Raw genomic sequence first — 122,159 nt, 5'->3', positions numbered from 1 at the left:
TGGGCACAGTATAGTGCAAGGGGTTAAATTTGCCTACACACGTGTAGAGCTGCTAAACATCGGGCTTGCAAGTCAATCCAGGATTGCCAACGATTATCAGCAGTCCCACAACATACCTAATTGCATAGTGAGGCTTCCAGGATCTCCATGGATTGTCATCTGGTCAGGGAGGTGCCGACAAAGCAAAAAATGAAAGGAGCGGAAACAACAGCACAGCTGCAGAAAACAGCCCCACAGACTAGCACTGCCAACTCTTTTCTTGAGCAATGCTAGATCCCTCATCCATAAAATTGATGAATTAGAGCTGCAGATGGCAGCAAGCAAGCTTTTTGGAAAAGCTGTGTGATGATTGTCACGGAGACCTGGTTACACCCAGCTGTACCTGATGCAGCAGTGGAGTTGACAAGCCGAGTCATTTATCACTCTGATAGAAATGGCGATTCTGGTAAGAGAGGAGGACTCTGTATTTACATACACAGTGATTGGTGTGTTAACAACAGAGCAGCCCATACGTATTGTTCCCCAGATGTGGAACTAATGACTGTCACACGTAGGCCATACTATCTGCCTAGAGAAATCACTGTGATAATTATTATAGCTGTGTATATTCCACCTGATGCCAATGTTAGCATGGCACTTTCTAAGCTATATGATGTCATCTCCAGGCAGCAGCAAACTCACCCAGAGGGTTTTCTTGTCGTGGCTGGAGACCTCAATCAAGCTTGTCTAAAGACAGTTCTCCCTAAGTTTGTGCAGCATGTGCAATTTTCTACCAGAAGGAAGAACACTTTAGACCGTGTGTACTCTAATCTGAAACAGGCATACAGAGCAATCCCCCTCCCCCACCTGCATACATCTGACCATCTGGTCCACTAATTTTATCACCTGATTAAAGAATGCAATAAGATTTATCTGGCATGATCTGTTTTTGACAAACCCATGGTGGCTTTGTTCACTGATTTGTTGCTTGATTATCTTTTCCAAGATGTTCCCAGGTATTGAGGTCAGGCTGATAGGTCTGTAGTTTCCTGGATCCATTTCCCCCCCCCCTTTTTAAAAGGTAGGTACTACATCAGCTCTTTTCCAGTCCTCTGGTAGTTCCCCAGTAATACAGGATCTTTGAAAGATATAGTTCAGTGGTTCTTAGATTACGTCTGCCAGTTCCTTCAGAACCTTGGGGTGTAGTCCATCTGGTCCTGGTGATTTGAATTTTTCTAGGGTGGACAGATTAATTGTCTTCACTGTTAGTAAGTTTCTCCATAATTCCAGGTTGCTTCTCTCTTTGGTTGGTTTCCAACCATTGTTTTTTTGTCTTGCCCTCTGGTGCTTTGGAGAATAGTTTGACATCCTCTTCTTTTTGGCAGCCCTTCAAATACTGGAATACTGCTATCATGTCACCCCTGTTTCTTCTTTTCTCTAGACTAGCCAAACCCAAGTCCTGTAGCCATTCTTCATATGTTTTAGTCTCCAAGCCTTTGATCATTTTAGTTGCTCTTCTCTGAATTTTTTCCAAGGTCTCAACATCTTTTTTGTAGTATGGTGACCAAATTTGGTTGCAGTATTCCAGTTGTGGTCTTACAAGGGTTTTATAAAGCTGTACTAATACAACCCATTTGAAAGTCCATCATCAGAATACTATCATGAAAAAAAAACCTCACTCAACTTCCCCTGCAAGCAAGAGAACGTCTTCATGAGGGCAACACATTGTTTGAGAACTGTCTTCTGCAACAAAAGCAAACAAATGCCATGATCATAATAATTTGGGGCTGTTGCAATAAACCCTGCAGCAAATCTTATTGATCAATCAAACCATAAAATTATAGGTAGAGAGTTATAGATGGTTAGTAATATATATGTAGAAATTATAATACCACCTGAGCTGCTTAACTCATGATCACATCTAAAAATGATCCATGCATTTTAGCAACCCCAGTTGGCCAATTGTGAATCATCATTAAACCCAATAGAGATCACGTGGCTTGAGTGGCACCTAGTAATACCGTGTTTTCCCCAAAATAAGACCCAACCAGTAAATAAGCCCAGCATGATTTTTCAGGATGCTCATAATATAAGCCCTACTGCAATGGGGGGTAGGGCCTAGGCTGGCTTGATCTTGCTTGTTTTGAGGGCACCTGTAGGGCCAAGGTGGGGCTGGGGGGGATCCAGGAGTCTCCAGCGAAGAGGGGCATGACCAGGATGGGTGGCAGGGCCTCATCCACTGGAGGAGCCTCCCCGACCCTCTCAGGTTGCATGGGGTAGCTCTGGGGCTGGGCTCAGGTGGAGCAGAGTGAGTCCTGGCTGCCTCTTGGGAACAGGGGCTCCCCGCCCTTCCCATTCGCTGGGGCCATCGTGGGTGGGATGGCAGGTAGTAGGATGAGGTTAGATGGTGGGGGCTGAGCATGCAGGGGCCACAGCACTACTTCCTCCCTGCCACCTGCCTCATCTCACCTGTTCAGGAGTGGCTTCTCCCACTTTCTCCTTCTTCCTCCTGCTTTGAACAGCCCTTCGCTCCCGTTGCTGCTTTTTCAGTCCAAGTCTTTGAAAACAAAGCCCCGCAGTGACCAGATGGGGTAGGAACCATTCCCTTCACTTTTGGACCTTCTCCAAAAATGAGCTAGAAGCAATGGCCTGAGGGCTCTAATCTGGCTTTGCAGCAAGCAAGGGGATTGATGGCTAGTTTGTTGGGTGAATTTTAACCAGGGTGATCAATTTAGTGAAGTGAGGTTTAGAAGGCTGATCATACAGGGGCTGTGATGTCACTTCCAACATGAGTCGGTGAGGCATGTGAATGCATGCTAGTCTGCCATCTCAAAGAAAAGGGGTGTGAAAGAGTGCTTTTTTTGAGGGAGGCTGCTAGAAAAGGTTCCAGATTAATCCAATCAGCTCTATTGTGGTTTGTCAGAGAGCAGGCCTGCAAGGTCGTTCGAGCACTTCGAATCCCATGTATGCTTAAGGCAAGATTGGAGATATGGATCCGCACTCAGCCTTCCTGGCCCATGCACTGTACCTATTCACTTTCCCCCAGTCCAGAATCAATCTTGACCCCAATGGGAAGGATCCGCATTCTGCATCAAGTAAAATTTTAAGAAAATTATACAGTATGGCAGTGAAAATCCAGCAGCAGGGGAAAAAAAAAACATTCTCACATATGGGGAATCTGCACTGCCCACCTCCCCCCCATGTTTCTGCCTCTGCCTGCTGCCAGTGCCACCACTGTGGGATGAGGTGAGATAGATGGTGGGGTGCAGGTGATGCCAAACAACAGCCCCTGCACACTCAGCCTGCTAAACCTCAATTCACTAAATTGATCATCCCATGGGTGCTGGCAGCAGCAGGAGGTGGAAGCACTGGGTGATCTCCTGAGGAAGTTCTCCTACATTCAGAATGATTGAATTCAACTGATGTGTGCCTCGTTGTAGGTTTATTTACTGTATAAATAATTCTTGCCAAATTCCAGTGGTTTGCAAGCTCTCAACATTTGCAAAAAGAGTGATACATGTGATTTTTCAAATTATAGACCAATTAGTCTCATTGGCATAACTGCTAAATTGTATGCCAAATAACTTTAAAACAAGATTGAGGATTGAGTAATTGAAAACAGAAAACTGATTTTAGGTCTGGTCACCCCACCATTGATAACTGCTTCATTTTATGTCATCTGATAGAAAAATATACAGTTAAAAGGAGGCAGATGTTTACAACTTTTATGGACCTCAGTGCAGCATTTGAGTCAATAAGCAGAAACCCTCTTTGAAAGAAACATATGGATCTGAGCATGCACTCCTGATCCCCCTCTTCAATCAAGGCATTACACTGCAAATTCATGCCTAATGGTATGGCCAGGAACACATTGTTCCTTAACAGGGAAAATTAATACTGATAAAAGGAGTCAGGAAAGGATATATACTGGCTTCCATTTTGTCTAATCTGTATATTAATGATTTTCCTTCATTCAATCAATATGAATATCGTAAAGTTTTATTTTATGAAGATGACATAACATTAATGTTATTTATCCAGATAGGGTTGAGAAGATTGGTGCACAGATTTAGTTCATATTATTCACTCAACTACCTGAATATCAATAAATACAAAAACAATTGCTTTTAGAAAGTGGTGGATTAGGTATACCTGGAGCTAGGAACACATAGATCAAGTTAAATGCTACCTATACTTAGGTCTTGTTTTCACAGAAATGAAAGTTGGACCTTAAGAAAGCAAGAAAGGAAGACATCGACTTGTTTGAGTTGTGGTGCTGGAGAAGGCTCCTGCAGTGTTTCTTGGACAGCAAAAAGTGACTAGCAAGCAAATATCGGACTACATGACACCAGACATGTCACTGGAAGGTAAAATCACAATACTGCATGTTCTGGACCGTATAGCTCTATGTAACCTTGTATAGCTCTATGTAACCCTAACTAGAGAGCATGTATCAGTATGTCAGTGGGAGGAGTTTCTAAAAGGCATTGGGAGACTTCCTGGACACAAGCCAGATTGGAATGTCTTTATCTGAAAGAAGCATGGACCATCAGATGTCACCCGATGAGCCTGCGCCGTTATAAAGATGGTATGGAAGAGAGCATCATCCTTTTACCTATAGGAATGGACAAAAGATGTATTTCCCAGAAATAACAGCCACATGAATGCAAGTAATCTTTCTGATTGAAATATATTCTTTGTTATGAAACCATTTCTATTGAGTTATCTATCTGACTTGATTTAAAAGAAGGCATTTTTAACTCAGAGTCAGAATACTGCATCTCACTTATTCTGGCCACATCATGTGGGGGAATTCACTAGAGAAAGCAATTATGTTTGGAAGAGTTAGTAGTAAAAAGAAACCAGGCCACCAAAGAACATGGTGACTGGACACCATCAAAGCTGACACGACTGAATGGATAACATCATCATCATTCACAGAAACAGGTTCCCCACTGCCACATTTTAAGAGAAGGGCTACAGCCTGTCCCAACAGCATAAGACAGCTCATCAGCCCTAGTTACATTTCAAAAATAGAAAAATAATCCCAACTATCATATTTGGAGTAGAATTGCGGGGATATATAAATACACATTTACTGGAAATGATGCAGTCCACTTCTCTGAAATGTATCATGGGCAGCAAAAGTCTACACTAACTCCAGCAATAAGGGCTGAGTTATATATATTCCCTGCATGAAACCATTAGTAACTACTAAAGTGTTCAACTACTGCCTGAAAATCCTATTGATGGACCCAGATAGATTATCTCAGCATGCTGCCCTGTGATTTGGCTGCCCAATCTTCAAATGTCGTCTCACAGTGCAGATTGTCCATCTGATCCCAGAGCAATCAGATCAAAAGGCCAAGAAAACTTTCTAACAAAGTGTCCTTGATGTGGCTGCCCAAAATGATGTTGTAGCACTTAAATATGCTAAGTCATTCAAATAACAGGTTCAACACAAATCAACCTCAACATGTATATGCCTCCAAAGCTCAAAAAAGTTTTTTTATAGCTCATTTAGAACCCTAACCCTCGTGGTAAGATATGGGAGTTTTCATGGAGTACCATTTGAAGAAAGACTGTGTATTTATGGAGCACCAGTAAAGTGGGAAGCTGGAAAAATACTGATTGTCCGACAGAGATTGTGGGTGAAAGGGGAGGTTTTCCTGCTTACTAGACAACCCTTAAAATTAGAATGGCCAGACATCCTGTTCTCAGCTCTGCACATGATATATTGCAAACTGTTTATCACATGGTGTATTGAAAACTGCTTAACACTTGAAATATTGCTAACTGCTAAAAGCATTCCTATGTTAAAAGAGGAACTATAGATTATAACCATGTCTAGTAACTTTCCTATGTTAGAATAAGGAACTATAGAATGTAACCATGTATGGAATATGTCTTACTCAGGAAATAACCACGTATTAAGGCTTATAAAAATGATCATCTACGCCTAGTCTGGTGTTCAGACTTTTTTAGCTGTGTACAGCTCTCTGAACCTGCGCAAATAAACTTCCCTTTCCACAAAAGAGCTGACTCAAGTCTCTCACTTCTACAACATTTTCTAGTGCATTGGCCGGGAAGATTGAGTGAGGCGATGTTTCGCTGAGGACGGCTTGACCCTTCGGACCTGCTGGAAAGCCATCTCTGAACTATTCTCCAGGCACTGTGGGGGTGTGTTTCCTCCAGGAGACAGATGTGACTTCTCAGCAGAGCTGACAGAGCTGAGAGCCAGTCCAAGAACCCTTTGGGAAAGGAAAGGAGGTCTGAACCAGCTCCTGGCCAGGACGAGTGTAACAACAAGGCAGGTGAGTATGTGTTTAAAGTAATTGTACCTATCTCACTTGAAGATAGAGGAGGGGACCTGATCAATCCCCTGGACTTGGGACGGCGATCCTAAAGAAGTCCGTGTTAGGCTGTGTGGGTGGTTAAGCCAGTGCATTCCCTACTAGTGACCGTTGGAACTTCCGGCACTGTAGGTCATTGACAGTGTGTTAGGATGGGGGGGAGCGTAGTAGTGTTCCCAGCACACTGCTGGAATGCATGTTAAAAGAATTTGATAAGTATTTTAATCGTACCCAGTATAGGGTCCCCTACCCTAAGGTAACTAGGGATAGGCTGCAGTATTTATGTGAGCATCAATGGCCCTACATGGATGTGGGGTGGCCCCCAGAGGGAACTTTTAAGCTCCAAATCATTGATGATCTCACCTCTCTGATAGCAGCCAATGAAGAAAACTATCCTAACCAATTTCAGTATATCGATCAGTGGGGGGATGCAGTTGCAGGGCAGGCAGAAGATTTATTGGAATGTCAGGCTGAGATGGTTCATTTGTGTGTGGCTAGACCTAAAGGGAAAAAGCTTCAAGTACAGACTAAAAGAGTGAAGGATGTGAAGATTTCAGAGACCAAGGTGTCAGATGCTAAGAAAGAGATAAGAATGGAAGTAGAGGAATTGATTCTCAGACCTCCTCCCTACGTTCCGCACCTCTCCCCCTCACCCCCAGTGCCGGCTGCAGTAGCGGCTGTGCCTGGGGAGGGGTTGCTTGCTCCTGCTGTGTCCGAAGACAGGCAGCCAGTTGTGAGACAAAAACAGAAAGGAAAGCTGTCGGCCCCAAAGGAGGAAAGGGAGCTGAGGGAGACAGATCTCCCTTTGGAAGTTAGGGAGGAACTGAGTGAGGAGGACGAGATAGAGAACAATGCTGGAATAGTTGCGGCTTTTGGAGTAGTGACAAGATTGGCTGCTGCGAAGGCTAAGACTGCAAGACCAGAATTGATAGCCCCCCTGAGACAGGTTGATCAGGCAGTGCCAGACCAGCAGGGAGCCATACAGATCAAGTCCATGTTTCAGTATGTTCCTTTTACCACAACGGATTTATTGAACTGGAAGGAACATTATGGGCCGTTGTCTTCTAAGCCGGCTGAAATGGCAAGCTTGTTTCAGACCAGTATGCGGACCCATAATCCAACATGGCAGGATGTGCAGCAGTTGTTAGACACATTGTTGACTCCTGAGGAAAAGGAGAAATGGAGGACTGCTGTTCGGCAGTGCTTGAAAGATAGGTTGCCAGCTGTGCGGGATATACAACCAGAGTTGGAAGCCAGGGCACCAGAAAAGGACCCCGAATGGAATGCACAAAATCCAGTGAATATGACATTGCTGAAGGAATATCAGAATTTAGTAGTAGAGGCTCTTCGCAAGGCTGGAAAGCCTCCTGTGAATACGTCAAAGCCTTCTTTAGTGTTGCAGGAAGCAGATGAGAGCCCAGAAAGCTTCCTGCAGAGATTGATTGAGGCTTATGAGCTTTATATACAGGTTGATCCAAGGAGTGCAGATAATGTGAGAATGTTGAATGAGAGGTTCATAGCACAGAGCTATGAGGATATAAGGAAGAAGTTGCAGAGGTTGGAAGGAGCACTAGGAAAGAACACTATAGAGTTGTTGGAAGTGGCAAGGAAAGTGTTTGTTAATAAGGATAAGGTGGAAAAGAAAGAGAGAGATGCGAGAACGCATAAGAAGACTGAGTTGTTGGCTGTGGCATTGCAAGGAGGGATCGTGCTGGGACCTAACCAGTGTGCTAATTGTAAGGAGGAAGGTCATTGGCAAAGAGAATGTCCTAGAAGGCAGATGAGAGGAAGAGGTTGGAGAGGAAGAGAAGGCAGAGGCCGTGGAGGTGTTGGCAGTGGACCCCCTATGCACTCTCCCTTTAGGGGAAGAGGGCAGAGAGGGGCTTGAGGGAATGTAAGAGACTGGAGTAGAGACAGGGAAATTGAAGGAATTGGATTGGCAGGGACTAGCTGGTCAGATTGACAGGGACCTGGCTTAGAGGAGGCCCCCCCCCTGAGCCATTGGTTACTTTAAACATAGGGGGCAAACAGACAATGTTTTTGGTGGATACTGGAGCAGGGAGATCAGTTGTGAATAATCAAGTTGCTAAAATAGGACCCCATAAAATACAAGTTCAAGGAGTGTCAGGCCAGATTTTAGGGCGACCAGTTCTACAGCCTGTCGCTTGTGTGTTTGAAGGCTCAAAGATTCAACATGAATTCTTATATGTCCCTGAATGTCCGGTGCCTCTGCTAGGTAGGGACCTACTTAGCAAGCTAGGGGCCACTATTTCCTTTGATGATGGACAACAGACGCTTCAGATAAAACATCAACCTGAGGCTATGTGGAGACTGATGATTAATAGGACTGTGGAAGAGGAAGTTGTGGATGAGAGATGGAGGGAGTTTGGAGCCGGGGCTTTGGGCTGAGGATAACCCCCCTGGTTTCGCAGCCCACCCACCCCCCGGTGATTGTGGAAATGAAACCTTTAGCAACGCCTGTACGTATTAGGCAGAGATCTTGCTCCAAGGAGGCTATTACTGCTATATATGAGAGCATCCAAAAATATTTAAAAGCAGGCATTTTGGTGCCTATTCAGTCACCTTGGAACACACCTATTTTACCTATAAAGAAGCCCGATGGTTCCTTTAGGCCAGCACAAGATCTCAGGGTCATAAATTCCATAACTGTCACGATCCAGCCTGTTGTGCCCAACCTCTATACATTGTTGAGCTTGATTCCTCCAACTGCGAAGTGGTTTTCAGTTGTAGATTTGAAAGATGCTTTTTTCACAATTTCCATTCATAAAGTTAGCCAGCCGTTGTTTGCTTTTGAATGGGAAAATCCTAACACAGGGCAAAAAGCACAATATACCTGGACCAGACTGTCACAGGGTTTTAAAAATTCACCTACCCTGTTTGGAACTGCCCTAGCAGAAGATTTACAGCATTTTGTGCCCCGACAGAGGGGTGACATGATTCTGCAATATGTGGACGATGTGCTAGTGACAGGCAGGACAGAGGAGACATGCTGGGAGAACACAGAATCCCTTTTACATTTGTTGCTGAAGTGCGGCTATAGGGCTTCCAAAAAGAAGGCACAATTGGTCAGGCAGAGGGTGAAGTATTTAGGGTGTGACATTGAGGAGGGGCACAGAGCTTTAGGCTGGGAAAGGAAACAAGCAGTGCTAGCTATTGCTGAATAGGTGAATAGGTGACAGCTAAGGGGCTTTCTAGGTTTGGCAGGATTTTGCCGGATATTGATACCAAATTATGCTCTATTAGCAGCACCTCTTTATTCAGCTACAAAAGGAGGTGATAGAGAGCCTTTTGAATGGGAGGGAGAACAAAGGAAAGCCTTTGAGGAAGTGAAACAAGCCCTCACATCAGCGCCAGCCTTAGCTTTGCCTAACTTGGAAAAGCCTTTCAATTTGTATGTTGATACCAGGAAGAATGTTGCCTTGGGAGTGTTGACACAACAATTGGGGCAGTGGCAACGCCCGGTGGCTTACTTATCTAAGCAATTGGATGGGGTTGCCCAGGGTTGGCCACATTGCTTGAAGGTTCTTGCTGCTATAGCAGTCCTTTTACAGGACTGTAATAAATTGACCTTCTCATGTCCCATATGTGTCCACACCCCTCATGCAGTCCATTCTATCTTGGATAATAAAGGGCATTTGTGGACAGCAGTCAAAGGCTTTTTAAGTATCAGGCAATGATGATTGAAAACCCTCAAGTGAAATTAGTGGTGTTCAACCGACTCAACCCTGCCACCCTATTGCCCACAGAAGTGGATTCAGAACATGACTGCTTACAAGTTTTAGAGACTGTGTACTCAAGCCGTCCAGATCTATCTGATATCCTTCTTAAGGATGCTGCCCTGAATTGGTATACAGACGGCTCGAGTTACATGCATGAGGGCAAAAGGGTTTCTGGATATGCTATTGTAAATAATGAGGGGGTGGTGGAAAGTAGTCCGCTTGGAGCAGGCTGTAGTGCTCAAGTAGCAGAATTATGGGCATTAATCAGGGCATTGGAAAGGGCTGAAGGGGAAACTTTAAATGTTTGGACAGATAGTAAATATGCTTTTCTAACTTTACATGCTCATGGTGCTGTGTACACTTCATCAAGTGCCTTCTTGATGCTGTACAGAAACCAGCAAAAGTTTCTGTTATGCATTGCAAAGGGCATCAGCAAGGGGTGGATAGGGTGGCTCAGGGAAATCGGAGGGCTGATTTGGAAGCTAAGAAGGTGGCAATGAAAACAGGGCCCATTCCTGATTTATCAATATGTGTTGCAATGGATTTAGAGGTCTTGCCTCCTGTCATTAAGCCAACATATTCACAGCAAGAGTGTGTGAAAGCAGTGAATGATCTCAAAGCTACTATTAAAGACGGGTGGTATCTGTTGCCTGATGGACGTATTTTTGTCCCACAATCTTCAGCATGGGCTTTACTTCAAGCATCACATGAAACAACACACATGGGGAAAACAGGGTTGGAAGCTGCCATTGGAAGGGATTACTACGTACATGGGTTGGCTGGGATAGCTGCTCGAGTGGTTTCAAAATGTGGCATTTGTGCTAAGGTCAATCCTAGACAAGGGCCCCTTCTACCACCTGGGACCATACCTGTCTCATACTTTCCTATGGACTCTGTCATGGTTGACTTTACAGATATGCCCAGATGTGGACTATACAAAGCTCTATTGGTATTTGTGGATAAATACACTGGCTGGCCAGAAGCTTACCCTACAAAGACTAAACAAGCCAGGGAAGTGGCAAGACTATTGTTAAAGGAGCTAATATCTCGTTTTGGTTGCCCTTCTTTTATCTCCTCTGATAATGGTCCTGAATTTGTTCATCAAGTTAATCAAGCAGTGGCTACTGCTGTTGGATCTAAATAGCGGTTCCATTGTGCTTTTCATCCTCAGTTTGGTTCGAATTCTGAAAGAATGAACCGCACTTTGAAAGAGAAAATGACTAAAATCTGTGCTGAGAGTCACCTGAAATGGCCTGATGCCTTGCCCTTAGCTCTGTACACTGTGAGATGTGCTCCTCGTAGACAGTACAAACTGTCCCCATATGAGCTGATGTTTGGGCGTCCTCCTACGCTGCTCAGAAGAAGTTTGGCTGGACGGCCTGATTTGGGCCATCAGGGGAGAGTGTGGACTCTGAAAATGGTGCAGGAACTAAATAAGCAGGTGGAAAAACTTAGGAACTATGTTATTGAACAAACACCACCTAGACTAATAACAAGATGTCATCCCTTTAAACCTGGGGATAAGGTGTGGGTGAAACATTGGAAACACGAACAACTGGAAGGGAGGTGGAAAGGGCCATATGAGGTAATAATTGCCTCTCCTTTAGCTATAAAGATTGCAGAATCTAAGTCCTGGATCCACTGGACCAGAGTCAAGGCAGCCGCAGAACCCCTGTGGACAGTGACCAGGGATTTAAAGGTTTCTACCAAGCTCACTCTTAAATGTGTTTAGTGTGTTTAATGAATATTTTATTGTTTGTATAACAGATATTATAGTAGCACAAGTGTATCCTGCACATATATCTACGGCTGTTCGGCTGGAATTCAACCCCTTGCTAAGCCACCCCGGAAGCTGGCTTTCTACACATGGGAGAAGAAAGGGTGAAAGGATTATTTCTGCCTTTATATAGTAGTATTGTTGCATGTAATAATGTTTGTCTTTTTAATTTAGGCCAATGGAGCAAGCCAGAAGAAGCTCCCCGTATTGTTCAATCTTATGCTATAGGCACTGGCACTTGTGATGGCCACCCCCCTATTGGGTTTTCACCAGAATGCTGGAATGGTATCTTGCCTCATCCTTGTCAATTTCCACAAGCATTTGACAGAATAGTTAAAGAAACTTGCATGACAAGAAAACCTGTCAACCCCGAAGCCTGTCAATATGCTGGATATATTCTTAGAAAAGGCATATGTGTTAGGGCTCCTTATAAGAAGCCTCCTCCTCCTGTCACATTGGAATGTGGGCCTCCTCTATTCTGGGGTTGGGAGTGGGTCACCCTAGTCTCGCAGTTAAAGATGGGATGGAAGGGGACTTGCATTGTACGTGTAATCCCAGTGGAGTTTGGAGTTACTATCCAAAAACCCCAGAGGAAACGCCCAGAGAGAAAATGAAGTAAAAGGTCCAACCAGAATAAGGATGTGCCCCATCCATTGGAGTCAAGGATGCAATATAATTTGTGGGTCCAGTTGGCTAAAATAGCCAATACAACAGATTTTTGCCTTTCTGAAGCATATGACATGGAGAATCTGCTGTCCGCATGTTTAATACCAGTATGTGTTCCAGTCACAGTGGCCAAGGAGTTCGGTCACCATGTGTTTAAAGAACATATAGGCTATGAAACAATGTACAGCTGGGGTCACATTTCCAAGTTTCTACCAACCGAAGCTCTAGCTTTACATACTCCTAACGTAGCCATTCCAGAAGACTTACAATGTGCACATATTACAGGATGTGAGCAAGGTACGCCTCTACCTCGTTGCCTGAAGGTGAGCCAAGAAAAGCTGAATTGCACATCTTTCCAAACAGTGTCCTTTGGTTATGCAAACATATGGTTACCTAGAGGGTGGTTCTTCACTTGTGGAAAAGACACCTTTAATTACATTCCTGCCAATCTAAGCACAACATATTGCTGTCTAAGTAGACTGACTACCTTCCTACCAGATAGATCACTTTTCACCTCCCCTAACACCACACGTTACAAGAGGGCAGAAGTTTTGAATGAGGATTGTGATTCCTCCCGTACTCTTCTGAACGCTGCTGAATACAATGCTTTGGCTGTCTTGTTGGTGGGAGTTCCTGCATTTGCTCTAAGGGCTCATGTCAATATAAATTCTGTGGCCTGCAACTTGGCTAAAACTATAAATGCCACTTCAATAGCCTTGTCTGCTATCAATCAGGAAATGATAGAATTACGTAAGGCAGTTTTGCAAAGTAGGGCAGCCATAGACTATCTTCTACTCCGCCAACACATGGGATGTGAGGCCTTTGAGGGGATGTGCTGTTTTAACCTTTCAGATCAATCCCCAGTTATAAATAAGCAAATTAAAGTACTCCATAAAATGGCATCAGAGCTGCAAATAGATTCCCTGGGAAATTGGTGGAGTAACTTATGATCTTGGCTCCCAATGGGTCTTATTGGAAACATTATAAGAGCAGTAGTCATCTTTATTGCTATTCTGATTAGTAGTTGTTGTCTTCTGCAATGTACCTTTTCAATGATGCATAACATAACACTGCCTAAACGAGTGTCCCTGCTTGCAGAGAGAAAAGCTACGGCTCAAGTTATGGCTATGTGGGAATTCCAGAAACAAGAATATAACAACATACATACATCAGACCCAAGTGTTACAGAATGAAACTTATCTGCAAAGTTGAGATAAGTCTCATCAGGGGGGGGAATAAAGTGGGAAGCTGGAAAAATACTGATTGTCCGACAGAGATTGTGGGTGAAAGGGGAGGTTTTCCTGCTTACTAGACAACCCTTAAAATCAGAATGGCCAGACATCCTGTTCTCAGCTCTGCACATGATATATTGCAAACTTTTTATCACATGGTGTATTGAAAACTGCTTAACACTTGAAATATTGCTAACTGCTAAAAGCATTCCTATGTTAAAAGAGGAACTATAGATTATAACCATGTCTAGTAACTTTCCTATGTTAGAATAAGGAACTATAGAATGTAACCATGTATGGAATATGTCTTACTCAGGAAATAACCACGTATTAAGGGTTATAAAAATGATCATCTACGCCTAGTCTGGTGTTCAGACTTCTTTAGCTGTGTACAGCTTTCTGAACCTGCGCAAATAAACTTCCCTTTCCACAAAAGAGCTAACTCAAGTCTCTCACTTCTACAACACCAACCATTGAAGAAATTCGATATAACCTTTTTGGCTGCAAACTGAACTCTGCAGAAAGAGATGGTTATTTAGATTCTTATTCAAAAACTAAAAAATAATGGAAAAGCTAGGAGAAACTGTATATCAATGCTGTGACAATGGATGTTGGCACTCTGACAACTGAGAATCAGCAGCCATTTTAATTCTGCTTTTAATGTGCCTTTTCTATGAGGCTACCAAGTGGCTGCCCATGCTGCTTTGGATCTCGCGGGGCTCTTTGCCCTCCTGGCTGTGCTGCTCTGGGCTGCCTGCTGGGCAGCTCCTGCCTGGTGTGGGGCAAGCCCACACCTTTGCCTTTGGACTGCTGAATGCCAGCCTGCATGCCTACTCGGTGTAGAAAGTGTGATTGAACTTTTTTTCTCTCCCACAAACACGCAGAGAAGGCAGAGAAGTGAATGGAGAAGCGAGTACAGCTCGCTTGGGGGAGGTGAGGGAATTTGGACAGGGATCATGGCATGTATCTGGCAGGCAGAGGGAAGCAATTTCCCCCTGCCACCTGCCTCACCTCCTCATCTCACGGTGGTGGTGGCAGCAGCTGGCCAGGCAGAAGGTGATCCGGTGGGAGCAGTCAGTAGAGGCAAAAACTGCCTAGCTAGCATGAGAGATGTAGTGCCCACCAGGGCCTGAAGAGTGCCAGTTTCAGCCTTTAGCTCGGCGCCTGCAGCACCAAGTAGGCATGCAGGCTGGCATTCAGCAGCCCAAAGGCAGAAGTGGGGACTTGTCCCATGCCAGGTAGGAGCAGCCCAGCAGGGCAGCCCAGAGCAGCACAGCCAGGAGGTCAAAGAGCGGCAACATGGCACCCAAAGTGGCTAAGAAGTGTCCCAGTAGCAGTAGGGCGAGCAGGCAGGGTGGGCGGAGGCCAGAGCTCACTGAGGGTTTGGTTCAATGTGGCCACAGGCAAGCAGATGGTGGGACAGAGAGGGCGGGGCCGGTGGTAGCTGGTTCCACTGGCAGCCGCAGGCGAAGGGACCTGGCAGGCTGGCGGAGGGGCTGCTCCAGTGGTTGCACAGAAGATCTGGGCCAACTCGCCCCGTACCACAATAGGGTTTACTTTCTGGGTAGGGCTTATATTAGGCCCACCCCCCAAAATTCAGCTGGTGGTTATTTTTGGAGTAGGGTTTACTTTTGGGAAAACACAGTATGAGCATGTCCTCTTGTTGTCTTTGACTCAACTTGTATGTTTCTATTAGTTTTATATTTTGATATGATTAAATGATTAAATCAGTAAAGTTTTTGTTCTAGTCTTTTTCTAGTAAAATATTCTTGCATAATGAGGAATACACAATTTTGAGAGCATAGGCAACAATCATAGAATAGAACAGAACAGAACTGGAAGGGACCTTGGAGGTCTTCTAGTCCAACCCCATGCTCAAGCAGGAGAACCTATACTGTCTCAGACAGGTGAATGTCTAGACTCATCTTAAAAATCTCCAGTGATGGAGCACCCACAATTTCTGGGGGTAAGCTATTCCACTGGTTGATTGTCCTGATTGTTCTGGAGTCTGGCTACTCCTGTCAGTTTGGTGTCATCTGCAAATTTGATGAGTTCCCTTTGAATTCCCTCATCTAAGTCATTTATAAAGATATTGAAGAGTACTGGGTCTAAGACAGAATCTTGTGGTACCCCACTGTTTACTTCTCTCCATGATGTAATGTCATTGAAGTAAAATGAGGAACCAGTAAATGGACTGGCTTTTCAGAATTCCTCTATCAGCAAAGAGAGGGCTCAAGATTGCCCACACACATTCCAAACAGAAGGTTCTCATGAAGACACTGTAAGAATATGGTATCAGACAATTTGGAACTCTGAGAGCCAAAGGATCACCATATTTCTCCAAACCATAATCAGCACCTTCAAAAGGATAATATTAAGTTTGCATACTTCCTTTCTTAATCATTTCTGGAATTTGCTTGTTAATGGGCTATCATGTCCTATAGATGAAGCTGTTTAAAAGAACTTCAAGGAAAAACTTTCTTTCTTAGAGAACATTTTATTTAGGAAACAAAATATCGCACATACATAGGTGAACCCAAGACTAAAAATCCCCTCCCCCTGGTTACAAGGTTACAACTGAAATTCCCACCACAATTTGCTGTCATAAATCACATTCACCCATTGTTACAAAACACGGACTCTCTGGTCTCGGGTTTTAAGATTAATGTAAATAAGACCAAAATTTTACCTAAAAATATGTCTAGTCAGGAGAAGCAGATTTTGACTAACCTGACGGGTTTTGAGATTGTTAATAAGGTAAAATATTTGGGGGTGATGTTGTCTGTTTCTAATGTAAAATTATTTAAAAATAATTATGAAAGGTTGTGGGTCAGGGTACAGAAGGACTTGAAGAACTGGGAAAAGTTGCAATTATCCCTCATGGGAAGAATTGCAGTGATAAAAATGAATATTTTACCCAAGTTTCTTTTTCTGTTTCAAATGTTACCAATTTTGAAAAATGAGATTAATTTAAATGAGTGGCAGAAGGGTCTTAATAAATTTATCTGGGCAGGGAAAAAGCCAAGGGTTAAGTTTAAAATTATGCAAGACTTCCGTGAGAGGGGTGGACTTAAGGTACCAAATTTGAAATTATATTATGATGCGGTGGTTTTAACACTAATCAGTGATTGGGTAAATTTGACAAATTCTGAGATACTTTATCTAGAGGGATGGGATTTACTTTATGGGTGGCATGCCTATTTAATATTCAATAAAAAAATGGATTGGGCTTTTAAATCTCATATCTTAAGAATTTCTTTACTTAGGATTTGGAGAAAATATTATAAAAGTGATTTCAAAGTACCATTATGGGCTATACCTTGGCATGCGATAGAAGCAATAAAAAGAGGGGTTAAAATGGATATGGTGTCTTACAGACAGTTACTTAAATGGGATGGACAAAACTGGCAATTAAAATCACGGGAAGAGTTAGCGCAAGAAAACTTTATTTATTCTTGGTTCCAATATAGGCAATTATTAGACAGATGGAAGATGGATTGTAAGGTGGGTTTTCTTAGAGAAGATGAAAATCTTATCAAGCAAGTGAAGGATTCAAGACAAACCCACATTAAGAGAATTTATGCGGTTTTAGTTGAATTGGATTCAGAAACGGAACTAATTAAAGATTGTATGATAAGATGGGCGCAGAATTTTGGTGAGCCAGTCTCATTGGACACCTGGGAAAATATTTGGGTGAGAAATGTCAAATTTACACAAGCACAGAACTTAAGGGAGAATTTTTATAAAATGTTTTATAGATGGCACCTTGATCCACAAAAAATGTCTTATATGTACCCTGACGTGCAACCCAAATGTTGGAGATGTGGTTATAAGGAGGCTTCCTATTATCATATTTGGTGGTCATGCAGAGAGATAAAAGCATTTTGGATCAAATATGGTGGAATATCCAGAGAATTTTTAGAAGGAGGGTAAAATTTACTCCGCAATTATTTTTGTTAGGTATTGTTACAGATTGTGATACAAAGGAGGTTGTTTTGATGTTAAATTTGATTACAGCCGCTAGGCTGTTAGTAGGACAATATTGGAAGAAGGAATCTTTGCCTACATTGCAGGAATGGTTTCTTAAAGTAGCTTATCTGGCGGAAATGGCAAAGATTTCGGCTTTCTTAAAGCAACAAACGCAAGAGAAGTTTCTTGCTGTTTGGGATAAATGGATAAAATTTATACAATTTAGATTGGGTATACAAAAATATTATATAGTTTTTTCATAAGTTTTATTTTCATATATATTATAGATAATCTTTTTATATATATAAATATAAAGTTCTTAATTTAATTTTTATTTTTACTTCTTAAGCCTATATTCTGCTCTGGGAAGCTCAGGGGGGGGGAAGGGAGGGGGGGGTTTTTTTGGGAGGGGTGGGGGGTTTTTTTTTATATATATGTATTGTTTAGTTTTATTTTTTTGTATATGTTGTCTCTTGTTTTGTATTCTTTTTTCTTTTTTGTAAAATTTATAAAACTTTTAATAAAAAAAAAAAAAAAAACACGGACTCTCCTCCCAGGTCTCTAGCCCACCTAAATGTTATCAGCACTGACCTTGATTCTCACACATATGAATTGTTTTGGCTAATTGAGAAACTACACATTCCCCCACCCCTCTTCCTTCATCTAATATCTCTAAACTAAATGTGGCAATGAAGACAATATGAAAATGGCTTCAGTTCGGTTTGGCACAGCGTTGACATTTGGTTCCCCTTGAAGGAAAGGAGAAATCCTGCAAATCAAACAAGAACAAAAGTTAAGAATCCCCCCTCAGTTTGCCGGATGTTTATCATAAAATTTACGTATAGGTCTGTCAGCTTTCTCATCAGTACACTTCACCCAGGTGGCTTCTGATAATCAATATCCCTTCCACTGCACTAAATATTGCAATTTCCCTTTACACAGTCTTGCATCAAGAATACACTTTGCTTTGTAATGAGTTTCTCCAGCTACCACAAGTGGCCCAGTTGCTTTCTTGGGAGAAGGTCTCAAAATTGAATCTCTAAAAGGCTTCAATAAACTGCAGAGAAATACTGGGTGGATTTTTCCTAGAAGATGAGGGAGTTTTAGTTCCATAGTAACTGGGTTTAAGATCTGCATTATAGGAAAAGGTCCCAGGTATTTTGGTCCCAGTTTTTTGCTAGGAAATTTAAGAAAGATAAACCTCTTCCCCCCACACAAAATGATTTTTGAGGTGCTCTTTTTTATCAGCTTGTTTTTTTTATAAGTTTCCAAGGCTTTTTTCAAAGCTTTCTTTGCATTGTCCCAAACATCTTTCCAAGCAGACACCTATTGAACTAAAGTCTGAGGGGCAGAGGGTTCCTGGGGATATTCAGGAATCAGAATAAAATCCCTCCCTGTGGCTATCTTGAATGGCATAAAACCGGTACTGCTGTGTACAGTGTTGTTATAAGCCACTTCAGCGAAAGGGAGGAGATCAGTCCAATTTGTTTGTTGGTAATCAACACAGCATCTAAGATATTGTTCCATCATTGCATTCACTTTTTCAGATGCCCCATTCATAGATGGATGAAAAGCTGATGACAGTCCTTGCATAGAATCAATTAATCTGAGAAAATCCCTCCAGAACCCCCCTATTGGAAATTATCTGCTTTGGCATTCCGTGTAATCTGTAAATATGTTTGAGGAACAACTTAGCCAGTATTTGGCAGATGGGAGGCCTGAGCATGCAATAAAGTGTGCTTGCTTTGAAAAAAGATCAACCACAGTCCGTATGACTGTATTTCCTCTACTGTCAGGTAATTAGACAATAAAATCCATAGTGATTTTTTCCCATGGTTGGGAAGGATCTGCAACAGGCTGTAATAGTCCAGGAGGTTTTCCTGGGATCCTTTTCATGGTAGCACAGACTGCACAGCTTTTTACATAGTTCTCTACATCTTTCTTTAAGCCTGGCCACCAAAATTGCCACTGAATTAGGAGTAGTGTTTTTAAGTAACCAAAATGCCCAGCTTGTTTAACATCATGGTTGTGTTGAAGTGCTTGGAGTCTGAGTGATTCAGGCAAATATAATTTTCCCCCTTTCCAAGCCAGACTATCCCTATGGGTAAGGATGATTTGATTGCCGTTGAACCATTGGTCATTCATTAATTCTCATTTTAACTTCTCTGTCAAAGGACCATTTGGCTTAGGAGGTTTCGTGTATTGCTGTTTCTGAAGGGTTATTTGAGAGATAACTTGAGGTGGTGGCATGATAGAATCTATGACCTGTTCGTGTTGGTTTTTGTATTGGGGTAATCTAGAGAGGCCATCAGCTATTTTCCCCCCTCCTGGTACGTATTTTAAGGCAAAGTTAAAACGGTTAAAATATTGTGCCCAGTGTACTTGTTTGGGAGAGTTTCCAATGCTTCTAAGTTTTTGTGATCAATCCATATTTCAAAAGGTACCTCTAAGAAATGATGCCATGTCAGCAAAGTCCACCTAATGGTAAAGGTTTCCTTCTCCCAAACAGCCCATCTAAGCTCTGTGTCAGTGAATTTTTTTGAAGTGTAAGCACAGGACTGTAACCTTCCTTCATGATTTTTCTATAACAGTACTGCCTCCACAGCTACATCACTGGCATCGGCTTAAATAACAAATTTCTCCTCAGGATGAGGGTGTTTCAGAATTGGTTCAGCAGCAAATAGTCCTTTTAAATTTTCAAAAGCAGTTTGGCATTTTAATGACCAGCATAGAGGCTGACCTGGTCGTGGTTTGCCTCCATCTTTTCCAGTTTTTAATAGGTCAGTAAGGGGTAATGCAATCTCGGCAAATGAAGGAATGAACTGGCGGTAGAAATTAGCAAATCCCAAAAAACTTTGGAGTTGTTTTCAAGTCTGTGGAGGCTGCCATTCTATAATGGCTTTCACCTTAGCTGGATCCATCTCAATGGCTTTGTTGGAAATTCAATAGCCCAAATAATCCAAACGCGTCTGATGGAATTCACATTTTGAAAATTTGGCATAGAGGTTAGCATTTAGGAGTTTTTTCAGTACCTCTCACACTTATATGTTCTGCCATAGTCTCTATATAGATTAAGATGTCATCAGGATACACCAAAAATCCCTTATACAAATGATCATGCAGCACCTGGTTGATTAGCTTCATGAAAATGGCTGGAGCTCCTTGTAATCCAAAAGGCATGACTTTGAACTGATAGCTACCCAGAGGGCTGTTGAAAGCAGCTTTCCATTCATCGCCCTCTTTTATTCTCATGCAGTAATATGCCTCTCTTAGGTCTAATTTGATAAAAATTTGCCCCTTCACCAGATGGGCTAACAAGTCCTTCATTAAAGGGAGAGGGTACATATTCTCCATGCTTATTGCGTTCAGACCTTTAAAATCAATGCAGAGCCTAAGTGACTCATCTTTTTTCTCTTTAAAAAGCATTGGAGCAGCAAATTTGGACTTGGCAGGTTCAATGAAATCCTTCGCCAATTTTTTTTCAATGTCCTACCTCAATTCCTCTACCTCGAGGGGGGTCATAGCATACATCCTTGGCTTTAGCAACTTAGCAATTGGCAGAATCTCAATGGCACAGTCATTGGATCTGTGGGGTAGCAGGAGGTCACACTCCGTCTCACTAAACACTTCCGCCAAGTCTCGGTATTCACTGGGAATAAAAGATACTCCTGGCAGGGGTTTTTTTTTTTTTGCCAATTTCAGCATCTTGGATGGTGGCCCAGCTGTCCCACTGGTGTCATGGGAGGAGTTGGGAGTGACAGCTCTATGGATAATTTCAGGGTTCTCATTCCTTTCTCCCACCATATTAGAGGTCTCACTTGTCCAACCAAGCTAATCCTAAAATCACCGCTTCAGTCATTTTGGGGGCTACTACAAATCTGATAAATTCCCAGTGCTCCCCCACCTCTAACCCCATTGGCTCCATTAGGTGGGTTATTAAAGTTCAGCCCATTAAAGATCCATCTGCCTGTTCAAATTTCATGGGAGTGGAGAGTTGCCTTGCCCTGATGCCTAACTTGAGGACAGTTGGGAGGTTAATTAGGCATCATGAACACCCAGAGACTACTAACACCCACAGGTCCATTGAGCTCCTGCCTTAGGGACTATGGGTTTGGCAGAGAGGGAAAAAGGTGGAACAGGTTGACTCACCATTGGGTCATTCTCTCCCTCATCATCACTGTCATAAGGGGAAGGTGCAATGGCAGCTTTGGCTGGGGTCTCAATCCTCTCTTAAGTAGGTGAGGTGACTTGAGTAACTTGTTCCTGAGTAATCCAGTTTGTTTTCTCTCTGGTGGGTGGCTGGCTTCCCTTTTTCCTTTCTGGTGGAAAGGAAGCACTTTTTGCTGAGGGAAAGGAACTGGACAAACTGCCGCCCAGTGGCCTGGCTGGCCACATCTGAAACACTTGATTGGCAGTCCCGGAGGTGCTTTTGAAGGTTCAGCCATCCCTGTCAGTGTGATTAATCGGGCAGGTATACATCTTGTCGGGTCTGGTCTAGGCCCAGGTCCAGAAGTTGAAGGTTTTTTTGTAATGGGTTAGCTCAATGTCTAAATGCACGGCCAAGCAATACCACTCCTGGAGCTGATCAGAGATCTCCCAGTAGACACAAGCCTGGAATAGACCTGGGTCTAGGCTATTCTTTTTTTTAATACAAGTTTTATTAAATTTTTCAATTTTTACAACACAGTGCTTAGGAAACAGCGTGGTGATGGGGTAGTCAATTATCCAAAAACCAACACATTTATATATAATTCAAATTTAACTCATTAAAAATTCCCTCTCTGATTCCCACCAATCATGTAACCTATTCAGATTAATACATGTCTAGTACAAATCCATCAATCAATAAAGTTTATGAAAAGCCATCAATTGTGGCAATGATGACAATATGAAAATGGCTTCAGTTTAGTTTGTCACAGCGTTGATACTGGCTTTTTAAAATGTTAATATCCTTCAGAAGGCCAAGTTTGATTATACTACATACGTTTCCTTTAATACGTGGCTAATGAAGATTTATGAAAGTATTAAATCTTTAAAAGTTCTTAGGTTGGAATAAACAGCACAGGAGTGATTAGAACCTTCATTTTGGAAAGTGATAAACAAAGGGACCAGACAGACTTGAATTTTTTAAAAAATATATGAAGATTTTGAAATTAATTATAAGAAATCTTTCCATAAAAAGGCAGTTGATTAGGAGCAACATGATAAAGTGAGACTTCAAAGATTGGATACTAATGGGAACCAGAAAGAACTAAATACCTTGGTACTCAACTGCTTGGAAACTCATCAAATTTGGTACTCAATGCATTTTGATGCAATAATTTTGTCCTGGTAGTCATTGTTTGTTTGGTACTCAATGCAGAAGCTAGAACTTGTTGGTGTCCACTGCCTTGTGACTCACTACATTATTCCTTATGGGAAAAATTTCATTGGTATTCATCAATTTTGGTACTGATTGCACCTCCTAGAACAGTGATTCTCAACCTTTCTAATGCCGTGACCCCATAATACAGTTCCCCATGTTATGGTGACCCCCAAGTGGGTGTGGCCACCAATAAGAGGGAGTAGGACAGCTAGGGAAAAGGGAAAAAAATGGTGGACAGCATGGTTTGGCGACCCCCGTGAAATGGTCATTTGACCCCAAATGGGGTCCCGACCCACAGGTTGAGAACCACTGTCCTAGAACTAATTAACAACGAGTACTGAGGTACCACTGTATTATAATTAAAGGAGAAGAAACTCACTAATAGAGAATGGAGCAAAGTAAAGTAATTTTGGAGTGAAACCTGCTGTTAGAAAATCTGTTTTATTATACAGAAATGATAGCAGAGGATGGTGATATGCTTAACGGGTTCAACTGTCACAGGAAACATTCCTCAGAACAAACAGAAGCAGATATTCGATTTAGTCCAAGTTCAGCCCTAAGAATGGGATGAAAAATGTTCTGCACTGGGATCTAGATGTGTAGCACGCCCTTTTTCTTATTCTGTTAATTCTGTCAGCAAATTTTTATACCTTCAAGCATGGTATTATTTGGGGACATCTATGAAGTTTGCTCTGGCTGGAGAACATGAAGTCCACAGAGGAATTTATTAAAAATGAAAAAGGATACTAAGACTTAATGGGAAGTATTATGTTGTATTGGCACCCAAAGGAAAAAGAAAAGAAAAAACTTAACAAGCACACAGCACATTTTTTATTCACAATCTCCTGGTCTCTGGTTGACGAGGTTAGCTATGATGTGTGAATCCAGCCATATATTGAACACGTTTTAGTGTTGAGTCAATAGAAGCAAAACACAATATTAAGTGAATACATATATAAGAAACAATTATCATATTGAATAATATTCTATAGTTACTTTAATGCTTTTTATATTGCTTATGTTTAAGCCTTTGTGGGAATAGCACACAGTTTGTAAGGATGTGGATGCAATGTCACTTTTACAATAGGGGCTTCATTGAGTTCTTTCACTCCTTCAGGCAACCGGAAGCTGAAGGCCCTCAACAGGCTGGTCAGAAAGATGAAGATCTCAATTCTTGCCAGCTGCTGTCCCACACATGCACGCACACCTGTAGATGAAACAAAGCATGCATGAAGAGGGTCATAATCTGTTCTCCAGTTTATAAGCAGATCATCAAGGAAATCTGAAAAGATTTGTAACATCCCAAGAAGATTTCTATATTGATGTAGTATGTCTGAGCATAACTTTAACTCATAGCATAACTTTAACTCAGGTTGTGGTAGATGGTATACTATTTCAAAGGCAAAGCAATACACCCCTTGAAATATCTTGCAAGTATTTCCAGAGATGGGCCTACAAAAGGGAAGTCACTTTCTCCTCTTTCTGTCTACAAACTTATTCTGTGGTGCATCAGACTACTGGAAGTGAAATGGACATAATCTGTAGGAATTCCCTTTCAGTGACCAAACATTTATTCTTGTTGTTCTTTGCTTACTACATCTGGCTTCCTATGCAGTTTCACCATATCTCGTAAGTCCTTTTTACTAGCAGAGCTTAATCATTGCTTGATTTATCATTACACGTCAAAGTCATCTTCAAGTTACATTCTCAAGTACTACAAGTATTGAGACATCAATGGTCTGACAGCTGCAAATCCATTTGAGTGAAACTGGCCATTTTAATATGGAATTTATCCATCTATGCTACTGAATCTGTTTTGGCTGTCTCAGCAAATAAATTATGCCAGAAACCAGTTCAGTTCATTGACCAAGTATTCTTCTGTGCTTCCTTTGGACTTTAGCTATGGGGACACAGTGGTTCCAGTCCTTCATGTTGGACAAGGAGCAATGGATGGAAACTCATCAAGGACACAACCAATCTGGAACAAAAGGGAAATTTCCAGACAGTGCAATAACTTTCCTCCAGAAATTGTGGGTGCTCCAACGCTGGAAGTTTTAAAGAAGAGATTGGACAACCATTTGTCTGAAATGTTATAGGTTTTTTTGCCTGAGCAGAGGGGGCCTCCAACTCTGTTCTTCTGTTATTCTATACCCAGAAGGTGATTTTGAGGTATTCCTATATAATTTGGTTGCTGATGCTGAATGAACAGAGCATGGGAGCAGAGTAACATCAGTAGGTCATGACTTTCATGTTTAATGCTCCCTACCACCCAACTTGAAAAAGATAATCAGTTTCCTTAAATGTTTCTTCAGTTTGATAAACGGTTGGCTGAAGAAAATACTCATGTGTGTTTGTTATTTGTCGACTTCAGTTCGGCATTTAACACAATCATTCCCAGCATCTTGTAGACAAACTGGGCCTTTTAGGCTTAAACACCCCTTTGTTCAACTGGATTCTTGATTTTCTTACCAATAGGCCCCAATATGTGCAAGTTGGAACAAATACCTATAATATCATTTTCTTGAGCACAGGTTCTCCTCAGGGCTGTGTCCTAAGTTCGCTGCTGTTCACCCTGTTGACCCATGACTATTGTGTTAGGTTTGCCACTAACCATATTGTGAAGTTTGCAGATGATACAACAGTAGTGGGCCTTATTCATGATGACAATGTGGAAGCTTTCCGCAAGGATGTTGAGGGGTTGGTGAACTGGTGTAAGGAAAACAGCCTAGTTTTAAATACTGAAAAAACCAAAGAGATCATTGTCGATTTCAGAAAAGGCAGACACAGCCACACTTCTCTGTGCATTAATGGTTCACCTGTGGAGATGGCTACCAGCATCAAATTCTTGGGTGTGCAGCTAACGAGTAGGCTGGCTTGGTCGCTCAACAGCAGACACAGCAGCGCTTGCATTTTCTGTGTCGCATGAGAAAAGCACATTTTCCTTCTCCTATCTTACCACTTTCTACAGGGGGACGATCGAGAGCATCCTGTCATACAGCATCACAGTCTGGTTTGGAAGCATCACTGCTTCAGACTGGAAGGCGGTGCAGAGAGTGGTGAGGATGGCTGAAAAGATCATTGGCAGTTCCTTCCCTCCCATCCGGGATATAGCACAGAAGCGCTGCTTGAGCAGGGTCTGTAAGATTATCTGGGACAGTACACATCCTCTTCACGACCTATTTTCCTTGTTATCTTCTGGGAAGAGGGGGCTTCATGGTATCCGCAGCAGAACATCCAGATTCAGCCGTAGTTTCATTCCAAACAGCATTAACTTGTGAACTCTCAAGCTTCCTCCTTCCATTATATATTCAAGATGGACAGTATTTAATATTTATTTGTTATGTATATGTAGGGGTGTGGGTTTATACATATGTTATATATAGTATGTTTAGGTGTTTGTCATGTATGTGTTTCACTTTGAGAGCAGGCAACTAAATTTCATTTTTGATGTGTGCCGTTGTGCCCACAGTAAAAAAAAATGACAATAAAGATTATCTTATCTATAAATTATAAATTGCTTTGGGATCATGGATGTACCTATTCCAAATGGCAGAAACTCTTCTCGTTCCATGAACTTCCCATCCTTATCTAAAAAGTGATTTGGGTTGAATTCTTCAGGTGTTTCCCATTGTTCAGGGTCAAGAAGAACAGAGCGCAGGTCTGGGATAATAACGGTCCTCTGTAAAAAAAAAAAAAGATAGGATTAAGTAGAACAGTTTCATAAAGAAATGGGCAAAACAGTTCAAACAATATTGATGAAACATTAGTTTTTAGCTTGCCTTTATGGACCCCTATTTGTTCATTTCCAAAGCAGATTCTGAGAGCAGTGTCTGCTCAGCAGCTTAGCTTCCTTTCTCCCCTCCCTTCCATTAAAACAGAGAGCTTCTGCCCAAATCCATATTCTGCTTTTACTTCCATAATGGATTACGGGAATGCAGCCTGACCATGTTTCTCACCTTAGGAATGTGGTAACCCCTCATCTTCACATCCTTTATGCTTTGTCTGGGAACCCCAAAAAGCAAGACATATTTTACACGCTGCATTTCATGAATCACAGCATTGGTGTAAGGCAGCTTCTTTCGATCCTGATAGGAAATTGACCCTGAGAAGCCAAACACATCTTCAATCTCCTTCTGGACTTTTTCTAGAAAAAAAAATGATGGAAATAGAAACTTCATTTTCAGTATTGTGTTTCCTTTATTTGTTTCCAAATTTTAATCCTCAATAGAACTTTAGTACCTAGAACAGGGGTCTCTAAACTTGACCCTTTTATAACTTGTGGACTTCAACTCTCAGAAATCCTCAGCCAGCATGCCTGGCTGGGAAATTCTGGGAATTGAAGTCCACAAGTTCATAAAAAGGCCAGGTTTGAAGACCTCTGACCTAGAATAACATTTAGGTAATTAATTGTAATCATTTAATAGAATCATATGTCTGGGAGGGACTTTGGAACTTTTCTAGCCCAACTCCTCCTAAAGGCATGGACCTTGTATAATCCCATTCAAAACCTTCAGTGATGGAACATCCAAAACTTCCAGAGGTAAGACATTCCACTGATTAATTGTTCTCCCTGACAGGAAATTTCTCCTTACTTCGAGGTTGGATCTCTCTTAGCTAAGCTTCTACATTTATTTATTTATTTATGAGACTTATATACCGCTTTAAGTGCAAGCACTCTCTAAGCGGTGTACACCAGTAAGCAATGTATATATATATATATATATATATATATATATATATATATATATATATTTACATTGCCCCCAACAATCTGGGTCCTCATTTTACCTACCACGGAAGGATGGAAGGCTGAGTCAACCTTGAGCTGGTGAGATCTGAACCGCTGACCTGCTGAACACAGTCAGCTAAAGTGGCCTGCAGTGCTGCACTCTAACTGCTGCGCCACCTCGGCTCTACATTGTCAAGATTGAATCACTATAATGCCTGCTAGTCCCATTGCTAATCAACTTGCCAAAGAAAAGGGGGGATGGGTAAAGCAAAGAGAGGAAACGGGATACCAAGAAGCCATTCACGAATAGTGAGAGCCTGCAAGCCGCCAAAGTTATTATTGCAGGTGCTTGATGGAGAAATGGACTGCTTCCATAACAAAAAGAAGTTGTACTATTGGACAATGTGAACACCCAAGAGGTGGGGGCAATGGAATCTATTGTTTAACTAAACAAGCTTTCGCACAGGAAAAATCAGAACTGGTTTTGCTTCTTCAGTTCCAAGATGGTGTATCCAATAAACTTCTACCTTTTGGGACTAAATTGCCTAGAGGAATTCTTTTGTTGGGTTTGCTTATCGGACCATTGACACCCAGGCCCAGCCAACACCTAAATTGGTCACTAGAATGCCAAGCAGCATTTGAAAAACTCAAACGTCTTTTCACCACCAAACCAGTCTTAAAACACCCTGACCCAGATGAGCCCTTTGTAATACAAACAGACACCAGTGATGTGGAGTTTCTTTTGCTGACTAGCATATTGGGATGGTTGACTCTTTCATATATTGGACGAGAGTTATCATGTCCCCTCAATACATCCCTTCAGTAGGCTAAGCATACCCAGCTCCCTCAACCATTTCTCATACAATTTAGCCTCCAGACTCTTTATCATTGTTGTTGCTCTTCTCTGCTCATTTTCCAGGACCGCAACATCTTTTTTGTATCATGGTAACTAGAACTGGATGCAGTATTCTAAGTATGGTCTCACCACCATAATATCTCGTTGAGATGCTGCCTCAAGGTCACCCGACTAGGAAAAGAAGGCAGATGCATACCAACCTATGCTTGAACTAACCACTCTGGAAATATCTTGCATTAGGCTCTAGGACTGCTTGATTGCTTTATGAGCTGCAGCACACTGCTGCCTCATACTTAAGTAGTGGTGCACTAGGACACCTAGATCCTCTCACAGTTACTCCCACATCACCTGGGTCACAAAGGAAGGAGATGTAAAGTTAAATATCATGGGGAAGTGGATGATACTTCATTCCATGGTGTTGGATGATCTCACCCAGAGGTTTCGTGAAGAGGTTAAAAAAGAGTGGAGAGTATGGAGCCCTGCAACACACCAAAAAGGAGTGGCTGTGGGCTGGACCTCTTGCCCTCTATCACCACCAATTAGAATTGGCCTTGAAGAAAAGAGCTGAACCAGCACAACACTGAGCCTCCCAGCTCCAATTCTTGCAGCAGGCCCTAAGAAAACCATGGTTGATGGTATCAAAAACCACCGAGAGTCAAGAGGCACAAGGATGGATGCACCAACCCCATCCTGCTCCCCACAGAGCTCATTTACAAGTACAACTAATGTTATTTCTGTCCCATAACCAGACCTGAAGACTGACTGAAAGGGGTCCAGATAATCTGTTTCATCTGGAGCTGCAGTACAACCACTTTTTCACCCACAATGCTCCCATCTCTTCTGTTCATGCAGGGAGCTTCACTTTGTACATCACCTCATGCCCATCCTCTTAATTTTTTTTCTGTATTCATTATCCTACTATAATTTGGTCTTCTATATGCAAATTAGGATGAACTTTGGTAAATTTCTGCATTTAAAGTGTGTTAAATGTTTCAGATTTGTACTGATTTCTAGTTTTTAATTTCCTCTCTCTATTTTATTGAGGATTCAAAGAATAATCTCTGTGTTCTTGGCTTTCCTTTAAACCTGCTAACTTCATGCATCTGCTTATAGGGTCGAGAATCTTTCTAGAAAAAATATTATGAAACATAGATTCAGTTCAATCATTCAGTATTTCAAATAATGTGTTTTAAAACCTGAGAGTAATCCTTAGTCCCACCTTGGATGTCGGGATGATTGGCCAAGAGAAGCAATGCCCACTTCAAAGTAGCAAAGGTTGTGTCTGTTCCAGCACCGAAAAAATCACAAATACATACAGCCAGGTTGTCTTTATTATAGGTAGAGTTGGGGTCATTCTTGCTCTGATGTTTAAAATGGAAAATGAAAATTGCAATGGATTCTATGCAACTTTTGTGTGGTTATTTATGCCTCCATGTTGCAACTCATGAGAATAAATATTTTCCAGGTGGTTCTATCAATGCATGGGAATAATAACAAAATAATACATTCACACTGAGATTGAAGAGAGTTTTAGCTTTGGAAGAACTTGAATGTGTTTCTTTTTATTTTATGATTGGTTGCTTTGGTAAATATTCAGTATAGTGACTCGTGTGTACCTACTAGAGTGAATCACAAAACTTAACAAGCAAGATTACCTGCATGCATTCTAATTTAAAGTTATGCCAAAAAGTGATGTCTTTAACTACAAACTTTTGTGGCTGCTGTGCCACGCTATGACAATTTATGGAATACATGGAATACTAGATTCTTCTGAGACATTATAACCTTTTACTGAACTAGTGCAACTTCATGAAGAATTGGAGCACAATACTGTGGGCACAACGGCACACATTGAAAAATGAAATTTATTTGCCTGCTCTCAATGTGAAACACATACACGACACACACCTAAACATACTATATACGACATATGTATAGACCCACACCCCTACATATATGTAAGAAATAAATTTCTTTAGAAAAAAGGGGGAATGGTATGATGCTGAAGAGGTACGATATAGCTCTGACTTAGAAGCATCCAGAATTTAGGTTGGGCTAAATTCAGAATGGGAGCTGAATGAAAAAAAAAATACCTCCAAGGAAAACAAAACTAGTAGCTCCTCTTGTTTATTTATAGTGAGGAATGTAATAATTCCTTGCCCATTTATTGAAGCACAATAAATCCATACCTTCTCCATCTGAAGAAGATAGTAATCAATGAAATCCTGTGGCTCATGCAGAGCATGAAATTCCTTGTGTTTCTCTATTTCCTGCTTTGCAAAGGAGACAATCAAATCCACGGAAGCCAGGGCCTTCTTGTGAGGGCCTGGGAGGTAGCCCATTAATCGTGGGAACACATTATACATCTAATAAAAAAGAAGAGGAAAGGTTATTTATTTATTTATTTATTTATTTAACCACAGTTAAAAAATACTCTCAGCAGCTCATCATAATAGATAGCACTTAACAACAACAACAACAAAAAAAAAAAACACGACAAACACACATTGTGACAGACCTCAAAAGTCCTCCAGAAAAGCTGTTTCCAAATTCTTATCCAGGTGGAAACAATGGGTTTAAGTTACAATGATGCAGATGTTGGTTAGGTATCACAAAAGATTGGTAAGACCTGTTCAGTGATGGACTCACCCAGGAAGTGCTAGAGCTGTTTAAACCTGGGATGGACAGCCATCTGCTGGTGGTAGTGAAATGATGGATTCCTGCATAGGCAGGAACCACTTTAGTGTTGTTGTTAATGCACCAGCCTAGAAACTGATAGACTCTGAATTCTAGTCCCAACACAAGCACTAAGTCAACTGGGTGACCCTGGACCAATCCTTCTCTCTCAACCGTAGGAAGTGGTCAGTGGCAAACCACTTCCAAAATCTTGACAAGGAAACTGCAAAGACTTGTTGAGGCTCTCACCTGGAGTCAAGACTGACCCAAGGTCATGCACACCTACCAGGGGAGAATAGTACAATAGATAGTTTCCAAGGCTTTCTCCATGGATTCCAATCATGATTACATGAAATTATGTATGGAAATATAGCTGGTTTGGGAAACTTTGTCTCTTTAATAGAAAACATGACTTACCAAGTAGAAAAAGTTACCAGTCAATTTCACAATACTTTCAAGGGCTTGAATTAAGTTCTGGAAGTTTTCATCTTCAGGAGCAAACTGATGTCCAAAACTTAAAGCACATATGACATTACAAACTGCATTTATTACTGAAATTGAAGGGTCAAAAGGCTGTCCTGCAAATGAAGATGTTTTATAATGAATTTTTAAAGAGCAGAACTACTAAGGAGATGAAGAGAAGTGAGAACTGCCAATTGTTTCAATTTTTTTTAAAAAAATAAAATACATCTGTTTTTATTTGAAATACTCCAGAATGAAAAAGATTTCTTCAGACTCAAAGGGTTTAAGCCATTGTCATTACCCTAAATTAAATACCTTTTGTTTGTCTAAAGGCCTCTATCAGTGTCTGAGCTGCGTCTTCTATTTGATGCTCAACGCTTTTCTTCCCCAGGCCCAGCTTCCGCAGAGAAGTGATGGCGATGTATCGCTGCTGTTTCCAGGTGTGGCCATTGGAAAGAATAATTCCTGTGGGCATCAGCAGACAGTGATAAATGATTCCTGATAACATTTAATGCTAAAAAAAAACAGGTCTAGCTGTTGACAAATATCTCTCTGGATTTGAGGTGAGAATACCAAATAAATGAACAAAACGTTATAAGAAAAGTATGTACTATAAAAACAACAACCATTTTTTTATTTTTTTAAAAAAACTTCAAACTAAGGAACTGGAGAATGATATATTTCAAAGATAAGTGCAAGGTCCAAGGGTACAAAATAACTGAGCAAACAAAGTAATAGTTTTAGTATGTATAAACAAATTAAGGAAATGTCTAAAGAAGTGTATGAAATTGTTGATAGTCCTTATGAAATTGACAAATGTCTAGCATCCTTGTATTTAAAAAAGACTCAAAACAATCTTCTGGACATTAGACGGTGTATGGCTGATCTTCAGGATGAAATATTTGAATGCAGGGTGTCAGAGAAAACACTGCAAAAGCTTAGATTGTTAGCTTCATTGCCACATGGCAAGTTGATTGTTTCCTGGACTTAATTAATATCACAAGGAAATCATCCAAAAGGTAGAAAAACTCAGGTTATATTAAATTTATTGATGCCCACTTGAGGGAAAATATTCTAATAATCATAACCGTAACCGTAATCATAATAAAGTTGGAAGGGACCTTGGAGGTCATCTAGTCCAACCCCCTGCTCAGGCAGGAAATCCTATGCCATTTCAGACAAATGGTTGTCCAGTCTCTTCTTAAAAACCTCCAGTGTTGGAGCATTCACCGCTTCTGGAGGCAGGTTGCTCCACTGGTTAATTGTTCTAACTGTCAGGAAATTTCTCCTTAGTTTTAGTTTTTTAATTTGATGTAAAGTAGAGTAAGCAATATTTTTCTTGCCTATAAATCATTTTGTTTACTATGCCTTCCCCCAAGCTATGAATAATATTACCACAAATTATAACAGTGTGATGCTTTTTTATCTACAATTTCTCACTACTTGCACTTACCCCTCTCTTTCCCTAAAGCAGTCATTAAAGGATTGTCTAGTCGGTCAGAGAATTCTTCTGGGAAGCTGGTCATTCCTTCTTTCACAGTTTTGAATCCAGACAGCACTATGAAAAGTTGAGGTCCAGCCCAAATGGTCAATATATTTCCATATTGCTTTACATGCTGCCAAGTGAATCAATGTTGAGCAACGTTATAATCAAATGAAGTAAATTATTCACAATTCATATGCCACCTACAGTTTTCACAGGGCTTTTTTTCTCATAGAATGCCCAGAACGGAGTTCCGGCACCTCTTTTGGATGGAACCTTGTAAGATAGGCAAGGCAAGTTATATGACGTGTGCAAGTTCCAGCACTTTTTTTTTTTTTTTTTTAGAAAAAAAGCACTGGTCTTTCCTAAATTCTTAATTCTGGAAGTTGAGTCTTGGCAAACGGACTTCTTCTCTTGTTGGTTCAAAACATTTGACTGCTTATCCAAGAAGCTTATTCTGTCTGAGCAAGTTAGTTAAGGGGACCCCATATATGTCCTCCAAAGAAGTTTCATTTCTCACCTTGAGGGGGAAGGGTGACCAATTTTTAGAATGTCTAGAACACAAAACCATCATAAATCCCAAGAAAACAAATCAAACAATGAGGTAGGGAGTGATGACAAAAAAGAAAAACTCCAGTGACAATCAGGAGATGCAGGAAACACACCATCAGACAGGCAAAAAGGTCTTAAATGCTTATATACAAATGCTCAAAGCTTGGAGAATAAACAGGCTGAACTAGAAGCAATAGTGCATGAGGGCAGATATCACATAATTGGCATTACAGAAACCTGGTGGGATGAAACCCATGGACTGGAATGGACTGATGGATGGGTACAAATTGTTCAAAAGAAATATATCTACAGTAAGAGGAGGAGGAGTTGGACTATGTGTAAGAGAACACTACATATCTGCAGAAATGCACGTGATCAAAGATAAAATCCCTCCAGAATGTATATGGGTCAATATAAAAGGGAAAAAAAGTGACATCGCCATCAGTATATATTACAAGCCACCCAATCAATCAGAAGAAATAAATTACTGCCACAGTAGTAATGGGAGACTTCAACTATCCAGATATCAACTGGGAGACAAACTCTGCAGTGAGTGGGAGATCAAACAGATTCTTAACTAACCTAGCCGACAACGTTGTCATCCAAAAAGTAGAGGAGGGAACTAGAGGAAAAGTTATATTGGACCTAATCCTTACTAATAGAAAAGAAGTGATAGAGCAGTGGTTCTCAACCTTTTTAATGCTGCAACCCCCAACCGGTCGTAAGTTGAGGACTACCCAACCGGTCGTAAGTCGAGGACTACCCAATCAGTCCTAAGTCAAAGACTACCCAACCGATTGTAAGTTGAGGACTTTCCCTGCCTGGGAGCGCCACGCAGCAGTTGCTGACGAAAGCTAGGCGTTTTATTGGTTTTATTGTAATTTTATTGACATTTTACTAAATTTTATTAAATTTTTTAGCACTTCCTGGTGCTCACATTTATTTGTTTGGTTTTAAATATGGATATACCCAGGGATCACATTTTTAGTGTAATTGTTAACATGTATGTATGTATGTATGTATGTATGTATGTAAGTCTTTGGTTGTTCGGGTTTTCTCCCGCGTAAAATTGGAAGTGTCTTGGCGACGTTTCGACGAAGTCAAGTCATTCGTCATCTTCAGGCTGGTGTTTTCAGCTTCGTGCTTCGAGCAGCCTGAAGATGACGAATGGGACTTCGTCGAAACGTCGCCAAGACACTTCCAATTTTACGCGGGAGAAAACCCGAACAACCAAAGACCTACATACAAACACCCGCAAAAACCTCAGAAAACATATATATGTATATATATACTTTTTTATTATGATTGATTACCCTTTCACCACAGTGTTTTCCTGAGCACTTTGATGCTAAAATTAAAAAAAAAACAATAAAATGTATATTAAAAAAAACCCAGAGGGATAGAATCAAGATCACGTGAAGTGTTAATACCACTTTACAATGCCTTGGTAAGGCCACACTTGGAATACTGTATCCAGTTTTGGTCACCACAATGTAAAAAAGATGCTGAGACTCTAGAAAGAGAACAGAGAAGAGCAACGAAGATGATTAGGGGACTGGAGGCTAAAACATATAAGGAACAGCTGCTGGAATTGGGTATGTCTAGTTTAATGAAGTGAAGGATGAGGAGTGACATGATAACAGTCTTCCAATATCTCGCCACAAAGAAGAGGGAGTCAAGCTATTCTCCAAAGCACCTGGAGGAAAGCACCTGTCAGGAAAAGAAGCAAAGGATGGAAACTAACCAAAGAGAGAAGCAACCTAGAACTAAGGAGAAATTTCCTGACAGTCAGAACAATTAATCAGTGGAACAACCTGCCTCCAGAAGTTGTGAACGCTCCAGCACTGGAAGTTTTCAAAAAGACACTGGACAGCCATTTGTCCGAAATGGTATAGGGTTTCCTGCCTGAGCAGGCAGTTGGACTAGATGATCTCCAAGGTCCCTTCCAACTTTATTATTGTTGTTGTTGTTGTTGTTAGCCACTGGAACAGCTGGCCTTCAGAAATTGTGGGTGCTCCATCACTGAAGATTTTTAAGAAGAGATTAGACAGTCACTTGTCTGAAATGGTACAGGGTCTCTTGCTTAAGCAGGGAGGGAGCTGGACTAGAAGACCCCCAAGGTCCCTTCCAGCTCTATTCTATTCTACCTAGTCTGAACAGGTTCATTAGGCTAATTCAGTCATTGGGATACAACTCTTAAATCTTTTACTCCAGATGGATCCTTAAGTGTGATTTCCCTGGTGAGCCTGCAAATGATCTGAATCTTCCTGGGACTGATGAAAGAACAGCCATGCTGAAATATTGTTCTTCATCTGATGCACTCCAACCTGAATTAAGATTGGCCACAAGAGCAATTCAATCTCCATAAAAACCTTTGGGTAAGTTGATAAAAAAAAACAACTGATCAATATCCTTGAGATAGGTGATTCATGCAGATACTATAGTATCCCCAAATAGAAAGAGTCTGGCAACATCCATTCAGACTACAGGGTGTCTTACAACATTGCTGCTTTTCAGATAACTAATATAGTAATGTGTTCCCTGGCTTCTCTCAGACAAAGAAGACAAAGGGAATGAGCTTTTTCTCTCTCTACCTGAAACTTGTCTCTGAGAATGCACTTGTGTCACTTAGAAAACAGTCATCAACGATATTCCCAGCTCATGAACTGTTTTCCCCCTATTTTTGTTCTCCTCTCTTGTTACTGTTGCTTGGAGATACCATTGATTTAAGTAAAAGCCTTTTGTTATTTCCCTCCAAGGATAGGATCTTGATGTTTCTGTATTATTTTAGCATTACCAAATAATTCTACAGGATTCAGCCACTTAAAAAGAATCTGCTACTACTTCTTGAAAGTTATGGTTCTTTAACCTCCATCTTGAGTTGGATGATTCTTTTACTTCTGATTTTTTTAAATAAAATAGTGGAACACAGAAGAAGAATATAGAAATTATTATTGAGAAAGTGTTGTTTCAACTTGATTTAGTAATTATGATGGTGTTTATTGGAGGAATATTACTACAGTATGATAATTCCACCAACAGTAGTTCCTTCAAAGGAACTTCTAAACACTAAATTTTAAAGTATCTTCCATTGCTAAAACCTTTGGTGCAGGATAACATGCCAGAAGGGGAGAGAGAGCTCAATGAAACTTTATAAGCACCAATATCTAGGTCTTACTATACTGTGTGCATATCACATTTGTGCACATAAAGTGACTGCACAAAAATCTGTTGCTTCATTCACCAACTACCTACATATAAATCATTATCTAAAACAGATGCTACTATTCAAAATTCAGATCCAGAAACCTTTTTAAATCATTGTAGAACTGCAGAATTAGAAGGGGGCATTTAGGCTATCAAATTCCACCCATTATCCACTGCAGGAATATAAAATGAAGCATCTTCAACAGAGGAATGTGGAATCTCATCTGAGCAGAGTGAAGGGGAAACCGCCCTCACTTTGCAGAATTTATTCCAATTATTAAAGGTTTCTTGGTAAGTTTGAACTAGAATTTGCCTTCTAAAAATTCAACCCCATTATTTCACATCCTGCCCTGTGAAATTTTATTGAGGAGGTCATGGCTTGAATATTTTGGCATGATGTGGAAAATAACTCCTCAAGTGTCATCACTATCATTTGATTAATTAAATTTCTCATCATGCAAGAATATTTTACTAGGCTAATATATTTTTCTACAATAATGGTACAAAGAAAACCATCGAGAATTATTTTGCATAATACTGCTTATTTAGAATGAAATACCTTAGAGATATAATCTTCCTGAAATGAAATCCCATAAGCCCCCAAAGTCCCAATGAGAGGTAGAGCCAAAGGACCGGGAGGCAAATGTCTTCGGGACCAGAGTTGTCTCAGGAAGAGGAGAATCAGCAGAGCAAGCAGCAAAACAAACAAAAATGTCGTCATCGCTATCATCGTCCTGCTGGTTCTTTTTCTTTGATGTTCTCTAGTTGATCCGTAGTTGACTGTTTCCTTTTATCTGAAGTTTTGTGCTTTTCTTCCTTCCTCCATTGATGGAAAAAGAATAGCAATATGTCTTTTAATGCTGTGTATGATTAGTGTTTGTACTTTGTCAACAAGATATTATCACAATAATTGACATTAATTAGGTCACCTCTGACCACCATTTAATTAACAGAGAAAGAATTTTTTTTTAATCAAAGACTGTGTAACCCAATCTGTCCCTAGCATGATATTATGCCATAATTTATTTGAAAATCATGACATACCACGTGTCCATGAAATCTATCTTTTTAAAAAGGAGAATCTTGTGGGTCACAGAGGGGTTATTTACTCCACCACTATGTCTCTGAATACATTTGAAAGTCCATCATCAGAACACTATCATGAAAAAAAAAAAACCTTACTCAACTTCCCCTGCAAATAAGAGAACATCTTCATGAGGCCAGCACATGTTTGAGAACCGTCTCTGGATCTGTGCAGTTGATCAGTCTTCTGCAACTAAAACCAACGAATGCCATGATCATAATAATTTGGGGCTGTTGTAATAAACCCTGCAGCAACTCCAGCTAGACAACTTTGAAGCATCATTAAATCCCATAGAGGTCAGGTGCCTCGAGTAGCAACTAATCATACTTTAAGATATTGTGTTTTGGGTTAAGGCCCAATATTTTATTATCCTTTTTATTCCTTACCACCATATTATTGATTACCTTCATGGGTTTCATTCTGGGCACATACTGAAAGTGAAATCTGTTTCAAAAAGTGTTTGATCATTGATCATTGAGATAGAAAAAAGAGCGAGGTGGGCGGAATCGAAGCTCTGCTTCCCACACCCGGTTTCAGCCTGCTGTGGGTCCAAAAAGACCCAAAGTCACCCCGTAGAGGTGACGGACCAAGAGGGGACCCTTTTAGATTGCAGGAAGGCAGTAGCCAACCTGCTTGATCCAAGGAGCCCTCTGGAATAGCAGGAGAAAGACTGGCTCATTTACGTAGCCATTCGGAAGCTGCTGACTGTAGGGAGGAAAAGCGGATTAATACAAGCATAGCAACAGTTTGGACTGGGATGAGACTATGTTCCTTTTCTTCTCTACAATGTGAAAACCTGTTTTTGGAAAAAAAAATCTGAAAGCAATTTCCCAGAGTTATCCTTCCTCCAGAAAAAGGCGGCGGTTTAAGCATCTGGAGGAAACAGAGAAGTCTACAACATAAATATAACAAAGAGAAATAGAAAAAAAGAAAAGTTTGGGGAGTTTTAACTATTTTCTTCTTTTTATATATTATTTTATACTATTTTTGGAGATTATTGGACTAAACTTTGTTTAAACTAATTGGAAAATTAAAAAGAGGGCATCTGAGAACATCTAATGGCAAGAACAAAGAACTACACTACAATATTTACTGAACTTATCTATACAGGTGGTCCCCCAAGTACGAGCCTAATAGAGCATTCCCATTAGGCTCGTAATCGTCAAATGAATCACACTCAATATTACAACATTTTAAAATCAAACCCATTAATTGAATCAAATAGATCATTAAATGAACAAAGATTTGATTTATTATTTCCTCCGATGGCTGAAAGAAATGAGAGACTTTTCTCCACCGCTGCTGCAGGCTGTTTCTAGCCGCAAATCACCTGTTTCTGGTTTCAGTAACCACAGTACTTGTAAACTGCCTCCCAAGTAGGCAGTAGGATTTTTTTTAAAAAAAAAAGCCATTTGTGGCTAGGCAGCTCAAGCTTCTTCAGAGGAGGGTGGAGAACTCTACGATTGTAGCTGCCAATAAAGTAAAGCGTCTCCAGTTTACAGAAATCTCCAGCCAGGCATGCAGAGGGAGATGGGGTGGAGTTTACAGAACTGTTGGCTTGCAACAGTAACTGAGATGGAAGGGACCTTGAGGTCATCTAGTCTAACCCACTGCTCTCATAAGAGAGTACAGTACTGTATTTCTGATAAATGCCTATCCAGACTCTTCTTAAAAGCCTCCAGTGAGAAAACACCCACAACTTCTGGAGGCAATTTAAATTTAAAACCTTAAAAAAAACCTACTCCTTATTAGGACAAGCCTGTCCAGCCAAAATCCAAAATGGGGTGGGGGAGAGGGAAATTTCCTTCCAGTAAGTGTTAGCAGAAACTCTGGTGGGTCTATGTTAGGAAAAGGAGCAGCAGCAGCCACATGCTATAAGTTTCAAGCAAATGCAAACAATCAATCTTGCAAAATACTGTACCTACAAAACAATAAAATCAGAGCAATTCCCAAAGTAATTACAAACAGTACAGTTGTTGTTGTTAATTGCGAAGTTGTGTCCGACCCATCGCGACCCCATGGACAACATTCCTCCAGGTCTTCCTGTCCTCCACCATCTTCTGGAGTCCATTTAAGTTCACATCTACTGCTTCAGTGACTCCATCCAGCCATCTCATTCTCTGTCGTCCCCTTCTTCTATTGCCCTCAATCTTTCCCAGCATCAGGCTCTTCTCTAGTGAGTCCTTCCTTCTCATTAGGTGGCCAAAATATTTGAGTTTCAACTTCAGGATCTGGCCTTCTAAAGAGCAGTCGGGGTTGATCTCTTCTAGGACTGACCGGTTTGAACGCCTTGCAGTCCAAGGGACTCGCAGGAGTCTTCTCCAGCATCATAGTTCAAAGGCCTCAATTTTTTGCGCTCAGCCTTTCTTATGGTCCAACTTTCACAGCCATACATTGCAACTGGGAAAACCATGGCCTGGACTATACGCACTTTTGTTGGCAGGGTGATGTCTCTGCTTTTTAGTATGCTGTCTAGATTTGCCATAGCTTTCCTCCCCAGGAGCAAGCGTCTTTTAATTTCTTGGCTGCAGTCCCCATCTGAGGTGATCTTGGAGCCCAGAAAAATAAAATCTGTCACTACCTCCATTTCTTCCCCATCTATTTGCCAGGAATTAAGAGGGCCAGATGCCATGATTTTGGAACAGTACAGTACAGGACTATAAAGTAACAAAAAAGAATATTTTAAAATACTTACAGACGTAATTCTAGCTCTCAACAAGCCAAGTCCTCAAGCCCAGCAAGCAGCACACGGAGTTCCAGGAAAACAAAAACAAGTGGTCCTGCCAGCTGCAAAAATCTTGCTTGGCAATGTCACCAGGCACGCACACGCACACGCACACACACAAAAACACTTCCGGCTTCTCATAGGCCCGAACCAGCCCAGGCAAGTCACAGAGTTAAAATGGCCACCAAAGCAGCCGATATTGAATCCACGTCACATGGCTACAGAGGCCTATTTTTGATTGCAATTTTGAATTTTTAATGTAAGTACCCTTTCTGAATAACCTAGTTTTTGTGAAATATTGCTAAATAAACATTTGTATCTGGGGGATTACCTGTAATTTTTCTAGAAAGGTATAAGTTGGCTAGATGCCCAGACATAGTTTGACGTTTAAGCCCTTTGATGTTTAATGTTCCTGACCTTCACAGTCCTGTGGATTATAGCTGAACAGAGAAGGCTTTCTCGGGGCTGCTTTTTTCTTTGTTCTGCAGGGTGGATTATAACTAAAGGATATAAACTATTTTGAAACCATCTGTTTTTTTCTTTGGATTATAAGTACTGTTTGAACTGCATTTCTACAAGCTGCTTAAAGACAGTGTCAACGCTGCAAATACTGTATATTCTTGCTTTGACAATATGCAGAACTGTCTGGTATTTTGGGGGTTAATACAGAACAGAAGAGGGTGGGGGTAAAGCCCGGGAAAGAAAGAGGAAGGAAACCTTTGACCTTCACACTAATTGGATAATGTGATATATGACAGCTAATTTAGGGAGGGAACATGCTGATAATTTAACTGCTCAGAGGAAAAGAACTTAGATCTTAGCATCAGACCCCTGTGCCGACATTTTGAATCAATAAAAGACTTTTAGGGAAATCAATGCCTGGATGTTCTTTGAAGTATTTCTTTAGCCGGAACCATAACAACATGCTAAGATCTCAATCCTTTTCAAATGACCTGGGGTCCCGAACTCCATCCACTGCCTCTAGGCTTGAGAGGAGCTGGTAAAGATTCAGGGAAGATCTCATTATGGAGAAAGAAAAATTGCCTGAGGCCAGCCCTCTGGCTGCAACAGTTTCCCCCGGGGGGGGGGGGGGAGCGACATCCGGCAAGCAGGAGGGGAAAGGATTCTGGCAGATTTCCCAGCTGAGAGCAAAGACTTCAAAAGCAGAACGGAGAGATAACAAAGTTGTTAGTGAGTCACTGGAAAGATTTCAAAACTCAGAGATGAAAACCAAAAATTAATTCCTACAGAGAGAAGCCTACAGCCCTTCCATTGCAGATGTTCCTGCCAGGGACTCCAGCCCTGAAGAGAGGGGGAATCCCAGTCTGAGTCCTCTGTAGCAATGGGGAGATTGGGTTCCCCAGCAGGTGGCTCATCCATGTCCTCTGAACTTGCCACGGCTAATAGAGGCCTTGCAATGCCTAGGGGTGGTATAGAAGCCAGGAGATCAGCAGCTGATGGGAGAACAGCCACAGCAAGGAGATTGGCCACAGCCCCCAAACATGCAACCCCTGGGCATAAATCTGCAGCCAGATGGGGCCAACAGCAACTGGGGGGGCACAAGAGCAGTGGGGAGCCCAGCAACCGTTGCACCAGTGGCCATAGTGGGGCCAGCAGCAACAGCCTGTAATTGCACCACCTTTCAGAGCAACCTTTGATGGGGACCCAGAGAAGCTGTTTTTTTCCCTTAACCAAGTGCGTTCTCACTTGAATCGCTGGGCCTATCTCTACCTGGAACCAGGTGCCATGGTCGATGTCATTGTGTCCAACCTAGAGGGAGAAGCATCTGAATGGCTGAACAATCTATATAGTGAGCAAGCCCCCGAACTGGGAGATCCCCACCTTTTCCTCCTAGGACTGAGAGAAAGATTTGAGGACCTATCCATAGACCTCAAAGCAGCAGAACAAATCCACAAAATAAAACAAGCTGGCAGGCCTGCCCAGGAGTACGTGCATACAGGTACATACCAGGAGGAAAGAACTTCCTAGCTGATGCACTATCCCGGTACCCCAATACAAAAGCGAACAGGAGGAGGTTAACAAGGCAATTATCCCCCATCCACAAACTGCCGCTCAACTTACACCTCACAGGGTCCCCAATCCTGATGACCCTGGAGTAAAGAAAATAAAACAAGAGCTCCTCACCGACCAATGGTTCAAAGATAATCAAACCTCTGTAATGTGCCGTGACTTGGCTTACAAAGGGGAGAGACTATATTTGCCAGAAGCCCTCCATCTTAATGCTCTCAAACACAGCCATGATGTAAAACAGGCTGGACACTTTGGATATTTGAAAACCCTTCACCTCACCCACCGGGACTGAAAAGGGATGTGGAAAACTATGTAAAAAGTTGTACTGTATGTGCCACAATGAAAAGAATCCCAGGGAAAACCCCTGGGTTACTGCAACCTGTGGCAGACCCTTCTCAACCATGGGAAGAAATAGCTAAGGACTTCATAGTAGACCTACCTGAAAGTAGTGGAAATACTGTCATCTGGACTGTAATAGACCTGTTCTTGAAGCAGGCTCATTTCATCGCCTGCAAAGGACTCCTATCTGCCCAACTGTGGTAGAAGTGAGAGACTTGAGTCAGCTCTTTCAAGGAAAGGGAAGTTTATTGCGCAGGTTCAGAGAGCTGTACACAGCTAAAAAAAATCTGAATACCCGACTGGGCGTAGATGATCATTTTTATAACCTGTAATACGTCAGTTATTTCCTGATCAAGACATATTCCATACATGGTTACATTCTATAGTTCCTTATTCTAACATAGGAAAGTTACTAGACATGGTTATAATCTATAGTTCCTCTTTTAACATAGGAATGCTTTTAGCAATATTTCAAGTGTCAAGCAGTTTTCAATACACCATGTGATAAACAGTTTGCAATATATCATGTGCAAAGTTGAGAACAGGATGTCTGGCCATTCTAATTTTAAGGGTTGTCTAGTAAGCAGGAAAACCTCCCTTTCACCCACATTCTGTCGGACAATCAGTATTTTTCCAGCTTCCCACTTTATTCCCCCCTGATGAGACTTATCTCATCTTTGCAGATAGGTTTCATTCTGTAACACTTGGGTCTGATGTATGTATGTATATATGTATATATGTATATTCTTGTTTCTGGAATTCCCACATGGCCATAACTTGACGTTTAGGTAGTGTTATATTGTGCATCATCGAAAAGGTACATTGCAGAAGAAAACAGCTACTGATCAGAATAGCGATGAAGATGATTACTGCTCTTATAATGTTCCCAATAAGGCCCATTGGAAGCCAGGACCATAAGTTACTCCACCAATTTCCCAGGGAATCTATTTGCAGCTCTGATGCCATTTTATGGAGCACTTTAATTTGCTTATTTATAACTGGGGATTGATCTGATAGATTAAAACAGCACATCCCCTCAAAGGCCTCACATCCCATGTGTTGGCGGAGTAGAAGATAGTCTATGGCTGCCCTATTTTGCAAAATTGCCTTACGTAATTCTATCATTTTCTGATCGATAGCAGACAAGGCTATTGAAGTGGCATTGATAGTTTTAGCCAAGTTGCAGGCCACAGAATTTATATTGACATGAGCCCTTAGAGCAAGTGCAGGAACTCCCACCAACGAGACAGCCAAAGCATTGTATTCAGCAGCGTTCAGAAGAGTACGAGAGGAATCACAATCCTCATTCAAAACTTCTGCCCTTTTGTAACATGTGGTGTTAGGGGAGGTGAAAAGTGATCTATCTGGTAGGAAGGTAGTCAGTCTACTTAGACAGCAATATGTTGTGCTTAGATTGGCAGGAATGTAATTAAAAGAGTCTTTTCTACAAGTGAAGAACCACCCTCTAGGTAACCATATGTTTGCATACCCAAAAGACACTGTTTGGAAAGATGTGCAATTTAGCCTTTCTTGGCTTACTTTCAGGCAATGAGGTGAAGGTGTATTCTGCTCACACCCTGTGACATGTGCACATTGTAAGTCTTCTGGAATGGCTACGTTAGGAGTATGTAAAGCTAGAGCATTGGTTGGTAGAAACTTGGAAATGTGACCCCAGCTGTACATTGTTTCATAGCCTATATGTTCTTTAAACACATGGTGACTGAACTCCTTGGCCACTGTGACTGGGACACATACTGGTATTAAACATGCGGACAGCAGATTCTCCATGTCATATGCTTCAGAAAGGCAAAAATCTGTTGTATTGGCTATTTTAGCCAATTGGACCCACAAATTATATTGCATCCTTGACTCCAATGGATGGGGCATATCCTTATTCTGATGGGACCTTTTACTTCGTTTTCTCTCTGGGCGTTTCCTCTGGGGTCTTTGGATAGTAACTCCAAATTCCACTGGGATTACATGTACAATGCAGGTCCCCTTCCATCCCCAGGATAAAGGAGGCCCACATTCCAATGTGACAGGAGGAGGAGGCTTCTTATAAGGAGCCCTAACACATATGCCTTTCCTAAGAATATATCCAGCATATTGACAGGCTTCTGGGTTGACAGGTTGTCTAGTGATGCAAGTTTCTTTAACTATTCTGTCAAACACTAGTGGAAATTGACAAGGATGAGGCAAGATACCATTCCAGCATTCTGGTGAAAAACCAATAGGGGGTGACCATCACAAGTGCCAGTGCCTATAGCATAAGACTGAACAATACAGGGAGCTTCTTCTGGCTTGCTCCATTGGCCTAAATTAGAAAGACAAACATTATTACATGCAACATTAGTACTATATAAAAGCAGAAATAATCCTTTCATCCTTTCTTCTCCCGTGTGTAGAAAGCCAGCTTCCGGGAGTGGCTTAGCAGGGGGTTGAATTCCAGCCGAACAGCCGTAGATATATGTGCAGGATACACTTGTGCTACTATAATATCTGTTATACAAACAATAAAACATTCATTAAACACATTAAACATGTTTAAGAGTGAGCTTGGTAGAAACCTTTGGATCCCTGGTCACTGTCCACAGGGGTTCTGCGGCCACCTTGACTCTGGTCCAGTGGATCCAGGACTTAGATTCTGCAATCTTTATAGCTAAGGGAGAGGCCATTATCACCTCATAAGGCCCTCTCCATCTCCCTTCCAGTTGTTTATGTTTCCAATGTTTCACCCACACCTTATCCCCAGGTTTAAAGGGATGACATCTTGTTACTAATCTAGGTGGTGTTTGTTCAATAACATAGTTCCTAAGTTTTTCCACCTGCCTATTCAGTTCCTGCACCATTTCCAGAGTCCACACTCCCCCCTGATGGCCCTTTACAATGCATAACTGAAACCTTTGCTGGCTTTTGTATTTGCCCGCAGAATCCCTAAATCCTCTCTCTTTGTACACAGCACCATGAGTATGTAAAGTCAAAAAAGCATATTTACTATATGTCCAAAATAGAATGGATTGCATGAGGAGTGTGGACACTTATGGGACATGAGAAGGTCAATTTATTGCAATACTGTAAAAGGACTGCTATAGCAGCAAGAACCTTCAAACAATGTGGCCACCCCATCCAATTGCTTAGATAAGTATGCTACCGGCGCTGCCACTGCCCCAATTGTTGTGTCAACACCCCCAATGCAATATTCCTTTTAGTGTCTACATATAGGTTGAAAGGCTTTTCTAAGTCAGGCAAAGCCAAGGCTGGTGCCGATGTGCAGGCTTGCTTCACTTCCTCCTTTATTTTCCCTCCCATTCAAAGGGCTCACCATCACCCCCTTTTGTAGCCAAATAAAGAGGTGCTGCTAATAAGGCATAATTTGGTATCCATATTCAACAAAATCCTGCCAAACCTAAAAATCCCTTAACTGTCGCCTATTTAGGGGTTCAGGAATAGCTAACACTGCTTGTTTACTTTCCCAGCCTAAAGCTCTATGTCCTTGCTCAATCCATCCATCCGGTCCCTGCCAATCCAATTCCTTCAACTTCCCTCTCTCTATCCCAATCTCCTTTATACCCTCGGGTTCCTCTCTGTCCCCTTCCCCTAAAGCAGCGGTTCTCAACGTTTGTGTGACGGCGACCCCCGTCACACAAATGTTATGCGCATGCGCGGCACGGCGCACATGGGGGCAGCCCCCCGCACGCGGTGCGCATGCGCGGCGCCCCCCCATGTGCGGCGCGCATGGGGGCAGGGGCCCCGCGCGCGGCACGCATGCGTGGCACCGCCCCCATGCGCGGCGCGCATGCGCGGTGCCACCCCCAGAGGTGCGGCGCCGCCCCCATGCATGGCGTGCATGCGCGGTGGCGCCCCCGGAGGCGCGCCGCCGCCCCCACGCGCGACGCGCATGCACGGTGGCGCCCCCGGAGGTGCGCCGCCGCCCCCCGGAGGCGCAGCGCGCCCCCAGAGGGGACAAAATGGCAGATCGCCGCGTTTGGCGACCCCACAAAAGAGGTCGATCGACCCCAAATGGGGTCGCGACCCATAGGTTGAGAACCGCTGCCCTAAAGGGAAGCCTAGTGGTGGGTCCACCTTCAATACCCCCACATCTTCTACCTATTCTTCCTCTCTAACCTCTTCCTCTCATCTGCCTTCTAAGACATTCTCTTTGCCAATGACCTTCCTCCTTACAATGCCACAGCCAACAACTCTGTCTTCTTACGCCGCATCTCTCTCTCTTTTCCACCTTATCCCTATCAACAAACACTTTCCTTGCCACTTCCAACAACTCTATAGCATTCTTCCCTAATGCTTCCTTATATCATCATAGCTCTGTGCTATGAACCTCTCATTCAACATTCTCATATTAGCTGCACTCCTTGGATCACCCTGAGTATAAAACTCATAAGCCTCAATCAATCTCTGCAGGAAACTCTCCAGACTTTCATCTGCTTCCTGCATCACAAAAGACGGCTTTAACACATTCACTGAAGGCTTTCCAGCCTTGCAAAGAGCCTCTACTATTAAATTCTGATATTCCTTCAGCAATCTCATCTGTGGTGGATCCTGTGCATTCCATTCTGGATCCTTCTCTGGTGCCCTTGTTTCCAACTCTGGCTGTGTATCCCGTACAGCTGGCAACCTATCTTTCAAGCACTGCCTAACAGCAGTCTTCCACTTCTCCCTTTCCTCAGGAGTCAACAAAGTATTCAACAATTGCTGTACATCCTGCCACGTCCTCTTTACTTACTTCTCCCCTCACATTTACAGAGAGACCTTCCAATTCCCCTTCCTCCTTGGGGGCTGACAGCCTCCCCCTTTGTTTCTGCCTCACAACTGGTTGCATGTCCCCAGGCACAGCAGAAGCAGTCAGCCCATCCCCAGGCACAGCATCCCCAGGCACACAGCATTCCAATAAATCTTCTGCCTGCCCTGCTACTGCATCCCCCCACTGATCTATATACTGAAATTGGTTAGGATAGTTCTCTTCATTGGCTGCTATCAGAGAGGTGAGATCATCAATGATTTGGAGCTTAAAAGTTCCCGCCGGGGGCCATCCCACATCCATGTGAGGCCATTGATGCTCACATAAAAACTGCAGCCTATCCCTGGTTACCTTTGGATAGGGAACCTTATACTGGGTATGATTAAAGTACTTATCAAATCCCTTTAACATGCATTCCAGTGATGTGCTGGGAACACTACTACACCCCCCCATCCTAACACACTGCCAATGACCTACAGCGCCGGATGTTCCAACGGTCACTAGTAGGGAGTGCACTGGCTTAACCACCCACACAGCCTGACACGGACTTCTTTAGGATCGCCGTCCCGAGTCCAGGGGAGTGATCAGGTCCCCTCTTCTATCTTCAAGTGAGATAGGTACAATTACTTTAAACACATACTCGCCTGCCTTGTTGTTACACTCGTCCTGGCCAGGAGCTGGTTCAGACCTCCTTTCCTTTCCCAAAGGGTTCTTGGACTGGCCCTCAGCATGTCGGCTCTGCTGAGAAGCCAAAGCTGTCTCCTGGAGGAAACACACCCCCATGGCGCCTGGAGAATTGTTCAGAGATGGCTTTCCAGCAGGTCTGAAGGGTCAAGCCGTCCTCAGTGAAACATCGCCTCACTCAAGTTTCCCGGCCAATGCACCAGAAAATGTTGTAGAAGTGAGAGACTTGAGTCAGCTCTTTTAAGGAAAGGGAAATTTATTGCGCAGGTTCAGAGAGCTGTACACAGCTAAAAAAAATCTGAACACCCGACTGGGCGTAGATGATCATTTTTATAACCTGTAATACGTCAGTTATTTCCTGATCAAGACATATTCCGTACATGGTTACATTCTATAGTTCCTTATTCTAACATAGGAAAGTTACTAGACATGGTTATAATCTATAGTTCCTCTTTTAACATAGGAATGCTTTTAGCAATATTTCAAGTGTCAAGCAGTTTTCAATACACCATGTGATAAACAGTTTGCAATATATCATGTGCAAAGTTGAGAACAGGATGTCTGGCCATTCTAATTTTAAGGGTTGTCTAGTAAGCAGGAAAACCTCCCTTTCACCCACATTCTCTGTCGGACAATCAGTATTTTTCCAGCTTCCCACTTTACAACGACTGACCAAATTGTTCCTGAAACATATCTACCGGCTGCATGGAGCCCCTAAGCGAATAATTTCAGACAGGGGGGTGCAGTTCACAGCGAAGTTTTGGAGAAGTTTCCTTACATTAATTGGATCATCTCAAGGTTTATCATCTGCTTTTCATCCAGCCACCAATGGGGTCGCAGAAGCCGCTAACAAAATGGTGGAGCAATATTTTAGATGCTACGTTTCTTACCAACGGACGAACTGGACTGATCTCCTCCCTTTTGCGGAGGTGGCGTACAATAATTCTGTGCACAGCAGCACCGGCTACATGCCTTTCAGAGTGGCCACAGGAAAAGAGTTCAGTCCATTACCTGAATACCCTCAGGTGCCCTCCGATTCCCAGACACTTGACCAGTGGGTGAGAGGGTGGGAAGAAGTTTGGAGAAAGACAAAAACTGCTTTAAAAAAGACTTTTGAAACCTATAAAAAGCAGGCTGATAAAAAGAGGGCTCCCCAAAGAACATTCCAAGTTGGGGAAAAGGTTTATTTGTTAACTATGTATTTACGCCTCAAATTGCCCAGCAAGAAATTGGGACCAAAATTCTTGGGGCCTTTCCCCATAGTAAGGATCATCAATCCGGTCACTGTAGAACTAAAACTCCCTAGACTTTTAGGGAGAATTCACTCAGTCTTCCATTGCAGCTTGTTGAAACCTTATCGGGGCTCCACTTTAAGACCTCCCCCGAAGAAGGCACCCGGGCCCCTCGTAGTTGCCGGACAGACCCACTATGAAGTGAAACATATTCTTGGCTCTAGAATTTTCAAAGGTAAATTGCAGTACCTAGTACAATGGAAGGGATACCCGTTGTCTGAAGCCACCTGGGTGAAATCCAGTGAGGTGAAAGCTGACAAGCTCGTCAAAAGGTTTCATGCAAAATACCCCAACAAACCGAAAACTAGTCACTAACATATGCTTTTGTTTACATTGCAGGAACAGTCCTTTTTGTAAGGGGGGGGGCGGATGTCAACGCTGCTAATATTGGATATTCTTGCTTTGACAAATTATGCTGAACTGTCTGGCACTTTTAGAGTTAATTCAGAGTTAATTCAGAGGAATGAGGGAGGAGGGAAAAGCCCATGAAAGGAACGGAAATGAATCTTTGCCCTCCAAGTTAATTGGAAGATGTGAATCGTGACCCCAAAATAGGGGAGGGGAAATGCCTGGAATGTGATGTGCAAAGGAAGGGAAATTCAGATCTTGGCATCCATCATGCCGTGCTGACACGTCTCTGCTAATAAAGGTTTTTTTTTTTGGTTAAACCATGCCTGAAAATTCTTTGAAGTGTTTCATTAGTCAGACACATGACAGAATGGTTGCTGGAATTGAGAATGTCTAGTTTAATGAAGAGAAGGACTTGAGGTGACATGAATAGCAGTGTTCAAATATCTCAGGGGCTGCCACAAAGAAGAGGGAGTCAAGCTATTTTCCAAAGTGCCTGAAGGCAGGACAAGAAGCAACAGGTGGAAACTAAGCAAAGAGAGAAGCAACCTAGAACTAAGGAGAAACTTCCTGACAGTGAGAACAATTAACCAGTGAAACAACCTGCCTCCAGAAGCTGTGAATGCTCCAACACTGGAAGTTTTTAAGAAGAGACTGGACAGTCATTTGTCTGAAATGGTATAGGGTTTCCTGCCTGAGCAGGGGGTTGGACTAGATGACCTCCAAGGTCCCTTCCAACTTTATCATTGTTGTTGTTGTTATTATATATTATAAACTAATAAAACTTTTTTAAAAAAAAAAACCTTGTGTTTCTCATCTGTTTTCTTTGGTACTGTTTTTGATAGGTTGAACTGTTTTTTTTTCCCCCTTTGTGTAAAGATGGATGCAAAAATAAATAAAGTAGTTCTGCTTTCTCCCTGTTGCTTATCACCTTCTTGCCACTTTCTCCCACTAGATAAGGATAGGCCTGACTCTGCTGGCCATTCATATGGCCATGATGACTTGGTGATATGCCCAGGCCTGAGATCATGAGTGTATTAAGGGCCCCATTTCTTGGCTACATTAGCACCTATGGCAATACTTTTACCGAGTAACCCTATGTCTTCATTCTTTATTGTTAAATTGTTTAATTGTTTTACGTTCTTACAATATATGCAAAGAGATGAATGGCTACAGAAATTAAATACAAAAATAAGAAGACTGAGATTTAATAAAAAGCAGAAACATGTAATGATTGTAACTCAGCAAAGTCAAACAATCATATTGGCCATAGATGTAATGGCATGTGTGAAAGATGAGAGATGGAGCAAATAGATGTTGCCTACGGAAAAGTCACATAAGAGGGAGCATAACCCACATATGGGTGCATATGGGTGCAAGGCCTAGAACAGACTTCCAGAAGTGGCATAGGTATTCAGCCAGTTCTCTGAACTCAACAAAATTTAGCTACTGATTCTACCAAACTGATGCAAACTGGCTGAATCCCACCACTGCCTTCCTCACTACCAAGGACTTTGACCCCATTACCCTGATGTTGGTAAAGTCATCCAGTCTTATAATCAGAAATGTCAATTTCTAGGCCATCATAACAGGATCTGGGTCACTCAGAAATTGAGGTCCATCAAGACAAAACCAAAAGGTTATCATGATCCTCATATTGAGGGCAACACAGACTTGTTCTGGTTTTTAGTAATAGTAGTAAAGTTGGAAGGGACCTTGGAGGTCATCTAGTCCAACTCCCTGCTCAGGCAGGAAACCCTACACCATTTCGGACAAATGGCTGTCCAGTCTCTTCTTAAAAACTTCCAGTGTTGGAGCATTTATGTGAGCTGAACCCCAAGGACATTAACATCCCTCATGATCAGATCACATTCCATATACCAGGAAGCTTTCTGTTATCACTCATGTTCTATATAGTTCATATCATTCAGATCCAACTGGTTTTCAGGAGCCATTTGGGGAATTTCCCAGAAGCCTGGCAGGTCCTTCATTTACCAATAGTACCTATTGAATTATCAAATTATTGTGGGAGAGGAATTGCCAGAAAAGACAGCTGGAGCAATACTAGTAAAAATCTTCTCCTTTGAGGAAGGTTGCAGAGAAAATGATTAGGTTGTAACAACAGGAGATTTTAGATCAGCGGTTCTCAACCTATGGGTCGTGACCCCATTTGGGGTCGATCGACCATTTTTCGGGGGTCGCCAAAGGCGGCGATCTGCCATTTTCTCCCCTCCGGGGGCAGCGCCGCGCATACGTGCTGCGCATGGGGCGGTGCCGCGCCTCCGGGGGTGCCACTGCACATGCGTGCCGCGCATGGGGCGGCCACGCCGCGCATGCATGCCGTGCAAGGGGGCCACGCCCCCATGCACGCCACGCCACGCATGCGCATAACGTTTGTGTGACGGGGGTCGCCGTCACACAAACGTTGAGAACCGCTGTTTTAGATAAAGCCTATATTTGGATCAAATCTAGGTTTAGGTCTAAGTATAGGATGAAAAATGCTTTGGTTGGCACACCTTTTCATGTTCTGTTAATTCTGTCAACATCATTTCATCCCTTCAAGCATGTCAGCATAATTTTGGATTATCTATGAAGTTTGCTCTGGCTGGTTTACTCTGGCCTGTAGGAGAAATTTATTAAAACTCAAAAAGGTACTAAGACCAAATGGAAAGCGATATGTTTTATTGGCACCCAAAGGAAACAAAGGGAAAGCATAACAAACTTACTTAGCACATTTTTTCATATACAATTTCCTAGTCTGTCATAGACTTGGTTCAGTAAGCTGTGTGAAGCCAGCAATAGGTTGAAGCACTTTCAAGGCAGAACAGAAGAAATCAAAACATATTAAGCGAATAGGCCCAAAGTAAACATGTGCATTTACCATATTGAATAACTATTCTATAATTAGTTTTATGCTTTTATGGAATTTTATATGTTTAAGCCTGTATGGGAATAGCACACAGTTTGTAAGGCTGTGGATGCACTGTGACCTTTGCAATAGATGCTTCACTGAGTTCTTTCACTCCTTCAGGCAACCGGAAGCTGAAGGCCCTCAACAGTCTGGTCAGAAAGATGAAGGTCTCAATTCTTGCCAGCTGCTGTCCCACACATGCACGCCGACCTATAGATGAGACAAGGAGGATACAACCAATCAAGAACAAAAGAGAAATTTCCTGAACAATTGATCAGTGGATTACCTCTGGAGTACTTACCTCTGGAGGTTGTGGGTGCTCCAAGACTGGAGGTTTTTAAGAAGAGATTTGACCATCATTTGTTTGAAATGGTATAACTCTGTTATTCTGATATTTTGATCTCCAAATTGTATCCCAATCGCTTCTAGCAAGTTCAATTCCTACAGTTATTTTCTCAGTTTTCCTCTGTTTGTGAACACCCCTTAATGCATGATTTTAACAGAAGTTATACTATATGGTAGATCATTTCAAAGGTCACACTATACACCCATGACAAAACTGATGTGGTATGTTTTTCTAGAGATGGGCCTACAAGAGGGAAGTCAACTTCTCACCATTAAGCACAGCCAATTGAAATCCATCCGATGGTGGCACTGTCTATCACACATTTTTCTATCTTATCGATCAGTAGACTGTAGTCTACTTTATCAAATGCCTTCCTGAAGTCCAAGCATATTATGTTTACAGCATTTCACTGGTCCACTAATTTAGTCACTTTAGGAAAGAAGGCAATAAGGTTTGCCTGATACAATTTGTTTTTAAAAAACAGATAATAGCTTAAAGTGATCACACTCTTAATTTCTAGGTGGTCGCTTATTCTCTACCTGATTATCTTTTCCAGGATTTTCCTAGGTATGGATGTCAAGTTGATGGGCCTATAATTTCCTCGATCCATGTTTTTTCCTTTTTGTAGATTGGTACCACATCAGCTCTTTTCCAGTCCTTTGCTAGTTCCTCTGTGCTACAGGAACTTTGAAAGATTTCATTCAGAGGCTTTGAGGTTACATCTGCCAGCTCCTTCAGAACCTGAGATGCAGACCATCTGGTCCAGGTGATGGGTACTCATCCAGGGTGAATAGGTGTTCTCTTACTACTTCCTTGCCTGTCTTGATTTGTGTACCTGTTCTATCTATCTCCCTCAGTGTTGCTTTGCTTGGACTATTTTCTCCTTTTGCATAAAAACATATGCAAAGAAGGACTTAATCAGTTTTGCTTCCCTCCTGCGGCCTGTCATTTTCTTGCCTTCGGCTTCCATTACTAGACCCATCATTTCCTTGAATTTCTTCTTGTTTCTTACACATTGAAATAAGATTTTTGTTGTGGTTGTTGCTGTTGTTAATTTCAGCATTAGTTGCCAGTTGTGGTTCACTCTGGGTCTCAGCTTTCCTATGAGTTATAAGCTGCTTTGGACTCATGGACGTACCTATTCCGAAGGGCAGAAACTCTTCCCGTTCAATGAACTTCCCATCCTTATCTAAAAAGTGATTTGGGTTGAATTCCTCAGGTGTCTCCCATTGTTCAGGGTCAAGAAGAACAGAACGCAGGTCTGCAAGAACATAGCAACCCTGTTTAAAAAAAAAAAAAGAGAGAGAGAGAGAGAGAGATGCAGAAAGTTAACATTTGGAAAGCAGCAGGCCCAGATAACATCCCTGGACGTGTCCTTAGGGAATGCACAGATGAGCTGGCTTGTGTTCTCACAGATATTTTCAATCTCTCATTGCAGCAGGCAGTGGTCCCATTATGTTTTAAGATGGCCATCATCTTGCCAGCACCAAAAAAAGTCCACAATTACAGGCCTCAATGATTACGGTCCGGTTGCACTGACATCCACCATGATGAAATGCTTTGAGAAGTTGATAAAGGACATTATTGTATCTAGTCTCCCACCAGCATTAGACATGCTTCAGTTTGCCTACTGACCAAATCGCTCTACGGAGGATGCTATTTCTTCCGTTCTCCATCTGAGCTTGAAGCACTTAGAGGAAAGAAATACTCATGTGTGTTTGTTGTTTGTTGACTTCAGTTTGGTGTTTAACCCAATCATTCCCCAGCATCTAGTAGACAAACTAGGCCTTTTAGGCTTAAACACCCCTTTGTGCAACTGGATTCTTGATTTTCTTACCAACAGGCTCCAATATGTGCGAGTTGGAACAAATACCTCTAATACCATTTTTTTGAGCACAGGTTCTCGTCAGGCTAAGTCTGCTGCTGTTCACCCTGTTGACTATGACTCTTGTGCTAGGTTTGCCACCAACCATATTGTGAAGTTCGCAGATGATACATCAGTAGTGGGCCTTATTCATGATGACAATGTGGAAGCTTACCACAAGGAGGTTGAGGGGTTGGTGAACTGGTGTAAGGAAAATAGCCTAGTTTTAAATACCAGAAAAACCAAAGAGATCATTGTCGATTTCAGAAAAGTCAGGCACAGCGACACTTCTCTATGCATTAATGATTCATCTGTGGAGATGGCTACCAGTATCAAATTCCTGGGTGTGCAGCTAACGAGTAGGCTGGCTTGGTTGCTCAACAGTGAGACACTGGTGAAGTGGGCACAGCAGGGCATGTATTTTCTGCATCACATGAGAAATGCACATCTTCCTTCTCCTATCCTTACCACTTTCTACAGGGGGACAATTGAGAGCATCCTGATATACAGCATCACAATCTGGTTTGGACGCATCACTGCTTCAGACAGGAAGGCAGTGCAGAGAGTGGTGAGGATGGCCAAAAAGATCATTGGCAGTTCCCTCCCTCCCATCCAGGACATAGCACAGAAGCATTGCTTGAGCAGGGTCCGTAAGATTATCTGGGATACTACACATCCTCTTCATGACCTGTTTTCCTTGTTACCTTCTAGGAGGAGGCTTCGTGGTATCTGTAGCAGAACATCCAGATTCAGCCATAGTTTCATTCCATACAGCATTAACCTTGTGAACTCTCAAGCTTCCTCCTTCCATTATATATTCAAGATGGACAGTATTTAATATTTATTTGTTATGTATATGTAGGGGTGTGGGTCTATACATATGTTATATATAGTATGCTTAGGTGTGTGTCATGTACGTGTTTCGCTTTGAGAGCGGGCAACTAGATTTCTGTCAACGCTGCTAACATTGGATGTTCTTGCTTTGACAAAATATGAAGAGGCAGACACTCTCTGTATAAGCTGTGTGCTACTTTTAGAGTCAAATTAGATGATGCTGGGAGGGGAGGAGAAAGATGTGTGTGGGGATTAGTTAAGATAAGAAACTGCGGGCTACAGAATGGAAGGGAAACTTTGCCCTTCAAACTGATTGGAGAATGTGATTTATGACGGCTAATTGGAGGAGAGAATTTTGCTTGAATATTATGTGCTCAGGGGAGGGGAATTCAGATCTTGGCATCCATCATGTTCATGCTGAAGGGTGCTGTACTAATAAAGAGACTTTAGGGTAAACAATGCCTCAACGTTATTTGAAGTATTCATCTAATTGGAACCATGACACTTTTATTTTTGATGTGTGCCGTTGTATCCACAGTAAAAAAAAAAAGACAATAAAAGTTATCTTACCTTATCTTACCCTACTTTACCTTACTTTATCTTACCCTATCCTGCCTTGCCTTGTCTTGCCTTATCTTCTTATCTTATGACCAAAAAGAGTAGTTTCATAAGGGAAACAAGGAAAAAGTTCAAACAATATTTATGAATCATTTGCTTCTAGCTTGCCTTTATGGAGCTCTATTTGTTCATTTCCAAAGCAGTTACTGAGATTCGTGGCTGCTCAACAGTTTAGTATCCTTTCTCTCTTTCCTTCTATTAAAACAGAGGGCTGGGTGCAAATTTTTTACTACTCCAGGTTGCCCCAAGAAGGGGGACAAAAAAAACAACAAAAAACAATGGCCAGACATGACTTCAATTATGAACTTAAATTCAGCCCTTAATCTCTTATCATCTTCCTAGGATAAATATAAAACATTTAGGGATCATTAAGTGTTTGGGGTTTAACCCATAATTGTTACCCCACAAAAGCTTACTATTCTTGCCCATTCGATTGACTACATTGTGGCAATTCCTGAATAGAGAGCGTTAAGCCAAGTGCCATATTCTGGTTTTCCTTCCATGTTGCATTAGTGGAATATAGCCTGAACACATTTCTCACCTTTGGAATAACGTAACCCCTCATCTTCACATCCTTCATACTTTTCCTGGGAGCCCCAACTAGCATGACATATTTTATACGCTGCATTTCATGAATCACAGCATTGGTGTAGGGCAGCTTCTTCCGATCCTGATAGGAAATAAACCCTGAGACATCTTCAAACTCTTTCTGGATTTTCTCTAGGAAAAAAAGACAGAAATAGAAGGCTCATTTTCAGTATTGTGTTTCATTTATTTATTTCCTAATTGTAATCTTTAGTCAAACTGTAGGATGTAGAATAGATTCTTGTAGAGAGCATAAGCTTGCAATAAATTTTTATATTCATTTGAATTGCCTGGACTTCCTGATTTTTCTCCTCTTGACACATGTTATTGCTGGCTTCTGGGCTCTGTGTCTGCTAGAATTCCAAAATTTGCACCTCAGTATGGCTTCCATTTTTAGCTGTCAGCTCCATTGGGCTTTCTTCTGAGGGATCCAAATCCAATTCCAGTTTCTTGGCCTTGCATTCTTTCTCTGATCTCTGATCCAGATCACACATTTTATGCCCAAGGTTCCTGTTGATTTTCTGGATTCTGGGTCTGTTCTTGCTTCTACCCCCCCCCCCCCCCACAGCAGCTGGTTGAACTTCTGAGCTGGCTCCAGCTTCAGTTTCAAGCTGGATCATTACTATGCCTCTTCTGGCATTCCTCGGCACACACTGTCTTCCACAGCTTCCAGGTCTGCAACCCCTTCCTCTATGGGCAGGCTCCCCACCTTTTGCCAGTCCCTCATCCTGGTTGCATCCCTGAACACTGCTGATAACAGTTCTAGATTGGCTCTGTCCCCTCTGCCCCCAATCATTGAGACCACTTGGAGGTTTATCAGTGCCCTTCTGTGTTGTAAACAGGAGATAGGTGGTGTTGTATCCCTCCCCATCTGTTGAGAGATGGCTGTTCAGTCTTAATGTAGATAGCCTCTTTGACCCCTCTTTCAAACCAGCAGTCCTCTCTCTTCAGAATGTGGATTTGCTGTCTTTCAGCAGTTCCAAGAAGATTCCATACACATTTGCACGATTCAGGTGACCTTAGGACACTTAGATAAACCCCCAAGTAGCTTCAACAATTCTCTGAAAGAGTGCTAATGACCAGATGACTGTGAGGAATATAAACCTTTCCATTCTCCACCATTCAGTCAGAACTGAAGAAGTTTCTTGGATGAGAAGTGAAATGTCTTCAAGGAAAAACAAAGAAAGTCCAGTTGCCTCTTGAAAAAGAAACTATGGGGCAACCATGATCTGGATGACTGAAAATCTCCACAGACACAACTCTTGGCTGGCTCCCAATGCTGCTCTATTCCTTCATGCAGACTCCAATCTCCATTAGCTACTTACCTTCACCACACCTTCAGCCTTGTTGCAGCCAACCCAACTTGGTTCCTCCAGTGTCCTATCGAGTAGCAGGCAAGGCAGTAGCAAGACAGGAAGAAGGTATGGTTAAGGAGAAGATTGAAGGGATTATTAGGTATCCCAAGGAATCCCCCACACGGCTCCTATCCTTTCTCTTCATAGCAGGGAGCCTAGTGGGCATCTGCTTGTGCCCACTGCTTTGATATTTTTCTATGTTTATTATATTATATTATTATGAATTTAGGTAAGAAACAAGTCACAAATCTGAAAACCTTGGTAGATTTCTGCATTTGAAGTGTGTTAAATGTTTTAGATCTGTACTGATTTTCAGCTTTTAGACAATCAGTCTATGTTTTATTGAGGATTCATAGATGACTCTATATATGTGCATTCTTGGCTTTTCTTTAAACCCGCTAAGTTCATACTGTAGCTTAGAGGTTCAAGAATTTACATAGGAAAATTATTATGAAGAGTATTTTCAAATAATTCCTGTGTGTTTTAGAACCTGAGATTGGCCTTGTTCCCACAGCCTAGATTTCTCTCACCTTGGATGTTGGGATGATTTGTCAAGAGGAGCAGTGCCCACATCACAGCAGTGAAGGTTGTGTCTGTTCCAGCAACAAAAAAATCAAAAACACACTGAGCCATATTTTCTTCATCGTAAGTAGAGTTGGAGTCATTCCTGCTCTGATGTTTAAAATATAAAAATAAAAAATTACAATAATTCTGTGCAGATTTTTTTGTGCCACAAGTCATAATAAGAATAAATATATTCCTGCGGTTATATAGGAAAATCAACGCAAGTATCAAGAGTGAAAACCTGGCCGCTACAGGCCTTCCTGTTTTCATCTGGTCATTAGAGTAAGGGGGTGAGGAGATGAGGGTCCGAAGGGGTTAGTTAGGGGAACAAATCCTCTCCAGTTCTTCACATGTTTCCTGAGAAAGGATATATGGAAACTTTTCAAGGACATTCTAGCAGGTGTGAATGTTGAAGAAGTGAGAGACTTGAGTCAGCTCTTTTGTGGAAGGAAAGTTTATTTGTGCAGGTTCAGAGAGCTAATCACAGCTTAAAGGGTCTGAACGCCCAACAGGGGCATGGGTGATCATATTTATAACCCCCAATACGTAAGTATTTCCTGCAGATGGTTCTTATAACAACGGGAATTTGTTTACATGAGTTATGTGGACATCTACAGATGTCCCCATAGTTCACGTAAACACCTTCTCATTGTTTTGAGAACCTTCTGTTATCTTCTTCTCCATGGTTAGAATCTCCTTGAAAAGTTTCCATATACTGTTGACCCAGACTTAGAGGACAGTATTAATTGTGAATACATGCAGATTGCCCCGCTATCCCTGGCCACTTGCAGAACCATGAATGCAAGGTCATAAAAGGACAGCAAAGGAAACACCCAATATCCTAACCCGAAAACATATGGTGTCTTAGAGAAATACCTAAACCACCCAAAAGGGAACATATGGTGTCTTGGGGAAACAGCCCAAAGGGCATATTTTTAGCTACTTCTGCTTTCTTCCTTCTTATCTACACTATGCCAGCCTTAAAGGGCGAACTCTTTATCTTACGTGTGTCAGCTTTGCTGAGTGAATTGCTTAAGTAATCAAAGAAAGTATAAGAATAAGGCTTTTCTGATATTTGGGGCTTTTTCTTTTTTGTAGAGAAGCCCGTCTTTGTTCAGCTGAATAAAAACGTAAAGCTTGAAGGTAACTTCTGGTTTCCTGTATTTTTTATCAAGCAAAACCTCAGGACCTGCATAGCATTTTTGGCGAGCCAGACTTGCAGACGTTTCAACAAATGTCTGGAGAACTGGAGAGGTTTTGTTCCTCTAACTAACCCCTTCGGAGCTTCATCTCTCCCCCCCACCCCGGGCATGCCTTACTCTAATGATAAGATGAAAACAATAAGGCATGTAGCTGCCAGATTTTCACTCTTGACACTATCTTAAAGTAGCCAAGATCAAAGAGAGATTTGGCTTTGGGAGAACTTGAATTCATTTCCTTTTATTTTATGCTTGGTCAACTCAATAAATACTTCATGTGGAACAGTGACTAATGTGCACCTACTAGAGTGAATCACAAACATTCACAACCAGGATAATTTGCATACATTCTAATCTAAAGTTATGCTCAAAAGTGATGTATACGACTGCTCAAACTGCAAGCTTTTGTGGATGCTATGCAACACCATGAGAATTTTGAATGCGTGCTAGGTTCTTCTGGGTCATCGTCAAGCTTTCAGCAAACCAGTGCAATTTCATGAAGAATTGTGGGACAATCAATAAGAATAGAGCTGGAAGGGACCTTTGGGGTCTTCTAATACAGTCCCCTGCTCAAGCAGGAGACCCTATACCACTCCAGCCACGTGACTGTCCAGTCTCTTCTTTAAAACTTCCAGTGTTGAAGCATTCACAACTTCTCGAGGCAGATTGTTCCATTGATCAATTGTTCTAACTGTCAGGAAATTTCTCCTTAGTTCTTGGTTGCTTCTTGCTTTGATTAGTTTCCATCCGTTGCTTTTTGTTCTGCCTTCAGGTGCTTTGGAGAATAGCTTGACCCCCCTCTTTTTGTGGCAGCTTCTCAAATACTGAAAGATTGCTATCATGTCTCCCCTGGTCCTTCTTTTCTCTAGACTGGCCAAATCCTACGACCATTCTTCATATGTTTTTGTCTTCAGGCCTTTAATCATCTTAGTTGCTCTTCTTTGCACTTTTTCCCCACAGCCTCAACATCTTTTTTGTAAGATGTGGCCTTACTAAGGATTTATAAAGGGGTACTAATATTTCACCTGATTCTGATTCTATGCTCTGTTTATACAATCAACAGACAACTGACACTATACATGCCATCTGCCTGTTCATGGAGAAGCTACTTGAGAAACAAATGACCATACATATGGTAGTCACTTGAGCTAGAAAAAAGCATTTGATCAATAGCAAAATAACAGAGTTGGAAGGAATTGTGGAGGTCTTCTAATCCAGCCCCTGATGGAGACTCTATACCATTCCAAATAAATGACTGTCCAATCTCTTCTTTAAAACCTCCAGTGAAAGAACACCCATACCCTTCAAAGACAGGACAAGACAAGAACAGTGATTAATTGATTAACAGTCATCACTGGAGGTTTTTAAGAAGAGACTGGATAGCCACTTGTTTGAAATGGTATAGGGCTCTTGCTTGAGCAGGGAGTTGGATTAAAAGATCTCCAAGGTCCCTTCCAGCTCTATTCTAACCATATACTCATGATACCATGACAGAGAGTGAAAGTTGGATCACCCTTGAATCATTAATGTAAAGGTGGAAAGCCTGCCTTAATGGTTTAGGAATGAGGATAACTATTAAGAAGACTGTATATCATTTCTGCTTATGGTCAAGGCTGTGAAAATATCTGTCTTTTTCCAATCTTTTCAGGTTAAGTATTCATTTAAGTATAAATTAATAAAAAAGTCCCTGGTTATTCTTTTCCTCCTTAATGGGATTTCTAAGAAATGAGAGGCAAGCACAATAGGATGACAAACACTGATTTCTATCAGCCTACACAAAGAATCATTAGGTTTAAGATTGCAGAGGTACAATATAGTCCTTATTTAAAAGCAATCTGAATTTAACTTGGGCTAAATTCAGGATAGGAGCTAAATGAAAAAGAAAAAAAAATCTGATGAAGGCAATATCAGTAGCTCCTTCTTTATAAAGAATAAAATAATTCCAGGATCCGATCTGGGTCAGTCACCAGGACTAGAGGTTTGGTCTTCCAAGCTTTTGGATCGTGCTATAGCCCATGCTCAGGTAATTACTCTCTATCAGAGTGTGTTCTTTGGACTATTCTATTTATGTAGTGCCTGGGGTGGTGTGGCTTCCTATTGGTTGATTGGTATGTTGATGATGGCTATTGACTGTTGTTTTCTTGTGCTGCCAAGTCCTCAGCTCCTAAACATCTGAGAAGCTGGTAGTAAATCAGCACTCTTGTTGACTGGCTATATAATCATTCCTTGTTCATGAACTGAGCTACAATAATCCCATACCTTCTCCATCTGAAGAAGATAGTGATCAATGAAGTCTCCTGGCTCATGCAGGGAGCTGGATTCCTTGTGTTTCTCTATTTCCTGCTTTGCAAAGGAGACAATCGCATCCACAGCAGCCAGGGCCTTCTTGTGAGGGCCTGGGAGGTAGCTCATTAATCGTGGGAACACATTATATATCTAATAGAAAAGGAAGAGGAATGGGTATTTATTTATTTCCCACCACAATTAGAGAAGATTCTCAGTGACTCTCAGTAAAAAACAGCACCTAATAACCAAACAAAAGTGTTAGAAACACATTGAAATAGGGCAAACAATGAATTGTGTCAGACCCCAAAAGCCCTTCAGAAGAGCTCTGTTTCCAAATTCTTGTCGGAAACAGATAACGTTGGAGGCAGATAAATTATTAGAAAGTTATTATAAAATTCTCTTATTGTCTCCAAAAGCCTATGTAAATATGCTTACCTATGGCTAACTGAGCTGTGATTTAATAAATTAGATAAACTGGTTTCACATGCCAGGCTAAATAATAGATTAACTACATGGATTTTCACAGTCTGCTAGCTTGTGAACTCGTGTGTTTGAGATAGCATCTCAGGATAATCTGTTGGCTCAAAAATGGGCATCTTTATTCAGAGGCTCCCAACCCTGATAGTGTTTTGCAAGGTATTGAAAAATCTGACTGATTCCAAAGATATCAAGTGAACAGATGAACTCTGTTATTATTGATGGCAGGTGAGATCATTGTCTATCCTTGGCTCCCTGAGCTCCTTGTGTAAGATGAGCAGATATAATCAGATATTTACATAATCGTAAATAAGATTTACTTCAGAATTGAACTGATTCCCTGCTCCAGGTACAGTACAATTGGACAGATGGCAGGTTGAAACTCTTGGCTTACTAAATAAAAGCCCAAATATAACTGGACAAAGTTACTATGGACTTGAAAAAAGTTACCTATGACCTGTTCTGAAAGATACATCCCTGTGGCCAAGTAATCATATTTTGGGTGCTTAGTAACTGGCTTCCATTTGCCATTTGCAGCATCCCCCAGCCACGTGATCACATTTTATGACATTTTTGCCATTTTTCAACCCAAATTGCCCATTGGATGAGCTGGAATTAGAATTTTGAACATGTGACTCACTTAACAATCATCATAAAAATGGCTGTAAGAAACAGAAATCAAGGATTATAGATAAAATAATTTATAAAGGTAAAGAAGTCTACCATTAAAAAGTCTTTTTTAGATTTTTATTCAAAGTTATATGCTAGTGAAAGTATACAAACTTCAGATATAGAAAAATATCTACAGGAAGCACGTTTTCCTAGACTTACGAATGACCAACATGATGGGATTAATGGTTTAATTACTTCTGAAGAGATTATTTTTGCAATTAAACAATTGAAGGTTGGTAAGACTCCAGGTACTGATGGGTTAACAGCAATTTATTACAAGATGCTATCTGAAGAAATGATAGAACCATTAAAGGAACTCTTTAATGATATTTTATCTGGAGCAGAGTTACCTCCATCTTGGAGAACGGCCTTCATATCATTAATTCCAAAGGATGACCAGGATCTGTCCCAACCTAGAAATTATAGGCCTATATCTCTTTAAAATACTGATTATAAGATTTTTGCAAAGATATTGGCAAATAGATTAATGCAGGTTTTGAAACAATTGATTCATACTGACCAATCTGGATTTATAATGGGGAGATATATGAAAAACAATGTAAGACAAATTGTTAATTTAATAGAGTATTTGGATAAGAACAACCAAATCCCTGCTGCTTTAATATTTATAGATGCTGAGAAAGCTTTTGATCAATTAGATTGGAATTTTCTATTGAAAGTTGTAGAGGAAATGAATTTTGGAGATAAATTTTTGTCTGCTCTCAAGGCCATTTATCAACAACAATTGGCACAAATTATAATTAATGGGGGATTAACTGACGTATTTAAAATAGGAAAAGATACAAGACAGGGCTGTCCTTTATCCCCCTTGTTATTTGTATTAACAATGGAGATTTTACTTATTAAAATTCGAGATTCATCTAGATTAAAAGGAATAAAAATAAGTAAGATTGATTATAGGCTGAGAGCTTTTGCTGATGATTTGGTTGTGACGTTATCCCATCCAACAGATTCAGTCAAAGACTTGGTCGAAATTTTAGTACAGTATGGACAGGTTTCTGGTTTTAAGGTAAATAAGAATAAAACTAAGATATTATTGAAAAATATGTCTAGGAAGGGAAAAGATTTTATAGCTGAAATAACAGGTTATGAAATAGTTAATAAGGTTAAGTATTTAGGAGTTTATATTACAACATCTAATGGAAAATTGTATAAGAATAATTATGAACGCTTATGGGTTAAAGTTCAAAAAGATTTAAATGATTGGCAAAACCTACAACTATCGTTATTGGGGAGAATTTCAGTAGTGAAAATGAATGTTCTACCAAAGTTTCTTTTTTTGTTTCAGGTGATACCCATTTTAAAGAAGGATGCTAACTTGGATGAGTGGCAGAAGGGAATTAATAAATTTATTTGGGGTGGGAAGAAATCAAGGGTAAAGTTTAAGATTTTACAAGATGCTCAAGAAAGAGGTGGACTTAAAGCACCAAATTTGAAATTATATTATGATGCGGCCACTTTAACTTTAGTAAGTGACTGGCTTAATTTAACAAATAGAGACATTCTTGTTCTTGAAGGGTGGGATTTATTACATGGTTGGCACGCATATTTAATTTTTGATAAGAAAGTAGATTGGGTCTTTAAGTCACATATTTTTATGCTTTACTTCGAGTTTGGAAAAAATATTATTATAAGTTAAATTATAAAATACCTATTTGGGGGATTCCTGGACAAGCAATTCAGGGGGTTTCCAAGGGGGTGAATTTTGATAACCTTTCGTATAAAGAGTTACTTATTGGCAATTAAAGTCTTCAGATGTGTTAAGGCAAGAAAATATTTTACAATCGTGGTTTCAATATTTGCAAATAGCGCAGAGGTGGACTTTAGATAAGAAAGTGGGAATTACTTTAGTAGATGAAAATTTGGTAATTCAGATTAAGGATCAGAAACATGCCCATATTAAAAGAATTTACAATGAGTTAATAAAATTGGATTCAGAAACAGAGTTAGTAAAAGATTGTATGATTAAATGGGCTCAGAATATTCAGGAACCGATTTCATTGGATTTATGGGAGGTAATTTGGACCAGAAATGTTAAATTTACGCAGGCCCCAAATTTGAGGGAAAATTTTTATAAAATGTTTTATAGATGGCATCTGGATCCTAAAAAGTTGTCCTGTATGTACCCGAACCTGCAACCTAAATGTTGGAGATGTGGTTGCTTGGATGCAATCTATTTTCATGTTTGGTGGACTTGTAAAGATATTAAAGCCTTCTGGCTTATGATTTGGTGAACATTCAAAAGGTTTTTAAAAGGAAGATTAAGTTTACTCCCCAACTGTTTCTTTTGGGCATTTTTGTGGATTTTATTGTTAAAGAAAATATTTTATTGTTGAATTTAATAACAGCAGCAAGATTATTGGTGTGTCAATATTGGAAGAAGGATACTCTGCCTTCTTTAGAAGAATGGGTATTTAAGGTTTCTAATTTAGCAGAAATGGCTAAAATTTCTGCTTATTTAAAGGACCATTCACAAGAGAGATATTTTAATGTATGGAGAAGATGGATAGAATATGTTCAGAAGAAGTATGGAACTACAAAGTTTCATTTATTTTATGAGTAATGAACTTGTTTATAAATTTATGATGTTAAAGTTTGAAGAGAGTTAAGGGTTAATATGATTTTGTTCATTGTATAATTAGTAAACTTAAATAGATTACGTTTAATATGTTTGTATAATCCTGTACTTTGCTCTGGGAAATCGGGTGGGGGGAGGGGGGCAGGGGGAAAGGGGCGGGGGAGGGGGTGGATGGGTCGAAGTTTAAGTAGTTCAGATAAAGTAGAAATAGTTTACTGTTTATAATATTAAAGTTTCAATTTGGAGAGAGGAATTGCTCGGGCATTTCCCCTGAACCACATCTGGAGTGAGAAGGTAGAAGAAGGTGAGAAGTAAGTAGGAAGGTTGAGGAGAGGTGGAGAGTGAAGAAGAGGAAGAAGAGGGAAAGAGGCAAGTTGGTTGGGGGTGGATGCGGTTTGGGGGGAAATGGGTGGGCAATACCGAAAGTGGTGTGTATCAATTTGTTTTATTTTTTATCTGAAGTATTTTAAAGATTGTAATGTATTGTAAAATAGAAAATAAAAACTTTATAATAAAAAAAATGGTTGTAAAATCAAGTCCTATGATGTAGTGACTCAAAATTGAGTCCAATCATGTGGTGATAGCAATAATTTACGATTACAGTTCAGGGCTTAATTATAAACTGTATAGTCCTCGGTAGATCAACAGAAGTCCAGTATGAAGGTCAATAGAAATCATTCTTCCTGGTTTTTCCTCATTATTCATATCCCACTAGAATATTATGTCGAGTTCTCTATACTGTGCTTTAGGGACAACATTTACAAATTGAAGTGTCCAGGGCAACTGAGATGACAAATGCCTTGGAAGGAAATACTTAAAGGCAACAACTGGAAGCTATAGGTATGCTTAGCCTGGAGAAAAGAAGATCACCAGGGGACATGATGGCTGTCCTCATGTATTTGAGTGAGTGTCAGATAGAAGAGAAACAGGACGGTTCAGAATTCTTCTAGAAATATGGATGGAAGCAACAGGTTTAAATGACAAGGAAGCAGATGTTAGTTGGATATTGGGAAAAATAGGTAAGAACCTATAGAATAGGGGTCTTCAAACGTGGCCATTTTATGACTTGTGTACTTTAACTCCCAGAATTCCTCAGCCAGCATGCCCCCTGCTATAGAAGGATAAGAAGAAAAAGCAGCAGCTGTCTTCCTTGCAATGGCTGGTTCAGTTTCTTAGCATCTGATGATATCAAAACAGTTTTGAACTTGACCTGGAAGCTGGAGCAGAAAGACACAAAAGTATGTGATGAGATGACTAGATGCTTGGGAGGAGCATCTCTCCTTACTTAATGAGCAGAAATAAGTCTCTCCTACAACATAAAAAACCTTAAACAAATTCAGAATTGCACCCACTGGAAAATGTGCCCCATCACTGGAGGCTTTGAAGAAGAGACTGGACAGCCACTTGTCTGAAGTGGTATGAGGTCTCCTGCAGGAGCAGGGGGTTAGACTAGATGACCTCCAAGCTTCCTTCCAACTCTGTTACTGTTACTAAGTCAGGTGGTGACACTGGGTCAGCCCCCCCCCTCTCTATCCTAAAAATGGGCAATGGCAAATCACTTCCCAAATTTTGAAAAGAAAACTGCAAAGATTTATCCAGGCTGACACATGGAGTCAAGACTGACTCAAGAGCTCTCGTACCTTTTGGGGGGAATAGTAGAATAAATGATTTCCAAGGGTGCCTCCATACCTTACATGCACGATTACATGAAAATGTTGATAGAAACATAGTTTGTTTGGAGACTTTTGCCTCTTTAACAGAAAAGATGACTCACGTGATGGAAAGAGTCCCCAGTGATTTTCACAATAATTTCCAGGGCTAGAATTAACTTCTGGAAGTTTTCATCTTCAGGTTCAAACTGATGGCCAAAACTCAAAGCACATATGACATTAGAAACTGCATTTAGTACCAGAAACGATGGATCAAATAGCTGTCCTGCAAATGAAGATATTTTATAATGAATTTCATAAAGAAGAGAACTTCTAAGGAGATGAAGGAAGAGAATTGGAAATTCTGTCAATTTTTTTTCAAAAATTTGGAATCAAATCAAATGCATCTCTTTTTATTTGAAATACTGAGAATAGAAAAGATTTTTTCAGACTGTCATGAACTATTGTCATTACCGCAAATTACAGACCTTTTGTTTCTCTAAAGCTCTCCACCAACGTCTGAGCCGCGTCTTCTATCTGGTGCTCAATGCTTTTCTTCCCCAGGCCCAGCTTCCGCAGAGAAGTAAGGCCGATGTGTCGCTGCTGTTTCCAGGTGTGGCCATTGGAAAAAATAATTCCTGAAGGCATCAGCAGACAACGATAAATGATTCCCAATTACATTTTTTTGTTTTCTGAGGTTTTCATGGGTGTTTGTATGTAGGTCTTTGGTTGTTCGGGTTTTCTCCCGCGTAAAATTGGAAGTGTCTTGGCGACGTTTCGATGAAGTCCCATTCGTCATCTTCAGGCTGGTGTTTTCAGCTTCGTGCTACGAGCACGTGCTTTGTGTTCCTCGAAGCACGAAGCTGAAAACACCAGCCTGAAGATGACGAATGGGACTTCGTCGAAACGTCGCCAAGACACTTCCAATTTTACGCGGGAGAAAACCCGAACAACCAAAGACCTACATATATATATATATATATATATATATATATATATATATATATATATAATGCTAAAAATATGAACCCTGGGAATATTCATATCCAAAATAAAATGAACACCAAGGTATTGATTAAAACTATAAAAGTTTAATTTAAAAACGCCAAGCTTTCGCCGTCACCTGCCGGCATCAGCAGGGCTGGACCGCTAGGGTGTGAGAGAGTCATTTTATAGGCAGGCCGGAGTCTGCACTCGGCTCCTCGATCTCGTCACCGGACCCAATTGGTTAAATTGTGCTCCGGTGGTTCGTTTCTTTCTGTCCTTCCTAGCTGCAGGAGGAGACCATAATCCCACCTTCCCCCACATCGGTGATCCCGATTGTAATGTGTGGAGGAAGGATGCAGAAGACAAAAAAAGGGGGGAGGGGCATGATGACTATGCATGACCATACTTACGAGGCTTATCACATGGATAAACAGCTTACTGAACTACCCCAATTTACTACTGTAACCCAGGCAGCTCAGAATGTTACACATGGCCATCTTAGTAACAACTGGGCACGAGGGGGAGACATTGGGGAAGAAAGGGAAAGCACTCGTAGAGAGAATAGCTGCATGGATGTGGATTGGAAAAAGAGAAAAGGGAAATACAAACCACCACAGAAACCTGAGGGAGAGAATGGATCAAAGGAGGGGGGCAACCAGGGAGATAGGGAGGTTGCCCCACCCACCCTAGAATCCAAGGAAAAGAAGGCAAATGAGGACATACATGTAGATAAGGGGTGCAGGAAGAAACGGATCACCGGAGTACAATCTATCCAATTAGGTTCGATAACGAGATCAAGGAGCCGGGCGCAGACTCTGGCTTGCTTATAAGAGACTCTCCCACTCTCTGGCGTTTTAAGCCCTGATGATGCTGGCAGGTGACGGAGAAAGCTTGGCTTTTTAAAATTAAACTTTTATAGTTTTAACTACCTTGGTGCTCATGTATTTGTATGTAGGTCTTTGGTTGTTTGGGTTTTCTCCCATGTAAAATTGGAAGTGTCTTGGCAACGTTTTGACGAAGTCCCATTCGTCATCTTCAGGCTGGTGTTTTCAGCTTCGTGCTGCTGCAAAGCCCTCCTCCCATACATAAAAGGCACCACAGACAGAATCAGTAAGATCCTCCATAAACACAACATCAAAACAGCATTCTGCACAAACAGAAAAATATCCACCATCCTTAGAAACCCCAAAGATAAAATTGAATTAGAAAATCAAGGAGTATACGAAATCCCATGCACCACTTGTCCCACCACATACATCGGACAAACCAACAGAAGAATAAGTGCACGCATTGAAGAACATAAGAACTCAGTCAAAAAAGAGGAACCAACATCTTCCCTGGTCCAACACCTTAAAGCCACAGGACATGAAATTGACTTTAAAAATACCAGAACCATTGCCAAAAGTGAACATTTTAATAACAGAATAATCAGAGAAGCCATCGAGATAGAAAAACGCCCACACAGCATGAACAAGCGAGATGATACCTCCCGCCTACCAGCCATTTGGAAACCCGCCCTTATTGACAAACGACTCCCTAACACAAAAAATGATACCAGACCCACACTCACAAAAACCACACAGGAGGTCACCACCACACATCCACGCAAAAAACAAACCCAAAGCCACACCGATGACGAGGCACGACCACAAACCAGAAGCCAGACCACAGCTGCATCATTAGCCACTTTAAACCCCTCCAATCCATACATGAAGCAAACTGACACCCTCCATGAAGAGGAAGCACGACCACGAACGCGAAGCCAAAAAATAGCAAGGCAGCCCAAAATCTCAAACCCCTCTGCAACTCAGACTAACCTGAGCACAACCAAACAGAACACTCCCCCAGCCAATCAGAGCACAGCCAAGCCCCTAACCATTCAGAACACACCTCCACCCAATCAGAACACAGCCAAGCTCCCACCCAATCAGTTCATACCCCCACTGGCAGTTAAAAGGAAGAAACAGCTAAGACCACACATTGCTGCTGAAAGCACGAAGCTGAAAGCACCAGCCTGAAGATGACGAATGGGACTTCGTCGAAACATCGCCAAGACACTTCCAATTTTACGCGGGAGAAAACCCGAACAACCAAAGACCTACACACAAACACACACACACACACACACACACACACACACACACACACACACACACATATATATATATATATATATATATATATATATATATATATATATGAACAGTTCTTGCCAAACTTCCCTCTGGGTTTCAGATGGACATACTAAACCTCAGTGACATGCTGTAATTTTCTAACATTCTGGCCATTTTATTTTTTATTACAAAAATATTTATTCATTTTGGGATTCACATAGACACAGGGAATCATATGTGGTATGGCAACCAAATGTGCACTCTTTGCCAACCTCTGTCTTATATAATGGACATCAAAGCCTTCTAAGATTTTGTAATTGGTCATGTGCAAGAACATATGTTGGAATATTCATGAACAGGAAGAATCATGTGGTAACTCAGTCAGCCAATGTGAAAAAAGTGCTACTGAGTCTGTGCAAAAAAGAGTATTGAGTTAGGAGCTGGATTTCCAGTCTCAAGTTTTGTCTCTGGTCTGTCTCTGTAAGAAGTCTTCATTAAGCTATGTTGCTGTAAAGAAGAATGGTATTGTAAATATTTTTATATAAATATAAAGTTATTTGAATCAGCTAAATGCAGTCAACTGTGAGAGCTTCTGTTTTATTTTTTCACCAATAGAGAAATTAAAATTCTCTAACAACATATGTTATAGGCACAAGAGAGAGGATCTTCTCGGTGGTGGCACAATCCATCTGCAACTATTTTTTTTTTTGTTCTTTATATTTAATGTCAGCAAAGATAAGAGAATCTTACATTCATTTTCAGCTATGCAAGGCTCATTATGTGGCTAAGAATACATATGCAGAAATACAGTCTTTTACTCCTTTATATTATAGTCTCTGTATCTATCTATCTATCTATCTATCTATCTATCTATCTATCTATCTATCTATCTATCTATCTATCTTTGGTTATTCGGATTTTCTCCCACGTAAAATTGGAAGTGTCTTGGCAACGTTTCGACGAAGTCCCATTCGTCATCTTCAGGCTGGTGTTTTTAGCTTCGTGCTAAATGTGTGGTCTTAGCTGTTTCTTCCTTTTAACTGCCAGTGGAGGTATGAACTGATTGGGTGGAGCTTGGCTGTGTTCTGATTGGGTGGATGTGTGTTTTGATTGGTTAGGGGCTTGGCTGTGCTCTGATTGGCTGGGGGAGTGTTCTGTTTGGATTCTGTCAATAAGGGCGGGTTTCCAATAAGGGCGGGTTTCCATTTGGAAACCCGCCCTTATTGACAAACAACTCCCTAACACAAAAAATGACACCAGACCTACATTCACAAAAACCACACAGGATGTCACCACCACACATCTACGCAAAAAGCAAACCCAAAGCCACACCGATGATGAGGAACGACCACAAACCAGAAGCCAGACCACAGCTGCATCATTAGCCACTTTAAACCCCTCCAATCCATACATGAAGCAAACTGACACCCACCATGAAGATGAGGCACGACCATGAACGCGAAGCCAAAAAATAGCAATGCAGCTCACCATTTTAAATCCCCCTGCAACTCAGACTAACCTGAGCACAACAAAGCCCCCACCCAAACAGAATACTCCCCCAGCCAATCAGAGCACAGCCAACCCCCCAGCCAATCAGAGCACAGCCAACCCCCCAGCCAATCAGAGCACAGCCAAGCTCCTAACCAATCAGAACACACCTCCATCCAATCAGAACACAGCCAAGCTCTCATCCAATCAATTCATACCCCCACTGGAAGTTAAAAGGAGGAAACAGCTACAATCACACATTGCTCCTAGAAGCACGAAGCCAAAAGCACCAGCCTGAAGATGACGAATGAGACTTCGTCGAAACGTTGCCAAGACATTTCCAATTTTACGTGGGAGAAAACCCGAATAACCAAAGACATATATATATATATGTGTGTGTGTGTGTGTGTGTGTGTGTGTGTGTCCTTAATGGTTATAAAAATATGAATCCCGGGCATATTTGTTCAATGATGCAATCTTTGATCTCCGGGAAGAGTATACTCCAGTTATTTATTGTTGAAACACCATTTAAAACAATAAAAACAGTTATAAACAAGATTAAAATAACTTAGCTTTTGCTGGTCCTCTGCCAGCATCCTCAGAGTGCGGCTTAGGGGGTGGGAAAGTTCTTTTTATCCCCTTGCTGATCCAACTGCCTACTCATTGCCCTCGTGACAGGGCCACTCTTCCTGATTGCCTGTAACTGCCTTAACTGTTCCACCCTCTCTTTTTTGCACTCCAACATTGTATTTTTCTGCTCTGTCATCCTTGTGCCGTCTCCCCCTCCCTGCGCTGTTATCACCAACACACTCTTCAATCCCTCCTCTCTACCCAATGCAAGGTGCCTCCTCCGATTCGGCACTACACGAGGACAGTTCTATACATTGGTTGATGGAGTCTGTGTTGGAGAACCAGGCCTCCTTTAGTAAGTGTCCTCCTTTGGAGGCGTCCTGGACAATGACTTCTGCCTCCTTGAAATAAAACGAATAAAAACTAGGATAAATGAACATAAATTGGCTGTCAGAGGCAGGAGCAATACTCTCAAATATGGACGCACATGATTAATACCGGACATTCTTTTGATTTCAAGGAGGCAGAAGCCATTGCCCAGGACGCCTGGAGAGGGTGGGACCGACAGGAAAGGAGAAGGCAGATAAGAATAGCAGGCAGGACGGCAGATTGGGGGGGGGAGGAAAGCTTGGGAAGGAGGGTTTAATAGGAATGGATGTTGGCATGTGGGAACAGCATGTAGGACAGCAGGTCAGAGAAGGAGGAATGCTAGAAAAGAGAGGATGGACAGAAATGGATGAACAACAGGCAAGTCAGCAGATTACGGGGAGGACATTGGAGAGGGGAAGATGGACAGTGGTGGAGGAGGGTAAACAGGAACAGCAGGTAGAGCAGCGGATTAGGAAGGAAAAGATATTGAGGAAGAGAACATCGATAGGAATGGTTGACGAAAGGCAGGAGCAATATGTTAATCAACAGGTGGTAGGGTTGAAGGAAGGGGGATTGACAGGGATGGATGACGTAGGGCAGGATGGGCAGGTTAGAGATAGAGGAGAATTGGAGAAAGAAGGGGTGATGGGAATTAATGATGTAATACAGGCATGGACGGATCGGCGTGTGTGGGGGGAAGTGTTAAGGGAGCAAAGAAGGACAGGAATGGATCGGGCAGGACAGGAACAGCAGGGAGATCGGCAGACTGAGGGGGTAGACAAACTACCTGAGAGAGGAAGGTTGATAGGAAGGCAGGATGGGAAACAGGAACAGCAGGGAGACCGACAGAAGAGGAGGAGAGATTATTTGGAGAAGGGAAGAGTGATAGGAGAGGATGATGGTAGGCAGGAATGGTACACAAGTAAGCAGGTTAGGGAAATGAAAAAATTGGAGAAGGGAAGGATGACAGGAATGGACAACAAAGGGTATATGAATTGGCAGGCTAGGAGAGGAGGGGAGTTGGAGGAGGGAGATGAGATAGGAACTGGCAACATAATGCAAAAACAGCAAGTAGACCAGCAGCTCAACAGGGAGAATAAAAAGGAGGAACTCCGTGACAGGACTTGTGTGGTGTCGAATTGGAGGAGGCACCTTGCATTGGGTAGAGAGGAGGGATTGAGTAGTGTGTTGGTAATAACAGAGCAGGGAGGAGGAGGCGGCACAAGGATGACAGAGCAAATAAATACAAAATTGGAGTGCAAAAAAGAGAGGGCGAAACAGTTAAGGCAGTTACAGGCAATCAGGAAGAGTGGCCCTGTCACGAGGGCAATGAGTAGGCAGTTGGATCAGCAAGGGGATAAAAAGAACTTTCCCACCCCCTAAGCCCCACTCTGAGGACGCTGGCAGAGGACCAGCGAAAGCTAAGTTGTTTTAATCTTGTATATAACTGTTTTTATTGTTTTAAATGTTGTTTTAACAATAAATAACTGGAGTATACTCTTCCCGGAGATCGAAGATTGCATCATTGAACATATATATATGTTTTCTGAGGTTTTCGCGGGTGGGACTTCGTCAAAACATCCCCAAGACACTTCCAATTTTACGTGGGAGAAAACCCGAATAACTATATATATATATATATCCTGGGTGAATCCATAGTCAATTACCAATAAAACGTGAACACCAGGAATATAATAAACTATAAAAGTTTAATACCATCACCGATCACCAAGCTTTCGTCAGATACTTCTGACATCGTCAGGGTTAATGCTGGTCTGTGGGAGAGTGCCTTTATAGGTAAGCCGTCATTTGCACACGGCTCCTAGATCTTGTCGTAGGTCCTAATTGATTTAACTGCTTTTTAATCATGGCTTCCATACTGATGACTCCTCTTTTCTTGCTTTTACTGCTTGTGGGTGTGTCATTATTCCCCTCTACCTCCCACTGTCTTGAATTAGGGAGGTTCTTTCCTCCCCTTTTTTGGTCATTCGTATCTCTAAGTTGTTCCCTCTTCACACCTCCGTGTCTCCTACCTTCCTCCTTCTTCTTTATTGAAAATTTTTTAAAAGTTTTACAAATAAACAACAACCCTCACCCAATCCCTCCCAAACCCACCCCTCCCTCCCCCCTCCCCGAACTTCCCAGAACTGAATATAGGCTTATTTAAAAATTTTTTTTAAAAAAACACTTAAACAACATTTACAACTTATAAAATAATTAATAATGATATATATATGATATAAGCATTAAGAAAAAAAAGAGAAAATACTTAAAAAAGAGAGAAAAAAGAAAAAGGAAAGAGAGAGAGAAAAAAGAAGGAAGAAAGAATAAAAAAAATAAAAGTTCATAAGACGGAAACAAAAGAAAAAAAGAAAAAAAAGCAATCAATACAAATTATGAAAAAGCTAAATAATATTTTTCCATATTCAAATTGTGTTGAATAAAATTTATCCATTTTTCCCATACAACAAAAAATTTCTCTTGAGATTGCTCCTTTAAGAAAGCCGTAATCTTTGCCATTTCTGCCAAATACGAAACTTTATAAAACCACTCTTGTAAAGTAGGCAAAGAATCCTTCTTCCAATATTGTCCAACTAACAGCCTAGCGGCTGTGATCAAATTTAGCATCAGTATAACTTCCTTAGCATCACAGTCAGTAATAATACCTAATAAAAATAATTGCGGAGTAAATTTTACCCTCCTTCTAAAAATTCTTTGAATATTCCACCATATCTTAATCCAAAAGGCTTTTATATTTTTGCACGACCACCAAATATGAAAATAAGTAGCGTCCAAACAACCACATCTCCAACATTTAGGCTGTAGATCAGGGTACATAATGGACATTTTTTTGTGGATCAAGGTGCCATCTATAAAACATTTTATAAAAATTCTCTCTTAAGTTCTGTGCTTGTGTGAATTTAACATTCCTCACCCAAATAAGTTCCCAAGTATCCAGTAAAATTGATTCACCAATATTTTGTGCCCATTTAATCATACAATCTTTAATTAATTCAGATTCTGAATCCATTTCCACTAAAACCCCATAAACCCTCTTAATATGGGTTGGTCTTTGATCCCTTACTTGATTGATGAGATTTTCATCTTCTCTAAGCCATCCCATATTACAATCCGTCTTCCATCTATCCACTATTTGTCTATATTGAAACCATGAATAAGTAAGATTTTCATGTGTTAAATCTTCCAAAGATTTTAACTGCCAATTTTGACCATCCCATCTAAGTAATTGTATATAAGAAACCATATCCATCTTGACTCCTTTCTTTATTCCCTCTATCGCATGCCAAGGTATGGCCCATAATGGTATTTTAAAATCACTTCTATAATATTTCCTCCACACCCTAAGCAAAGAAATTCTTATGAGATTTAAAAACCCGGTCCATTTTTTTATTAAAAATTAAATAGGCATGCCATCCAAAAAGTAAATCCCAGCCTTCCAAATGGAGTATTTCTACATTTGTTAAATTCACCCAATCACTAATCAATGTTAGTACCACCGCATCATAATACAATTTCAAATTTGGTACCTTGAGTCCACCTCTCTCACGGAAATCTTGCATAATTTTAAGTTTGACCCTTGGTTTTTTCCCTGCCCAAATAAATTTGTTAATACCTTTCTGCCATTCATTTAGGTTAAGTTCATTCTTTAAAATGGGTAACATTTGGAACAAAAAAAGAAACTTTGGCAGAACATTCATTTTAATAACTGCAATTCTACCCATAAGAGATAACTGTAAATTATTCCAATTCATTAAATCCTTCTGTACCCCAATCCACAACTTTTCATAATTATTTTTATACAGTTTTGCATTAGAAGCAGATAGTGTAACCCCCAAATATTTTACCTTGTCAACAACTTCAAAATCTGTTAAATTGACCAAAGTCTGTTTATCACAATGTCATATTTTTTGGTAATATTTTAGTCATTATTATTAATTTTAAAACCCAAGACGCACCCATATTGCTGAATCAGTTGTAATAATTTAACTACCGAATAAGTAGGTTGATACAAAGTAACAACCAAGTCATCTGCAAAAGCTCTTAACTTATATTCTTTTTTATTAATTTCTATTCCTTTTATTTCTTGAGACTCCCGAATTTTAATTAACAAAATTTCCAATGTTAAGACAAACAATAACGGAGATAATGGACATCCCTGTCTTGTACCTTTTTCTATTGTAAAAACCTCTGATAAACCCCCATTTACAATAAGTTGAGCAGTCTGTTTTTGATATATATTAGATAAAACTTGTAATATATTTTGTCCAAAATTCATCTCCTTAATTAAACATAACATAAACTGCCAATTCAACTGGTCAAAGGCTTTTTCAGCATCCAAAAATATCAGCCCTGCAGGGACTTGGTTGTTTTTATCTAAATATTCTAATAAGTTAATAATTTGTCTAACAATATTTTTCATATACCTTCCAGTTATAAAACCCGATTGGTCCTTATGTATAAGCTGCTGCCAAACCCCCATGAACCTATTGGCTATGATTTTTGCAAAAATTTTATAATCCACATTTAAAAGAGATATGGGCCTATAGTTCTTAGGCAAGGTGAGATCTTGGTCGACTTTTGGAATCAAAGATATAAAAGCATTACGCCATGACGGAGGGATCTCTAAGCCCTGTAATATATTATTAAAAAGCTCACATAACGGTTGGGTCATCTCTTCTACTAAAGTTTTATAATAAATAGACGTCAAACCATCCGTACCCGGCGCCTTGCCTAATTTCAATTGTTTAATAGCTGTCACAATTTCCTCATTGGTAATTAAACCGTTAATCTCTTTTTTCTGATCTTCTGTTAATTTAGGAAAATTAGCTTTACTTAAGTAATTATTTATATCTGTAGTTTGTACATTAGTACTCTTATATAATTTTTGATAATAATCTAAGAAAGATTTCTTTATCAATTCTTTCTGATAAACCAATTTGCCATTATAATTTATTTTGTCTATAATTCTCTGTCTCTGTTTCTTTCTTAACTGATAAGCCAACCATCTCCCTGGTTTGTTAGCATTACAAAATGTATTTTGTTTCATGAACAATAAGTTGGTTGCAGCTTGATCAGCCATCAACATATTAAATTGTGTTTTTAACAATTCTATAGCTCCTTTCACCTTTTCATCTGAAGGATTTGAAATTAAAAGCTTCTCTTTTAATTTAATCTCATCTTCTAATTCTTTACGTTTCTGAGTCTGCTTCTGTCTATGAAAATTGTTCATTTTTATCAAAATCCCACGCATAAAGGCTTTACTTGCATCCCATACCATTGACATTGATGTTCCCTTATTCATATTTAAAGCAAAATATTCCTTTAAACATTCCTTTAGTTTTTGAACATTTTTTTCTAGTTTAAATAAATTCTCATTCAACCTCCAGGATCTCCTCTCTTCTTTCTCAGCGACCAATTCCATCCAAACTGGGCTATGATCTGTCAATGTCCTAGGAAAGATTTTAATATTCTTCACCCTGTTATATAAATCTGTTGTAATAAAAAAAAAGTCAATCCTTGAAAAGGATTTGTGTCTGTCTGAGAAAAAGGTAAAGTCTCTTTCCTCTTGATTACGTTCACACTAATAGTCTCTCAGTTCCCAATCTTCTTTCAATTCAAAAAAGGCTTTAGGTAGTTTAGCCTGTTTGAAAAAAATAGAAGAACCTTTTTTGTCCTTTTGTGTATCTAAAACACCATTCCAGTCTCCCATTAATATCACAGACCTATAGTCCAACAGTTATTTTCTGATGTAACAACTTATAAAATTGTTCCTGTTGCTGGTTTGGTGCATACAGTCCCACAATAAGTATTTTCTTACCATATAAACCAAGTTCAACCATAACATATCTTCCTTGGGGATCTGATTCTACCAAACAAGCTGGTAAATTTTGCTTAACATAAATTACCACACCCCCTTTTTTCCCAGGGGCAGGAGATATGAAATGAGATCCCAAGCGAAGGTTAACTAAGTATTTTTGATCTTTAAGTAAAATATGAGTTTCCTGCAAACAAATAATGTCATTGTTATGTTGCTTTAAATAATGAAAGATTTTCTTCCTCTTCTGGGGGATGTTTAAACTGTTAACATTCCAGGTCAGGAACTTTGCCATCTCCCTCAACCAGGAGCCTGGAGAAGATTCCCTCAAGATCTGCTACTGAAGAATGTGTTGCAGAACTTTTGGGTCTTGCTCCTCCCACCGGCATTGAAACAATCTGATGAGCAGATTCTTTAGCTTCTTTCTTCTGTTGTTCCTTTTCCTTACGTTTATATGCTGCACGGGTCATTCTCTGTTCTTTAACCTCTGCTTGACGCATCCACTCCACCTGCCCAGCAGCCATCAAGCCTGATCCCTCAGACTGCTGTTCCACCTCTTTATCACTCAAGGCTCTCTGAGTAGATGAGGATGAGCCTGCACCCAGGACCGTATTATAAAATTCTTTAGCTTTAGAAACTGTGTTAAGTCTATAACGTGTCCCCGCATAGCTCAAAACAATACCCATCGGAATCTCCCATCTAAATGAAATCAGTCTTGCTTTGAGTTCATTTGCTAAAAAAGCAAAATCTTTTCTGCTTCTTAAGATTTTGGATGGGATTTCCTTTAAAATAATAATATCTTGAGCAGCAATCTGGAATCTTTTGTTATAAAAAACTTGTAAAATCTGATTACGCAGAGACTTCTTAGCAAAATAGATCACCACATCTCTGGGCAAATTCTTCTGTTTCACAATCCAAGAATTAACTCTGTAGATTTTTTCCACTTCTCCACGTAATTCATCTTTATCTATATTCAGAACAACAGCCAAATCATTGATCACCATTTCCATCAGATCTTGATTCTTATCTTCTTTAAGGCCTCTGATTCTCAAGGCATGTTCCATCTGTCTGTACTGAAACATAAGAATATCATCTTGCGAGGTTTCCACTTTTTTTCCATATCTTGAAATTTATAATCCAAAAATTCTACTTTTTCTTCGACTTCTTCCACTCTGGAGTCCAGCTTCACAACCACAGAAGCCAATCCAGATAAAGCTGAGACTATATCTTCCCTCAAAATAGTATTATTCTGTACATAAAGCTCCTTCATTTCCTTCTTCAATTCTTCCTTAGTTTCAGATTTGCTCTGTTCCAGAAGTTGCTTCACTTCCTCCCTAAATTGAGACACAGCCTTTCCCATTATATCCTTAAAATCTTGTGCAGATGTGCCTGATGGGGAAGGAGAAGGTGGAGATATAGCCTTAGGTTGTTGCACCGGTGGTGTTACTTTAAGTTGTTGTTGAACAGTTGCAGTAACAGGAGAAGAAATCACCTTAGAAACTATAGAAGCTGGTTGTCTCTTTGAAGCCATTTTAAACTATCTTTCTTTCTTCTTAAAAAAGGGGAAAAAAAGCACTTAAATCCTTACAAATAAAAAAACCAGAAAAAATACAATAAAAGTAAAAACTCCCAAGGCACTTTAAAAGAAAAGGCTTAAGAAAAAAAACAATGTTGAGCATATGGTTCAATCAGTCCGTCTTTTCTTTCCGGAGATAAGAAAAAAAAAACTTTCAAAACGCCATTTTACTTTCACTTTCCGCCCAAAGAAAAGAAAGTGAAAAAAAAAAGAAAAGTCAGCTTATACTAAAAAGAAAAAATTAAGGAAAATAAATCTCTAACTCTAAGTAAAATCCTTTAAACAGTTCTGTCCGCTTTAAAAGTCACTCACCAAGCAGCTTTGAGTGCGGAGATGGTAGCGGCGTTTCGCTTTGCTTCCGAAGAAGCAAAGACAGCTGAGAGGTGGAGAAGGCAATGAACTCCGAGGGAGCACTCTTTCTACCCCCCTAAAAAAAAATCCAGGGAAGGTTAAGAGGTTCTACCTCTATTCATGCAGTCTCTACCCCTTCCCTTCGCCCGGGAAGGGGATTTCGAACCATGAGCCAGCTGATGAGCGCTGTGCTCCGCGGATCTGACACCGTCTCAGAAGGACGGCTACAAAGTAGCCGCCATCATCGCCGCTTTAACCACCGGAAGTCCCTTCCTCCTTCTTCTGATCTTTACTTGCTCCCCAATTGTCATCCCTCATTCTCAGCCTTTCTCCCCATCCCTTGCTTTCCATTTCCCTCTCTTTGGCTACATAAACTCCGTTTCTGTCGTTGCCATTCCGTCTGACATCTACTTGCTCTTTCACCCCATTACCAATGTTTTCGGACTCCACGTCAGACTGAATCCCTTGAATGTCTCCTTCCTCCTCATACAAGCCCTTGTGTGTCCTCCTTTTTTGAATACGTATGCCTGGTTCCTTTGTATCCCTCCCTCCATCAACACAGTGATCTTTTTTACAGTTTCTATCACGTTCTACCCTTATTTGCATTTCCCCCCCATTCACCCAGCTCTCGATCTCTATATTCTCTTGGGCGTTCCGATTGGCGCTCTGTTGTTTCCGTTGATGGACTGTTGTCACAGGGCAAGCCGGTCCCATCCTCCTTCTTTCTTGATGCTGCTGGATCATCGCTGTTTTGGGTTTCGGGGGGTTGGGAATGATTGTTCGTTGGCTAATTGCCTCTTTCTCATCATGCAAGCGTTCTCTCACTGTCTGGGAGCGTGTGCATGGTCCTGGAGCAAAGGGGGAGAAGTCCCTCAATCGTTGACTATTCTCCTGAATGTCCATGGGCCATTGCTGTTGTTGTGGGGGGTGAAAATTCATCCCCTCCATAACTTCTTCCCTAGAGTTACGTGGTACTGTTGCAGGGTGTCTCCTTAGGGGTGGGCGGTCTCGCCCGCTCCATGCTCTTAAAGTTAGATGTGCCGGGCACAAATCAATGTGCCAGTTGAGGGTGCCAGTTGAGGGTGCCTCACAGACCTGATCAAACTTTAAGATCCAAAGTGATGCGCCCAAAGGACCCGCTCCCCAACACTGAAAAATCGGCAATCATATATAAAATTAACTGCAAAAATTGCCCCGTTAATTATGTTAGGGAGACTTCAAAAAGAATGAAGATTGAGATTTCCGGTGGTCAGCGTTGAGGATGGCGGCTACATTGTAGCCGTCCTCCTGGGACGGCGTCAGAACCGCGGAGCACAGCGGATACCAGCTGTCCCGCGGCTCGAAATCCCCCTCCCAGGCAAAGGGAGGGGGTAGAGAAGTACATGAATAGAGGTAGAACCTCTTAAACTCCCCAGGACTTTTCTTTTTGGGGGATGAAAAGAGAGCTTGCTCGGAGTTCGTGTTGTCTCCGCCTCCCAGCTGTTTTTGTTTCTTCGGAAACAAAGTGAAACGCCGCTACCATCTCTGCGCCTAAAATGATCGGGTGAGTGATTTTTAAAGCGGACAGAGCCGGATAAAGGATTTTACTTATTGAGTTTTATTTGCTTTTTAGTCTATGTTGATTTTTTTTTCTTTTGTTCTTTGTTGGTCTGGAGAGTGAAAGTAAAATGGCGATTTGAAAGTGCTTTTTTTTTTCTTTTTCCGGAAAGAAGCGAGTTAAACGGAATGTAATGGACTACATAGTTCTTTCTCTTTTAGACTTTTTAAACCTTTTTCTGAAAGTGGTTTTGTGGTTTTAAAGTTTCTTTTGGACTCTCCTTTGTTCTTTTTTAATTTTTGAGGATTTTAGTACTTTTTTTTAAGAAGGAAGAAAGAGGGAACAAGATCCTTTTTAAAAAATGGCTTCAAAGAGGCAAGCAGTTCCTACAGTTCCTAAGGTGGCTTCTTCTCCTGCAATATTACCAGTACAACAACCTAAAGCTACACCACCATCTTCTCCTCCTTTGCCAGCATTATCTGTACAAGATATGAAAGATATAACGGGAAATACTGTATCCCAAATCAGAGAGGAAATGAAGGAGCTTCTAGGTCAGAACAAATCTGAAATTAGAGGGGAATTGAAGGAGCTTTTAGATCAGAACAAAACTCAAATTAGAAGAGAAATGAAGAACCTTTTAGAGCAGAATAACACTATTTTGAGGCAAGATATAGTTATGGCTCTATCAGGATTGGCCTCTGTGGTTGAGAAGCTTGATTCTAGAGTGGAAGAGGTTGCAGACAAAGTTGATATTTTGGAAGATAAATTTGAAGGTATGGAAAAAAAGATGGAAATCTCACAAGATGATATTGCTATGTCTCAGTACAGGGAAATGGAATATGCCCTAAGAATCAGGGGTTTGAAAGAGGATATGAATCAAGATTTGATAGAGATTGTGGATAATGACCTTGCCACTGTTTTGAATAGGGAGAAAGATGGATTACGTAGAGAAGTGGAAAAAATTTACAGAGTTAACTCCTGGGTCGCAAAACAGAAGAACTTACCAAGAGATGTGGTGATTTATTTTGCAAAGAGATCTCTGCGCAATGAAATCATACAAGCTTTTTATAATAAGAGATTCCAGATTTCTGCTCAAGATGTTATCATTTTAAAGGAGATCCCATCTAAAATTTTAAGAAATAGAAAAGACTTTCCTTTTTTAGCTAATGAACTTAAAACAAGAATGATGCCATTTAGATGGGAGATCCCGATGGGTATTGTTTTGAGCCATGCGGGGACGTGTTATAGACTCAACACAGTCACTAAAGCAAAGGAGTTTTATACTTCGGTCCTGGGAGCAGGCTCATCGTCACTTATGATGCAGAAAGTTCTGGATGCTAAAGAGGCGGAACAGCAGTCTGAAGGATTAGGTGTGATGGTTGCTGGAAAGTTACAGACGGAATGGTTGCGACAAACAGAGATCAAAGAGCAAAGAATGACCCGTGCAGCACATAGACGCAAGGAAAAGGAACAACAAAAGAAAGAAGTTAAAGAATCTCTCCAAGAAAGTGCTTCATTGCCGGTGGGAGGAGCAAGACCCAAGAGTTCTGCAACATATTCTTCAATGGCAGACCTTCAGGCAGTCTTCTCCAGGCTTCTGGTTAAGGGAGATGGTAAAGCTCCTGACTTGGAATGTTAACGGCCTCAATTCCCCGCAAAAGAGAAAGAAAATTTTTTACTACTTAAAGCAACATAATAATGATATTATTTGTTTGCAGGAAACACATATTTTACTTAAAGATCAAAAATATTTAGTCAATTCTCGTTTGGGATCTCATTTTGTATCTTTTGCTCCTGGGAAAAAAGGGGGTGTAGTCATTTATGTTAAGCAAAACTTATCAGCCTGCTTGGTAGAATCTGATCCTCAAGGGAGATATGTTATGATTGAAGTTGTTTTATATGGTAAGAAAATACTTATAGTGGGACTGTACGCACCAAACCAACAACAGGAACAATTTTATAGATTGTTGCATCAGAAATTAACTTTGTTGGATTATAGATCTGTGATATTAATGGGAGACTGGAATGGTGTGTTAGATATACAAAGAGATAAAACAGGATCTTCCACTTTTTTTAAACAGGCTAAACTACCTAAAGCTTTTTTTGACTTGAAAGAGGATTGGGAGCTGCGAGACTACTGGCGTGAACGTAACCAGGAGGAGAGAGACTTTACTTTTTTTTCAGATAGACATCAATCCTTTTCAAGAATTGACTTTTTTCTGATTACAACTGATTTATACTTTAGGGTAAAGAATGTAAAAAATTTTCCTAGGACGTTGACGGATCACAGTCCAGTTTGGATGGAGTTGGTTGATGAAAAAGAGGAGAGGAGATCATGGAGGGTGAATGAGAATTTATTTAGACAAGAAAAGAATATTCAAAAATTAAAGGAACATCTAAAGGACTATTTTGTTTTAAATATGCATAAAGGAACTTCAATGTCAATGGTATGGGATGCAGGTAAAGCCTTCATGCGTGGGATTCTGATACAAATGAATAGTGCCCAGAGACAAAAGCAGATTCAGAAACGTAAGGATTTGGAAGACGAGATTAAACTAAAAGAAAAATCTCTGATTCTAAATCCCACAGACGAAAAGGTTAAAGAATCTATATAATTGCTCAAAACACAATTTAATATGTTGATGGCTGATCAAACCGCAACTAACTTATTGTATATGAAACAAAATACATTTTGTAATGCCAATAAACCAGGGAGATGGTTGGCTTACCAATTGAGAAAGAAACAGAGACAGAGAATTATAGATAAAATAAATTATAATGGTAAATTGGTGTATCAGAAGGAGTTGATTAAGAAATCTTTTTTAGATTATTATCAAAAACTATATAAGAGTACTAACGTACAAACTTTAGATATAAATAATTATTTAAGTGAAGCCAACTTCCCCAAATTAACAGAAGATCAGAAACAAGAAATTAATGGTTTAATTACTAGTGAGGAAATTGTGACAGTGATTAAGGAATTAAAATTAGGTAAAGTACCGGGTACGGATGGCCTGACATCTATTTATTATAAAACTTTGCTAGAAGAGATGATTCAAACTTTATGTGAGCTTTTTAATAATATATTACAGGGTTTAGAGATTCCTCCGTCATGGGGCAGAGCCTTTATATCTTTAATTCCAAAAGAAGACCAAGATCTTACTTTACCAAAGAATTATAGACCTATATCTCTTTTAAATGTAGATTATAAGATTTTTGCAAAAATCTTAGCCAATAGGCTCATGAGGGTTTTGCAGCAGCTTATACATAAGGACCAAACGGGTTTTATAACTGGTAGGTATATGAAGAATAATGTTAGACAAATTATTAACTTACTAGAATATTTAGATAAGAATAATCAAGTTTCTGCAGGATTGATATTTTTAGATGCTGAAAAAGCTTTTGACCAATTGAATTGGCAGTTTATGTTAAGATTAATTGAGGATATGAATTTTGGAGAAAAATTTTTACAAGCTCTTGGTGCTATATATCAAAAACAAACGGCACAACTTATAGTCAACGGGGGTTTGTCAGAGGTTTTCACAATAGAAAAAGGGACAAGACAGGGATGTCCATTGTCACCACTGTTGTTTGTTTTAACTTTGGAAATTCTGCTGATTAAAATTCGAGAATCCCAGGAAATAAAAGGAATAGAAGTTAACAAAAAAGAATATAAACTAAGAGCTTTTGCAGATGACTTGGTGGTTACTTTGTCTCAACCCCCCTATTCTGTAGTAGAGTTGTTACAACTGATTTACCAATATGGACGGGTTTCGGGATTTAAAATTAATAATAATAAGACTAAAATATTACCCCAAAATATGACTAATTTGGATAAGCAGACTCTGGTTAACTTGACAGACTTTGAAGTTGTTGATAAGATAAAATATTTGGGGGTCACTTTATCTGTTTCTAATGTAAAATTGTATAAAAATAATTATGAAAGGTTGTGGGTCAGGGTACAAAGAGATTTGAAAAATTGGGAGAAGTTGCAATTATCCCTTATGGGAAGAATTGCAGTGATTAAAATGAATGTCCTGCCAAAGTTTCTCTTTTTATTTCAAATGATACCTATCTTAAAGAATGAGGTTAACTTAAATGAATGGCAGAAAGGTATCAATAAATTTATTTGGGCAGGGAAAAAACCAAGAGTAAAGCTTAAAATTATGCAAGATACTCGTGGACTCAAGGTACCGAATTTGAAATTGTATTATGATGCTGTGGCTTTAACATTACTTAGTGACTGGGTTAATTTAACAAATGTAGAAATACTCCACTTGGAGGGCTGGGATTTACTTTTTGGATGGCATGCCTATTTAATTTTTAATAAAAAAGTTGACCGGGTTTTTAAATCTCATATTATAAGGATTTCTTTACTTCGGGTTTGGAGGAAATATTATAAAAGTGATTTTAAAAAACCATTATGGGCTATACCTTGGCATGTGATAGAGGGGATAAGGAGAGGAGTTAAGATGGATAGGGTTTCTTATGCACAATTACTCAGATGGGATGGTAAAAATTGGCAGTTAAAATCTTTGGAAGATTTAGAACATGAAAATATTACATATTCATGGTTTCAGTATAGACAAATAGTGGATAGATGGAAGATAGATCGTAATATGGGTTTGCTTAGAGAAGATGGAAATCTTTTTAAACAAGTAAAAGACCAAAGGCGAACTCATATTAAGAGAATCTACGGGGTGCTAGTAGAACTGGATTCAGAACCAGAACTAATTAAAGAATGTATGATTAAATGGGCACAAAATTTTGGTGAACCAGTTCTACTAGACACTTGGGAAACCATCTGGGTGAGGAATGTTAAATTTACACAAGCCCAGAACTTAAGGGAGAATTTTTACAAAATGTTTTATAGATGGCACCTTGATCCACAAAAAATGTCTCGTATGTATCCTGACTTACAGCCTAAATGTTGGAGATGTGGTTGTTTGGATGCTACTTATTATCATATTTGGTGGTCGTGTAAAAATATAAAAGCTTTTTGGATTAAGATATGGTGGAATATTCAAAGAATTTTTAGAAGGAGGGTAAAATTTACCCCACAACTGTTTTTGTTGGGTATCGTTACTGATTGTGATGTTAAGGAGGTTATACTGATGTTAAATTTAATCACAGCCGCAAGGTTGTTAGTAGGGCAATACTGGAAGAAGGAATCTTTGCCTACCTTGCAAGAATGGTTTTTTAAAGTTTCTTATTTGGCGGAAATGGCAAAGATTTCGGCTTTTTTAAAGAATCAATCACAAGAGAAGTTTTTTGTGGTATGGGAAAAATGGATAGATTTTATACAACATAAGTTGGATATAAAAAAAAATATTACTTAGTTTTTCAATAACCTATATATAAATTTTAATATTTTATATATATACATCTTTTCTTCTTTCTTTTTTCTTTTATTCTTTTTCTTTTTTAAGCATTTTTCTTTTTTAATATTTATGCTTTTCTTTTTTACATATATATTATTGTTAATTATCTTATAAGCTTATGTAATGTATTTAGATATACTTATGGTTTATATTTTTTTAATTTCTTTCTAAGATTTTTAGAAATTTTAATTAAGCCTATATTCAGCTCTGGGAAGGTTGGGGGGATGGAGTGGGAGGGTTGGGGTGGTTGGGTAGGGTTGTTTTTTGTTTTTTATTTTTTGTTTTTCCTATTTGTAAAATTTTTAAAAATTTTCAATTAAAAAAAAAAAGAATGAAGATTAGGGTCCATGAGCATAAATTAGCGGTAAAAAGGGGGGAACAGCACTCCCAAGTATGGGCGCACATGGCGGATTCTGGACATTGCTTTGACGTTGATAATGTATGCATCCTGTCCGGTGATAACACGAAAGAGGGCCGGTTACTAAAAGAGGCATGGCTCTCTGACAGGGACTCTGTTAACCGGCACATCGATTTGTGCCCGGCACATCTAACTTTAAAAGCATGGAGCAGGCGAGACCGCCCGCCCCTAAGGAGACACCCTGCGACAGTACCACGTAACCCTAGGGAAGAAGTTATGGAGGGGATGAATTTTTACCCCCCACAACAACAGCAACGGCCCATGGACATTCAGGAGAATAGTCAACAATTGAGGGACTTCTCCCCCTTTGCTCCAGGACCATGCACATGCTCCCAGACATTGAGAGAATGCTTGCATGATGAGAAAGAGGCAATTAGCCAATGAACAATCAGTCCCGACCCCCCGAAACCCAAAACAGTGATGATCCAGCAGCATCAAGAAAGAAGGAGGATGGGACCGGCTTGCCCTGTGACGACAGTCCATCAACGGAAACAACAGAGCGCCAATCGGAACGCCCAAGAGAATATAGAGATCGAGAGCAGGGTGAATGGGGGGGGGGAAATGCAAATAAGGGTAGAACGTGATAGAAAGTGTGTGTGTGTGTGTGTGTGTGTGTGTGTGTGTGTGTGTGTCTGTGTGTTTTCTGAGGTTTTTGCGGGTATTTGTATGTAGGTCTTTGGTTATTCAGGTTTTCTCCTGCATAAAATTGGAAGTGTCTTGGCGATGTTTTGACGAAGTCCCATTCGTCATCTTCAGGCTGGTGATTTTGGCTTCGTGCTTCTAGGAGCAATGTGTGATTGTAGCTGTTTCCTCCTTTTAACTGCCAGTGGAGGTATGAACTGATTGGGTGGGAGCTTAGCTGTGTTCTGATTGCGTAGAGGTATGTTCTGATTGGGTGGAAGTGTGTTCTGATTGTTTAGGGGATTGGCTGTGCTCTGATTGGATGGGGGGTTGACTGTGCTCTGATTGGCTGGGGGAGTGTTTTGTTTGGGTGGGGGCTTTGTGCTCGGGTTAGTCTGAGTTGCAGGGGGATTTAAAATGGTAAGCTGCATTGCTGTTGTTTGGCTTCGCGTTCGTGATCGTGCCTCATCTTCATGGTGGGTGTCAGTTTGCTTCATGTATGGATTGGAGGGGTTTAAAGTGGCTAATGATGCAGCTGTGGTCTGGCTTCTGGTTTGTGGTCGTGCCTCATCATTGGTGTGGGTTTGGGTTTGCTTTTTGCGTGGATGTGTGGTGGTGACATCCTGTGTGGTTTTTGCGAGTGTGGCTCTGGTGTCATTCTTTATGTTAGGGAATCGTTTGTCAATAAGGGCGGGTTTCCAAATGGCTGGTAGGCGGGAGGTATCATCTCATTTATTCATGCTGTGTGGGCGTTTTTCTATCTCGATGGCTTCTCTGATTATTCTATTATTAAAGTGTTCAATTTTGGCGATAGTTCTGGTTTTTTTAAAGTCAATTTCATGTCGTGTGGCTTTAAGGTGTTGGACCAGGGAAGAAGTTGGTTCCTCTTTTTTGACTGAGTTCTTGTGTTACAGAGACTGTAAAAACGTGATTCTCAATCCTGGCTAGAACTTTGACGATGTCAGCAGATGCTGATGAAAGCTAGGTTTTTAAATAAATTCTTCAGTCTTGGTGATCTGTGTTTTAGTTTTTGAATATGAATATACCTGAGACTCGTATCTTCAAAACTATTTTATATATATATAAAATAGGGGCTGCCACAAAGAAGAGGGAGTCAAACTATTTTCCAAAGCACCTGAAGGCAGAAAAAGAAGCAATGGATGGAAACTAACCAAAGAGAGAAGCAACCTAGAACTAAGGAGAAACTTCCTGACAGTTAGAACAATTAACCAGTGGAACAACCTGCCTCTAGACGTTGTGAATGTTCCAACACTGGAAGTTTTTAAGAAGAGACTGGACAGCCATTTGTCCAAAATGGTATAGGGTTTCCTGCCTGAGCAGTTCCCTTCCAATATTATTATTATTATTATTATTATTATTATTATTATTATTATTATTATTATTATTGATCATCGCACAGTCAGTCAGATGTTCAGACTGGATTTGGCATTCTGTCTACCTATCGAGGCCTTACCAAGGACCTGGGATAGGCAGATGTGGATGTTTGATGGTATTAGAGATATCGTCGCAGGATGGAAGCAGTTCCTAGTAAGGCCGCCTTTTGCAATTGACTAATAGCGAATTTGTCAATGCCAATGGTGTTCAAGTGGTGCTCCAGTTGTTTTGGGATTGCACCCAAGGAGCCTATTACTATTGGTACTACCCTTGCTTGCTTTTGCCCCAGTCTTTCTATTTCTATTTGTAGGTCTTTGTATTTTGTTATCTTCTCCAGTTCTTTCTCGTCTATTCTGCTGTCTCCAGGCACTGCCACGTCCACTATCCAGACTTTTTTGTCTTTCTTATCGACAATTATTATTAATATTATTATTATTATTTACATACATACATATACGTATATGTATACATATACATATACATATATATGGACTGTAAGCCAGCAAGAGTCATCTTATGGTAAGATAGTAAGATGGAAAAAAAAGAAAGAATGAAAGAAAGAAAGAAAGAAAGAAAGAAAGAAAGAAAGAAAGAAAGAAAGAAAGAAAAAGAAAGAAAATGGTTTTATCACTTTTAACATTGTAAGGGAAAATAAAAAGTGCAGTAATGATGTGTAGTAGTCAAGGTTTTATCTAAATCACCTCCCCCCTCCCTCAAATGCTAACTCTAAGATCTATTATCTCTTATCCACCTTGAGAACTTCTTGGATGTCCTTCCCTCAGGTTCCTTGTGAAGTTTCTTGAAGGTTTTGACTAAAGAGGAAATTCTAGATCCACGTTGTTTGTCCCCATTTACTTAAGGAGGGGCAGAGTTCTAGGTTTCAGTCTCCCTATTCAACATCAGAACTGTGCTTCACCTCTTTTTCCTTTGAAGGCTACATGGTCATCCTGCATTAACAAATATATGAAGGCACAACACAGAGTTCCTCAATTCAGTGAATTCCAGAACTTCTAGGACTGAGACTATCAGAATTGGGAATTCTCTGAACTGAAGTCTGAACCCATCTAATTGGGGAAGGATTGCCTTGCCTTGGATGAGCGGCAAACAAATTTAGTAAATCATCATCATCATCATCATCATCATCATCATCCCTGGTCCTTGGAAAAGACACAATAGGTATTAATGCCTTTAGGTGAGTTGGTCATATAGACAGAATTTGTGAAAAACATATTTGCAAAATCTGGAGGAATAGCCAAATATGAAGGAGAAGGTAGGGACTGATGGTTAGGGTTAGTGCGATGGTTATTTACATACAATGCCTTACTTACCTCTTCCTTTCCCTAAAGCAGTCAAGAAAGGATCATCCGGTCGTTCAGAGAATTCCTCTGGGAAGCTGGTCAGTCCTTCTTTCACAGCTTTGAATCCAGACAGCACTACAAAAATTTGAGGTCCAACCCACATAGTGTATATATTTCCATATCGTTTTACAGGCTGCCAAGTTAATCAAAGTTGAGAAATGTTACAATCAAATAAAACAGATTCTTTATACTTATTACACCCACCTACAGTTTTTCTTAAATCCTGAATTATAAGACCTTTCACCATATGCAATTCTCTGCTCTTTAGAATTCTTTTTCTCTGAGATCCATGCCAAGAACTTCTTTATCTACTTTTAAATTTTTTTTGCTGGGATGTTCCTTTCTCTGTGTTTCTACTTGAAGTCCACCTTCTCCTATCTGTTTGCTCCCTTCTCCCATGCCTCAAATGAGAGAGGGTCTTCTTACTGCCCACTCCTCCTGTGACTGACAGATATGTGGAAGGGGGAAAAAATGGTTACACTAGTCTCAGAGAAAGGAATGTGAATCTAGAAGCAGATTCTAAATGATAATGAGCATTATCAGCATGGTTCTGAAAAACATAGCAAACGCTTTCCAGATCACTAATATGGCAAACTGTTCACTGGTCTCGCTCCTGCCAAGAAAAGAAAGGGAGTTAACCTTTTCTCTTTCTAACCAATCATTTGATGTTTGTTTGTTATTATAGAATGCCAAAATAAGTATTGAGTAATGAGTATTACCAGCATGATTTTGCAAAAACATAGCATATGATTATCCAATTAGTAATATGGTAAACTGTGTTCTCTTAGGCCAAGAAGAAAAAGGGAATGAGCTGGTCTGGAAGCATCACTGCCTCAGATAGGAAGGCGGTGCAGAGAGTGGTGAGAATGGCCGAAAAGATCATTGGCAGTCCCTTCCCTCCCATCCAGGATATAGCGCAGAAGCGCTGCTTGAGCAGGGTCCGTAAGATTGTCTGGGACACCACACATCCTCTTCACAACCTGTTTTCCTTGTTTTCCTTTGGGGGTGGGGGCAGAACATGAATCTGGCAGAACATCCAGATTCAGTCATAGTTTCATTCCATACCTTGTGAACTCTCAAGCTTCCTCCTTCCATTATATATTCAAGATGGACAGTATTTAATATTTATTTGTTATGTATATGTTGGGGAGTGGATCTATACATATATTGTATATAGTATGTTTTTAGGGTGTGTCATGTATGTGTTTCACTTTGAGAGCGAGCAACTAAATTTCATTTTTGATGTGTGCCATTGTGCCCAAAGTAAAAAATGACAATAAAGGTTATCTTATCTTTTTCTCTATGCGGTTGAATCATTTCTCTGAGAATATACATGTGTTGCTTGGAAGACATTCATGATTAACATTCTCTGCTCATAAACTGCTTATTTCTCACATTTTTGTTCCCCTCTGTGTAAACAATAACAATAATAATAATAATAAAAATAAAATAATAAATAATAAAAAACAAAAATAACATTAAGAGTCTGGATGAGGAAGATTACTACAAATACTTGGCTATCCTTCAAGCTGACAACATGAAGCACACTGAAGTCAAGAAAAAGGTTAGAGCTGAATACATCAAGAGAGTGAAGAAGATCTTAAAGTCCAAACTCAGTGGAGGAAATACCATGAAGGCAATCAACACTTGGGCAATTCCAGTCATTAGATACACAGCTGGAATAGTGGACTGGACTCAATCAGAATTAAAAGCAATGGATAGGCAGACCAGAAAAATAATGTCAATGAATCATGCCCTTCATCCATGCAGTGACATTGACAGACTCTACCTATCAAGACAAATAGGTGGGCGTGGAATGCTACAAGTACATCAGATGGTTGAAGAAGAAAAAATGGCTTTGGAAGAATATCCACTGTTTCTTCAGCTTCTTTGCATAGGCGGCACTTACTGTCTGTTGATGTCTTCTCAATTTTGGCTTTGTATGCATTTGTCCTTAAGACTTGGTCTTATGCAGCCAGAATTAGTCCCTCGGTCTCTTTCTTCAATTTTCCTGCTCTTAGCCATTGCCAGGTCTTGTTATTATCTGCTTTCCCAGCTATTTTTTTTAATGTACTGGCCATGTAGTGCTTTCCCATGCCTCTATTCTGTTCTTCATTTGGTCTTTCTAGTAGGCCAGTTTGGTCTCTCCAGTAGTCAGTAAGCCTTCCTGATATACTAATTTCAGTGCATTTTCATCATTTTCCTTCAGATATTCTTGGATATGTATAAGCAAAAAATATATTGATAAATGTTTTAACTTTGTTACAGTTAGAAATCTACTAGCCTAAATGTGATATAGCAAATGTTAAGGGAAATAGAGAAGGAATTTCTGATGATGTAACCTGAGATATGTACTAAATATTTGTGGTCATGGAGATATTACCTAGTCCAGTATTATGTTTCATGTCTTGCAAGCCTATCATCAGGACATTATCACTCACTCATCTTCCCCTGCAAATAAGGGAACATCTTCATGACGGTATCATAATGTTGGAGAACCATCTTTAGATCTATGCAATTGAACACTGTTTTGGAACTAAGCTGAGTGAAAACTTAATCCTAATAATTTGGAGCTGTTGCAAAAATATCTTGTAGCAACTGTCATGATTGAAAGCTGTCCTTGATCCAATCATCAAATTATAGGTAGTGAGCTATAGATGGTTAACTATGCCTACCTATAGTGAGCTATAGATGGTTAACTATGCCTACCTATAGATGGTTAACTATGCCCACCACCCCTGCTGCCTAACCCATGACCACATCTGGAAAGGATCCATGCTAGAGCTGTAACAGGAACAATTGCCAAACTCTGAAGCATCATAAACCCAGTGGAGGTCAGGCAGCTTAAATACCAACTAGCCATCCTTTGTAATATTGTGTTTTGTATATGCATAAAATTAAAAATAAGCATTTAAATATTTTGCTTTATGCCGACAGAGTAATAGTAACATCACGGACACAAGTAGGCATGAAAAGATAGCTGCACAGGTTTCGTTTGTATAGGAGGGCAGCCAGTGCTGCAGTGCTCATTTTCAAATGCTGGAGCCCCAGCCAGCCAGTGGATCCACACTCAGTGCTGATCAGCTGGGTAGAGGCCCAATCAGGGGCTTGGCCAACAGTGCTCAGCGCCAATTGCCAGGTGGGCTGGCCAGCTGACCATTGCTTAGCAGTAGAGAGCTGGGTAGTGGACAGATTGGGATGCCCCAGGGGGCTCGGGATCAACAAAGGCTAGCTGTGGACATCCTGGGACCATGACGCTCGTGTAATAGTAACATCATGGACACAAATAGGGATGAAAAGATAGCTGCACAGGTTTCGTTTGTGTTTGTGTAGGAGGGCAGCCAGTGCTGCAGAAGTGGAACAAAGCAACACCAACACGGAGGTGTTAAAGACCAACAAATACAGCATATTGAAAACCTAGATAATCAAATAACAACCATAAACTGGACATGACTCTCTACCTAAACCAGAAGAAACCTAAGGAACAAGAAGACCAAACCGAATTGAAGGAGCCACCAGGACAACAATCTAACGACTATGAATGGGCCAGCCTTTCTGGAAAACTGATAACTAGATGGTCTCCCTTGGTTCGAGTAATATGTACAAGAATGAAGGCAGATTTATCTGATGATTTAAAGGCATTGGTATGGAAGCCTGGCTGGCACAAAAAGAAAGCCAGAGTTAGATTTTTTTTTTAAAAAATGGGATCTTTTGATTCATGATAGAGGATCCTAAAGTCTTAACTAATGGGCTAAAGGGAGATTTTTAGATGAAGGGAAATATGATTATTGGATTTAAATATTGTTGTTAAATGATAAAAAATAAGGGATTAACTGGCTTAACATTTAGGATTTAGACTTATAAGGGAAATAAAAACTAATGATTAGGAATTAGCTTCGAACTATTGTTTAGCCCAGATAATATAGATGATGGACTTGAGACAATAAAGAACACTCTATTAGTAAGTGATGATGTATTAGAATGAGAAATAGAAAATGTTTATGAAATAAGATAAGAATATATTTAAGTAAGTAATATGCATATTCTAGATATGATGACTTTTATGTAGTGAAATAAAGGAAATTTGGATTAACCAAAACTCAAACACTATGAATATTAAAGGTTAAATTGGAATATTGTAATTAAAAATTAGGTAAAACTCAAAACAGGACATGGATATGTATAAGCAAAAAATATATTGATAAATGTTTTAACTACGTTTGTTATAATTAGAAATCTACTAGCCTAAATGTGATATAGCAAATGTTAAGGGAACTAGAGAAGGAATTTCTGATAATGTAACCTGAGATACGCACTAAAGATTTTGTTATTGAGCCACTGATTACCCAGCCACCACGCTGCTTTCTGAATACTTAATGTAAAACTGGAAAACCAATAAAATTTGTTTAAAAAATAGAGAAAGTCATAGAAAATGATAAAATTAAACGACTTATTTAGTGGCGATAAGAGCGGCAAAGCGTGTTCACTTTTCCGCACTTATTGCGTCCGCAGAATCTCGCCCGGCCGCCTTGTTTAGGGTGACCCTTGTTTAGGGTGACCCACTCCCTTCTTAAAGTGGAGGAGGCGGAGGAACCCTTGCAGGGGAGAGCTGAGGAGTTTGTTCAGTTTCATTCGGACAAAATCGCTCAGATTCAGAGGGACCTGGACTCTGACTGGGCAGTGCCAGCCGAGTTGCCAGGGGCTGGTCTTAGTCATATTATCTGGAGCGAGTTTGAGCCTGTGACCCCTGATGAAGTGGACAAGGCCGTGAGGGCAATGAATGCCGCCACCTGTTTATTGGACCCGTGCCCCTCCTGGCTGGTTTCGGCCAGTAGGGAGGTGACACGAGGCTGGCTCCAGGTGATAATCAATGCTTCCTTGATGGAGGGGTCTTTCCCGCAACCTTTAAAGGAAGCGGTGGTGAGGCCCCTCCTCAAGAAGACTTCCCTGGACCCAGTTGTTTTGAAGAAATTTCATCCCGTCTCCAACCTCCCCTTTGTGGGGAAGGTTGTAGAGAAGGTGGTGGCATCTCAACTCTTGCGATCCTTGGATGAACCAATTATCTGGACCCTTTTCAGTCTGGTTTCAGGCCTGGCTACAGCACTGAGACTGCTTTGGTCGCACTGACCGATGACCTCTGGCGAGCCCGGGATAGGGGTCATTCCTCTATCCTGGTGCTTCTTGACCTCTCAGCAGCTTTCGATACCATCGACCATGGTATCCTTCTGCGTCGTCTCGGAGAGGTGGGGGTGGGCGGCACCGTATTGCGGTGGTTCTCCTCCTACCTCTCTGACAGGTCGCAGTCGGTGTTGGCGGGTGGACAGAGATCGACCCCTAGGCGCCTCGATTATGGGGTGCCTCAGGGCTCGGTCCTGTCCCCCCTCCTTTTTAACATCTACATGAAACCTCTGGGTGAGATCATTCGGCGACACGGAGTGAGGTATCATCAGTACGCGGATGATACCCAATTATATATCTCCACCCCGTGTCCTTTCAGTGAAGCAGTCGACGTGATGTGCCGGTGCCTGGAAGATGTGAGGGTCTGGATGGGGGTGAACAGGCTTAGACTCAACCCTGACAAGACCGAGTGGCTCTGGGTCTTGCCTCCCAAAGGCCAACTGGATGGTCCATCTTTAGTCCGGGGGGGGGCAAATTTACCTCCCTCAGTGCAGACACGCAACTTGGGTGTCCTCCTGGACTCACAGCTAAATCTGGAACAACATCTATCGGCTGTGGCCAGGGGAACCTTTGCACAGGTTCGCCTAGTGCACCAGTTGTGGCCTTATTTGGACCGGGAGGCTTTACTCACAGTCACTCATGCCCTTGTCACCTCAAGACTGGATTACTGTAATGTGCTCTACATGGGGCTACCCTTGAAGAGCGTTCGGAGGCTGCAGTTGGTTCAGAACGCAGCCGCGAGAGCGATTGTGGGCGCGCCAAGGTACGCCCACGTGTTACCTATCCTCCGCGAGCTGCACTGGCTTCCTGTGGGTCTCCGGACGCAACTCAAAGTGTTGGTTATCACCTTTAAAGCCCTTCATGGCATAGGGCCAGGTTACTTACAGGACCGCATTCTGCCGCATAGCTCCCAGAGACCGGTGAGGTCCCATAGATTGGGCCTCCTTCAGGTCCCGTCGGCCAGACAATGTCGGCTGGTGGGCCCTCGGGGAAGGGCCTTTTCTCTGGTGGCTCCGACCTGGTGGAATCAGCTTCCCCCCGAGGTTCGAACTACTCCCACCCTGCCGGCCTTTAAGAAGGCCGCTAAAACCCTCCTGTTCTGGCAGGCCTGGGGCTGATGTCCCCGGGGGGGCGGGATATGATCGGACTCGCGGTATGACTGCTTTATTTTATTCTTTTATCATTGTTTTAAGTTTGTACGCCGCCCTGAGTCCTTTGGGATTGGGCGGCATTTAAATATTGAAAATAAATAAATAAATAAATAATAAATACTCTGGGACTTCAGAAGTCAAACAGACAAGCACCTGCAACATGATACCCCGGACTTAACAATTGTCTATAAGAAAGATGAAAAAGTCTGGATAGTGGACGTGGCAGTGCCTGGAGACAGCAGAATAGACGAGAAAGAACTGGAGAAGATAACAAAATACAAAGACTTACAAATAGAAATAGAAAGACTGTGGCAAAAGCAAGCAAGGGTAGTACCAATAGTAATAGGCATCTTGGGTGCAATCCCAAAACAGCTGGAGCACCACTTGAACACCACTGGCATTGACAAATTCGCCATTAGTCAATTGCAAAAGGTGGCCTTCATCCTGCAAGTGGATAGACAATGGCTAAAATGATACTAAATCACCAATATTTACCAAGCAAGTTTGAAGTCTCTATACAGACAAACCTGTTATTGCTTCCTTCTCCAAACAGCTACATTATCTAAACCAGGTATTACTCTTCATAACTCAGCTCCAGAAAGTTTTTGAAATCAATATAGAATTACAAAATTAGAGGGAACCACTTTGGCTACCAAGTTCCACCTATTGTCCATTGCAGGAACGCAGCATAAACTATCTTCAACAGAGGAATGTCTCATTTGAGCAGAGTGAAGGGGAAACCACCCCTCCCTCTGGTGAATTCATTGCATTATTAAAAGGTGGGTTTTTTGTTTTTTTGTTTTGTAAGATTGAACTAGAATTTGCCTTCTAAAAATTCAACCCCATTATTTCACATCCTGCTCGGTGAAATGTTGGTGAGAAGGTCTTGGTTTGAAAATTCTGCCGTGATGAGGAATTTGATTAATTAAAATCTTTATCATGCAGGAATATTTTACTAGGTTAATACATTTATTTATAGTTATGGTACAAAGAAAACCATTGAGAATTATTTTGCATATTACATATTTGCATATTTAGAATGAAATACCTTAAGGAAATAATCTTCACGAAGCCAAAATCCATAAGCCAATATGGTCCCAATGAGAGGTAGAGGCAAAGGACCGGGTGGCAAATGTCTTCGGGACCAGAGTTGTTTGAAGAAGAACACAATCAGCAAAACAAACAAAAATATCCCTATTGGCAACATTCTCTTGCTGGATCTTGATCTTTGAGACTTTCTAGTTGATCTGGAGGTGGTTGTCTCTGTTATTGTTCCAGCTAATGAAACACTTCAAAGAACTGCCAGGCATTGATTTTCCTAAAAATAATTTATTGTTACAAAATGTCAGCACAGGTATAATGGAGACTTTTATGTTAAGATCTAAGTTCTCTTCCTCTGAGCAATTAAATTATCAGCATGTTCCCTCCCTAAATTAGTTGTCATATATCACAGTATCCAATTAGCGTGAAGGTCAAAGGTTTCCTTCCTCTTTCTTTCCCCAGGCTTTGGCCCCACCCCTTTCTGCTCTGTATTAACCCCCAAAATACCAGACAGTTCTGCATATTGTCAAAGCAAGAATATACAATATTTGCAGCGTTGACAGTCTCCTTTTATTTGATGGCTTTTTGCTCTCTTTCCTCTTTTATATATTTCATGTTTGGGAAGAGACTAGAAACATGTTTTTGAATGCGCCGTCTAATTGGTTCCAGTATTTTGTTAATGAGATATTATCACACTAATTTGGATAATGAGATTACTTCATGTGCATAGGCTATGCAAATAACAGAGGAAGATAATCTTTTTTTAAAAAAATCAAAGGCTGTGTAATCCATTTTTTCCCCAACATGTTATTACACTGGGATTATTTTAAAATGATGCTGCCCCATAAGTCCATGAAATCTATTTGAATAAAAAGGCGAATCTTCTGTGTCATGGAGATATTATCTAATCCAGTAGCTGTGGACATTCTGGGACCATGATACTCAGCGCAGAATTGCTTGGGACAGTCATAAAATGCGGTGCTTCACCGGTGTGTGGATGCAGGCACCCGGGGAGCAGCACTTAGCCAGCAGCCAGATAGTAGTGCCCCATGCAGGAAAAAAGCCTGGAAATTCGGAGGAAAGGGGTGGAATGAGGGAAAGAGAAGATAAAAAGGGGAAGATAAGTGATGTCATAGCCCTACCCCTCTGTTGAGAGAGGACTGTTCAGGTTTAATTAGGTACCTCCTGTTTACAACACAGTTCTTTCAGCAGTTCCAAGTAGGTTCCACGTCAACATACACTGTTCAGGTGACCCAAGGACATAGATAAATCTCCAAGTGGCCTTGATGAGTCTCAGAGAGAGTGCTAACAACCAGATGACTGCAAGGAATATAAATCCTTCCATTCTACACCATTCAGTCAGAACTGAAGAAGCTTCTTGGATGAGAAGTGAAACATAATAATAGTAATAATAATAATAATAATAATAATAATAATAATAATAATAATAATAATAATAATAATAGTTGGAAGGGACCTTGGAGGTCATCTATTCCAACCCCCTACTCAGGCAGAAAACCTTATACCATTTCGGACAAATGGCCATCCAGTCTCTTCTTAAAAACTTCCAGTGTTGGAGCATTCACTGTTTCTGGAGGCAGGTTGTTCCATTGGTTAATTGTTCTAACTGTCAGGAAGTTTCTCCTTAGTTCTAGGTTGCTTCTCTCCTTGCTTAGTTTCCACCTGTTGCTTCTTGTCCTGCTTTCAGGCACCTTGGAAAATAGCTTGACTCCCTCTTCTTTGTGGCAGCCCCTGAGATATTGGAACACTGCTATCTTCATTAAACTAGACATACCCCATTCCAGCAACCGTTATTTATATGTTTTAGCCTCCAGTCCCCTGATCATCTTTGTTGCTCTTCTCTGTACTCTTTCTAGAGTCTCAACATCTTTTTTACATTGTGGTGACCAAAACTGGATGCAGTATTCCAAGTGTGGCTTTACTAAGGCATTGTAAAGTGATATTAACACTTCATGTGATCTTGATTCTATGCCTCTGTTAATGCAGCCTAGCACTGTGTTGGCTTTTTTGGCAGCTGCAGCACATATTTAAATGATTGTCCACTAGGACTCCGAGGTCCCTCTCACAGTTACTACTATTGAGCAAGGTACCCCCTATACTATACCTGTGCATTTGGTTTTTCTTGCCTAAATGTAGAACCTTGCTTTTTTCACCATTGAATTTCATTTTGTTAGATAGTGCCCAGTGTTCAAGTCTGTCCATATCCTTTGGTATCTTAAGCCTGTCTTCTGGAGTGTTGGCTATTCCTGCCAGCTCGGTGTCGTCTGCAAATTTGATGAGTTCCCCATCTAACCCCTCATCCAAATCGTTGATAAAGATGTTGAAGAGCACTGGACCTAGAACAGAGCCCTGGGCCACCCCACTACACACTTCCCTCCATGTAGATGTGGTTCCATTGAGGACCACATGCTGAGTATAGCCGGTCAGCCAGCTACGGACCCATCTGGTAGTGATGCTGTCTACCCCACATTATCTATCTTATCAAGTAGTAGGTTGTGATCTACTTTATCAAATGCCTTACTGAAGTCCAAGTAAATTATGTCCACAATATTCCTCTGATCCACTAATTTTGTCACTTGGTCAAAGAATGCAATAAGATTTTTCTGGCATGATCTATTTTTGACAAATCTGTTGTTTGCAGATCGGTCACCAGGGTGCACTGTTTTGCAGTAGGTAAATGCAAGCCTGTTATTTGCAGATCAGCCACCAGGGTGCGCTTCTTCTAAACTTCACTTGAAAACAAAGGGTCAGCTAAATTTTTCTCTTCTTAGAACCACGAAGCTGTTCTGGAATTTTTAAGGATCTGCTTGTATGAAGTCAAAATTTCTCCTGGGCTGTTAAGCTCTGCAGCAGTAATAAAGATTAATTTTCAGCTCTGTTTCTCTTTAAGTTGATCTAAGGGGGGGGGGGCAACAGGGCAGCTTTTTCATAAACAGCTTGGTTCAGGTTTTATTTGCAGATTGGCCACCAGGAGTCACTTTCTTCAGGTAACATAATGCAGGCTTGTTGTTTGCAGGTTGCTACCAGAGGGCGCTGCTCGCATTAGACTATGCTTGGAATAGGCTTTTCGCTCTTTATCTCTTTTAATGAGTTGTAAATTCTTTGGGACTTTAAGTTTGTTTTTTCTTCTTTATAAAGAAACTCAGTTTTGATATTTTCTTTCTATCTCTGGGTTTTCTATTTCTTTCTCCAGAACTAGGCTAGCTTTACAACATTTGTTTCTCTTTCTGCATTCCAAGAGGAATGGCATTCCTGGTTGCCATAGTAATTTATTGCTTTATTGCCCTTGGGGTGCTCTGAGTAATGTGCAGACAAAAGGAACAGAATTCTCTTAACTGATTCTTTAGCTTATAAGCAGGCTGGATTGCTAATCCTTTTCACTGGAATGACAAGTCAGGCAGATCAGAAGAAGATAGCGTCTTTTAGAAGTTAGGGAAGAGCGAACACAATATTCCCTCACTTTGAGTAAAGATACAGCTTTAGTCAGGCAGATAAAGAGTTAATGGTCTCTTTACGATAAACAGGTAGCTAGAGATATTGGCTTGCAAGTAAATGTTGCTAGCAAGCAGCCAGTTAAGCAGGCATGTGAAGAGTTAATTACACACCTCTTCGTCTCTGAATTGTCCTTTTAGCAAAGAGGCAATGTCTTTTGGTTGGGAAGGTGAATTCCTTCTATTTACACTGAGCTTAAAAATTTCCTTTCTGTTGGAAAACACATCCTTTTAACAAACACACATCTCTGGTCTCCTCCCCCCTCCTTCCTTGGTTTGCTTCAACTTAAAGTCTCTATTTTTGGCTTTGCGTAAAGGCACAGCTTTAATCAGAAATGCTAGTTCTTTCTTGGAAGAGAGAGTAAATCTTTTGCAGCCATATACATGGAGATTAAAGTATTTTTTTTACTTTTAACAAAGAGAGAAACATGCAATATCCTTTTACTTAGCAAGGGTGCAATCTACTAGCGTTAATATTTTACTGTTCTGGTCCAAACAAGAGATCTGCTTTAATCCTGTTTTTCTCAGACAGATAAACTCCAAAGATGAACTTACACAATGGCTTTTAGATACACTGGCACATAGCATGGACATCCTGTGATAAACTTTGAAGCTCCTCCTACTGACTATAAAATATAGGACTAACTAACAGCTGAACTAATTACCCAGAGGCCATCTCTTAAGGAGACAGCATTAACCCTTTAAATGCTAAATGCTCTAACACCCTTCTTAAGCTAAATATGCTCTGGCCAGAGTTACACTAGTCCAGCACATGCCATTTTCACACACTAATGAACCAATAACTTCCTTCACTTTTTTCTTGCTTTTCACATGTTGAAAGAAGCTTTTTTTTGTTATTTTTGACTTTGGTCACAAGCCTTAGTTCATTATGAGCCTTAGCTTTCCTCATTTCATCTTTGCAGGCTCGGGCTATTTGCTGATATTCTGACTTAATTATGTGCCCCTCTTTCCACTTTCTATACTTCTCCTTTTTATCTTTCAATTTATCAGAGAGTTCTTTATGCAGCCATGCTGGTTTCTTTGAGAGTGGTTATTTTTCCTCTTTGTTGGTATTGTGCTAGACTGGGCTTTTATTCTCTCACTTTTCAAAATTTCCCAAGCTTCTTGAGTTGTTTTCCCCTTGAGGATTCTCATCCATGGAATCCTTCCCAAGCCCTCTCTAAGTTTATTGAAATTAGCTCTCTTAAAGTCCAAGACTCTAGTTTGACTGTGTTCTATTGCTTGTGCTTCCATAATGTTGAATTCCAGTATTGCATGATCACTACCTCCCAAGGTTTCTATAGCTTCAACACCTTCTATCATTTCATCTCTGTTAGTGAGAATTAGATCCAAAATGGCTAATCCCCTAGTTCCCGTCTCTACTTTTTGGGAGACAAAATTGTCTGCTAGGTTTGTCAGGAATCTGTTTGATCTTCCACTTGGTGCAGTTTGTCTCCCAGTTGATGTCAGGGTAGTTAAAATCCCCCATTACTATTGTGATGTGCTTCCTACATCTTCAAGAAAAAAACAAAAAAAGCCCAGTTGCCTTTCGAAAAAGCACTTGGATGACTGAGAATCTCCATAGACATCTCAGGAGAACTTTTTCTAGAGCTCATTTTGAGCAACTAGACCCAAAACCTAATCTTAAACCTAGCAGTAAGATACGGGAGGTTTCATGAAAAGAAAAATTGTATATTTGTAGAGCACAAGCCACAAATTGGACATACCCTTTTTCCTTTTTATTAGTTTATAATATAAAATACAAAAATACAAAAGTAAAAAATAGGAAAAATAGGGGAGGGAAAAGGGAAGAAAAAAGTGTAAAAAAGAAGAGAGAAAGGCATTGACTTCAAATTCCCTTTGGTGCTCAACTTTTTACTTTTACATAATAATATAAACTAGCAATTTCTATAACAACAGATCTATCTAATCAGTAAAACCCAAAATCACAGTTTCATTTTTTCCCCACCTCAAGCACAAGCAGTTTCCAAGTGCAAACAAAAGTTCTTGTGTTTTTTTCTTTTATCAAAGCAGTTAATTTAGCCATCTCTGCTAACTCCATCAGCTTTTTAAGCCATTCGTCCATAAGATATTCAAAAAATTTACTTTTATCATCATTTGGCACATAAAGTCCAACTACTATTGTTTTTGTTCTGTTAAGTTCAATTTCCACTACTACAAATCTACCATGTTCATCTAATAAAAGTAACTTAGGTTTAAGTTGGGGTTTTATATATAAAACAACCCCATTGATCTTTTTTAAACCAACAAATATAAATTCCTCCCCTAATCATTTATTTATTATTTATTATCTTATTTCTTGATACATATTCCAGCCATCCAGGGGAGCAAAAGGATTGATTTCCAGAGCTTCCCTTTTCTCAGGGAAGTTCCTTCTGACTTAGAAAGCATTCCAAGTATAAAATTGTGTAAAAAGTGAGGCCTTCTGCTGATGATTTAGGCGTTTCTCTACAAGATGCCAAAAGCGATATGGAATATTTGATGAAGATGCTAAATGACTTTGGAGGTTTAGCCAGTTTCAAAATAAATACCGTTTATGCCGGCGTATAAGGCGACCTGGCATATAAGACGACCCCCATCTTTGGCGCCGAGTCGCATTCCTAGAATGTCGTCTTATACGCCGGAAACTACCAGTATTTCTGGCATATAAGACGACTCGGCATACAAGACGACCCCCGACTTTGGCGACGATTTTAACGCTTGCGGAAGTCGCCTTATACGCTGGCATATATGGTAAACAAAAATAAATGATAGTTAAAAATCAAAATATTCAAGAACTTCTGATGAAGAAATCAAATCAAATTTTAAGGCGAGAAAAGTGTTAAGTACCCTGGGGTGATGCTTACAAATATAAATCCTTAATTGTTCCAAAATAATTTGGAACATTCATGAAAATCAGGTGTGCCATTTCCTGAGGAGTTCACCTCTTATACTAGCCATGACTCCAAGTCACAGGAAGAGAGACGGAAATGATCCTCTGAGAGAACATGGTGGTATCAAGATGGTTTGTTCCTTAGGTAGCTCTATGTGGGGCCCTACATAAGCAGCTCTACTTTCTCTATTGCTTGTTACTTCCTTTCTATCTTCTCTCTTTAGTGGACCAATTGTTTATTATTATTTATTATCTCTGACTTTTGTTGCAAGTCTTACTTGTTCTGAGCCTTTGCTTTCCTGACTTCATCTTTGCAGATACAGGCTATCTGCTGATATTCTGCCTTACTTATGTGTCTCTCATTCCATTTTTTTGTACTTATCCTTTTTGTCTTTCAGTTTATCAGAGAGATCTTTGTGAAACCAGGCTGGTTTCTTCTTGGATTTCTTGTTTTTCTTTTTCAGCGGTATTGTGTTGGACTGGGTTTTTATGGTCATATTTTTCAGAGTTTCCTATGTTTCTTGAGTTGTTTTCCCCTTTAGGATTTTTATCTATGGAATTTTTCTTAGGTTCTCTTTGAGTTTCTTGAAATCACTTCTTTTAAAGTTTAAGTCACTAGTTGGATTATATTCTATTGCTTGTGTTTGTATATATTGAAGTCCAAAATGACATGGTCATTCTTACTCAAGGTTCTGCAACTTTTAACTCCCTCAATCACTTCTCTATTAGTTAGAATTAGGTCCAGTATAGCTTTTCCTCTACTTTTTGAATGACAACATTGTCAGATGTTGGTTAGGAATCTGTTTGTTCTCCCACTTGCTGCAAAGTTTGTTCTCCCAGTTGATATTAGGGTGGTTAAAGTCTCCCATTACTACTGTGGTATATTTCCTACATACATTTGTTAATTCGTTAGCAAAAAGGTTATCAATTTCTTCTACTTGGTTGGGTGGCCTGTAGTATACTCCTATCATGTCAGTTTTTTACATTGATCTATATGGATTCTAGGAGGTTTTTATCCTTGATTTTGGATATTTCTGTAGAGATGTAGTGATCATTTATATATAAAATGCAACTCCACCTCCTCTTTTGTTAGGTTTGTTTCTTTTGAATAGCTTGTATCTTTCCATCAGCATATTCCAGTCATGAGTTTCATCCCACAAAATTTCAGTAATGCAACTATATCCTATCTGCCTTCATGTACTAATACTTCAAATTCACCCTGTTTGTTCCCTAAACTTTGAGCATTAGTGTTCAGGCATTTAAGTCCTTTTTGGGTCTTTGGTATGTTTCTTATATCTCCTACTTTGTAACTAGGATTTCCATCACTCTCTACTTCATTGTGTTTTTCTTTTTTATTTCTTCTTTTTCTTTACTCCCTACCTCCTTATGTGATTTGGTTATTTAGTGGTTTTTGCTTGGAATTAGGTCCCCCCCCCGCTCAATTTTTGCGTGGAATTAGGCACCCCTCCCCCCTCAATTTTAGTTTAATGCCTTTTGATAAGATGAGGCAGTCATTTTCCAAATATATTCTTTCCAGTTTTTATGAGGTGTAGTCTATTCCTTGCCAGTAGCCCTTCATGTAGGTAATGCAGACCATGGTCTGGGAAGCTAGTTTTTAAGCCAGTGGTTCATTTCTAAAACCCTTTGCTCCCTCAGTGGATGTTGGCCTTTTTTTTTTTTTTTGAAGTATAGATTAAAATGCCACTTGTGCTCCTAACTTTAACTTTCTTCCCTATTCGTAATCTCTTGCTATTGTTTTCAGATTCGTTGTTGTGTCATTGGTCCCCAAGTGTAGGAGAAGAAAGGGGTAGGATTGATTGATTATTTTAGTAAGGTACTTAATTACATCTTTGATTTTTGCTCCAGGGAGACAATATACCTCCCTAAATTGACTGCCATGTCTGCAGACTATAGTTTCTGTTCCCCTAAGGATTGACTCTCCTATCACCAATATTCATCTTGTTTTTTCTTAGGGAAGTCTGGGATATTTTTCTCCCTGTAACAGGAATGCTGGATTATGCCTCTTTTTAAGAAACTACTGATAAATGTTCTTTTATATATGTCTGCATATTTTTTGCAGGGGGTGGCTATTGAAAGCAATTGTTCAGTTCCAGAGGGGCTTCATTAAAGTGAGCTAAGTGTAGATAGTAAGGGCTTTGCTCTTGGTTGTTGTTATTGTTGTTAGTAATCATCTTCATTTCTAGGTGGTCACCTACCCTCCACTTCATTATCTTTTCCAGGATTTTCCCAGGTATTGATGGGTCTATTATTTCCTGGATCTATTTTTTCCCTTTCTGCAGTTTGGTACCACATCAGTTCTTTTCTAGTCATTTTGTAGTTCCCCCTATGGTATATGAGCTTTGAAATATTACATTCAATGGCTTGGTGATTACATCTACCTACTCCTTCAGAACTCTGGGATGCAAACCATGTGGTCCAGGTGATTGACACTCATTTAGGGTGGATTGGTATTTTCTTACCATTTCCTTGCCTATTTTGATTTGTCTATTAGTTCTATCTATCTCCCTCAGAGCTGCTTTTGATAGGTTGTGCTATTTCTTCCTTTTGCATAAAAACAGATGCCCAGAAGGAATTAAGCTGTTCTGCTCTCTCCCTGCGACCTCTTACTTTATTGCCATCTGCTCCCTGTAGTGGACCTATCATTTTTTTGACTTCCTTCTTCTTCTTTAAACATTGAAAAAAGGTGTTTGGGGTTTTTTTTGGGGGGGGGGGGGTTGGTTAATTTTAGCATTAGTTGCTAGTCTTGGCTTACTCTGCCTTAGCTTTCCTAAAAGTTTTAAGCTGCTTTGGGCTCATGGATGTACCTGTTCCAAATGGCAGAAACTCTTCCCGTCCAATGAACTTCCCATCCTTATCTAAAAAGTGATTTGGGTTGAATTCTTCAGGTTTCTCCCATTGTTCAGGATCAAGAAGAACAGAGCGCATGTCTGGGATAATAAAGGTTCCCTGTAAAAAAGGAGAGAGAGATAATTAAAGAGACCAGATTCATAAGGGAAATAGGCAGAAAAGTTCAAACAATATTCATGAAATATTTGGTTTTAGCTTGCCTTAGTGGATCCCTATTTGTTCATTTCCAGAACAGTTTGTGAGAGCAGTAGCTGCTCAACAGATTAGCTTCCTTTCTCCCTTAAAACAGAGAGCTGGATGCATATTTCTTAATCACTCCAAGTTGCCCCAAGGAGATAAAGAAACATGGTCAGGCAAGACTTCAATTACGAACTTAAATTCACCCCTTAATCTCTTATCACCTTTCTAGGATAAATAAAAAACATTTAAGGTTCTACCTTTAAAATTGAAGGTGCTTAGATTTTAACCCATAATTGTTACCCCGCAAAAGCTTGCTATTCTTGCCCATTCGATTGACTACATTGGCAGTTCCTGAATAGAGAGTTTCTGTCCAAATCTATATTCTGCTTTTCCTTTTATGTTGGATCAGTGGAATGTAGCCTGACCATGTTTCTCACCTTTGGAATGTGGTAACCCCTCATCTTCACATCCTTTGTACTTTGCCTGGGAGCCCCAATTAGCAAGGCATATTCGCTGCATTTCATGAATCACAGCATTGGTGTAGGGCAGCTTCTTTCGATCCTGATAGGAAATTGACCCTGAAATGCCAAACACATCTTCAATCTCCTTCTTGACTTTCTCTAGAAAAAAAATGATGGAAAAGGAATCTTCATTTTCAATATTGTGTTTCATTTATTGATTTCTGAATTATAATCCTTAGTGGAACTTTAGGATGCAGGACAAGCTTTAGGGCATTAAAGGTAATCTCATCCTCCTTTTGGATGTCACAAAGGAGAGCAGATTAAAAATGTGCTTTCTGGGCTATGAAAAGATCCAGTCCAAAAAGATTCAGAATATTGATGCAAATTACTGCTTCAGTTCAAATATTCCACTGAATCTTCTTCAGTCTAGTCAGTCTCCAGAATTCAATGCATCTGTTCTTCGGTCTCTGATCCAGACCACACATTTTATGGCCAAGGCATCTGGGCTTTGAGCCAGTTCTTGTTTCCAGCTCCAAGAAGCTTGTTGAGCTTCTAAGCTGGCTCCAGACTCAACTCCAAGCTCATTCATCACTACCCCTCAGCAAGCCATCTGCCTTCAGCACATTCTCTACCACAGTCTCTAGATCTGCGACTCCTTGCAGTTCACACTGGCCAGCTCTCCACTTCTTGACATTATCATCCTGGCCACATCACTCAACACTGATGATGATGACACTAGGTTGGCTCTGCTCTTTCTGCACCCAATCTATGGCCTCAAACACAAGCCTTGGCTAGTTCCAAATCCTTGGCCAATCCTCCGTTCAAGCTCCAACCTTCTTTGGTCTCCCATCTTCACCACACCTTCAACCCTTTTGCTGCAGCCAACCTATCTTGGTCCCTCCAACCTCCAGTCAAGTAGCAGATGAAGTAGCAGGGTAGGAAGAAGGTAGGGTTAAGGAGAAGGTGGGAGGGTTCATTTGGTTCTCCAAGTGGCAAGGAACATCCCACAATGCTCCCATCCCTTATCTCCATAGCAGGGAGCCTTGTATCATGCATCTGCTCATGCCCACCATTTTGATTCCCCCCTGTTTATTATCTTACTGAATTTGGTTGTGTATACACAATATAGGCCAGAAACAAGTAACAAATCTGAAAACCTTGGTAGATTTCTGCATTTAAAGTGTGTTAAATGTTTTAGATCTGTACTGATTTTCAACTTTTAGTTAATCACTCAATCTGTCAATGTTCTGATAGACGAGACCAAATAAATCAGAACTCCGAGGCTGATAGATTCCTCAAAGAACATGCTCAAAAGTGAAACCAAGTCTGAAATCTCCTCCAAAGAGTTACACTATTACAGAGTTAAACTTTCTACCCCAGTGCTCTGCAATCAACTATGTTTCCCAATAGAATACTTTGGCGGGCTTTCTACCAAGATACTCAACCCCCAGCCTAACCAACAAAAATGGCCTTGGTTCCCATGGGACATAGAATTGTTTAGACTAGTAGAAATCATCTGCTCCCTCTCCCATTCATTTGGCAACCTTGAATTAGCAAGATGGCTGCAGCCAAGTTTGTTGTAGAGTTGACATAATGTTTTATTGAGGTTTCAAAGAAGATTCTATAAATGTGCATTCTTGGTTTTCTTTAAACCTGCTTACTCCTGTTTATAGGGTCAAGAATCTACATAGAAAAAATATTATGAAGAATATTTTCAAATAATTCCTCTGTGTTTTTGAACCTGAAACTGGCCCTTGTTCCCACAGCCTAGATTTCTCTCACCTTGGATGTCAGGATGATTTGTCAAGAGGAGCAATGCCCACATCATAGTAGTAAAGGTTGTGTCTACTCCAGCAGAAAAAAAATCAAAAATACACTGAGCCAGGTTGTCTTCATTGTAGGTAGAATGTAAGGACCCACCCCACTTTGCATCTTAAGAAGACAGAACTCTTGGAATAATTCTTCCAACAGGAATCCTTTATTAAGAGAAAATGGTTGCAGGCATGCTAGACAGGACTTGGGGTCCAAGCTCTCCCATTCAAGGTTTTAAGGGGTTCCCCAGTAGTCCCACCCAATCAACCCCCCTTCCAGTGATAGTTTCAAGTATCACAATTCCACTCCCTTTCTTCTTTCTTCCGTCTGGATGGAGACTTCAGATAACTACATGAAAGGCAACTTCCCTCCTTTGGTATGTTAACGCTTCGAGGTTACAATAAACACACATTCAGCATTCAGCTCTTTGAAGTGTAAAGAAGGAAGTGAGGGCCATAAAGCCCCTTTGTTCTCCCCCTTCTCTCCCTCTTATGGCAGAATCCAGAGAAGGCAGAATTGGGAGTTTCTATATTTGATAATTTAAAGATGAAATATAATTGGATTCTGACATCCGGCCCCTCTTAACAATAAGAGAGATCCACCTGAAAGAAAACACAAGTATAAAATTTAGTCAGGCTTGTTAGGATACTCTGTGTGAAACTTCTTCAATAGCTTCGGGGCTCTGACATGATGTTTATGGACCCACTCAGTTTGTGAGGGAGGGAGGTGTTTCCAGGCAACTAGGTACTGAGTTGCTCCATGATATCTCCTAGAGTCAAGGACTTCCTTTATTTCGAAGTGTTGTTCACCCTCCACCATGATTGGAGGTGGTGGGGGGGGATTTTTGGCCGTAGAGGTGACTGATGCTCTCTTTTCAGCAAGCTGCAATGAAAAATTGGGTGTATTTGCCTGAGATTTTTGGGTAATTCTAATTCTACTGTTACTGGATTTATGATTCTTTTAATTGGAAAAGGTCCTATGTATTTTGGTCCAAGTTTTTTACAGGGCTGTAGGGACTTTAGGTATTTTGTAGATAAGTACACCATCTCTCCTATAATGAATGGTGTAGGCTCAACCCTTTTTTTATCGGCTTGTGTTTTGTAAGCCTGCCTAGCTTCATCTAGTGCTTTTCTGACTATTGGCCAGGTGTTTTGTAAATTTTTCATCCATTCTTTCAACGAGGGGATCGTTGGTTCGTTTGGGGTTAATTCTGGCATGGGGTTGAAACTTTGACCGGTGGCTATTTGAAAAGGAGTGTAACCTGTGCTGGAGTGGACTGCATTATTGTAGGCAACTTCTGCAAAGGGGAGTAAGTCCGCCCACTCGGTCTGCTGGAAACTAAGAAAACATCTTAAATATTGCTTAAGTACTGAGTTCATTTTTTCAGCCCCCCCATTTCCTTGAGGGTGGTGGCTAGATGTCAGTCCCTGAGTGGTTCCTAAGAGGGATAAAAATTCCTTCCAAAATGCAGACGTAAATTGCACCCCCCTGTCAGAGATGATGCGTTGGGGTGCCCCATGCAATCTGTAAATGTGTTGGATGAAAAGTTTTGCTAAGGCTTTTGCAGTGGGAATCTTTTGGCAAGGGATAAAGTGCACCTGTTTGGAAAACAAGTCCGTGACCGTCCAGACCACAGTATTCCCATTGCTTTCTGGCAATTCCACTATAAAATCCATGGCTATTTCTCTCCAGGGGGCTGAGGGACTTGCCACTGTTTGCAATAGTCCTGGCACTTTCCCTTGCAACCTCTTTGCCGTGGCACATTTTGGACAACTGGCTATATAACTTTCAATGTCCTTTTTCATGGATGGCCACCAAAATTGCCGTTTAATTAAATGTAAAGTTTTTACAAATCCAAAATGCCCTGCTGATTTTGTGTCATGGCAAAGGTGCATGAAAGTTACTCTTTGAGTTGTTGGTATATATAACTTTTCCCCTATCCAAGGCAACCCGTCTTTCATTGTGCACACATTTTTGTTTTTCTGGAACCAATCATCTGTTTCCAAACTTTTTCTGAATTCAATTCCAGTTTGGCTGTCCAGTTGTGGTTTTAATTTGGCTTGGGTTCTTGTGGTTACTGGTGCTGCCAGTTGTGACTCTGCCATTATTGGTCTAGAGTCTGTGGTTCGTGCGCTGTTATATTGGGGCATGCGAGATAGTGCATCTGCCAGGAAGTTCTTTCTTCCTGGTAAATGTTTGAGCTTAAATTGGAATTGGTGAAAATGCTGGGACCAGCGGGCTTGTTTGGGATTGAGTTTCCTGGAAGTTTTCAGGGCTTCCAAATTTTTGTGATCAGTCCACACCTGGAAGGGGATTTTGTTGCCTTCCAGGAACTGTCGCCATGTGAGTAATGCCCAACGTATCCCATAAGCCTCCTTCTCCCATACGGGCCAGCGCTGTTCTGTTTCCGTGAGTTTCTTGGATGTATATGCACAGGGTTGCAATACTGCATCATCATTTTCTTGTAATAGCACAGCCCCCACTGCCACATCACTTGCATCTGCCTGTATTATGAAGGGTTTGTCCATGTCTGGGTGCCTTAGTACTGGTTCGGCAGAAAAAAGTCTCTTTAGTCTCTCAAACGCTGCTTGGCACTCCATTGTCCATGTTAGTGGCTGGCTAGGTTTTACTGAGGATGTTCCCTTCGTTTTTAGTAAGTTGGTGAGGGGCAAGGCTATCTGTGCAAATGAGGGGATGAATTGGCGGTAAAAATTTGCAAAGCCCAGGAAACTTTGTAGTTGCTTTCTTGTGCGGGGTGGTGCCCATTCTAATACTGCTCTGACCTTCTCTGGGTCCATTTCAATGCCCTGTGGGGATATGCGATAGCCTAGGTAGTCTATCCTTTCCTGGTGGAATTCGCATTTTGAGAGTTTGGCATATAGGTGAGCGGCTCGCAGCTTCTTTAAAACCGCTCTGACAAGTTTGACGTGTTCTTCTTTTGTTTCGGTAAAGATAAGAATGTCGTCCAAGTAAACAAGGACCCCCTTAAACAGGTGCTCCCTTAGAACGTCATTGATTAATTGCATAAAGACTGCAGGGCCCCCTTGTAATCCAAATGGCAAGACTTTGAATTGATAGCACCCCATGGGGCAGTTAAATGCAGTCTTCCATTCGTCCCCTTCCTTGATTCTCACGCGATAGTAAGCTTCCCTTAAGTCTAGTTTAGAAAAAATTTTCCCTTTCGATAGGTGTGACAGCATGTCTTTCATGAGGGGCAGCGGGTATAGGTTGCTTTCACTGATTGTGTTCAGGGCCCTATAATCCACGCATAAACGTAAAGAGCCATCCTTCTTCTCTCTAAAAAGGACCGGGGCAGCCACTTTAGGCTTAGCTGGTTCAATGAAACCTCTCTCCAGGTTTTTTTTTATAAATCTTTCCATTTCCTCCTTCTCCTTTGGGCTCATGGAGTATAATCTGGGCTTCGGGAGTTTTGCCCCAGGCTTGAATTCAATGGTACAGTCTGTGGGTCGGTGGGGGGGAAGCTCATTCGCCCTCTCCTCACTGAAGACTTCAGCAAGGTCCCTATATTCCTCTGGTATTTCTGTTAATCTTTTTTCCTCTCCTATGGATGCTTTTTCTATTCTTGATTCTGGTAGCCTCCCTTGGGGTTTTAAGTCCATAGGGTCCCCCTTCGGGAATTTGATTTCTGTCGTCCTCCAATTTACCCAGGGGTTCCATTTTTTCAACCATTCCATCCCTAGAATCATTGGGCATTCCATACCTGGGGTCACCACAAACGTTAAGTCCTCTTCATGGTTGCCCAGGGAGAGGTGTATTGGCAGAGTGGCTAGGGTAGCTGGCACCCCCCCTGCTATGGATCCATCTAGCTGGCCAAATGAGATTGGTTGTTCCAGTCTCCTGGATGGGATGCCCAGATTCCCCACTAGTGTTGGGCTAATGAGGCAGCGGGTGCAGCCAGAGTCTATTAAGGCTTTCACCTTCACAGCTTCGGGCATGGGGGGGATTAATATAGTCACTGTTTTGAAGATGGGTGTGATGCGTCCACTTACCAGGGGTTCGCCCTCCGAGCTGTCATCTGAGGCATCCACTGGCCCTGTGGTGTAGGCTGGAGTTCTTTCCCCTTGGTGAGCAGAGGTGGGGGTTTCTGCAATTTCCATCATTCTCATGGCTGTTTCTTTTGGCTTAGCTGAATACTTTCCGGTTTGTTGATTGGGGATCTGTCTGGGTTGTGCTGGGGGGCCTTTGAGCGGCATTCTACAGCTCGATGCCCTTCTCTTCCGCACTTGAAACACCCCATTTGCTTCTTGGCTGTATCCGATGATTTCACCGGTTGGTGTGTCAGCTCAGGCGGGGGGCGGCTCCATTGTTTTCCTCGGCGGTGCCTCTTCAATATGTCGATCTCTGCTTCCTCTGCCAAGACGTACCATTCCTCAAGTCGATGTGGGTCCCCTCGGGGCAGGCAAGCATCATATAGATCATAGTTTAGTCCGTCTTTGAAACGGCCAAGGAGGATGTCTTCTGGCCAATTCAGTTTGCTGGCAATGGCTCGGAATTCTTGTGTATACTCAGCCACTGGGCGTTTGCCCTGCCTCATCGTTGTTATTCTTTCACGGGCTTTGCGATCAGCCAGGGGGTCTTCAAATCGTCTTCTCAAAGAGGACATGAAACGGTTGAAGTTACTGAGTTCTGGGGCATTGGAGTCATGCAAGTTCACTACCCAATCTGCAGCTGGTCCATCCAGGGCAGATTGCACGATCCGGATGCGGGCTTTGTCGCTGGGAATATCCTGCCCATATTCCTCCATGTAGCTGAGGACTTGGGTTAGGAAAAACCCCAAGCGTGTTGGCTCCCCTTTGAATTTCACTTCCAACGGTGGACGTCTTGGAATGGATCGGTGTCTCTGTTGTGGGTGGTAGTGTCTTCCGTCCAGATTGCCATCTGTGGTCCGGTAGGGGGTGGGGGCTCCTGGATCAGTAGATGTCCCTGGGGTTGCAGGTTCCATGTCCCCCTCGGTGTCTCTCCCTTTGCGGCTCCAGGAACTGGGGCGGCCGTAGGGCTCAGTATTCTCCTCTCCTAGGAAGCTGAGAGTTCTCTTCATCAGGTCAATAGCTTTCTCTAGGATCCAGTCTGAGTACGGTGCCCAGCTTCCTCCCTCTTCACTTGCGTGCAGGGATTTCTCCATCTCCTGCTTCCATTCTGGTTGCTTGGTCCCCCGTCTCAGGGTCACCTTTCTTGATTCCTTTCCCCACTCACTTTTCTTTCCAACGCCCATCGACCAGCGAGGCTTGTGGTCCTGTGTCTCCACCACTTCTTCTCCTGAGGAATCTGGCCTCTCGGATCCCAACATATGGCAAGGTTCCAACTGGGTCAGCGGCTCTCTTTCCAGGGAGTTTTCCCCCTCTCTTGCTCCATTGTCTGACATGGTAAATTTTTGCAAAATCCCCCGGCAAGGGTCTCCCTTCCAGGTGGATTAATTTTGCAAGTCCTGTCTAATGTAAGGACCCACCCCACTTTGCATCTTAAGAAGACAGAACTCTTGGAATAATTCTTCCAACAGGAATCCTTTATTAAGAGAAAATGGTTGCAGGCATGCTAGACAGGACTTGGGGTCCAAGCTCTCCCATTCAAGGTTTTAAGGGGTTCCCCAGTAGTCCCACCCAATCAACCCCCCTTCCAGTGATAGTTTCAAGTATCACAATTCCACTCCCTTTCTTCTTTCTTCCGTCTGGATGGAGACTTCAGATAACTACATGAAAGGCAACTTCCCTCCTTTGGTATGTTAACGCTTCGAGGTTACAATAAACACACATTCAGCATTCAGCTCTTTGAAGTGTAAAGAAGGAAGTGAGGGCCATAAAACCCCTTTGTTCTCCCCCTTCTCTCCCTCTTATGGCAGAATCCAGAGAAGGCAGAATTGGGAGTTTCTATATTTGATAATTTAAAGATGAAATATAATTGGATTCTGACATAGAGTTAGGGTCATTCCTACTCTGATGTTTAAAATGGAAAATGAAAATTACAATAATTCTATGCAGGGTTTTTTGTGATTATTTTTCCCTCTGTGCCATAAATCACTAGAATAAATATACTCCTGTGATTATATAGGAAAATCAATTAAAGTGTCACAATTAAAGTGATAGGTTCACACTAAAACATTAACTTAAAGTAGCCAAATCAAAGGGAGATTTCACTTTCAAAAAACTTGAATTCATTTCCTTTTATTTTATGGTTGGTTACCTCAGTAAATGCTTGCACGTGGAACAGTGATTATGGGTACCTACTACAGTGAATCACAAAAATTCACAGCCAGGATTATCTACATGCATTCTAATTTAAAGTTATGCTCAGAAATGATGTACATGACTGTTCAAACTGCAAGCTTTTGAGAATACTATGAAACACCATGGGAATTTTGAATGCATGCTAGATTCTTCTGAGTCATCATTAAACTTTCACCACATCAATGCAACATCATGAAGAATTGTGGTACAACTGAATAATACACGCTATCTGCCTGTTTATGGAGAAGCAACTTGAGAACAAACCACCATACATATGGCAGTCACTTGAGTTTGAAAAAACATTTGATTGATAGCAGGAGATTCTATACCAGACATGTCAAACTCACGATGTCACATGACGTTGCGCAATGTATCGGGACAGTTTTGCCATTGCCGGCAATGGGGTGGGCACGGCTTCCGTATGATGTGTCCAGCCTGCAGGCCAGCAGTTTGACACCCCTGTCCTATATCATTCCAAACAAATAGCTATGCAGTCTCTTCTTAAAAACCTCCAGTGATAGAACACCCATAACCTCCGAAGGCAAAGCCACTCCACTGATTAATTGTTCTCATTGTCAGGAAATTTTCCCTAGTTTTAGATTGGATCTCTCTTTGATAAATTTCTATCCATTGCTTCTTGATCCCCTCTTCTTGGTGACAGTCCCTTAAATACTGAAAGACTGCTATCACCTTGTAGGGCAGATGGGCAGCATAAAAATTTAGTGAATAAATAATAATAAAAAACTCATGTCACCCCAGTCCTTCTCTTCATTAAACTAAATATACCCAGTTCCTGCAACTGTTCTTTATGTTTTAGCTTCCAGTTCCCTAAGCATCTTTGTTACAATTTTATGCACTTTTTCTAGGGTCTCAAGAGCTTTTTGCATCGTGGCGACCAAAACTGGATGTAGTATTCCAAGTGTGGTCTCAGCAGTGCAGTATAAAGCGGCACTAATACTTCACATGCTCTTGATGCCAAGTACCACATTGTTATCAAGTACCATATGATCTGTTTCTTTTCCATCCATTATGGTTCAACCAATCAACATTGTTCTTTATACCCAATATAGACACTGTAACCAGAAATCTACACTTACAATACTCACGGATGCTATTATATACTGATGATATAATAATAGAGAGTGAAAAATGAACCATCCTTAAACTATCCATAGAGAGGTGAAAAACCTGCCTTAATGGTTTAAGAATGGAGTCCAATATTAAGAAGACTGTATATTTTCAATGTGGTGATCAGGCTAATAGTACACTCAAGACTGATGGTATGTAAGTGTAAATAAAGTGACCCAGTGCAAAGTAACTTCAAATTGATAAATGTTGCTTCTAAAAAAATCAATCTTTGTCTGAAAACGTTGGAACATTAAACATTAAAATATTGTTTCAAACTGTTGTACATTTTTACTGATAGACAAGGCGGTGAAAGTATCTGTCCTTTACCAAATATTTCAGGGAGAGTATTCATTTAAGTATGAATTAACCAAAGTCCCTGTTAATTCTTTTCCTTCTTAATGGAATTTCTTTAGAAAAAGGGGAAAGGGGTGGAAGGCAAACATGACAGGATGACAAACACAAATTTCTATTTCCCTACACAAAGAATCATCCAGATCTAACAAGAGTCTAAGGTTGCAGAAGTACGATATAGTTCTTATTTATTTAGAAGCAATCTGAATTTAGTAGGGGCTAAAGTCAGAATAGGAATTGCATAAAAAAGAAGAAAAATCTAATGAAGACAATATCAGTAGCTCCTCCTGTTTACTTATAGCAAGGAATGTAATAATTTCTTGTTCGTGTATTGAGCTACAATAAACCCGTACCTTCTCCATCTGAAGCAGATAGTGATCAATGAAATCCTGCGGCTCATGCAGAGAGTGAAATTCCTTGTGTTTCTCTATTTCCTGCTTTGCAAAGGAGACAATCACATCCACAGCAGCGAGGGCCTTCTTGTGAGGGCCTGGGAGGTAGCTCATTAATCGTGGGAACACATAATATATCTAATAAAAAGATAGAGGAAAAGTTTTTATTTATTTCCCACCACAGTTAGAAAAGACTCTCAGCAGCTCACAATAATAGATAGCATATAATAACCAAGCAAAAATATTACAAAAACATTAAAATATGACAAACAATACATGGCATCAGACCTCAAAAGTCCTCCAGAAAAGTTTCCAAATTCTTGTAGAAAACAAATAACATCAAAGGCAGATAAATTATTATAAAGCTATTATAAAATTCTCTTATTGTCTCTAAAAGCCTTTGTAAATATGGTTCCCTATGGCTAACTGATCTGTGACTTAACGAATTAGTTCAACTGGATTCACATGCCAGGCTAGATAATAAAACAACTACATGGGTTAGATTTTCCTATTCTCTTAGTTTGTGAATGAGTAAGTTTGAGTTAGCACCTCAGGATAATCTTTTGGCTCAGAAATAAGCATCCCTACTCAGAGCAATTCATATATTCCCAACCCAGGTAGTTTTTTGCAAGATCTTGAAGACCTGATTCCAAAGACATTTGCATCGGGTGAGGGGGTCATTGCTTATCCTTGGGTGCTGGTGGGTTGCGCATTTTAATCCTGCAAACCCCCTGAGCTACCTGTGTAAAATGAGAAGATATACATAATCATAAGCAAGATTTACTTCAGAGTTGACGTGAGTACCTGCTCCAGGTGTAATTGGACAGATAGTAGGTTCAAACTCTTGACTAACTAAATAAAAGCACAAGTACAACTGGTCAAAGTCATTACGGACTCGAAAAAAGTTAGCTGTTGTCCTATCCCCAGAGCATTTACATCTTTGCAGGAGAGAGTTAATTTCTTTCTCTTTAGTTAGTTATGGGTAAAGATTAACAATCCTGACCTTCCTGGCCAAAATAGGTGCAGCATGTTCCCTTCAGAAGGAAGTGTTCAGGGAATGTTACTTACTTCCCCTTTCCTGTCTTGTCATTTCAAGTTACAAGCATAGGTGGTGATAGAAATAAAGGAAATGTCTTCAAAATTTAATATTGAAAGAGAAATTTAAAATTGAATTTGCTGCAGTGGAAATTTACTGAGTGGAGAAGCAACTATAATGGATGGGAAGCAGGAAAGGATAGTATAAAGGCAGGATGTAAGATAAATATGTAGGCAAAAAATTAGCTGGGTCTTAGAGTGGGAAAGGAAGAAGACAAGCTATAAAAACATCTGTAAGAGGAAATGGCTAGCCAGGGAAACTTAACTAAACTGAAAAACAGGAAAGAATCTATTGTCCTAAGGAGCCCAGAACTCAAAACCAACAATTGAATATGTCTAATATTTTACATTATTAATGTACATGTGATGTATGATTTAGTACATAGCAGGAAATAGGTAGAAGGCGGTCGGAAAGAGTGTAACCTCATAGTACCTCAGCCAATGGGGAAAGAGGAGGGATGTGGCAGCCGGGCCAGGTCTGTATAAAGAAGGGAATATTTTGGGTTGAAACTTTGGAAAGAACCAAGCTTTGATAGCTTCTCTCCCCGCTTATTGCAATAAATGAAACAAAAGGCCCTCACTGTGTCTTGGCTGGTTATTGGTCAGGCGAGCTTGCTTCTCGTCACGAAGTAAAGTGGCTAGGAGCACATAACAGTGGGAAAGAGAAGGGAAGTGAGGCCATTCCAGCCTCCACCTTCTCTCAAGAGGTGACCAGCATACTCTTATAAAGCTTTAGGCAGTTTAGGCCCTGGGGGGGTATAGGGGCAGTTATACTTTTGGCCATCTTATAGCTAGGAGCTCAAGGCCAGTACGTAGGCTACGTTACAGCTAGGAGCACATGCAGTGGTGGGATTGAAATACCTGAACAACCGGTTATCTTATTGGATTCAGGCCTGGACCTCCGAAGCCTAGAATGGACTTATGGAAATTGCATCCATGAACTTCCGGTGGGATGTTCTAGGCCTGGGTGGCCCACAAAAGAGTCCAAACAAAAAGCTGTTATGTTCCCTTTCATTTGAGAACCTCATAGAATCTAGCCTTAACCCCTCTTTTCAGCCCTGACTGCAAATGTATCTAACCCTAACCCTAGCACTAACCCTAACCCTTATTTTCACTGTCAATGGGATTTTCCCATGTATTTCACTGCGGCCTACAAAGGAATCTGAACAAAAAGTTGTTATGTTCTCTTTCCTTTGAGAACTTCCTAGAATCTAGCCCTAACCCCCCTTTTCAGCCATGACTCCAAATGGATCTAAACCTAACCCTAATTTTCATTTTAATGGGAATTTCCAATGTATTTCCCTGCGGCCCACAAAAGAGTCTGAATGAAAAGTTGTTATGTTCTCTTTCCTTTGAGAACTTCTTAGAATCTAGCCCTAACACATTGTTTCATCCATGACTGCAAAATGATCTAATCCTAACCCTAACCTAGCCCTAACTGTAACCCAACTTTCATTTTCATAGTCAATGAGATTTTCCCATGTATTTCACTGCGGCCCACAAAAGAGTCCCAATGAAAAAGCTGTTATGTTCCCTTTCCTTTCAGAAACTCCTAGAATCTATCCCTAATACCCCTTTTCAGCCATGACT

General features: G+C 40.8%; 2 protein-coding genes across 5 annotated transcripts; both read right to left on the bottom strand.

The window, feature by feature from the left end:
* Positions 1–23,889: 23,889 nt before the first annotated feature.
* Positions 23,890–40,953, bottom strand: LOC120306752 (cytochrome P450 2J2-like). 4 transcript variants are annotated; one of them, XM_039340533.1, is made up of 10 exons: positions 40,826–40,953; positions 37,606–37,866; positions 33,258–33,420; positions 32,120–32,269; positions 31,760–31,920; positions 30,856–31,032; positions 29,886–30,027; positions 27,038–27,225; positions 26,619–26,760; positions 23,890–24,288 (listed from the first exon to the last, which is right to left on the bottom strand). In XM_039340533.1, the coding sequence occupies exons 2-10, from the start codon at positions 37,774–37,776 to the stop codon at positions 24,104–24,106; spliced, it is 1,479 nt and encodes a 492-aa protein (XP_039196467.1). In that variant the 5' UTR covers positions 37,777–37,866; positions 40,826–40,953; the 3' UTR covers positions 23,890–24,103. The 4 variants fall into 4 exon arrangements, with proteins under 4 accessions (XP_039196467.1, XP_039196468.1, XP_039196470.1 ...); XM_039340534.1 differs by having other exon boundaries at positions 37,606–37,862; positions 40,826–40,945; XM_039340536.1 differs by lacking the exon at positions 37,606–37,866 and having other exon boundaries at positions 40,826–40,945.
* A 12,017-nt stretch (positions 40,954–52,970) lies between these two features.
* LOC120306753 (cytochrome P450 2J2-like) lies at positions 52,971–100,010 on the bottom strand. The gene is made up of 9 exons (XM_039340537.1): positions 99,643–100,010; positions 92,236–92,398; positions 68,753–68,902; positions 68,390–68,550; positions 62,841–63,017; positions 59,349–59,490; positions 57,420–57,598; positions 54,701–54,842; positions 52,971–53,426 (listed from the first exon to the last, which is right to left on the bottom strand). The coding sequence occupies exons 1-9, from the start codon at positions 99,799–99,801 to the stop codon at positions 53,242–53,244; spliced, it is 1,458 nt and encodes a 485-aa protein (XP_039196471.1). The 5' UTR covers positions 99,802–100,010; the 3' UTR covers positions 52,971–53,241.
* Between the last annotated feature and the right edge of the window lie 22,149 nt (positions 100,011–122,159).

Source organism: Crotalus tigris, unplaced genomic scaffold (genome assembly GCF_016545835.1).
Source record: "Crotalus tigris isolate CLP2741 ecotype Arizona unplaced genomic scaffold, ASM1654583v1 scf7180000017752.986373038:1224578, whole genome shotgun sequence".
NCBI lineage: Eukaryota > Metazoa > Chordata > Lepidosauria > Squamata > Viperidae > Crotalus > Crotalus tigris.
Note: the sequence above shows the minus strand (reverse complement) of the source record. Positions and strands in the feature narration are given on the sequence as shown.

Bases quoted from the DNA above. Each gene is read 5' to 3' on its own strand.
- LOC120306752 (XM_039340533.1), bottom strand. From the start codon at position 37,776: ATGATAGCGATGACGACATTTTTGTTTGTTTTGCTGCTTGCTCTGCTG. The intron at 33,421-37,605 runs GTATTTCATTCT...TTCACTTGGCAG, and splicing joins AGGAAGATTATATCTCTAAG to CATGTAAAGCAATATGGAAA. The intron at 32,270-33,257 runs GTAAGTGCAAGT...TGATGCCCACAG, and splicing joins TGCTTTAGGGAAAGAGAGGG to GAATTATTCTTTCCAATGGC.
- LOC120306753 (XM_039340537.1), bottom strand. From the start codon at position 99,801: ATGTTGCCAATAGGGATATTTTTGTTTGTTTTGCTGATTGTGTTCTTC. The intron at 59,491-62,840 runs GTATGGGATTAT...TTTAAACATCAG, and splicing joins ATCTTCTTCAGATGGAGAAG to AGCAGGAATGACTCCAACTC. The intron at 57,599-59,348 runs GTGAGAGAAATC...TTTTTTTCCTAG, and splicing joins AAATCATCCCAACATCCAAG to AGAAAATCCAGAAAGAGTTT.